Here is a 144,179-nt window from a genome sequence, read left to right on the forward strand (position 1 = left end):
TCTGGAGGAGGACCCTCTCGAGCGCTGACACCTGCCACTCTCATCTCGTCGTCAGAGACCATGATTCATCCCGTGCTAATCGATTCCGGAGCAGACGAGAGTTTTATGGATGAGGGAATGACTAAGAGGTTGGGTTTGAAGTTACACTCATTACCCGAGGTGCCAAGGCTCTGGACGACAGAGTACTGTGTCAAGTTTCCCATATCACTCAACCTGTGCAACTGGTCATGGCTGATGGACATTCGGAACAGATTGAGTTCCAGGTGTTTGAAGCTCCCACACACCCGATAATTCTGGGGTATCCGTGGCTAGTCCAGCACAACCCACACATGGACTGGGCCAGAGGAGAGGTATTGGGATGGCACCAGAGGTGTTCTACCACATGTTTTCCAAACTGCGAGGAACGAGGTCTGGGAATGACTACTATGGACAAGAGACCCAGTGGCAGACTGGAAAGGGACTTTCTGGATTTTGCCAAGGTTCTGGCGTGCTACTTGGGGCTTAAAGAGGTCTTCAGTAAGACCCGGGCCACAGCTCTGCCACCTCACCGAAAGTATGACTGCCCGGTTGACCTACTTCCGGGCACTGCACCTCCAAAGGGTCATTTGTATTCCCTGTCTGCGCCAGAGAGAGACTATGAGGGAATACATCGAGGGAGCCTTTGAGGCTGGGATTATTGGTCCTTTGTCTTCACCCGCTGGTGCGGGATTCTTTTTCATGTAGAAGGACAAGTCCCTACGACCCTGTATTGACTATCGGGGTTTGAACAAAATCACAGTGAAGAATCGGTATCCCCTTCCACTTGTTTCTTCGGCATTTGAGCTGTTACAAGGGGCCAAGATATTCACCAAACTGCACCTACGCAACGCGTATCATATTGCGAGGACAAGGGAGGGGATGAGTGGAAGACCTGCATTCAATACTCCCAGTAGACACTATGAATACCTGGTTATGCCTTTTGGACTGACCAACGCTCCAGCGGTGTTCCAGGCCCTGGTTAATGACGTTCTCCGGAACTTGCTTAATCGATTTGTGTTCATGTATCTGGATGACATTCTCATTTTTTCATCAGATGAGGAGACCCACATACAACACGTCGGTCAAGTATTATGACGCCTTCTCGACAACCAGCTGTTTGTCAAAGCGGAGAAATGTGAGTTCCATGTCAAGACTGTTTCGTTTCTGGGATTTATCATCGCTGAGGATAGCATTCGAATGGATGAGGCGAAGGTCAGTGTGGTCACTCAGTGGCCTACCCCCACCAGTCGGAAGCTGGTGCAAAGATTCCTTGGGTTTTCAAACTTTTACCGAAGATTCATTAGGAATTACAGCACTGTCGCAGCGCCCCTACACGCCTTGACCTCGCTTTCTGTCAAGTTCTGTTGGAATGAGGAGGCTGAGAAGGCATTCCAACGACTGAAGACAAGCTTCGTTTCCGCTACCATCCTGATCTTGCCAGACCCCCAGAGACAGTTTGTGGTGGAGATGGACGCGTCAGATGTGGGGGTGGGAGCAGTTCTGTCCCAATGATCTGTTTCGGACAATAAATTGCACCCATGTGCATTTTTGTCCAAGAAGCTGTCACCAGCAGAAAGAAATTACGATGTCGGCAACAGGGAGTTACTTGCCATTAAGGTGACGCTCGAGGAGTGGCGACACTGGCTGGAAGCAGCAGAGCAGCCATTCCTGGTTCTTACGGACCACAAGAACTTGCAGTACAATCAGTCAGCGAAGAGAACTGAATTCCCGGCAAGCCCGATGGGCTTTGTTTTTTACCCGCTTCAAGTTCACACTAACCGATCGGCTGGGGTCTAACAACATTAAGGCAGACGCACTATCTCGCCTTTTTGATCCCAACCCGACCCCCAGACTCCCTTCTTTCGTGTTGCCGCCTTCTCGTGTTGTAGGAGCGGTAATAGAGGAGGTAAGAAAGGCCAATATAGACATTCAGATTCCTGAGGGGGTCCCGATAATCGTCTGTTTGTGCCAGAGCAGTTGTGCCCACAGTTGGGTCCATACATCCCTCGTTTCCTGTCATCCCGGGGTTCGGAGGACCCTGTTCGTCATTCGGCAGTGGTTCTGGTGGCCGTCCATGGAGAGGGAGTCAGGGAGTACGTGGCTGCCTGTCCGGTATGTGCACGCAACAAGTCCTCACGTCAACTGCCATCGGGTCTTCTACGACCCCTTCAAGTGCTACATCGTCCTTGGGCAGAGATTTCTATGGATTTCGTCACTGGACTACCCATTTCGGAGGAACAATCCACTATCCTAACCGTGGTCGACAGGTTCAGTAATATGGCACATTTCATTGCATTGCCCAAACTTCCGTCGGCGAAAGAGACGGCGGAGGTACTTCTCTCTCAGGTGTGCCGGATCCATGGTTTCCCGATGGATGTGGTTTCCGATCAGGGTGCTCAATTTGTTTCTCGTTTTTGGAAAGGTTTTTGTGAACTTTTGTGAGCCAAGGTTAGCCTTACATCTGGGTACCATCCCCAGTCAAACGGACAGTCTGAGAGGATGAACCAGGAGTTAGAGACTTGTCTACGGTGTCTCATCTCCCAGAACCCCAGAACCTGGAGCAAACACCTAATCTGGGTTGAGTATGCCCATAATACCTTACCTGTCTCTTCTTCTGGTTTGTCCCCTTTCCAGTGTGCGTATGGGTATCAGCCACCTCTGTTTCCGGACCAGGAGTTGGAGGCCAGTGTTCCTTCAGCCCAAGCTATGGTTCGTCGTTGTCGTTGGATGTGGAGTCAGGCAAGACAAGCTCTCCTCCGCAGCTCTGCCACCTACAAAAAGGACAGCTGATAAGAGAAGAATCCCTGCACCCAGTTATGCTCCAGGACAGAGGGTGTGGTATTCCACCAAGGACCTTCCTCTACGGGTGGAGTCACGCAAATTGGCTCCACGGTTTGTTGGCCCTTCCCGATCTCCAGGGTCATCAACCCTGTAGCAGTGAGGCTGCAATTACCACGGTCCATGAGAGTACATCCCACCTTTCACTATTAGGTCTCGGCCTGTTCGTTAGATGTTTTGTGTTGTGTTTGTACTTCCTGTTTTATTTTGTTAATTACCTGTTCTCTGTTGTTTCTACTTCCTATCCCAGGTGTTCCCATCTGTTTGTTAGTGTCCTCACCTGTGTCTTGTTCCATCTCACTTCTTGATGTGTATATAGTCTGTTTTGTTTGTCTCTCGTTGCCAGTTCGTCTTTGTCATACCTGTCAACCCTCCTGTTTTTTCCCGGGATTATCCCGTATTTTTACTTCCATCCCGTTTTTCTCCCGTTCAAATATTTTCCCGTATTTTAATAGGCGTATTAAAAAAAGTGTAAAGTGGCCTCCGGTAGAGCAGATGGCAGTATTATGTTTAACTTTAACTGAAAAACTTTATCCGCCAGTAAACACATAAAAGAAGAAAACAGGAACAATAACACAGAAGAAGACGAAAACATATGGATGAGAGTCACAGTGAACGGGAGATAGATGGAGACGCAGTTGTACCTGCCAAACAAGTTAAAACTTTATGTAAGTACCAAATGGGAGGAGACCTTCCCTTATTTATTAAAAGCAGAGTCGGGAAAACTCGTGCTTTTTGTAAAGTGTGTCATTCAGATGTTAGCATCGCACACGGCGGAATAAGCGTCCAAGCACGCCAAGAGACACAAAAACATCCACTGTCAATGACTTAATTTGTGATAAGAAATGTTTCAGAGGCTAACCAAGTGACCAAAGCTGAGGGAATGATGTCGATGCTTTGCACTAAAAATAATGTAGCCTTCAGCTTCTGCGATGATTTCAGTTGCAGTGTAGCGGACATGTTTCCCGACTCTGCCATCGCAAGGAAGTCCTTGTCAACATTCCAATGTTGACAGGTATGGTCTTCGTACTTCGATGTCAAGAGTTCCAGCATTAGTCCCGTCTTCCTGTTTCCCAAGTGCTTGATTCCCCGGCTTCCTCGACCTTGTTTCCGTGACTCGATTCTGCCCTTGCCTGATCCTTGTCTGCTGTGCTGTTACGCTGAGTATCTACCCGTGTACCAAACCTGTTTCCGTGACCCGACTCTGCTCCTGGATTAACCCTTGATACTTTGTATGATCAACTGTCTATGCGTGTACCATAGCAACTGCAAAGTTTTCAGTAAAGACTATTTCCATTCTACATTTATCTGCCTCTTTGTCGTGCAATTGAGTCCCACCTCCCTTCTGTCTTGATCGTACCGTTACACCTGTAGACTGTGGTGAAGCTATACTTGGTTTTAACAAGCATCCTCGACTAGGACATCCACAGCTTCCACAACAACATTATTACCGGTCAAATATGGGCATACGAGATACTCAAAGTGAAGAGTACTTGCATATTTTTTTCAAAGGCAAGTGGTTGCTATCTTGCATCATGCACATGCTGTACCCTAAATTCAGTTTTCCTGTCATGATATCATCTTCTTTTCTTTTTTTCATGGTGTATTTCACAAGATTTGGCATCAGGAGAGAGGACTATTTCATTTATTTAAGTCTTTACTGAAATACCCTCATTTAGCCTCATGAAAAAGACATTAGAGCTCAAAGAAAAGCTTGAAATTGCACTTTATGTAATACATTTCAGCAGTGTTTCCTCATTCCGGTCAAAAATATAGAAGCACACTCTACCTGAATCATTAACAATAACATGAGACAAGAGCATTTATTTCCTGTATTCTTTTTCAGGGTTGCACAGAGGCGTGGGATAGGTTGAATAGAAATCAAAGTAGATTCTGGTCATGTCACCAGTCTGTCACAGGGCTGATTCCACATTTAAATCATAAGGATGAATTATATTCCAGGCTACTCTTTGAAATCACAATAACAAGCAGAATCGGCCTTATTGGCCAAGTCTGTTTGACTCCTTTGGCTCTCAGAGTTCTTACACACAGTGCCAAGAACAAATGACACATGAACGTACAGCTAAAACAAAGACAATAGGCTGAGCAAACATAGGCATAAGTCTGTGGAAGGAGAATACAAAACAATGTGGCACACACACACACACAGACAGACACACAGACACACACACACACACACACATGCACATACACTCACACACACCACACACACACACACACACACACACTAAATTAAAACAAAAGTCTTTACCAGTGACCATGAAGCTTAACATTCTTCTGATTCTTAAGTATGTATATGGTTTATGAATTAAGCCCTTGACTAATAAATTGATGTTTTTAATACCTACAGCTGATTTTTTTATCCGCTTTTACCTTTGTTTAAATTCGTTGTTTGTTTCTTTGTTTTTAAAGGATTTTTTTAAAAACATTTTTTTTAAATGTTATGTTTCCACAGAGCACAAACAAAACAAACGCTTTGCTCCAGCCGGCTATTTTGATTGGTTTGTAGATATCTCTGAGCTCTCGCCCTATCTCGCGATATTGCAGATCCTTTCCAGAGAGAAGCAGATCCCGAGCTTTAGTCAGTCGCTGTTGTGGCTGGGAGGCAGCACAGTCAGCCTCTTCGGTTGAACCTTGATTCAGCCTGAGGTAACACAGGACTCTTTTAAACTAACCGACCAAACGAAAACAACTACTTCTGGTGTACCCTCAACAAACTCCGGCTCTGTACGACACCTTTAATCCTGCAGGTAAGGTTGCTAACGTTACGTCTTGTTGGCTCCCTCTGTCCAGACACTCGTATGCAGTGCTAGCTGATATTTTCACAGTTCAGTTTCATATCAGCCAAGCAACATTTAAATCCCACCAGTTATGTGTTTCCTCTTCTGTCATATCTTACCTTCGCGAAACACTTAACCGTAAAAGTCTAATACATCCTTCAGCTTGTCTGCTTTATAACGGAACCGGAGGGGATATATAGGAACTTCAAAGCTTAGTGTTGACTCTGTCTCTGGAATGCAATACCTCTGTTAGCTTGTATGCTAACGATACATCTGCTTAGTATAAAGTAGGCTGTTGGCTGGCTCACTAGCTAGCTGGCTAGGTCTTCCTGCCAGCTCAAAAACAAATAATATCAGCGTTTTACATTATTGTCTGGATGGAGAGGTTGTGATCATGTGGCTGCGCGACGAAGTCGGGACAGCCTATTTTTGTGAATGGACCAGATCAGAAACTGACAAACTTAACTTGTGCCACCGGTTAGCTGACGTCCAGTCATCTTTTTAACTGCTGCTGGTTTCCAGTAAATATGTATTTTCACACATAAGCCGTTGCAACAAAATACCTACTTTGCATTGCTAGTTTACTCTAGCGCTCATCGGTGTCTAACGGACGTGTCTCTTTCTGATGTGTAGTAACTTTTCCACTCTCAAAGATTTTTCCCCCATCCACGACTTTTCCACCTAACGTTACAAGTGCCACGCATTACTGTAGCTGTCCTGTCATTAAAGACTGAAGATAAAATACCACTTTGGTGCAATAGTGCTTCTGGGAATACAGCAATCATAGAGGCAATGACACTCAATTTACTTTTTTAGTATACACACATGAATACACTTTGGATTGTCTATCCATACCAGTCATTTACAGACTAATCCCTTTAGTGTTTTAGTAACTACACAGCTGTCAACAGAGTGCATTGTTCAGGATCTGCTGTAGTGGACACTAGGCTATTTTCACAGTAATGACTTTGAGTTACAGTCCCATATATTTTTATAAATGCCCACCAAAGATGATAAGCTGGAGCTGTAGTCATGCTGATAAAGGTTTTTGTGTGCGTGGTGCTTGATATACATGGGTAAATAAGCATTTTGTTGGCTCAAGTGTACTGTATGTATATGGTAAAATAAAATGTGAAATCAAGGTGCAATGTACAAATGACAGGGTATTGCATTAATGAATTTGTGGGCTTAGGGTTACAATGTTCCTAAGTACAAGCAATAATTAAACTGTACTGAGATGTGTTATGGTATATATTATTTTGTATCGCTTTTTTATATAGTTATAATAGGAATAGAACCGGTGAATTGAGTTTGAGGTATATGATAATAATTCATTGTCAGTATCCAGCAGCAAGAAAGGCATTGTACATGCTAAAAGCCAGTGGGAGGAAGGATCTTTTGTGGCATTCAATGGTGCACCTTAGTTGTGTCAGTCAAGTGCTGAATGTGCTCCTATGTTTAGGTGAGAGGAATTAGCTGGGTAATAAGCCGTCTTCCTTAGATTTGTCACTAAAATTACTTCATTATACTTTTGACAGAGGAAACATTTTTGCACATTTGCTGCTGCTGAATATTCTTTAGTTAGATAAAGGAGGTTTTATTTAAAGCCTGACCAATGCTGGATCTTTAGGCCGATTTTAGGCTAGTTTTTGTAATTTGAGATTTTTTTTAAAGCAGAAAATATTGACTGATAGTCCCTTTTAAACTCCTGAAACATTAACACACAAGCATTTTTTACAATTTACATTTTACAACTGAAAAATTAACCTCAAATATTTTTTTAATTTGACCTAATAGAATGTTTCCCATATGCTATGTTTTTACTTGCAATATATTGTAATGTAAGTAAAAACATACAATATATAAGTAAAAGGTAATGTTTTTACTTGCATTATATTGTTGTATATATGAACAATATAATGCAATTTGTCTGCTGGTCCTGTGCCTTGCTTAGTGTGTGAAATGTCTCTCAATACACCGTATTAAAGAGTGTCATGGGCCCTTTTTGTGTCCTAAACACATCAATTATCCTCATGTCTATTCTACCAAATAGCTAGTTGAATAAAGGAGTGAGTAGAACAGTTTCACTTTTATTGCTTGTTTAGAGAGGTCAAGCTTCAAATTGTAATGATGAATGTTGTACATTAGGTCTTACTGCAAACTGCTATGATTTGGATTTCATATGTCAAACTACACCACAGGCTATACGGAGTAGTTTTTTATTTTTTTATTACTGTGGCTGACTGTCAAATACCTTAACTGCTTCACATTTTGCTCAAGAAAAAAGGTTTTACTAAAAAACAACAACATTTTAACCATCCCAAAATCAAAAAAGAATTCTCTACTTTGTTAGCATCAATAATTGTTAGTTATATTAGGCAGAATATAAACGTGTTGAGGAAATAAATAATTATATTTAATGTTAAAATAATAAATAATTTTGCCCACCCTATAGAGGAAATGTAACACCAGGATTTATTTTTTCAATAATCTAAATTAAATCTGAGTTAACTGCTGCTTTTTATAGTTTTATATTAAGTTTTTGTAAAGCACTTTGTAGAGGAGGTGGCCAACCGAACCAGAAGGCAGCTGAGTGGACTGTGGGCACCACACCTGAGAGTATGAACATTGCAAGTCTGTCAATCTTGGCAAAAGTCCTTTCTTTTACAAAATTCTGAAAAAGAAATCCTGTTTAGTTACTCTTATTTTGTGTACCATATTAAAAAGGTTTTTGCAGGAGGAAGTGATGCCTCATACTGAAATTTACCCTTTAACTTTAGGATAATTGAGTACGAAAGTTTCTTCCTGACATTGGAAATAGTGAGGAAGACGGTGAGATGTGTTTAAAATGCAAGTACATTTTAGTAAGCTTTAGTTATATGTGGTGTGATTATCCAGAAACAGTATTGCTTCAGTTGTTATCTATGACTTTACGGCAGCCATTCTGTCAACTTTGGCAACCAACATTGATACCTGGCAGCCAGCCTGGCTACCATTTCTAAAAGTTGCTGCCGGGCGCTGTCTGATTTCATTTGATGCTCTGAATATGAACCACATGAACCAGAAACACAATGGAGGGAAGCGGATGCAAAGTAGTTTTCCCCTAGTGGAAAGGGAAGTGAAGACATGCATTTTAGAGGGGGAAGTGTCTCGCGATAATGTTCACGGTATGAATAAGACATTTGTTTTCATGTATTTATGAATTACATTGCTCTTCATATTCCTTGGTGCCGTTAATATGTTTTCTCCTAGCTGCCACACATCCATTTTAGACATTTAACACAAAGATCAAATTTAAGTCATTGATGAATTGTGTCACGGCCGGTGAGCCGTGCAAACAATCTAAATGAGCAGCTTCTGTTTGGCTTTACATTTTACATTCTAGTTACAGTGTGTTTAATAAGTGTTTTTACATAAATACCTTTTATTTAGTTTCTCCTGCTCATACTTATTATTATTATTATAATAATAATAATAATAATAATAATAATAATAATAATAATAATAATAATAATACATTTTGTTTGTAAAGTGCCTTTCCTAGCTAAAAGCAATCTCAAGGTGCTACAATGCAGAACAACAACAACAACAACAACAACAACAGACATTTTACAGAAAGCCTTTTAGGCTCTTCTTGAAGGAGTCGGTGGCCTGTGGAGCCCTCAGGTGTTCTGGGAGGGAATTCCACAGGTGAGAGGCGGTCGCTGAGCAGAAGGCACGATCACCCATGGTGCAGAGCTTAGTCCTGGGGGGGTGGAGCAAAGTTTCTTTTAGAGGAGCGGAGGTTGCGTGTGGAGGTTTGTTGAGGGAGGAGTTCCTTGAGGTACGGAGGAGCATTTCCATGTATGCACTGATGCGTGAGTAGGGAGATTTTGTATTCGATCCTGAATGAGACAGGAAGCCAGTGGAGGGAGTGGAGATGGGTATTATAATAATAATAATAATAATAATAATAATAATAATAATAATAATAATAATAAACTTTATTTGTATAACACCTTTCATACAAGAATTGCAGCCCAAAGTGCTTCACAGCAAAAAACATAACAATTAGTACAAGGACTAGAGTAAGAGCATTTACAGTACAATGATCACAGTGTTGATGTAAATGAGTCTGACGTACCATTATAGAAATAGCCGAATTAATATAGCAGATAAAATTGCAGAATTAAAATAATATAATATAGCAGATGATGTGTGATGTGATGTGTTTATATTTTCGCACCCTCATCAGGATCCCAGCGGCGCTGTTCTGTATATATACTATATACTTCTTTAATAGCTACACATTCACACTCTTTAATGAAACACTTTTATTTCAAAATATTTGCGTTAATAATGTTAGTTTGTATATTTGGGTGATAAAGATACAGTTAATGTGATATTTTCTGTGGTTTTGTCATGCCCTCTCACTGTTATTATAATAATTTCCCAGTGTTTATATTTTGTTAGTTGTTTTTCACAGTAAGTCATTTGACATTATTGTTATGCGGTTCATGTTATTAGAATATGCTGCTAGTTTTAACTGATTTAACCATTGCTAATTCCCTGATTGGTTTTGCAGTATTACTGTTTTAAACTACTTACTGACTAAAGCTGCTTAAAACTAACTGACTGATGCACCAGTTTGTACCATGTGGCTTGTGGGTACTGGGGAAAGAATATATGTAGGTCTGGCCTATATAATGCAGAAAACAGTATTAGTATCAAATAATAGAAAGTTTCATAGCTCGGCTTCCTGGCTTCCAAAAAATGTACTCACAAATACTGTTCCATAGAGTGTATATTTGCACTATTTGTGAGTGATGGCAGATTGCAATAACACTGGCAGAAGTTGGTAGCTTGCTAATTAGGCAGACAGCTAATCAGAACACATAGTCGATAGAAATGCAGAGAAAAGACAATACACTATATTCACTGTGTACAATATACAAACACTATGGAATAGATTATACCGTACGGTACTTCGTTATGAAGAGAGTCAATTCTGAATTAAACTTGAATGACCAACAACCCATTTAGACCCAAACAAAGAGCTTTAAAATCCATAAATCTCAGCACCTGCAAAGTGATCGGTTAGTCACTTTTATTGATCAACAGCTCTCTACGCCCCTCTTAGATCTATTAAGGCCATTTCCTACTGTGGTGCAAAATACACCTTTTTCAAAAGTTACTCTTCCAGCAGGAAACACCATGCAGCATGTTGGTTGTTGTGTCCACGACAGTTCTGTTCTATAGACTTTACTATATTAGATTTTCACTGCCTATTAAAATGATAAACTGTGATGTTGGAGTATTAAGACGCACAGTAATATTTTCTCATGGCTGGGCCTCTGACACTTTGGCTTCATCATACCATAACACCTTTTCTATATGCTTTCTTTCACATATAATTGTGTCTGCAGTCATATGGACACATAGTCACACAGCCCTGGAGAGGCAGCTTTGATCTCTGAGCATGTCGATGTTTTGTTTGGTGTCTTTTTAATGGCATAGTCTACGTGCACATTTCACCAAATCCCCCATTCAATTTGTCATCTCCGATAAATAATAAACACGGGGCTCTTTCTAGTGATCTCTGCTGAATTTGGCAGAGTGCAGATCATGTCTGATTTATTGTTGATGTATGTCCTTCCAAAGCCATTTTTGTGTGTTCTCCGATGAGTGCCCTTAATCGGCACATTTCACCACACTGCATGAAACAGTCAAGTGTCCTTTTGGCTGGAGTTCTTTTCAAATGCATGGTGCGATAAAAACATTGAGGAGTACAGAAAAGAAAGCTGTCAAATGGTAACAGTGTTTGATATTGAATACTGAGACCATTGCTCTCATCTGTTCTCTGAGTTTCTGTAAAAGAATATCAGTCACTATTATCATACTGTTATGCCTGAGCTTTTTCCCAAGTCGAAACATGTCTGTCTCAACAAGAACCAACAGCAGATCTAAGTCTAGGCCTGATTACATATTTGATATGTGCACGACAGTCGGTTGCCTAGTAGCTTGAATTCCTAAAGCATTGGTCAATGTGTTGCATTTACTGTAAGTTGCTTAGATTGTGTTCTTGGCTCTAGCAACTACCAGTGTGATAAGATGCCAGTTGATATAGGTTTCTACTTTCGTCCTCCTCATGATGTTAGATTCTGTATATTTCATGTCATTTTCTGTCAATTGTTGCTTAATATTAATTTTAGATGATGAAAAAAAAAAATTGTCATATGAGACAATTACATATGCATGTAACAAATGTAACATTTATTTTCATCCGTGTTTACAAGACCTATTTTTGGAGTGTGTTTATCATCTTAATTAAGCTTTAAAGGTCTGCGTGAGGCTGAGTCTTTTCTCACACTCTTGAGGCTTTCCCATCTGTTTTCTACCAGCAGCCCAAAAAGAGATAATGATGCCAAATTATTAGCAGAACACATTTAAATATCTAACATTCTGCTTCTTTTTATTGTTCTGTGGTGTCCTGTTGCTGCCCCACACTGATTTTAATAATCCTAACTGAAATTTACACACTTATTCTTTGTTCCAGTTTTGTAATGATGTAAAAAGTTTACTGAAATGTTTGGGTGGCAGATAGGGTTGGGCATAAATACCATACTATGAGACAATGGAGATCTTTCAGTCAGTGCATATTTTATTATGTTTTTACAAAGTAGCTATCCCTTTAATATCTTTGTATTAGGCCATTGTGGGCAATTTTGCAAAGCGGCGAGCAGGACTGCTTTATTGCAAAGGATTTTACCATCGGTGTGATGAAGTACCTTGATTTGTCAGTTTGGTACTTATTCACAGGATTAGCCAAAAAGGGACATTCCCAACTCACTATTTTATCGTCAACTCAATTGAATTTCCAGAAAATGCCCTAAAGACTATATTTCCTGATTTATTTCAATTTAAATCACACATTTTCAACATATGTCTTGATCCATATTGCCCACACCTAGTGGCAGAAGAGAGATTATCAGATGTGGGTTGTTTGTGACCGAGCTGGCAGATGGCAGCTCTACTGCGGATGCTCCTTTTCTTGCTGAAGTTGATCAGAAAATCCTCTTTTTAAATTAGCCTTTTCTTCTTGCTCCTCACATCCCACCATCTCACATGGAAGAGATCAAACCTACTGTCTTGTGTATGTTGGTCCTTTGAGACCCTTTTTATTGCTGTGATTCACTTGAATAGCCTTCTGAGTAGATGTTGGATATTGATAAAACAGGCTAGTTTTATATCCACTGTTTTCTTTCTGTCCCGATAACCTGTGCAGGGAGTTTCCCTATTTTTGAGTAGACAGTCAGATGGGAAAATTGTCATATATATATATATATATATATATATATATATATATATATATATATATATATATATATATATATATATATATATATATATATATATATATATATATATATATATATATATATATATATATATTTGCAGCAGCAAGAAACATTCGTGTGATGTCATTTTTGTCTACCAAAAAATAAATGAAAAACTATAAAATAAAATCTTTATTTAGGATTTTACAGTTTTTCTAAAAATCAAACAAACTGAAGTGGAGAAGAAAAAAAGAAATTCTGCATTGTATTTGGTGCTTAATCTCCAACAGAATAACATTTATTTCAAAGAATAGTTAAGCGCTATTGTCTACACTGTAAGCTGCTGACACCAAGCTGTTATACCATCTTCCTTCAGCTTGCCTAAATGCCATTGATGTCTCTCCTACAGAATGCAAGCAGTCATTTTCTGTCTGCCTGCTAATGCAGTGGAGCCAGTTTGTCCCTATGCTTCATAACAGGCTAATGGACAAAGGGCTGCTCTGTTTTGGCTGCATGCTAAGGCCTCAAACTCTTCAAGCACATAATTGTTACAGTGCCTCTGATAACCAGCTATCTAGTATTGGTGTTAATAAGCAGGCTGGTGGAGGATCATTTGTGTTCTCTATGAAGTTCATAATTGAGTTTACAAGAATTCAACATTATAAACTTCACAAGGGAAGTATTTGTCAGGTGATGATTATATAATGCCAGGACCAGACTTTTTCTTCCAACACTTCCTCATCTATCGGGTCAGGTAATTATCTGGCTGATATCACGTTGTCTGGTTCTTGGCATCACACTGTAGGTGTTCATGATAGTGTTGACCGCTGATTAGTGTGTTACAGGGTTTGCAGTGTTTTCCCTACCATTGCCCCCAACGAGGCAAAATGTTTTACTGTGCACATGTTTAATTTCAGCTCAGTGTGATGGTCTTTACTGTGTTTACTGACATTTACTGTCTCGCTAGTTTCTCTCCTCTCCTCTTCGCTCTCCTGTGATTCACCGAGGCTTTGCACACAGCGGACCAGAGAGACGGCATTCAAACACTCTGCAGACCGCTACCAGCAGCAGCCCATGGTAGCTCTCGCTACAATATTAGCTGGTTTGTTTCAACAATGTTATGCTGAAAAAAACATGCATGTAGGCTGAAATTAAATTGTGGTGTTCTGTTTGGAGATGCAGTGACTTCAACCAAGTAAGAGTAGAAGAGCTGTAATAAAAAGTCGGCTAGCCTCTATGCTACCCATCTGCCTCCGCAAGGCAGTCAACCCAGGGGACACACTGGTTTGAAAATATATATTTTTTCTCTAGCAAGTAACCGCTTGATGATAGTTTTAGAGGCCTCTCACAGATTTTAGAACACAGTTGCTCTACGATTGCAAACTTTGTCACATTGACTTTACCTTCTGACGTTGTTGATCGGTCTTGTGATGCTATTAGAATTGTCAAAGTGATCAACTGCTTGGCCTCAGTCACTAGACTTTCATGGTTTAAAAAGTTAGTTCTACTTTTAAATTCTGAAGACTCAAAAGTTCGCAACCCAACAAGCACTTCATAATAGATGCGTTGTTAGTGGGTTTTTTTAGCCTTCATTCTGTGTAATAGTTTGGCAGTGGGTTGAGGGGGTTGGAAGAGTCCAGTCTCTCTGTGGGACTCTGCTGTTGTAAACCCTTGCACTGTGACCCACAAAGTACAGCCAACCATGGCCTGCTTCAAAGGCAGCACGCAGACAGCTTATGTCTGCATACTTTGGAGCCATAACCCTCCCCCAGGCACGTTCCTCTATACCCCTCCTCTGTACTAAATACCAACCACCCTCCTACAACAAAAGAGTACCCTCAGTTTCCCTTAGGCACTCAGACAACAGTTATGGACACCTACTCATGTCTCATTATTCACCATACTTTTTGGCTTTCAGTGATCAAGTCCTTCAGAAAAAAATATGTCCAACATTGATTTTATTTTGTGGATTTAGCCAGGATTAAGAGCTGGTAGGTCCAAAACAGGCTTTCCAAGGAATTGTAACACTCTACAGGGAGTGAGATCCGCTGGTTGGCTGGCTCATGATCATGTGTGGAGTGCTTGTGCCTTTGCCTTCTGTCCTATCTGTCACAGCGTCCGTACCAAGAATAGTATTATAATAATGTACTTCATTCATATAGCAGCTTTCAAAAAATGGTTACAAAGAGCTTTACAATAATAACAAAACACATTTAAAACTCAGAGAACTCAACTCAAAGCCAAAAACAAAATAAAATGTCATGAATGAAAATAAATGAAATCACGAAAAGCAATTTGTTTAGAAATGGGTTACAGTTATTTAAAAGATGAGACAAAGTTTGAATCCCACTGCCATGGCACATTCATACACATGGTTTAACCACACATTGAACAGCCAATAATGTAGTGCTGTTCTTGTCAGCCACGACCGTCTCTTGCGGCCGTCTGACTTGCAAGTGTCTATTGAAAGGCAGTGAATAGAGATGCCACTGTGTTGTCTCTCAGCCTGTGTTCTGTGCAACCAAAGTTAATAACACTTCTTGTGTTGTACTGACAAGCTGAATGCTTCTCACTTCATTTTTACTCACTACAGACTTCCTGTGTTATTCACTTGTTCAAACAATTGTAGTCCATAATGGAATTTGAGGTTTGAAAAAAACTTAACTTGGCACCAGCTACACAAACAGCGTGTTTGTCTACTCTGCCCTTGGTTGTTGGTGTTTGTGCACTGACTTTTTGTTGAGTTTTCTTCTGCTGCTTTGTATTCATTTTGCATTTAATGTAACATTTCTGTATTTTTCTACCTCCTTCGTGGTTATTGTGACTATGAGTCATTCTAATTGTGGACTATCCACCTCTGTTGTAGCGATATGAGAAACATGGACTCCGGCAAAAACACCATATATCTGGAAAGGCGGCTTCAGTTTTACATATATCACTTTAAACACTCATCTCTTGGCCCGACCGAAAGTAAACACAGAAAGTAGCCCCCTGGATTAGGTAACTGCATAGGGATCTACTTCAAGGACAATTTGCCGGTTAGCCAGCACAATTTTGCAAAGTTAGCGTGACCCATACTTAGGTATAGAATGGCCATGGTTTTAAAATACTTAATTTTTCTTTTAAAGCCAAAAGGGCCAAAACAACGACACTACAATATTATACTTGAAGAAATAATTATTCAATGTATTTTATAGTGTTAGATAACTTGTGTTGACCCATTCGGATAGATCCTTCAGATTAATACAACATTACTGTTATACTGCTCTAAATATGGTGTTTTTAAGTCTCCTTTCCTTAACCGAACATCAGTAGGAATTGATTGCATGACATTCATAAGCCATGATCAAATTGACTTAAAAAAAAAATATCGCCAGGAACAAAATTGAGGCAGAAGACAGAAAAAACTGAAAGCAAGGAGTCGGTACTTAAACATATTGAGAGAATTCATCATAGAGCTGAAACGAGTCAGATAATCGATCAGCAGGAAATTAAACTGCAACAACTGTGATCGTCAATTAATTGTTAGAGCCATTTTTAAAGCAGAAATGTCAAACTCTCTGGTTCCAGCTCCTCTTATTTGAAGAGTTGCTGCTTTTCTTTGTCTTGTATGATAGTAAACAGAATATGTTTTTCAAACAGTTACGATGGGTATTTTTCTCTACTCTTTGACATTTAATGAACACTATGATTGATCGAGAAAAGTTACAACCCTCCTTCAACACAGCCCAATAAACTCCATCTGTCACACGAACATTAAAGATGGAAACAGATGAGTAAAAGTCTCCAAACGACGGTGACTCCTGCATTATGTAGGAGCTACAAAATTACTGAACACTTGCACATTTGAGCAGTTGACCGTGATGACGGTACAGCTCAGTTGAGGATGGCCACAGTCATGCTCCCGTGCTAAAAAGTGTGCTGCACTGAACTATGAATTATTTTATTTATGTTTTTTGTTAGTTTTTTCTTTTAGTTGGCCAGAAAAAGAATGTTAGCCTACAAATTATGTTGTATTTATAAAGGAGTTATTGAAGCGCTCAGTGCATGAAGCTTGTGTAGTGAAATGTCTTTAGGCTGCCATTTTCCTCATAAGAGCCATCCACTCTTACCTAATGTGGATAGAATGTCTACGTTAATTGTTTTAATAGCATCCTTACAACTCAACACCCTCCAATACTGTGAGACTCTGAAGCTGACTTATCTTCCCCGAACAAAATTAGCTTTCCACGACCCTCCTTTGCTATGCCTCTGTGACATTCACACTTGATTAGGCTTGCAAATGAAGTTTTCCTTCCTTTAAGGTAGGAGGCGCAACCTTGGCCCCGGAGACCTGTTAAGTCTTTCTTGCATTGGCTCGACATATTAAGCTAGCAGGATGTCCCAGTGTGCCCTGCAGCCAACGCATCTGCTTCATCAGCGCTTGTTTCAGCTTTTCTTCATGACTCTTTTGTGACCTCATGTCTGGACACTTGATAGCATCCAATAACTTCATATGAAGATTAACTACTAGGGGTCAAACAAGCCCTAATTTGTCTGTTGATTTACAGTAAAACTGCCCAATCTGTCAGCCACTTCACTTCCCATAGCTTACTGGAACAACTAAATGTAACTGAGCTATCATTACAGTTATTAATTACACATGTGCTTGCAGTAGTATGAAATGCCTAGAGTGAGAAAGGTCTATATTTTATGTAAGGCTTCAACTACCGGTGAACTACCAAAAAGGCTGATAATGGTTCTCACGGTTATACAACATTTTTAATTTGTTCAGAGTCTTTTTAATGTGAGCAGGGAGTTATCTATAATAGGCCTTTTTATTTTAACATTTTGAACTGTCATAGCAGGTGTTCCTAATAATATTAACGATGGCGCTGTTCAAGTGTCGTGACAGTGTGACAGTGAGCGTGCATTATACCAGCTCCCTGAAACTGAAGCAGCGGACTGGAATCATCAGTTTCATATTTGACTGTTGCCGTGTTTGACAGATTCTTTGCATATTGATAGATATTGGCAAAACTGTAAGTACATGGGATGTTTTTGATGATTGAATGCTCGTATTTCTTTTAATATTTGAGATTGTATTAATTGTTGCATAAGGGTCTTTTTGCTGGTTGATTATGATGTTGAGCTAAAATCACTACAGCCAGTCAAGTAATTGACTTCCTTTTGATGTGAACAGAAATAATATGCTTAATATGTTAGAATTGTGTTAATTAGTACATATAGCTCATATGCAGTTTGTGACGTTGTCTTAAATCACCAAAGGAGTCAGGATTTATTTTATCGGGTTAATTATCTGATGTCTGTGAAATGTGTAGTTATTGGCTTTTCTTCAATATTAGAACTTATCTTCCATATCTCTCTTTTTTCTCTCCTACAAAATAACAGGATATTTTTCTTTTGTAATTTCAGCAGCCTCTCTGCTAATGAGCTTCTGCTCCAACTGGCAGGTCAAAGGGGGATTTAAGTTGGAGCTAACTGGTTGAATTTAGACAAATGTGTTTGAATATTAACACAGAATTAGAATGTAATTTACCACACGACAGGGCAGCACGATATCCCAGTGGTTAGCACTGTTGCCTCACTGCAAGACTGCTAAAACCTGCTGGCCTTTCTGTATGGATGCAGCTTGTTCTCCCCATAAGTGGGTTTCCTCTGGGTGCCTCCTCCCATAGGTGAAATGGAAACTCTATATTGCATATAGATGCCCCTAGCAAGCATCAAACAGTCAATGAGTTATTAAAGTGTTATTCTGCTTGTAAGCCCCAGCAGAGTGCCAGATGACTGCTGTAAATCACTGCTGGATTGTGTGTGTGTGTGTGGTAGAGGAGATGTAAAAGTGCCTTTGTTCTCAAAGTTTTGAGCAAGCTTTAGTCAATCAAGCAAGCACAACGAGATTGCTTTCAAAAGATATGAATGTTTTTATTATTTTACTTACATCAGACTGGATGGCTGAGACTGATTTTAGAATTCCTCTTCCGATTGGTCAAAAGTGAATTTTAAAGCCATTTTCCTTCAGATTAGTGGTTATTAAAAATAGTAAACTCAAAATTCATGCACTTGTAATATTTCGCCATTCTTCAAGTACAAGCCACAAGTATACGAATCCTGTCAGATGGCATGTGGCACCAATCTTTTTGCCTAAGTTTATTTGAGTGTCAAACTAGAAGACTTTATTTGTTCATGATCATGCATTTTTGCATGAGAGTTTAATCATTCTACTCTTCATTTTTTTTTCCATCTGCCTTCTCATTATGAATGCCGCTGAAGTCTATAAGCTGCGGGAATGCTGACTGCAGTAAAGGGAGTGAATATACTGTCTCTGTAGAGCTCCACATATGAAGAAGTACAGCTGAATTAATAGGCTTTGCTGTACCATCGAAAGGCATCAAGCATGTCTCTTCTCCTCTGCTCCTCCAACGCCCGTACCTGAACCCATGTCCGAATGGCACATTTGCCATTCAGCTCAGCTCTGACGGCTCTGTCTCGGCAATGACGAATTTGATGGACCATGGCTATCTCAATGTCAAATCTTTAACCTGCTTTAGCCATCTAATGTAAAAAAGACACTGTGATTATACAACCAAGGGAAGAGGCCTTGTTTGTGTGGGAGGATATAATTGAATGATACGGTACATGTAGATGGGTTTTCCTATATGAAGGTATCTATAGATAAAGAAAAAAGTAATCTCACACAGTTGTCACTTATTAAATTTCAAGCTGTTTTATGTTGTTTATGGTTTTGTTTAATGACCCTTTGGACTCGGTTCTTTTGGTTTAGCATCATTACCTACAACAGAGGAAGGTTTCTGTCTTCAGGTAGTGAATGAGGTCGTTAGTGTCTGCAGTAAAGACGGGCATGCAGCACAACTCTGTAGGTCTGTAGCTGCTCCGTATGTAATATACACTCAATACTCTACTCTAAAGGGAGACACTTATGAATCATTGCTCTTTTGAATAATTACTGACAGTTATAGCGTTGCAAGACTGCACACATTTGTATCTATAAAATACAATGCATTGCATTTTAGGCCACTTTATACGAGCATGAATATAACACTCAGAATTCAGCCACTCAAATAAAATGGTGGAGGGTAAATATGGTGCACTATACACTCAGTGGCCACTTTATTAGCTATACCTGTACAATCTATTGGTATTCATTACAACAGCTCTGCCATTAATTCTACCTTTTAAAAAGCTTTTTGTTAAAATGTACTGAGGTCATAGTAGGATGTGGTGTTGTACTGGACTACACTATACTGAGAATAAAACAAAAAACATGAATACCCTGTTTCTAACACATGAATTCATTTTTTTTAAAACCGCATGGGAATTGAAAATGTGTGTATCTCACACAAACTACACTGTTTTCAAGGGCGAGCCACAGGTGAAATGATAAAGGTGAGATCCTTTTACTTTAATTATATAACACTGTGTCATTTTGATATGAGCACTATAAACTAAATCATTGATTACCTTTTATGTTTGATTGTGATATCAGTGTTTATAATAGTAAACGTGTACATGGGATGATTTAATGATGATGTGCTATAAAGAGCCACTCTCGTGTGTAATGACTGCTCTGACATTGTTCGAGACACAGTTGGTGAAATTGCACCACTTATTTTATTGCGTTTTTTTCAATTATTAACAAATCGGTGGAGTGGGCAAGCAGACATTGATTTGCAAACGTGTGATCAGGGTTGTTCATACATTTATGGCTAAATGTGGAAGAGGATATCTCATAAAACAGAAACCTGTGTACACGGAGCTTTATCAATCTTTATCAATCTTCCAGAGGACATTTGGACCATGGCAGAAACGTTACAGCCAAGTCACTTGGACGTTCTGGGTTACAAACTGATGCTTGGGAACAGTGTCAAAGAATTGTCATGGCCTTTGTTTAACAATCTATAAACTAGAAGAAGATTCCTGAATCACCACGTATAAGAGCTTTAATGCACTTAACATCTTCCCGTGTGATCATATAGACACATATGACAGAAGGATAAACTGAAAGGGAAGAAAATGGCCTCAGAGCTACAGAGGGAGCTGGAAGGGATTTATACAAGAGCAATTACAGGGAAGAGAGAAAACACAAGATTGACAGGACACTGACGCCCTGACTGGAGTAATAATTGACTTAGAAAGGCCACTTATTGGTAACCCTGGGAAATATAGCAAAGATAAGGTCAGCTAGAAAGAGCCATTACCTCCCACTGCTCAACATGTACAACCTGGATTTCTGGTAAATTCTTGACCTTGTTGAGCCAAGGTGCTTTACACAACGGATTTAATTAGTTTGGTCTTGACTATCTCTACTGTAACTCGTAAGGCCTTGACTTTTTCTTTCTCCAATTGAATATAGAAGTCTGATATGTTTTGACTAAAAACTGGATTAAAACCTCAAGGGCAACTTGTTTTTTTCTGTGACTGAAGGAAGGCAAAATCTAATCTCTTTGCAAAGTGAATTTTCTCACTAGAGTGCCATTATTAAACATGTTTGGCTAAGAGTCACACCAAGACGCACCCTGTCTTTATGTTTTTAAATATTTAATTGGGAACTTGCTGCTTCTGTAATTATTCTTGCAAAGACCACTGGAGATCTGATAATTTCATTAGGAACCTGACCTTAGATTCCTCTACAGAGAATTGGATGAAACGCTTCCTCTCCCACGCAGAAATCATAACAAAGAGTTCTGCTCTGCTTTCCTGCCTCCTGTCCCCTCTTCTACATAAGGACACCGTATCTTTCCATTCCCACACCCTCATTTCTGTTCCCAATCCAAGCAGAGGACAGACCCAGAAACAGAAAGTGACATCTTGAGTCATCCAAACATTTCTGTACATTTGAGTTTCAATATCTACAGATGCTTCCTTTTCGTGTAAAGAAGCAGTAGTGCCGGGCGCTACAGCAGAGGCATGTAACTTACTTATTAACGCCGTCAATGTGGTCTGCATTTCAACGTTACTGGAAGTGAGACAACTGCCTTACTTGAGTGTGTCTGTTATGATAAATGACCTGAAACATTATGGTGTCCCACTTTCCCCTTTTTCTTCTTTTTTTTCTATTTCTGTCTCTCACATGCTTTGTCTTCTCAGTCAGAAGTCTTGACATTTTAAGAGCAAGTCTCTCTGATTGAGGGATAATGATATATGCATATGCAGAATGCTGAGAGGATAAGGGTAACCTGTTTCACCCTCCTCTCTCTGAAGCACTTTGTTCCCCTGTCTTTATTTCTTCATTCTGTCATATCTGCAGGAGATATAGCGATATATACCATCAAAGGCTTTTTGAAGCTTCCCACTCTCTTCCAAAATCCTTTTGATTTCCGACGGCATGAGCTGCTTAATATTCCAAACTAGTCGGTGGCCTTTTCAGAGAACTAACAAGGTTCTGAAGATGCAAGTCTTGTCTTCATGTGAAAGGCAGCTGGGGCACAGTCCTCTGCTTTTTCCGAGCTCACACCGAGCTGTCTGTGCTACTAACAAGTTCAGAGTTGTTCGTCAGATGCACAGAGGCTGGTAGGAGATGTTCTCGTGTCAGTTGTCCTTCTGTACTCGTTCTGCACAAGTGCCCATCCTCTGTCCTTTCAAAGACAAATGATGTTTTCCTTCACTCAAAGTATAGCATTTAATTGTTTTGGGTCGGGGTAGTTGGGAAGTAATAGTTTGAGTTTGTTTTGGTTTAATTTGGTTTAAACAAACCATTGTAAACCATTTTAGAGCTACATTTGAATTGTTTAAATAATTAATAGAAAACTAATTGGCAGCTATTTTGATATTTCTTAATTATACATTTTCAAGCAGAAGCGTCTCACATTCACTCGTTCCCGTTTCTCAAATTTAAGGACTTGATTTGTGGAAAGAAATGATCTTCATTAGTTGCAGCCCTACACTGTTTAAACAGATGAGTTTCAACTCTATTCTATAGACTAAAAATGAAATATCCGTGATAAATTAAGTCTCATGTAAACACCAGTTTGATGGATGTAAGTTTACAATTTTAGTTTTCGCATACTTAATGAGAGAATTAATAATTCCCTGTGCCTTAACTGGTTTATTGCCGTGTGTGTGTGTGTGTGTGTGTGTGTGTGTGTGTGTTTACTGCTTCTGTGACTTATTGCTGGAATCCAATGGTAAAGTCTTTCCATTGCCAACTTTTGCCTGCAAGCATAAAAGCAGAGTTCACTACAGAGAGCGCAGACTTTTGACAGGCACCAAGGGTATTTACTCAGCTTCCAAAAACTTTTAAACTCTTATTTACTTTCATCTTGGCTTCCTCTTGCAAGCTTTCCTTTGCCGCCTCCCACTCCAAGTCTTATCTTTTCATCCTGTTTCTTCAGTGAAGAGTTGGAGTGCAAAGCAGGAGTGGTTCTCAGAAACACTTTAGTTTTCAAGTTTCTGTGTGTTGTACTGCCTTTTTCCCACTGACTCCTCCTGCTCCCCCAGAGCCTGTTAGTGCTTGTTGCCTCACTATGTCAATCTAACGCTGATGTTACCATGATCTAATGACAGAATGGAAAAAGTAGCTTTTTTTAAGGGTAACTAACTTATGATGCTAAAAGTGGATTGTGGAAGTTTTTTTTAGGAAGTTTCCAAATGGAAAATGGTCTCTCTAGAAAGAAGAGAGCAAACAGTGGGTGAACAGCTGCACCCAATCTGGGAGTAAATCACTGCAACATTTTTTCACAGGCACAAAAAGGGAGCGACACAGTCCCTAAATATATGCAAAGCACCACTAAATAACATCAGAATTTACTGTCTATATCCCTCAACACTTGTGACAACCACAACGCATCTCCCAGCATGTGAGGCAGGCCCACTGAAAACACTCTTTGTTCGCTAAATCCAGTGTGAAAATGATCCTAATGTTTTGAGAGTTGGGAGAGTTTGGCATCAGGCCCGGTGCTTTGAGAGAATATGCGTCAGCATTGGTGACTATCCTGGGACCCCAGGTTTTGGCTTTATTGGGGATGAATTAAAGATCTTTATTTTGGCTATGTCTTGATTTTTGTTACATGCGTATTTCTTTGATATAGTTGGACTAGTATTAATATAATAGCACCATATTATTCCATTGCCGTCCATAAGATGTACCCCAGATTGTCTCATTTGTATCGCTTTTTACAGGTCATTATGAATATATAATGAGCAAGAGCTTCAAATACCTTTTCCAAGAGTATGTTTTTTTTTATTCTGGTATAAAACATTCATTATATAAATTAGCCTTTCCTTTCCAATGACTGATTGAAAACTTCTAAATGTAGGGGTCTGCAGATTAATCGATAGAAATCGTTAGTTGCAGCCCTTAACGTCTGTGTCTGTGTCTGTCTGTCTCTCTGTCTGTCTGTCTGTCTGTGGCAGAGTTGATGAAATGTGCAATAAGAAGTGATTACATTTAATCAGTTCGCACAAGCTCAATTAATTGAGCTTTTCGCTTTGCAGACGTAGAATTCTTGGATATTGCTTTGGGCATCAGATGGTCAACGATCGCTGGCACCATGGTGGCATCAGTGGTGCGATCATTCAGTGTTTGGCCAGCCATTGACTCCCTCGAGAAAATTGATGTAGTATGAATGCCCAACAGATGGGTCTCCATCTCTCTTTTTTACCCCAACTACAAGTCTTGATAGATGGCTGCTTGTGTCAGGGTGGCAGCAAATGAGGAGCGACTAGAATAATTAATGACCTAATATTATTCTCAGTCAAGCTGCCATAAAAGAGATATCCTCAGCCTAATGTTTAAAATGTATTCACAGGAGAGAGCCATAAAGTTGATGTTCATGATTCATATGCGAGGTGTCAACCCTTTGCTTAAGAAAGGTCGATTGAATGGGACAATATGTAAAGGCTATGAAAATGGTGTCAGCACAGTGCTAAGCTTTGAGAGCCACATGCTAAGCCACCTTGAAGACTGTGTGCTTCTTGGCTTTCATCGCCCTTGATAACACATCCTTATTTCTAGAACTCATACTTTGCCCTGGTTCATCTTCAACTTTAGAAATTAAACTTATTTTAATATATTAGTAAATATGTTTAGTTGCTGCTGGAGTTATTGTTAGCGATGGGGACGTAACCTTTTATCAGAACACCTCAAACATAGTCATCAACCTTTTGTTTTTTATTTTTGTTTTTATTTTTAAGACAAGGAAGACCAGACCAAAATATCTTCATCAAATATTTTAACATATAGATGAAAATACACTTATAAACTTAAAGTCATTTAAACTTTAAAATATTTCTCTATATGCGGGCTTTCCCCCAGAAAACTGCTGAGCAGATTTGCTAATCAATCACCTGCTAAGCTAATCAGACGAATCCTGATGCATTGCATCTCATTATGAATGTAGTTGCAAGATGTCTAAACAGTCACCTCACTCATTAAAATCATGGCCTTTGCTGTGTGATGTAGCACCGCTGCATCGTTTAATATTCACATATTCACACTCAGCTGTCGGTGTATTAGGTAAACCGAGCCAAAACTAATGAAGTCTAATACACAAGTCCTGCAATAAATCCTACCTCCATGAAGGTTATAATATTCTCTTGTTGCTAAAGCTACATAAAGAAGTGTTTCTGGTCATTTTGGAGGCTGCAGTTTGTGGTGTTGTATTGCATTATACTGACGGGTGTTTCTATTATTTTGTCTACCCTCAGTGATATAAACATAACCTTCACAAAGGTAGGATTTATTGCAGGACTGTTGTTTTGGACTGCATTAGTACCTAATGAACTGGATGTATGTTTTGTACAAAAATTATAATTTGTGTGATGAGAACACAAAAAAATAAAACATATCTTTTACACACTTTTATTTGAGCTGGAAACAAACGTGTGATGTCAACCGAAAATGGGTAACACTAGGTTTTTTCTTCATTTTGTGGCTTTAAACATATGTGCAGATTATCAGATACATTGATTGTTTGTTGCATGCAGGGGTTAGTGAAGAGAGATTACTAATTGAGAACCCGAATGGCACATCTGCATGTACAAACTCAGCTCCTGTGAGTGTTAAGTATTTAGTGAACAGCAGATCGCTCTGCCTGTGTGGTGGTCCTTTTGGTTTAACAGATGCATTTTATTTTGAATATCTACACATCATAGTATGTATAGATTAGTACGTTATTCTTGACTATCTGATTTTGGCCTCCGTATGACTGGATGCCTGTGCAAACGGCTCAACTTAGATGCTTCTTGAAGCAAGACAACACTACATTCAGATGTTCAGAGAGAGAGAGAAGATATCTAGAATGAAAAAGTCGCCAAGAAAAAGGCATAGATGGCAGGAGTGGTGCAGGATAATCTCCAGGAATAATGAGCTGCTCTCGGCTGATGTTTACTCTCATTTCCTACTTCTCCCCATCTGCCTGCAGCACACCTGCCTCAGTACCATCAGTACGCCCATACAGTGGCCAGAGAATATTGATTAAGACTGCTGACATTTCTACTTCTTTTCACACTGTCTGGGTACAACATGTGCCGTCTTTCAGATGATGGCAGGTTACGCACAAACGGAGCATAATTCTAACAGAAAAAACATTTCATTATTTAGTTTTTCAGACCTTGTACAGTATAGGTCATGCAGGCAGGATGTAGCTACAGGGTTTAAATATAGATGATCTTAAATAATTTGTTTCTATTGCCAGGGTTGGGGTACAGTAAATCAGACAAAAAGGCTGGATAGCTGATCTCTCTGCACATTCTGTAGGTTGTTTGTTGCAGACAAGCTGCCGTGTGTTAATGGTGAATAGACAGAGTTTTGGTCCAACTAGGCACCAGTACTCTTTACTTTACTGTCACACTCTCCAGCACCAACTCAAAAGTTTCTGCAGGTCTGAAAATGTGTATCAGCATTTAGTTATTGATTTGGGATTAAATACAAAGGCTTCAAATGAATGATGCTTTGGCTCATTTAACTTATTCCTAATTGGATTGCATTATTTTGTAAGATGTTTTGTCTATTTCATCGTGTCATATTCTTGGCCTTCTTTCTGTCTATTTCCTCTTCAAGCATTGTAAAACTGCAGGGAGGCATGCAATGACAGAGGGAGCCCAGCTGGTTTTATTTCTACAATATCTAATTTAAGTGCTTTGTCAATAGGTACATTTCATAAAAAGATCAATATTCTCTCTTTGATGTGTCGATTTAGCACCTATTTAGTTAAATAGCCTGTTTCAACAGCGCCTAGAAATACATTGGTGAGATTAATTGCAGAGTAAAGTATCCGTGTCACTCTCAACGCATTTGCCCTGATAGATTGGCTGTACATTAATGACCCTGCTTTTCTGAAAGCCTATAAATTAATCGCGGCTGCAATTACAATTATGTATTTGTTTCCTCGTCTTAATTTATAGAGCATCAGTGTCAGTGAATGAAGCATTGATTTTAAGTTATAATTAGCCACTGTGAAAATTAATTGCAACAGTTGATCAATTTGTTTTCCCTCTTAGAATAGTTTGTATTGAAAAGCTGCTTAGTTTGCAGAAGCAATCAATCATAACTTTCCTCCGGAAATAGTTAACCTTAAAGGATTTCATGTTAAGTATGTGGAGCCTGCTAGACCAAGATGCTCAGATTACTGTGGATTTAATTCTTCTGTATGATTATCTAATACTTAAAGTGTGTAAGCCATGTGATTATTTAACATGTGATGTACCAGCAGCCTGTCCATTGTCGAACCATTTTGTCGGTAGAATCTTTGGTTGGGTTGGATGTAAAGAGCAACACAGGACCAACGGTCCAGAGTCACAAGACAAAACAACACAAAACTCTGCTATTTTTTGGACTTTTATCTTCAAATGTCTTGTGAAATACAGTTTTACCTCTTTGGGCGACTAAAAATGATCATCATGACTCTCCTAATCAACTGCTCCCAACTCATAGATATGCAACTTGTGACGAGGGGCTACAAGAAGACATGGCTTTGAATTAAGGAGCAGAAATTAAAAAAAGCTAGGGCAGGGGTCTTCAACGTTTTTCAGGCCAAGGACCCCCCAAACTGGTGCAGCATGGAGCTTTCATTTTTTGCTTTATCTACAAACAATTTTGCAACCCCCCCCTGCAGTACCCCCTGTGAAGACCTATGTTCTAGGGGCTTTGAGCCAGGACTTGTAGTATTTTAGTCTTGTTTAATGACTCATGATAAAACTTGAATAATCTCAGCAATTTAAATAAACGTTAAAAGGATCATTTCTACATGATTACATAAGGGAAAATATACAATGAAACAACATGAACGACAATATCTGTAAATACTGTATGTTCATGTGCATATTATAGGTTCATATTCAGACAAATATGCAGTATCTCTACATCACGTACCTACACTTACATGCTCTTGCTTATCATGCGTACACGATTACAGATTGGTGTGAATGTTTATGTACCTTTTTTATATAACTTTAAGCCACACTAATGGAATTCCACTTTCTCCTGTCACGTTCAGGTGCTGGGGAAACTGCTATCAGAAATAACCTGAAGGACGAGCCGTGCAAAGACTCTGAGTTGAATGTCGACTGGATGTCAAGCCAGGTGGCCGTTTCTTTGTGAATGGATTAGAGGTCAGTATCAACATCATTACAACCTTGATTAATGATTAAGGTCCTCATGTCCAAATACACAGAATATATATTTATGCAGCTAAACAACCGCTGAATATGACCTCACTGAAACATTGGATATGTTTGTTATGTGAAATAGCCTTACGTACTGTATGTGAAATTAAATAACACACTGTAGATGCGGTACAACCTCTTCTGCGTGCCAATTTGTGTTAGACTTCATTACATGGACAAATTAAATCTTACATGTTCTGCATGCTCTTATATCTACTGTGAAAAATGGCCCCTTCTTGCTTGCATGATGAAATGATAAGCAGAGCTGTTACAAGTCCCCCTAAGCCCTGCATTCCTCCTCTTGTCATCACTGAATCATCTTTGATAAAGTGAGGAAAGATGGACCTCTTTGAACTAACTCTGGGCTCATTATCTTGTACAACACGGGTATTTGTGTGTCTGCATGAAGAGGCACACACACTGTTATAATATCCACCGTGGTATATTTGAAAAAGCTGTGTCACGTGGTCAGTGTTATAATCATTAGTGAGTTTTGAAATGTATCAACAACCAGAGAGAAAGTATTATTGAACTCGTTATTTTCTTGGTAACATATTCGAAGTACTTACTGATTGTGCAATCAAGTTCTAAAAAGTAATTGTATTGAATTGTAGTAGTTTACGTTTCAACACAGTTAATGGGGATGTTTGGCTGGTTGCAAAGCTTGGCTGATTTGTTATTTGTTTGGTAAATACTAAGATCAACATGAAAATATAAGCTGTTTATTGCAGAAAAGCAAAATAATATATTCTACTCAATATTTGCACCAAAGCAGCACAAATAATTCAAAAGATGTGGAAATACGGTTACTTTGGTTTCAAGCTTGGCATTCTCCCTATGAGCTTTCTCTTACCCGCCTGTGAAATGACAAAATAGATTATTTAAATTGCTTCCAATTGGAAGACACTTGAGTCCTTTTGTGTTGCTTTTGTTTAAAAGAAGCTGCAGGGTTCATATCTTCTTCGTTAACTGACAAAAACATGAGATGCAGTGTCACTAGAAACCAGTGATATTTGACAACAAGATCATGTTGCCCAAACAATAAATACACAGATTACCCTTCCCCCGTTTCCTCCCTACCTGCTGGAGGTTACGCAGTCCGTACTGTTGTTGCAACACTTATCTACCATGTGATCTAAATTATAGCTTGGCTTGATTTGTGTCTTAGCTTTTTACATCCTGTCTTTCTTCTTTCTTAGAGCCACATTTTCTTCCAGGATGTTGTAGCACAAGCAGCTGGCATGACCTGCCTCTAAATCGGTGCAGGAAGGTCTTGTTTATATAGTTCTCTCTGGTCTCCTCTCCATTTGATTAGGAGTTTGCTTAATCCCTCAGTAGGCTTCAGTTTTTGGTAATGACCTGCTTAATTCTCCTACTAGAGATAAAACGCACAGGCGCATTAACTTCAAAGCAGTTTACTCACTTCTGGGCTGCCTCTAAACAAAGCTCTATTATTGAGCAGTAATGCAAGTGTACTTGTTGGTCTGTTGTGTTGGTGTGGGTTTGTTAGATGAGCATCTGCCTCTCTTTAAAGTGATGCAGGAAGAAATGTGGCCATTACCTTATTTGCAGGCCTGAAGTAACTCCAAGGTTTCTGGTCTTTAGTGCATATTTCACAGGTTCATGCTGACTGGATGAATCTCACTCAAAACCACAGCAGTGTTTATTTTTTACTTAGTCATTTCCCAACCAGTTTCAATTGTGATGATTTACTGGCTCTCTTTATCTAATGTTATGGTAAAATGAACAAGTCGTGTGTGGGCGTCACATTGAGCTTTAGGAAAATAGTGAATAGTTTTCCTTATTTTATGGCTTATTATAGCCCAAACAATTAGTCGACTAATGAAGAAGATATTCTGAAGATTACTTTTATAGCGAACGAGCCTCACAACAAATCTAGTGGCTGTTGGGAAGACATTAGTGGCAGTAAGACCGGCAGTTTCCTTGAAGTGGCTCTCCAGCGCTGCTCCATGAATATGCAGAACTCTCTGCTCGTGTTGATGCAGCTCTGAGGTTTCAGCTGCAGTCAGTAACAACAGAGAGGGAGTCTGCAGACACAATGCACAGACTGACATTCTGCACCTTTTTATAAAACGACAATGGTTAACATGTTGTTACTTTACCTACAGGCAGTTAACCTTGCCTTCTTTTTCCCCCTTAAAACCTTGACTTATTTCTATAATACACAATAACAAGAGACCGAGAGTTGCACCTCTTCAAAGGTTCGGCTGCATCTTGAATGTAAAAGGTGAATACTAAATAAGTGACCTCAGTTGTTTAGCGAGCTTGTAAGGATTGTTTAATACGTCTGACCCCTCTGTTGTAAACAATCTAGTAAATCATGCCTCGGAGGGAGTGTTAACATATTTTGGTGACCCATCTGTTCATGCACCAACACTTTGATTAGTTGTTTAGGGCAGGGCGATGCGGCCAAAGTCTTCTCTCCCGATTTTATATGTAATTTCATATCTCGATATGTCACGATATAGCATGTTTTCTGGTAGTTCAACAAATAAATAGTCTATATGAAATACCCACATGGTAAAGCCTATGTTTGTATACTCCTGTGTGAATTAAATACTTGATAAATGAAAAGTACTGAGTATTTTCTCATTTTATTAAGAACATTAAAATGAACAAAACAGTTTTTGAAGTGAAATTATAGAGAACCATAGATACTGTACACTGACTGTTAACGTGCATTCACACGACTAAAGTTTAATTAAGCTGGAGTCCAGTTTGTTATTGGCATTGAACTAAAATGTAAAGTGCGATATTCCTTCAAAAATATTTCACATCAGATTTTCAGATAAATGGTAGTTAGTACGTGCTTGTTTTATAATCAATTTAGACAACAGTGGTGATTTGGTAATACAACTGTGTATCACAGTATCTCGACATATAATTAAATCTTGAGACGATTCCGTTGAAAGACGATAAATTATCAGCAATTATCGCTCAGCCCTAAATGTGAACTTCGAAAAGGAGATTTATAGTAACTCTTCTTACATACTAAATGGGTGTGGGATAAAGATGAAAGTAGTTTATTCCCTTGTCAGTTGCCTTGAATTCACCCCGAGGCCTACACGGTATCATAATCAGGCTCACAACCACAACAGACCCCACAATACACATGCACACAGACACACACAGACACACACAGACACACACAGACACACACAGACACACACAGACACACACAGACACACACAGACACACACAGACACACACAGACACACACAGACACACACAGACACACACAGACACACACAGACACACCGTCCCATCTCCACAGGAGCTAACATGCCTCACAGCTTCAGCATAAGCGGATAATTTACAGGCAGTCTCAAACCTCTACCTTACTTCACCCGTGGAGAGGAGCAGTGAAAATGTCATGAGTTTAGTTAGGGCTACAACACCTGCATCTCACGCATACACTCCAATAGCTCCCCAAGGGTGGCTCACGAGCACTCAGCTTTTATTGCTGTGATGACTGCTCATGATTTCCACGCCGGAGGATGGCAGGATATGAAAAACAACTCCATTCACCCATCCCTATGCTCACTGCTGCAGCAGTTTCAACACCTTGTAAAGGATGTACATTCTGCACTGGGGACCAGGGCAGAGATTAGCAGCTGGTTTGACTTAGAGTGCATTTAAAAAGGTCACAATGCTGTTGAAGACATTTGATTTCACGAAGCTCTCTTGAAAACACCTTTTCTCATCATTAAAAACCAACCGTAGTGTCAGGTGCTGCTAGAATGTTCCCAGCCTTGTACCTGGGGCTTCGGGGGGACGAAGACATCTACATATTTGCATGTGTTGTCTGTGTCGGGGAGAATTAATACCCATAGTTTTAAGATCACTTGGCTGCATTTGATGAAACAACCTTCAGGACACAGAGAGATCCCTCATATGTTACGGTCCATCACAGATCAAAGGCAAATGCTCAGTCCAAAGCTGAACTGCAGAAGCAGCAGAAAAGCTGAGACCTCAGGAATTCAAGTTGCTAATTTTGTTAGTCAGTGAAGTTGATGTTTGCTCAAGCAGCTACTGCACAGTGTGTAGAGCTGTCAGCAGTATCATGTAGTACCCGTCAGCCAGAGATTATTAAGCTCTTACAACGTCAGATGGGATTTACCAGCAGCTTCGAATTGTTAGTTTACTGAACATTTTGTATTTAGTTTGTAGTAGTTGGCACAATGTCTACTTTTGATGCTCTGACGAAACATTTTCTAATTAATGAATCATTTGTCATTATTGATTAATCTGATGTTATTTTTCTCTGTTGATTAATCATTCAGTCCATAAAATAACAGGAAACAGTGAAACATGTAGGTAACGCCTTCAGATATCTTGTTTTGTCCAACCAAAAATCTATTATATTTAGTTTACTATCAAATAAAACACAAACAAGTAGCACATTCTTATCTAATTTCCCTCTTTTCATTTCATGTCCAGAGTGAAGGAATGTCACAAATCAGTGATGCATTGTGAGGTATTGCGTCAATAGTTGCAATCTTATTGTACCATGGAAACCTTGACAATGTGCACATTATGTAATATAAAAAAACATCCCAAAATCCTTTCATCAGCTTCATTCAAGAAAATTCTTGGCAGAGCATTGACCTCCGAGCTACTGCACTGTTACAACAATTACTGGCCTTGTGGTATTTCAAACAGCAAGTGGAAATGGGTGTTTGGGTGCACAAGGGGAACTGGATTTGTGTTATAAAAATAAAATAAACAATATGCCAAAGCTTTCCGTCATTCCTTTCTCTTCCCTGCATGGTTTGATCATTCAGGTATTCACAAAGAATGACTGCATCATATATAAATCTAAAGCATCAACAAGTAACTGTTTGTTATTTCAGGCACTTTTCAATTTCCTGAGACGGGACATTGGGAGCACGTAAACTGAAAAGCTGCTTTTGTTTTCCAGTGTCTTTTTCCTTAATCTGTCAAGCATGGCAGACTTTTATCCTCCAACAGGATTGTCTTTCACCTCCTGTCCAGTTGCATCTGTCTTTTTTATATATTTTATGTCCGTGACGTTTTCCTTCCAGATCAAAACAATTTCATTACCAGAGGGATTATATCTTTGCAACACCTACTGAGTTGAGCTGACAGCAAGTAGATTAAACAAATCCATATCTTTTTAAACAAGTTCTCGTACATTAAAGATCAAATGAAAATCATGAACTCCAAAGCTTTTTCCGGTCTTCCATCTCAATAGCTAATGTTTGAAAATGACTTAAAGGTTAGATTGTGGTCGTAGTAAAGCTTAGGGAAAGATTGCTTTTATGGTAAAACAAAAACAAATTCACACGTTGTACACTCCGACCTCTTCCATAACAGCTTCTGTGGTCATTTAACACACCACACAAGTCCCGTCTTTGCTACTGAGCAAGGACGGTCATTATTCAAACAACTGAAGAGGTTGCTTGTCAGGAAGTCGTTCCAATCTTTTAAACACACGACTGATGCTGTTGTTTTTCTGACGAGAACAGCCTCTGAATTGATGTAAGCGAATTTGGGTCAAAATGCACCAGAGACAATGCAGCTACTGTATGAGCTGAATGCTGTGTGTTTGCCTTTTAATTAACTCATGCATAAGCAGCAGATGCGATTTGCAAACATCGTCATTTGTGCAAACACATTAAAGAGGACATTAATATTAGTGTTAAACTGAATTGTTTTTGTCATCGTAGTTAACAGGACATAAAACAACATTTTATTACTCTTGAAAGGGATTCAGATCAAAAACGGCCCTGCATAAAAGCGCAGAGAGCTGTGTTGGCTTTAGAAAGGGGGGGGGGGGAGGGGGTTATGGTCCAGGAAGTCGTTTATCCAATGCAAAACATTTCACATGCAGATGGGATTTTGAAACTCTGGAAAGGTATGATGGCAGCAGCTATTTCATGTTTCGTTGCTACAATCCTAAAGTCACTCGGAGAACGCACTCTTCCGCCAAGGACGTTTCCAAAAAGTGAGCGTGTATCCGTCCTGTGATTCGGCTCAGCTCCAAAATGTAATGGTTTCTTCCTTTTCCCATGCTACACTCTTCCACCAAGTTTCATGGAAGTAAGGCAAATGTTTTATCTGTAATTCTGATGACAAACCGAACCGAAAATGGCGTCCTTGGCGGAGGTAAATACATAATACACAATACTGAGTTCTCGATGCATTGCAGCAAAAGTTGAGACGGGTTCAACTTGATCACCGGAGGACCCTGCCTTGTTTTCCCCCCATAAACTATTGATGGGACAAGTAAATATGGATAAGCAACAGCATAAAGGAAACAATGACTCAAGTGTAGTCTGTATTTAATCCCAGACAGGCCTGGTTTAGCTAAGGCTGTGAGAAGATTAGCCCCCGGCCTTTGAGCTATTTTAACTCTGTCTTAAGTGAGTTTTGTTCTAATAAACTAGGACATTTTAATTGGTTGAGTTTTGTCTGCAATTTTTTAGTTTTTAGAAATGATATATTTAGTCTAACTTTCTTGCTTGCTCTACTGCACTGTCTTGCTCTTTACATTCATTATATTTACCTCCAGTTTCAAACTATAAATCCAGTTTTTTTTATATACTGTATATATATTTGTCAGCTGTGGATGAAAAATAGTCAGAGAGAGATATAATTTTTGATCCACAAACAACTGCATCTTGTAACCCGTGACATGAGATTCCTCTCCCAGCGTGCTTACTGTTGCGTGTAAATTACGTTCGGGAAATAGGATATGGCTTTAGAAGAATCGTCTTGTAGTCAGCGTGATGCATTAGGATACTCTCCATGCTGCAGTGCTTAAGCCCATGTCTATCCACCTTGAGCCTGAGCTCAACACCGGCAACAAATCACTATAAAAAGAACCAATTATTTATAGTCCGCTCTCTGACAGGGGCCGGTCCTTCTTATCTTTCAGGGTGCAGTCCCCAGGACCTCTCTCGCATTTCCAGCTTTGTCAGAGCGCCCGTCCGCCCAATCATTCATCACTGCATCAAGCAGCGACAACATTTCTCTAAATATCAATGATAGTTTTTATGTGTGGCAGTAATTAATCAGAGATACACCACTGACCAACAGCAGAAAGATTTAAACTAGAGCTTAAAAGAAAGAAAGCTTCTTTCTCTTTCTCGTGTACAGAAAAAGATTGGAAAGTGTGTATTTTAGTGGACACATTCAACCCCGTTCTTACAAAAGCAAAGCCTAAATTCAGTGTTTGGCTTTTACAGTTTTACTCCTAAACCTTAATTTAAAAGGAGGCTATTCTACAAATTGCATTCCCTCAAATGTGCTTGTTAAAGCACTCTGGAAGTCCACTTTCGTATTTAGTTAGAGTCCTCTAAGACATTAACTTTGTTCAAAAGGCCGCTAGCACTTTAATTTGACTCTGCAATGCTGTAGGACATTGCTATCATCCAATTAGTGCACATTAATTGAGCTGACCTTTGGTAGTGTCTAGTTTAAGGTGGGATATTGAAATGAACTTGGGGAATAATGATTTTCCTCCTCCCTCGGTCATCAGAGGACTTGACTCTGTCGTCACTGTAATAGTGAATTCTCTGAGCAGTAAACTGTAATTAGTGTGGAGGGGGAGACGTCAGTATGTGTATTGATTTCCAACTGGCTTGGTGGGAATGCCAGAGAAACACAGAGGACATGAAAACATGGATCCAGACTGAGTCATCCAGTTACATGTGTAATTGCATTGTTTGAGGTCTTCATTCATATTCAATAAGGCCATCAGCAAACCTATAAATACAATGGCAGCTTGTGCAATCTCTCATTACTGAGCTGCTATTGAATACATTGCTGTGAGCAAGTCAAGTCACTTTAATAACAAATGTTGACCAAAGTGCTGTACAGAGAAGTTTTAAAATCTATCAAGAAAATTAAAGTAAATACAAAATAAATAAATGTGTGATTTGGAAATGCAATGAGCACATAATCTGGTATAGACAGAATATAAACGAAAGTGTTATGACTGCAACCTTTTTATGTAAGAGAAAATGTTTCTTAAAACTTTAGAAATGTCAATATACAACTTAATTGTGAGTGAGAGTGGAAACCTTTCGAAAGGGTAATTGGGACGATGTAAGGAACCTGAGCGGAGCAGTTCTAAAATAAAAAATGGATGCAGTTCCTTGTAATGCCCTAAAAATCAAAACAAAATAACCTTGAAATGTGATTTGTCTGATAGCCACTGATGGGGGGGGGCCAGCGTCAGGGAGATATTGTTTATCCGCTTGAGTACTAATGATCAAAAAAACTAGTTTAAAGGAATAGTCCGGCACACAACCCCCTGGAAAATGAAAAAACGTTTATCAATTAAACCAAGAAGATATAACGTGTTAGTGAGTTTAGAGAATAGCAAAGTGGCTACATGTTGAACTATTCCCTTAAATGTCAGTGTACCAGATAGAAGAGTTTGTGAGCACAGTGACTATAAAGCGTCCCTAAACGAGAAGTAAGAAATGAGGGACGAGTAGACCAAAAGACTAATTGCAGAAGCACAATCCAGAGCTTCTTATTGGTTACAAACCTGCTATTGTGCACGTGTGACCGACCACACAACTGGTGTTCTGTCTTTATGTGCTTCTCACTCATCTACAGCTACACAGACCCCTCACCAAACATAAGTGAGCAAAAATGTTACAACTTATCGTCTTTTTTGGAAAAGTTGTTCCAAGCAGCATTCTCTCGGGTTTATGTAATGTTTCATGAGACAATCACTGGATAACACTTGTAGGATGTTGCTTAGCACTGTTATTTACCATGTGGCTAATGTAGATGTTCTTCTAGTTTTCTTTTGGTTGTATTCAAATTATTTTTTGACTGACGTTGTTAAATTGATCTATTTAATAACATCAGTATTATTATGAATCAACTGACTTTTGAATAATGTAGAAAATGAAAGTTATTGTGAAAGAGCAGTTTGGTTTACATGCACTTCAGTTGCTAGCTGATTTGTTAAATGTTTAACGTCTGTTCTAAACCAGAAACACGGTTTCAGTGATGGAGGTAGATCAGAGATTTCTCCTGGAGAAACCTGACGTCTTGTTCATGTATACGGGTTTCTGATTAGTTTATTAAGTAGCCACATGTGCATGACAAAAGACTCTGTAACAGAAATATTGCAGGATGAAAGAAAATATCAATACACATAGCAACGCATCCCATGATTTTATTCAAAGTCTGACTAAAGCTGACACGAAGTGGCCTTTTAGAAATCTGGTTTCCAGTGAATAGTAAACATTCTATTTGTAAAATTCAGACCTATTGTTGCTGAAAGGACAAGCTGTGCACACACAGACAATAACAAGTATCTTGTAAAGTCTTGGCTCCACGTCAGCGATAGAGGAGAAATGTCTGATCTGCTGCATGTAAAGGCAGATTTGACCGTAACCTGATTTATTTTCTGCATGTAAATGTGCTCCATGTTGTTATGATAGTATTATTTGATGTTATGCACTGAATTTACTTCCCTGTATTCAGATTTGCACCTTTTTCACATTATCTTTTGCTCTCTAATAATAGTGATCAAGTAGGATTGGATGAGTCGATACTGTTTAATGGGCTTTAAAGAAAAGATATGGCTGCAAGGCCACAGTGCTGAGAGTTGGAGATTACATGTTAATTGGCCTGTCCCTTTCCAGATAAATGTTCAATCCTATCTAATTTATCCCTTTTGTTTATGACATGCAGGTGAGTTGTGACCATGCGCTGCCTGGCTGCTCGGGTGAACTACAAGACCCTCATTGTTATCTGCGCCCTCTTCACACTCATCACTGTGTTGCTGTGGAACCGCTGCACCAGTGACGCCTCCCTACGCTTCCTGCCCCGTGCTCCCTTGGTGGCTCCAAGTCCCAAGGTGGGGGATGCTAGCATCAGCAGCCAGCAACACCCTCCACAACCTCCAGAGCCCCCGCCTGTTGTCGGTGTTGTCGCAGGGATCAAGTACGAAGAAATCGACTGCCTGATCAATGATGAATCTACAATCAAAGGCCGGCGAGAGGGCGGAGAGATGTACCTGCCCTTTAGCTGGATGGAAAAATACTTTGAGGTGTACGGCAAAGTGTTGCAGTACGACGGTTACGATCGATTTGAGTTCCAGCACAGCTATTCAAAGGTTTACGCACAGCGTGAGCCCTACCACCCCGATGGAGTCTTCATGTCATTTGAGGGATACAATGTGGAGGTCCGCGACCGTGTGAAGTGTATAAGTGGAGTGGAAGGTAAGACTTTTTTTCTATTCGCATCCATCACAGGGATGTTTGACAATACACACCTCTGTCAGATCTTACATTTTCCCTTAGTGATGCTTACAGTTTGAGTCACTACGCATCGCAATAACAATATTTTTAAGAACCTGTCCGTTTAGATCTGAAAGGCTTAGAAATAAAAGGAAGAAAGAAGAGGTTCTCCGGATGCAGAAAGAATCAACATGTGCAAAAAATGTTTGTTTTTTTATGTGACAAAAAAGTAAACATTTTGGTCATAGAACAACTTCAACTTGTCAGAGCTCTGGTATTTATCCCTATAATAACACAAGATACAGGAGCATAACGTATTTAACATGCACAACATAATCATATAGTATGTCTCTCGTTACAGTTTGGATCTACTTATCAATGGTTAAACTTTGATTAATTCTTAGGTGTTTAATATGTCCCTGAGAAATCTATGATTTACTTGATGAGGTCTAATCTAGCTAATCAAAGTCATGCGTCGTACATTCTCTGTTTGATCTGTGAGAAACAAGTTGATAAACAAGATATATCAGATTTTAAAAGCACCTACACAATCTTTGCCAACCAGTCCCAAACGCTTGTTTTTACCACTACCAATCGAGATTAGTTTGCACTCAATTAAAAAAAGTATCTTTTCTTCGGCATTTCTTTGTAGAGATATCTTGTTGGACGTATCAGTGAGTGTCCCCTGCCTGTTCCTTCACACTTTGAATCCATCCTCAAAGTTAATTTCTCTTCAAGGTTCTAAAATAATTATTGGAATGATCAATAGCTCATTTTAAAAGGCTGTTAGTTCAAACCACATTGTCATCAATATAGTGCTGTGCCTCGCTCGCTTGAAGAAGTGACCCTGTATACTTTCCTAAAATTACAAAATAGATATTCATTACCCTCCTTTTTATTGTCAAATAGCTAGAGCAACCAGTTAAAGAAAAGAAACTATCACACCAGGTAATAAGTCCCCAAAGACGTTCCTTACAAATTCAAACATGTCCGTGTTATCAATGAATATGACAAAGGTAGAAGAGTCGTAGTTATTCGACCTCAGTCCTTAGTCCTTTTCTACAAGAAGCAAGCTTTTGTTTAGGTGAGGAGAAGTAATAAAAGTTGATGTATTCACTGGCATAGTGTCAGTTGCTGATGCTAGCTTGATGAGTAATGATAGCTGGTGTCTGTGAGAGCAATTTGCCAGCAGTAAGTAGGTATTTTTGAGATGGATTGTGCAATTTCCCCGCATTGGCATTCTCCGCTGTTCTGTTCATCACACGAACAGAACAACACACACAGCAGTTTTCTTTATAGTGAAATCTGCAAGAAGTATGTGTGTCATTCAGGTATATACTCTTTCAAAAGCTTTAATACTCGTATGGATGAAGAGAATACTGAATTATGAAGCAGGTCAGAAAGCCTGATGACACATTTGGTCGATTAGTTCCGAGGAGTTTGGCTGATGTTCAGTAAATTGCATCATTTTATTTTTGTAGTTGTCATTAATTGTTTATCTGAACTGCAGTTCCACTTATGGACACACTACAACAAAATATATAGCGGGAAATGTGTCAGACGGGAAACTAGCAAAGTTCTCACCCTCTTATTTCCTGCAGACCATTTCTTAACACGTATACATTACTATACACACACACACACACACACACACACACACACAGACAATTTAACGAGGTCCATTAATTAAGCCCAAGGCTTCCTGCTATTTAGCAATCCACACACCCAAGCAAACACACCTCTCTTCAACTTGCATATTTTTATAGGTGAAAATAGCAGTTCATTAATTAGCTTGTCACAGCCAAAGTTACCACAGGGCTGCAACAAGGTCATGGGAGCGTTTCGCTTCCAAATGCACCCTGCTACCCATGTAAAAGTTATTTAACAGGAGTCCTCAGCGATATTCATTAAATGTTGCGACGGCTCTTTTACGTCACTCCAGCCTCCTCCTTATTCTGTTGGGATCTGGATTGGGACGCACCCGTATTGTACTGATATGTCAAGTTCAAGCAGTCAATTGCTTGTTTAAGGGCACAATGAGTATACAGTTTGTAAACTCAACATTCAAAGTTGGCCAAGCTCAACGAGGGTTAAGGTGCTCGCCAGAGGGTGAAACCCAGCCCCAGATTTTGGAATGAGCTTTGTCTGCTTGGCATTATGCCTCGCTATATTTGCGTTTTTCAATCCACTATTTTCGTAACTTCCTCTTGGATGCGTGCTATACGATCTGGCAACTGGTCGCTACGTTATAATCGAAGTTGACGCCCAGAAACTAGTGGGGCATAAGTGACTATTGATGGGGATTCTTTTTGGTGTAAATCTATACATTGTTTTTTTTAGGAAAATCCTACCATTGTGCCTTTTTATACAGTGACATCATTGGGATGCAAAAAAAACTTTAAATTGAGAGCTTTTCAGATCAATTATTCTGAAATTCACAGCCAGTCTAAATACAAAAGTATGCTCTCAAGGTTTTTGTATTGGAGAGTCATAAAAACACTTTTATGTGCCATTACTGTCACACACCCTGCTGGTGGTTTTATAGTAGAGGGTTGGAAATGGAGGTCTTACTTGTCCTTTTTTGCAGCAGTGCCTCCATGAGACAAAGAACAAAAGTTGAGAATAATAAATCTCCAGCAGCCAAAGCACTATCGTTAGTGGGAGTAGTTAATCCTCTCTAACAACACCCTCTTAAATCACGTTCGGTCTCGTTTTTTTGTTTCTCTCGATGTTTCCTTGAACCATCTTTATCTTCATACAACGTTCTATTGCAGGCACTGTCCCTTCGCACAGATACAGAGTCCTGAAACGCGTCTTCTATCCTACTAAGTGGTTGATAAAACATATACTCTCATTTACACTCTCGGTGCAAACATATTACAAGATGCGTGATCTCATTTAACCTAACCAGCACACACTGAGCCTGCTTACCAAGATGGATGTAGCACGTTGTAGACAAGAAAGAGCGGCTTTGGATGAATAGTCTGTAAATCTAGGACAGTGTTGCAAACTGTTGTGGTTACAGCTAGGTCACAATGACTCTAAACCACAAATTAATTTAAATGGACAACCTTTTGATCCCTGTTTGACCTGTCTCATGTCAAAAGATTAAAGGAAATTGTGGTTTGAAGTCTGTGTTCAGACATTACTCTTTTCATCTGTGCTGTTTTCCCAATAGGCTTGCACCCACAGTACATGTGATTTGCCAATAATTACACTCGAGCAGGGTTTATAGTCAGCTGCTGCAGTTTGTCGAATGTTTGTTTAATTCCTGCATTTTGTGAAACACTTAACATTAGTAGAAAGGAGTATATCCAGCTAAATAAATATAGTATTTGTAGAGGCTAAGCCAACGCTTTAATCCACTGAGGTGCCGCTTTGTTTACATAATTGACGCACTTGTTGTCGTGTCTGCTGAATAAAGGTTTCGATACAAAAGGTCTCCAATTAAACATTCAGCCCGTTTATTTTCTGTTAAACTGTTCTCCATTTCAGTTTAATCAGCTTTCCAATCAGCAAACAAACATTCAGAAACACAATAACTTAGCTTTTGGAGCAAACGCTACCGTGTGTGTGTGTGTGTGTGTGTGTGTGTGTGTGAGAGAGAGAAATCCTGTTTACCTTCCGGCGGAACACCACCGTCCACACACATTGTTTCCGACAATGGAAAAGTCTTGCTGACCTACTATAGGTCGAAAACAACGCTTGCATAACAATAAGATGGTGGAGCACTTTTACTGCTATATTAACTTCAGTAGGCTTAGAGCCTGCTGTAATTGGTAGAAGACCTAGTTTTTCAGACTTCTAGAAAAGTCCGCTCTCTGGAGTCATGAAAATGTGCGGAGGCTTAAAAGTCAATTCCACATGGATTACTTGGTGTCATTCAGGGAGTAGCACAGCGTTGCAGTGTTAAGATTTTGATAGTCATTTGACTTAAGTTGTCAATGGAGACACCCGTATCGAGACAAGCATGGAAGAGAGTCTGGCACTCTAACATCATGTTTGGGGAAATTAAATAAATAGTTTTCCCTGACGTAGACAAACAATAGCTAGTAATTCATGCAGTTTCTTTTGCATGCAGTATAATGTGTTATTTTTGCCTATTCTAAAAACAAATTTGAATGTCTCTGCATGCTGGGGTCCATAAACAGTGTTGGGATTGCTTGAATGCCTGGAAAGCTGAGATTTGTGTGGATCCAATGAGCCCAACTGTATTCATGTATGATGATGTTAGTCCCCATAGCAGCCATTTCACTGTAGTGAGACATTCTTTTCTTTTTTTAAACTTGACCTCACGGTATAAAATGACCTGTAGGATAATCACAGCCTCATGAAATTTAACAACCACAAGCTGAGAGCTTTCAGAGGACATATGGCTTTGCTAGGTGTTCAGCCTCTTAAAGACAGTAATGTCGGCCGGCGATCCTGCCAGTCTCAGAGAGTTAATTTAGTTCAGGCTAAAGTTTATCTCTACATACAAGATAACCTTCGGTTTTAGCCGAAAATAAAGAAATAAAAGAAATCTCCTTTGCCTCTCAGGGCTTTCGTACGTTTTATCACTTTGTTTTCTCACTTCCAATGGCTATGCATGCATGAAATCATATAATTGAATGCTTTTTTTTTTCTTGCTTTTTTTTAGTGCACAACTCTTACTGACTTTTGAAAGGAAATTAAATCTATACAAACACATGAAAGATCTAATGTGAATCTATTTAAAAGGGCTGTCCAGATAAGCTCTCTGCATTGGAAACACCGCAGGGAGCAGTTGGAAAATGTTTTAAATCTTTTACTGCTGCTGATCAGTGTGGCTGCCACTCTACAGTTAAGAAGCTATGATTGTTTTTGTGCAGTGAATTTGGTCTGTCTGAAAAAACAGTAATGCACATGCAGTCCTTAAAAGTAAGGGAATCGGGGCTGGATGGAAGGTGTTGGTGAAGCTCCTCACTGTCAGGTGAAAACTGACTTAAGAAAAATTAAGAAAATAATTAGTAAAATAATTTTGCTGTTTAACTGTAATTGTGTAATGAATAAATATGTTTCTAGTAAGAACTGAAAGACTCATGATATCATTTCTAAGTTACTTTACTCTGAATGTTCCTGCACTCACAGTGTGTATGTGTGTTCATATTTTATCAGTCAAAAATGTAGTAATTTGCCATTAATTTTCAATTGTCTTTTTTTTCTAAACCACTTTGAGCTGCATTTAATTAATGAAAGGTGCAATATGAATTAGTCACACCATTACTAGCTGTACGGTATGTAGTTTAGCAGTACAAAAAGTTGATGGTAATCTCCCTTCAGTTGATTCTTCACCTCCATTTTTAATTACGCGCACATGAAATGAAAACCCCTTTACAGTCTTTTCTGTCATAAAAAGAAGCTGTCATTTCATTCACTGTCTGAGCTCGTACATCAGAGGACGGCAAACAATCTTTTTCTTTTTTTGCAAGGGCACAAATATCAATGAGGAAAGTAGAACATAAGTGATCAGCGTTGTATACAGTGGTGATCAGTTTGAAGGAGGAGGCATGTTATCACCGAGCCCTAACACAAGTATATTGTGTTGTCGGGTTGCACATGTGCTCTCACTGTCACACGGTCTTTAAGTGAACTATCTGTTAATCAGACTGATTCTCCTGCCTGAGCTATTTCTGACTGCGTGAACAGGGAATCTCGCCTCTGGTGAAATGCAGTATATTAGTTTGAATTTCACCACACCGTCCAATCATTTACCACGGCTGGTGGGGGGGTTTTAAACCTTTTTCTGCTTCTTTTTTGTCTTCTATGTCTGTGTTTATATAATGGGCCCCAATTTGAATCTTTGCAATTGCCGCAGTTGGTTCTAAATACGGTAAAGTTTTATGCGTATATGTTTGATATCAATAATTAATTCTAGACCGGTATTTATTTATATGGTTATGAACTCAATGTGACACGTACTGCACCAAAATAAAACAGTTATGACAACTGCTATCTAAAAAAGAGCATTTGCTTTAAATAGACTGCAACTAGCTTTCTATAAACAAGATGAGCATTTCAAGACAAAAGTACCAACCAGACCAAGACGACCAACTACAGGATGTAATGTCTTTGTTCTCTTGCATATAAGGAGGTAATTGTCTATATCCATTTAACACCATTGTCCTTCTCTACCTCTGTTTTATCCACCCAGGTGTGCCTCTGTCCACTCAGTGGGGCCCTCAGGGCTACTTCTACGCCATCCAGATCGCTCAGTATGGCTTGAGCCACTACAGCAAGAACCTGACGGAGCGCCCGCCCCACGTGGAGGTCTACGATACAGCCGAGGACAGAGACAGCCGGGCCAGTTCAGCGCCCTGGAGTGTTCCAAAAGGTTGCGCTCTCAGCCGTGTCTACGACAAGACCCGAGCCACCTCCGTGCGTCAGTTCAGTGCTCCAGGTGCGTAAGACCTTCCATGAGCCCAGATGGCCTCTCAGCGAGGAGCTTATCTCCTGTTAACTGTGACTGTAGGAGGCCCGATATGCAACTACACCCTCAGGACAGGATGATGGTCTGCAGTGAGTCACAGCCACAGCGCGACAATCCGGGCAGACCGGTTGACAGTGGACCCACCATGTAATGATAGACTCCTGACTGATTCAGAGACGGTTTGAAAGAGTGCACGTTTTTAAATCACAAGAGCGAGTTAAAGTTTAATACAATGAACTTTGTTTCGACAGCTATAATTACAACTGTCTCTTTACTCAGCTGTTTAATTAATGTTAATTCTGGGATTTTGCCAAACAACAATAATAAATCTTGGCTGCTGCCTGGTTAATACAGTATGGTCGTTCGCTGCATGCAGGAATCTATAGATTAACAATTGGCCAAAGATGGTTTTGTGGAGGAAGAAAGCACCATTCTGTGACATTTTTGATGACAAAATAAGGAGTGGGCTGTGTCTTGTTGCTGTTCAGAACACCAACAATTCTTGTTTCATAATTCTTGTCCATCCATCCATCCATCCATCCATCCATCCATCCATCCATCCATCCATCCATCGTCTACCGCTTATCCGGGGTCGGGTCGCGGGGGCAGCAGCTCCAGCAGGGAACGACAAACTTTCCTTCTCCGGGCCACATCCTCCAGCTCCGACTGGGGGATCCCGAGGCGTTCCCAGGCCAATGAGGAGATATAATCTCTCCACCGAGTCCTGTGTCTTCCCCGGGGTCTCCTCCCAGCTGGATGTGCCTGGAACACCTCCCTAGGGAGGTGCCCAGGTGGCATCTTTACTAAATGCCCGAACCACCTCAACTGGCTCCTTTCAACGTAAAGGAGCAGCGGCTCTACTCCGAGTCTCTCCCGGATGGCTGAGCTTCTCACCCTATCTCTAAGGGAGACGCCAGCCACCCGTCTGAGAAAACCCATTTCGGCCGCTTGTACCCGTGATCTCGTTCTTTCGGTCATGACCCAGCCTTCATGACCATAGGTGAGGATAGGAACGAAGATCGCCCGGTAGATCGAGAGATTTGCCTTCTGGCTCAGCTCTCTTTTCGTCACAACGGTGCGGTAAAGCGACTGCAGTACCGCCCCAGCTGCTACGATTCTCCGGCCAATCCCTCGCTCCATCGTCCCCTCACTCGCGAACAAGACCCCGAGGTACTTGAACTCCTTCACTTGGGGTAAGGGCTCATTCCCTACCCAGAGTAGGCAATCCACCGGTTTCCTGCTAGAGCCATGGCCTCAGATTTGCTGGTGATATATTTAATACATTGTAGACCACAAATACAAACCTGTAGTTAATTTGTCAGAAAAATTGCAACTTAAATTGTTCAGCCCGAGGGTAATGTACAGCTTGTGTTCTTCTAGTTTATGATCTCTTATATCTAAACTATTAATACTATCTGTTTATTATAATCAAGATTGCAAATCTGGCCTAGTTTTACTGTGAAATGACCAAGACGACGAGATAGTTGGCGGTTATTTTTGGATTTGGGAGAAGTCAGAATCTTTTACTGAGTGCTGACTGAGCGGTCTTTATTCTCCTTTTGATCTCCTGCTGATATTTCCGTGTGTGTGTGTCTTTGTTGAGCTGCTGCCTTTCCTGTTATTTTCCTAATTCCTCCACTTTCAACCTCCTCCTCCTCGCTCACCTTGCTTTACAGCTTTGACTCGCCATCATCTCTTTCTTCGACATCATCATGTTTTCATCATCACTCCTCCGCCCTCCCTCGGCATCCTTCATTCTCCATTAATCTTCCTCGTCCATCCCCAGATTTCAGTCAGTTATCCACCTCTCTTTACTCATTTCCACCCACTTATCTCCCCTCAACCCTCTTGTGCCTCTTAAACATTGCAATCATTTTATGCTCGTTCCATTTTAACGCCTTATTCTGTTCTTTCATGCAAACTTTTCCTGTTTTCTTCCTCTGCTGTCAGTTTCTCTTTCTGTCTCTGCCTCCCTCCACTTCCTCCTCCTTCTCTCTGTTAGGGTCTTTTCTCCCCCTTACTTTATCTAGGGCACTGGTGTTGAACAGCCTTTCAAATACTCTGACAAGTGGATCAATCGTCTGTCCCCTGATAATAACCCACCATCTGCACATTCCTGCACACTGTCCGCCACTGAGCACCTTTTATTTTCTGAATCCCCTCGTGGTAGTATGATGGTTCAGAAATGCAGCTTGTACAAACTTGCCAGAATTGAGGAGGTGATCTGTGTATAGAGATACAGTGGAGTGACAACTGTCACCAGCTACAGTGCCTTTTAAAAAAAGTGTTCACCAACCCTGGAAGTTTTCATTTGATTGTCTCCCAACATAGAATCAAAGTAGAAGTACAGTGGCTTTTTTGTTTATATTTAAAAGTTGTAATTCTTAAGTTTTCGGTCCTGGTTGATTTGCTGCTGCTGCTGTTACCATGCCGGGTGTCTTGATTTTAATGGCATGGCTACCGCTGGAAAATGCTGACCACCATCTCCAGGAATGGAGTCCAGGTTTGAATCCAATTATTTGGCCCAACCTTGAAAAAGACTCTTTACTCACGATCTCCATGCAACCTGATGGAGCTTAAGCAGTTTTGCACAGAAGGGCGGGAAGAAATCCACACAAACTCAAGGCTGTTATGGTGCTACATCATATATTATTTATTCATTTTGATCACTTTTAAAGGGTCTTTTTATGTTCATCATTGTCAAGAGGCCATGTTAAATCTACTTTGATTCTTGTTATAAGACAATCAAACATAAAGAGCTAAAACGATTAGTTGATTAATTGCTAACTAATTTGATCATTTTGAAATGGTTTCAGTCTTTTTCGATGCCAATGTTTCGATGGTATCAACTTTTAAATTTGATATATTTCTTAGTCAATTGAACATATTTAAGTTTTAGACGGAAATTATGATGTCCATATCATGGACAATAAAGATACATTGAGAAAAGAAATTGGCAGATTAATCGATAAAGAAAATAATCGTTTTTGGCAGCCCTAAAAACATGGAGACTTCCCAAGAGGGGGGATTCTTGTAAAGGCACTGTACGCCCTAATGTATCACCAGAGGATGTGGATGAATAATCCCCTAGCATTGACTGTTCTTTTGTATCTGCACATGCACAACACTTACTGAACATGTGTTTTCCAAGCGTTTGGACATTGTTTGGACGTTGACATATGTGTAGCTACATGTCATCTCTGTCTGCTGCCTTAGTGCTAAACAGCCAGAGAGCAAAGCTGAGCAGAGGAGGTGGAATCTCGTCTATATTCCCTTCCCATCCTTTATTGATGCCAGAGTAATCACAGGGCCAGAGTACAAATCCACTTACTCTCTGCATTGCCTTAAGTAATGCATTTATGAGTGCATTAAAGAGCCATAGTCATCCAGAGGCCCCTGCCAGACTGGCTCTCTCCTCCATTCTCCTCATGATCGACTGTCTTTGTGTCTGCTTCTGCTTTCTCAGCTCGTGTCATTTGGGATCTGATTCTAAATTGTCTTCTCACTATTGGCTCATTTTCAGTCTCTCCTGTCTCTGGCTGGTGTTAAGGGCACTTGAGGCAACCCATCTTGCCATTACCCTGCTTTTTCTTGACTCCTACACTCTTTCTTCTCTTCATCCTTTCGGGAGCCTTCATTAGAGACGTTTCTTTTTTTCAGCTGTGCAAACTGAGTAACAAGGCCAAAGGAGAGATCATTCCAGAAGCTATTAGTGTTTTAGCGAGTTGAAAAGCATTCAGAACAGCAACTGAAGTGCCTGGCACTTGAGTTGATGGTAAGAGGAGCGGTTGCTGTGTGGAAACTGAATATCTCTTGAGTTCCTAACTTTGAGCTTTGTAGGGAAAAGATGTGGAGATGCAAATGGAAAGTTTCTGCAGTCCGTCAACTTCCTCTTTCACTCTCTTTTTCCATTTTCTTACTCTGTTCTTTTCCTCCATTCGGTCTGTCCTCCTCCTAATTAAACTCTGTGTGCACTGACACATCTGTACTGTGTGTGTGTGTGTGTGTGTGTGTGTGTACCTCTAACACACACACACACACACACACACACACACGCACACGCACACACACACGCACACACAGCTAGGTACTTCATATGGGTAATAAGGATACAAGACTAGAGTAGGGTTGTGACCGCAGATCGTATCTGACTGTTATTGATCCTTTGAGAATGTGACTACAGAGTGAGTTTTGGAAACATGAGGAAGAAGACAAGCTTTCATTGAAACACAACATCAAAGGAGACAGACGCACTGTAAAAGGCTTCCAGTCAGTCTGCTAACAATAGTCCACAATCATCCGGTAATCGTCAGAAGTTTGTAAAATCAGTCAAATGAGGTTAGTCATGTTTTTTCAGACCAAATGCACTTAAAGAAACTTTATCTTTTAAAAAGATATTTTCTACTGCAATGTTAGTTCATCACACATTTGTATCCCACCACCACAGAGTCCACAGAAGGCGTGTCTCTCCAGCTCGGGAACTCCAAAGATTTCATCCTCAGCTTGGACATCAAGTTCGTCTCCAACGGCAGCGTGTCCGTGACCCTGGAAACCACGGAGAAGGGCCCGCCGTTCACTATCCACTACGTGACCAGCACACAGCTCATCGCCTTCAAAGACCGTGAAATCACGTATGGCGTCGGGCCACGAGCCGTCTGGAGCACACTGACGCGAGACCTGCTCACCGACCTCAGGAAGGGCATCGGGCTATCCAACACCAAGGCTGTGAAGGCCACAAAGGTTGGTTTATGTCGAATGTGTGTTGCTGAAAGTACCTTTGATGAAACACCTGTGTTCTAATAACTATGTAATTGGATTGGAGCTGAAACACTTTATTACTTTACTACTGCATGTGGATCATTCAGTCATCGTAAAAGTAATTTCTCAAGCATAAAATGCCAAACATTTCCTTTTTTCATCTTATTTTATGGTAAACTGAATATTTTTGGGGTTTTGGACTGATTTGAAGACGTCACCTTGAGATTTAATAAATTAAATTGAACTATTTTCTGACATTTTATAGACCAAACCATTCATTGGTCAATCAACAAAACATTCAGCACATTCATCAATAATGAATATAATCTTTAGTTGCAGCCCTAAACTTGACCCAATATCATTCCCTTAAATCTTAAAGCTAAATGTCAGTTGGTGGTATGTCTATTTTACCAGATTTGTTTGAAAATGTGTAAATGTAGATTTTTGTAAAATGAAACTTGAGATGTATCTAATTTTGAGAAATATGACACAAAATAATTCCATTGAGATTGAATTAATGTCAAATCCAGTTGTAATAATAATTTATATAAAAAGTCGGTTTTCCTTCTCAGATCATGCCCAGACGGGTTGTGCGATTAGCTATACACGGGCGTGGCTTTGTTGACAACGTCACTATCTCCACCACTTCCCACATGGCCGCCTTCTTTGCCGCCAGCGACTGGCTGATGCGCAACCAGGACGAACGAGGTGGCTGGCCCATCATGGTCACCCGTAAACTGGGTGAAGGCTTCCGGCCTCTGGAGCCTGGCTGGTACTCGGCCATGGCTCAGGGCCAGGCCATGTCCACCCTGGTGAGAGCCTACCTCCTCACCAAGGAGCAGGGGTACCTCAACGCTGCCCTCAAGGCAGTAGGACCCTACAAGGTGCCTTCAGCGCAGCACGGGGTCAAAGCTGTGTTCATGAACAAATACGACTGGTATGAAGAATACCCCACCACACCCAGCTCCTTTGTCCTCAACGGCTTCATCTACTCCCTGCTGGGACTCTACGACTTGACGGACACAGCCGGAGAGAAGCTTGGCAGGGAGGCAGGGCAGCTGTTCAGCCGCGGCATGGAGTCGCTGAAGGCCATGCTGCCGCTCTTTGACACGGGGTCTGGGAGCATCTACGACCTGCGTCACTTCATGTTGGCCACAGCACCCAACCTGGCACGCTGGGACTATCACACCACACACATTAACCAGCTGCAGCTGCTGGCATCCATAGACAACGCTCCCGTCTTTAAGGACGTGGTCAAGCGCTGGAAAAACTACTTAAAAGGACTTCGTGCCAAGCACAACTAGACAAAAACTGTAACCCACATATAGTATACAGCTGAGATGAGTAGAATATACTGATAGTGATTGAATGTGGGGTGTGTGTGTGAGTGTGTGTCCCAGTTTTGGTTGAGGTTCATGAGCTAAAGGACGAGTTTATTCAGCTGCAGCTCTGAACACTAAAAGTTTCTTGTGTGCTCTGTTGCAGGTTTTATATTTTCTGCAACACGAACTGTAGCTCTCCCCTAATTATGCACAGACCTAGTTTCAGAGTGTGTGTGTGTGTGTGTGTGTGTGTGTGTGTGAGTGTGTGTTTAAAGTAACGATATATGACGTTTGAGAATGATGAAACTCCTTGAATTGTTCAGTCTGAACCGACATCCACTACAAGTTTCTTCTTCTATTGTATTTTTTTACCATTTCTTCCCAGATTTGGAAAGTTTTTTGAAAAAAATAATAATAATTAAACGGAATATATTGTAAATTATTTGGAAGAGAATGTTGCCAAAAAATTCCCCCACTGCAAACTTTTTTTTTTATCCCATAATCCTTAAAAGTTTTAAATCAAGAAGTATTCTTTAAGTACACCATGTTAGGTGAGAATCATTAATTTGACTATGATCCCTTTAGAGAAAAGCTTTGTGCTTCCAAACTGTCAGCTCCCAGTTCTTTTCTGAATCTCTTTCCCCTGAAACTAGTTACAAATCATTTCTGGAGCGATTATGTTGTTATGTCTTTAGTTAACTCCTTTTTTAAAATATTTTTTTCTTTTTTAATATAGATATGAAGTCATGAAGTGTCTGTCAAGCAGCTCGGAGGAATACACACCTCAAACGACCATATTTAATTTCAGATGGTTAAACCAGCACCACTACCTTCTTGGTTCTTACCCACAATTCCACTTTGTTTAGCTGAACTGTTGTGTAGCCGCATCTGGTCCGAGTTAACTACGTGACTGCATCCTTAGTGACTGTTGTGTTTCAGGGGACACGCTGCCACAACATGTTCCTGTTACATTCCCTCTGATGGTTAATAATGTATCCTAATTAGTCGTCGGTGCTGAAGCCGCTGTAACGCTGTTACCTTCATGTAATGTTAACGGATGACAAACTGTGTGCTGCGCTGTAACCGAACCCCTCTGAAGTCCCTCAGTTGGTAACAAAAAAGTAAATGATTCATGTTCCACTGCAGAACACGGCCACAAATAGTTAGTTCTGCGTCACTTAGAGTTCAAGAGTCCTTCCGTTCGTCTCATTTGCACAGTTTTGGGTAAAAGCTAGAAAACAGTTGGGATTCAGATTGAGTCAGTCAGCCAGATATATTCAACTTCGTCATGGGTGTGTTGTCTTGAAGAGGACACGGGTCATTCCCAGTGTGAAGACGATGCTACAAATGAGCCGTCTCTGATAATAATATCAATAACTGCTTCACATCTTCGCGGGTATTTTTAACTACGACAGTAATGACTAAATATTGGCGTACTCTCTGGCACATCTTTGGTTAATGTACCTGAGAAGAGTGATACAAACAGAAAGGTCCTCTTACTCGTCATACAGATCAGTCTAAATATATGCCTCACTGCATCTCCCTTCACCTCATAAGAAACATATACACAGGACATACTTTAAACTCTTGTGCTTCCATTACATGCCGATCTTCAGCTTCAGATGAATCCCTTGACCTGTCATTGTTAAACAAGAGAATCTTTGTATCCTTTTATTTGTTGTTTGAACATCCGCAGCATTAGTTGCATTTTCATTCATGCTCATGCCCCACGTTTCACCTTCTTTGGAAAGCTCTTCTATAACTCATACTTCCAGATGATAATTGCAGGAAACAAGTGTAGGTGGTGGTAGATGCATGTGTTGTGTATTCGGGTAGAAAGACACGTGGGCAGCGGAGGCGCAGCTGTCTCACTAACACGTTAGTTTATTAGAACGTTTAAATACACAATGCCAGGAGTACTGAGATTCGAGGTCAGTTCTTGACAAGCATAAAGAGGCTCTCAGTCCCAGCAGGCTCTCATTGCTCCTCACTGCTGTTGTGGGTGCATGAACTCAGCGTTTTTAATCTGAGAGCTGACCTGTTGACCGTCTGCGAAGGAGAAAGAAAGCTCGCCAAGACACTAACAATTCACCCGGCTAATAGGCTGGAGAGGCTGCACACACAGTGCAGTCGCTAGTCGGGGATGAGTCAGCACTCGCAAGCAAAACAAAGTGGAGCCCTCAGCATCAATAAGGCTTTCATCCATCTACCTTAAAGATTATTAATGGAGGGGAATCGGGCCGCTTTGTTCTTCTGAAATTGTTGATTGTGAATTTTCCTTTGGTAATTTTCATGTAAACTTTGAGATGAAAACAGTTTCCCTGCTTTGAGGTTGTTTAAGTGTGAGCTAATAAGATTAAATCAAAGAAGCCTTGATTCATTGTTCCATGTAACGTTGGATAGAAAACAAGTCATGCTTTGGTTCAAACTCGTTATTAATTCATCCGGGTACATCTTCCTCACCGCAGCTTCATCACTGACTCAACTTCTTGGATTATGTATTTACGACGGAGTATTAGCGCCACTTGTAGGAAGGAAAATTAATATTTCAAGAATAAAGTCATAATATTATTAAATGAGGAACAATATTAAGAAGAAAACAAGTCTTTTAAACTGTTTAATATAGAAGTGCATATATACGGTAGTGTTCAGATACTACTAGTTCAGGAAAAGCTTAAACGTGCACGTTATCCAATCTACTCAGTTTAATCATAATATTCAGCATTTTGTTCTCAAAGTGACCAGTTTTCATGTAATGCTGTGACTTTATTCTGATAATGACTTTTTCCTCCAAATGAAAGGTTTTTCTCATGACTTTTTTTTCAAATAATTTTGACTTTATTCCCATTTTGTAGAGGTTTGTACTGTAGATGGAAGGAATTATATTGATGATCTGTTTTTAAAGTATCCCAGAGAAGAGGTATGATTGCAAGTTTTGATAATCCCAGTTTTCTTTGTACGGTTGCTTTTTTTTTCTTCTGGTAATTTCTTCCCATGAACACTTCCACAGGACTGGAAGTTTTGTGTGTGTGAATCTTTATTTTTGTTTATACCAAAGTCGTGGATTGGAGTATATTTGAATTTGTCTATTTTTGTGCAAACCGGTTTCCATTCAGCATTTAATGATGTTACTTCTCCTTGGAGAAGTCACAGATTGACACTGCCTTTTGAGAAATGTCAAATGTAGGTTGAATAGGTGAGAGCAAAAATAAGACGTGTAAAATGTGCTTATCGTAAAGGGGATGTGTGCAAATAGATATTAGCATTTAGTCAGCTATTGTTTTAGAGGGAAATGAGACAGTTGCTACAAATTCTCTTTTGAAAGTGTTTCTTTTTGTGTTGGAGTGTGAGTTTGCATTCATCAGTTGTTGGAATAATTTGCAGAGGAGTAAGATGTTTTGCTAGATAGAAAATAAGCACAACTGCCGTTTATTGTCACATTTTTGCTTGCATTTCTTTTGGATATCTTTGTTTTCTTTTTTAGGACAATGTGCAACGCCTTCATTAAGAAAGCTGCTATTATTGTTCACTGTTTAACAGGTATGAGAGCTTCTTCTACTTTGTTTTAGTGGTTAGGATTGCTGTCTTTCCACAATCTGTTAAAGACTTCAACAAATGACCACTGAGGTGATGATTTATGCAATAAAAATGTTTACTGGGGTCGTGAACACCACAGGAGACCCAGAGCAGAGATGTACAGACTTTACAATTCAAGCACAATGTGCAAATGCTACCATTTTTTAGTCTAAGCAGGAGAGTTGTTTATATACAGAGTAAATCTTTGTGCTTTAAAAATGTGCTTTTTGAAAGTGTAAGAAATAAAAGCATTTTTCTGATAAACTTCTCGTCTTCCTCTGATGTTTAACAGACACTCTGCAGTTTCATAAGGGTCTCCATACAGATATGGCTTTAAATGTTCCAGGTCCATTGTAGAACTGATGCAATTGATCGATTCATCAATCAACAGAAAATGAATATGCTTCCATTTTGATAATCAATTATTGGTTTTAGAAAATATATAAAACATTTCCAGCTCCTCAATTGTAAAGATTTCCAGATATTCTTTGTCTTTTGCAATCAAAAACTGAATATAAAACAAGTAATGTGTAGACGTCAACTTGGGTATTAGCAGTTAATCGATTAATGGAGAAAATAATCCTTGTGTTTTTAAGTTTTTATTGTAAGCTCAGCTGTATTTAAATACAATCAGTGATTTTAAGCATTTCCTAGTTATTTATTTTCCAATCCTGATGGTCCTCCCCAGATATGGGTCTATTTCTACAGTTCGTTCAGGCGATGTTAAACCTAAAATCATACATTAAAGTTCAGCTGCTCGTGTCCTTTGTGAAGCAGCTCTGACTGCAGGAGAGAAACAGTTTGTTCTTACTGAACGTCGTCTCTGTGAAACTGCTCAGAAGAAAAACAATCCTGATAAATAATTTATCCTAATTAGGCTATTCTCATCCAGAGAGGAGCGCAGACACCTGAGAAGGACTGTATCTCTTGCCACCCGCTTGCATTTTTCATTACCTTCTGCCGTTTACACAATTCAGCCATAAATTCTCCCTCACAGCCACACGCATCTCATTCCTCTTCTTTCCTCGACGTTAATGACATTACCGTCGCTCCTGACAGCCAGTCTGTCTCCCAGTCCTGTAATTAGCCCCACATAAACCCGATAAGCTCGGTCTCTTCATGGCCTTTGTGCCTGCCGCTTCTGGTGCCATTCAGATGCCTTTGAGATGGCCTTGATGACATTACAGTGAATCCTCGGTACTCCAGTTCACCACAGGCCACAAGCTTCATGGTGTCCATAAATTTACCCACTTGATGAAATTAACACTCCGTTGAACCCTGCATTATTGGATTTGTTTGTGTATTGTTTGGGGGTCTCAGAGGAGGCGGGAAAATTGGATGTGGAAGCATCCAGTGAAAAGAAAACAGAAGAAGTACACCTGCAATTTGATAATATTTACATCCCAGCAGGGTTTTGAAGTTATTCTGTTAAACGACTTTCTTACAAAGTTTGATATTTTGGAGAATACACTTTTTTTGCTTTTTTGAATATTTTTATTGCAAATGATTGTTGTTTAATGCAGTCTGCTCTGGTAAATAAAAGCAATATTAATATTTCCATTTTTCTTCCAATAACAATATTACATCGGCATTAAAGAACATACAATTGTAATTATTTTTCTTTTTAAAAACTCCAGGTTTGTGCAGGATGTCCCAATCATTCAGTGGTCTGCAGGGTCTTAACGTCACTTTTTAGTATCGGCTAAGCTCGCTTGGAACCTCGGCTAAGGTGGTACAAAAAACAGTACCAGGTACTATCCACACCTTTCCTAATGGAACACTGGAAAGTGAGTGGAGTAGAGCCGTAGCATGCAGTCGAAACACGGCAAAATAAATACATTATAATATCTCAACGGACGATTTCTTGTCTATGAGCAGTAACTTCCTGGAATCTCCACTGATTGCTGGATGAATTATCAATTTTACACATTAAACAAACAAAATATAACGTGTCTTTAGAGTTGCAGGCAGGTGGATTTTGTTTCTTTTGGACGGAGCCAGGCCAGCTGTTTCCCCCTGTGTCCGATCTATGTGCTAAGCTGAACTAACAGACTGCTGACCGTATGCTTCATATATAACCAACAAACACGGGAGTGGTATCAATCTTCTCATACAGCTCTCAACATGAAAATAGAACAAGCATACTTTCTCTGTGGAAGTACTCCTTTAAAATGGCCTTATTAGCAGCTACCTGAGCAGTCTGCTGTAACGCATTTCTAAATCAACTCTGCCTTCAAGCATCACTTCTTATCTGCTTTCATTTGTGCTATGGAGCAGGCAGTGTTATCACATTCTGCTCAGTCTCATCCTCTCTTCTGAATGAACACCAGAGACATAGAAACTCTCATTACATTAAAATAAATAAAAATATCCTCCCTCAGTTTCCAAACCTGGTAATTGCTGTATTTTGCTCATTCATGAGCAGCTGGTACACTTTGGTTTATGTGGTAGAGAGAATAAAAGTCTTCAACGGTGCAATCACCAGCCAGAGTCAGACATGACGACGGTGCTGGGAGAGAACAATGAGGAGATCCAGCAGCAGTAGGGGGTAGAGTAAATAGGAAAATGATATGAAGATGTAAGGAGAGAAAGCAAGTCTGTGACAGGGGGATCAGCGGAGGAGAAAGTGCTTTGAAAGTCTGAAATTCCACAGAGAAAAAAGGAGCGCCTATAGTGTAACAACTATTAATAATGTATCAGGGGGCGTCTGCCACACACACACACACACACACACACACACTCCTCAGTTGGAGACACTAACGACACCTCATCAACCAAAACACGAGGGAGGCACCAGCACTTTGAGCAGCTGCAGCGCGGCAGCTTGGTTACAGTGACGTCTAACACACATCTGTCCCTCCGCAGCCACACAGCCACCACACATTATTATTATTATTATTATTATTAATAATAATTAATAAGTGTTATTATTAAAAAAGGGTAAAGGAAAATGATTGTTTAGTGAACTAAATAAAGAAAAAGGAGATGATTGGGTATTATTATCCCTGCACCTGAAATGTTATTGTGTACCTGTGTACCTTTGGATTTCTTAGTTATGATCACATCTATGCAGTGATGGAATGCAACGATGTACAATTATAACGTAAGTACACATTTGAGGTAGCGGAGAACTGAGTTAGTCATCACACTTTTTTACATTCATTTGAATCTTTTAAAAATGGTTTCCTTAAGACTCCCTTTCAATGTGTAATGTAAGCATAAAGTCATGCAACCGAGTTGATGAGCGCCCTCTAGGGATCTAATGAATGTGACAACCAACCCTGTTCTCCCCTACTTCTGCTTCGCTTGAGTATTTAAGGTAACATATAAGTCTTTACATCTCCACTCATTGCAAAAGATTGTACTTTTGTCCCCACTATGTTTACTTGACAGCTGTAGTTACTGGATACCTTAGAGAATAAGATTTACCATACAACATATACTGTACTATTATCTTATTAAATATGACGCACTGTTATAGAATAAGTCATTTATAATGCTTGAGTAACAATTATGCATGAATATATTATATGATAGTTCAACACTCACAGAAGCAATGTTTCTGAATTATAAGTACTTTTTGTTTCGATACTTTAAGGACAGTTTAATACTTCCGTGACTTTTACTTGTTGTATCGCAGTATTACTAGTAGGTGGTTGTGGAACTCTTTTATTTGCTGCTAGTTTAATCTTTAACAGTGCGTCAGGTTTTGTAAACTCATCCTATGTTTTGAATTTAAAATCTGAATCTACAGAGTAAAAGCTGTCAAATAAATGTAGTGGAGTGAGACGTATAAAATGTAAATAGTGCTGTGATGAAGGCTACAAGTTACCTTCCACCACTGCATACATGTAAATGAAATCTTAATAATTGCTGTGTTTAATCAAATGTAATATTTGGACCATCTTACAGTCGTCTGAAGTAAACAAAAACAAAGTCCTCTCTGTGTTAAAGAGAGCAGTGTTTGCATCATCAGCAACGACTCAATGAATGCTTAATGTGAGAAGCTACTTAGTGCTTGTGCTGATGTTACACAAACATTCAGGACTTGCCACAGGAGGCTGATTTTGGCTTTGACTGGGAGAGTGTGTGTGTGTGGGGGGGGGGGGGGGGGGCGGCTTTGGCCTGAAGCAAACTTGTTACTTTTTCTCATTAACAGTCAATAAAAGAAGCAGAGCTCAAAGACCTTTCTGTCCCTGCAGTGATGTACTGTAATTCCCTAGCTTTGCAGTCCAAGGTCACCGAGTGATAAGTGGATTTATAAAAAAAAGAAAATCAAAGGCAAACTTAAAATCTAAGGATAAAGTTTAAAGAAACTGAGCCCTTCAATCCAGGTTAAAAATAAACTGTGTGAACAGAAACACTTCCTTCTCCTTATACATCCTTATAATCAAGGCAGTACCTGCTCACGGCCACACCTGTGCAGCTTCTGTTTGAGAGCACTGACACCTTGTGGTGAGTCCACCTGTCAGCAGGTACTGGAGCAGATTGTATTCTGTCTCATTTTTATTTTTAATTTAAACAGATGGGTGACAAATTAAAAGAAAAACAGATTTGTATCCTTGAGGTGTTGGTTCAGTCTGTCAACCTTTCTGGAGGGATGAACATTCTTCCTTCAAATATTCCCGCATGTAGCATTTGAGTCATTTTCATCAAACCTTTCAGTGACACAGTCGTACCCTGGACGAAAACATCTCTGTCTGTTATGTTTGTCCACAAATCTTTTTTATTTATTTGTATGTCTACTATAGACATCAAACTGATTAATCAAGATCAAATTGAGCTTTTACTGGATATCAATTAATCTCTGTGATACTGCAGGCTAAAGGAAATATACTTTTATGTGTTATTTCTTTTATACGTAGATTCATTTCTGGTTTTAAGGACGTCATGTTTTACAGATAGTTTAGTGTGTTTGATCAGGTGATGAAGCCATTGAATCAGTCTGGATTTCAAAAGAACTCATTGTTGAGGGACTGAAATCAAGACACACACCAGGAGAGAAATATAACTAAATAGATTTATTCAAATACAGTACTTAAGTACAGTTTTTAGGCTTGTTAGGCTAAATATTTCCATTTTCTGCTGCTCTACACTTCGACTACAGTACATTCCAGAAGGAAATATTGTAGTTTTGACTTTTGAAACTACATTTTATTTAGTTTTAGTTACTTTATAAAAGTAAGAGCTGCAGAACATTATCATTACCTGCAAATAATACAACAACATAGGTGTTGCAGTAGTGAATATTAGTACTTGGTTTCTTGGTTTTTGAAGAGGAACTTAACACTACCTGGAAAACTCATTTCTCCTGTGCTTCAACTTTGTCAGTACACAGTGACGTCACTGTTGGGTTCATGTGCAAATCAAGCGACAACCTCCGGGTCTCAAAAGTCAAGCCAATGCGGAAGTACATTAAACCTGCATGCTTTATAATATCCAGTTGCATAAGAAAGTCAGATTGTATTTAAGTCTATATAAGAAAACAGAAGGTCGGGGAGACGAAATCTCACACATTGCTTCAAAAATCTGTAGTGCCTGGAGCCAATTGGACAACGCCTAGCTGCTCAAAGTAAACAAAACTGTATTTAATTACATGTATTAATCTGAGCATTTACAACAATCGCTCAATGCAGCTGGTGCCCTTTTTATTTTATTTTGCCCCCGCCCCACAGACAGCCTGAGTCCGCCACTGCTGTGAGACATTTTAATTTAATCTTTTTACAGCTTATAAGTGACATTACACAACATTCTCTATTTGGATTCAGCCACTGCAAGCCATGTGAGAAATGTTTTTATCAGTCTGCATTGTTGCGGACTGATAACGATGCTGTTGGTACACATAGAGTTTTGTCTGCGTGCTGCAGAGCTGCTGGTTCACTTCAGCATGAGCGGCATAATGTGCAGTATTGAATGCCAAAGAGAAATAGGAAATCACACCTGCACAATCCAGCACTGTGTTGATCACGTTTGGGAGCCGCAGAGCACATTCCTGACCCCTCCCACCCACGCCCATCAGTAGTACTGGATGGGTGTGGTCGGGTGGGGTCAGAAGTGCAACAATCTTGAAACTTTCAACCAGAGACGGCAGCAAAGCATTGCTTTTCAGCCCGGTGTTAAGATACTCGTTAAAAAAAGTGTGGTAAGTATAAATGGCATTACATTATATATATATATATATATTCATATATATATATAATATATATATATATATATTATAATATTATATATTATATATAATAATAATAATAATAATAATAATAATAATAATAATAATAATAATAATAATAATAATAATACATTTTATTTATAGAGCGCTTTTAAAAGGTACTCAAAGACGCTTATATATATATATATATATATATATATATATATATATATATAATATATTATATATACAGTATATATTACTACATTTTCTGCCACTTTATACTTCCACTCTTACTGCACTACATTTATTTGACACTTAGTTACTTTTTACATAAATTACATGATGTGTTCATATGATGTATAAACTAATCTACTGAGTAGTACACAAAGTATCCACAATTTGTTATACTATTATATATTATACTATACTATTATATGTATTTGTTAGTGATAAAAACTGAATAATATTATATTATATAATAACACAACACTAGATAATAAAAGAGCCTTTCTGCATACTGAGTACTTTTACCTTTGCTAGTACATTTAGCTGATAACGCTTCTGTACTTTTACTTAAGTAACATTTTGAATTTAGGACTTTTACTTGTAATGGAATATTCTTAGACTGTGGTATTAGTACTTTTACTTAAGTAAAGGATCTGATTACTTTTTCCACCACTGCTAATATGTTCCTCTCAACAGAGACTCCTGTCATTTCCCTGTCAGTGTGGTATGCTTTGGTTTTATCATATATCTACAAATAACTTTGTTGTTGTCACTTGACGTTCTTTTCTATTCTCTTGCCTCCACTGGGACATAACCCTCTGAACTTGTCTTTGTTTAAACTGTTGCCACTTAATGTCTTACTGAATGACATATTAACTAACTGACTCCAAGCCAAACAAAACTGACTTCCAGTCCGATGTGCATCTTCTGTTTTGTTTATTTTCCTTTTGCTCTAAACTTGCGGTGTTGCTCTGAGAGACGAAGCTGAATGAGATCCCAAGGTGCTCTGCTGTACTACATGCATTAGCTCATAGCATTGAGCTGTTGTGATTGCAGTGTACAACACAGCATGGTGGATTACTAAGTGTTTGTAATGGAACAACAGGTTTGCTTTCATTGCTTCAGAATTTGAACAAGATAACAGACCCGGCGAAGCTCTGGCTGAGCTCCGCCGTCTCTGCTGGGTGTGACGGCTGCCGTTGGCCTCTGTGGGCAACTGGTCACATGTCAGTTTTACCAGGAGAAGAGCAAGAAAGTGGCCTGAAAGGAACTCTGTTGACGTTTCTGCCAGACCAATTCACACCCTTCATTCACAAAGTCAGATCTTATCTGGACCGGCTGAAACTCAGACAGCACTTGTTAAGTTCAGCGCTGAGCTGAGCTCCTCGTCTGCTGCTCTTGCTGAGAGTTTCTGGCACGAAAATGGTTGAAAATATAAGCGGCACTTGCAGACCATTATTGTAAAAAGGGAGATATTTCTTTAATTGAAACCTGCCTTACTGGCTTGACTGTCAACTATTTGTGGGAGGGTTACACAAAGAAGAGCTTTATTTTCAAAACAAAAGTCTTTTTACGTGAATGTTAAGATGTTGTGATCTTGAAAAACGTGTCTTCTTTTTATGTGTGTGTGTGTGTGTGTGTGTGTGTGTGTGTGTGTGTGTGTGTGTGTGTGTGTGTGTGTGTGTGTGTGTGTGTGTGTGCATGCCTTTATGTGTGTGAGCACACACCTGTGAGCACATACCCTCCACCTCCAGAGAGACAGCAGCAGCAGCAGCAGCAGCAGCAGGAGGAGTGGCACAGGTAAACTGGATATTCTCGCTGGGTTTAAAGAGGGAGGCAGCATGGCAACACAAACCTTATAAAGACGGAGGCACGCGCCACTGCCGGCCTCAGTTCAGCTCTCCTCTCTGGCAGCAGCAGCAGCAGCAGCAGCACCTTGCAGTGATCATGCTCAGCCTCATCAAATTACCACGAGTCTTCACCATCAATCAAATGCCCAAAGTAAGTTCACTTTATCTTTACCGGACATTTAGTATATTTCAGCTTTCACACAGTCAAAGTGTGAGCTGGACTCAAATAGGAGGTTGCAGGCTGGGTAGGTAGATTTAAAAGAATAAAATCTTAGGTCAAAAGTGTAAAATAAGTAAGAAGGATTTATACATTTTTCTCACAGTCATACTTTGACTTATTTACAACTTTCATATTTCACTTGAAATAAACATTATTGATTACTCAGTTTTACCTGTGAGTGCATTGACTAAGTTTGAAGTTAAAACATCTGCCAAAGTAATTTAAAGAAGTATTTTTAAATGAGGACTAAACAAGAGTTTTCTTTCTTAAGGTTTTCCATGAAGATAGCATCATCTCCGGCTACCGACATCCACGCAGCTCAGCCATCGACTGCATCCTGAGCCTTTTCCAGCTGACCAATGAAACACTCAACATCTGGACCCACTTCTTACCCACCTGGTACAGTTGAAAATGTTTTTTTGTTGCTGCAATACATCGCAATATTAAGATTCATAGACATGTGTTTGCTACCTGTCATGTGTTTGGTAGACTGACAACATTCTTAGCTGTTTTGTGGCCTAATTTGAGCAAGAGGTCACAGCAGAAGGACTTATTACTGCAATTCAACTCACTGCAGCAGAGATAGTAACTTAAAGTCACTTTTGGATTTTGGATTTCTTCATTTTCAAACGCAAGATGTTTCCAAATTCCTGCGTGATTTTGTTTTCAGTTAGGAGACACTCCTGCTTCATGTTAAAAGGAACCTTGCAAAGCTTGTAGAGCTTGTTGGTCACAGAGTAACGCAGAATTTCATTGTGTGGTTTTATAGTTCAGTTCGAGCACATTACCGATGAAAGACTACCATTAACTTTTACTGCTCATATCCAGAGTTACAGTATCTGTCTGCTTGGTATTCATAGTATCTGTCAGTGAATGCATACCAGTGTATATTTATTACACAAATGCACACTTCAAGGAGTTCAATATATTGCCAGGAGAGCAGTAAACTTTACATACTGTAGTAAAAGAAAAAGCCATGGTGGATATTGTAGATAGTTGAAACCGGACAGATATGTGCCAAATCACTCACAGGACTTGCAGACTAAAGTAATATGAGAATGATTGCACATACAGACAGGTTTGTTTTGAAGTCATACATCCCAGTAACCATGTAGGTCCCACACACTGTATGGACTCTCATAGTAAACACACACTTACTCAACTTTGTCTCATTCACTGTAAAATCTTTAACTTTAATGTTTGCTATACAGTGCATGAATGTCCACTTCATCAAATCAGTTAGACATCTCCAGAAAGCCCTATTTTTATTATTCTAAGGAACTCAAATTGTCATTCCACACATTGTTCAACGATATTTGCTGTTCAGCTCTTGAAAAAATGTGTTTAACATTCCAGACATGCACTCAGGCTTACACACACGCACCTGCTACTGCAATAAAAGATTAAAATGTAATAGTAAAAATAAGTGGCATATCAAGTTATACAAATATTATTGCACGTATACAGGGGGGGGGGGGTGGAGTTCAGCTCAGTGATGGCTCTGGGGTAGAGGCAGTTTTTGAGCCTGGTAGTATCAGAATCAGAGAATCAGAATTTGGTTTATTGCCAACCAGGTTTTTATATACAAGGAATTTGCTTTGGTGTGTAATGGTGCAAACATAAACACAGTAGGAGAGATAAAAAATAAGAGCAATACTGAAATATTATTAAAAATAAAACTTTATAGTACGCATAGTGTATATATAGTATAAAGGTCTTCTCTCTGATTATTCTTTTAAAAGATCACACCACGAAAAATATTAAAATTCCACTTCTCACACTCACACTGTAGCACATTTCAGCCTCATAATTCAAACTATGATCCACTGATCCATGTTTGAACGTGTTAAAAGTACATCAGAAGCTGTGGTGGTTAGATACGTTGCTGTGCACAGTAGAATCAAACCTGTCAATGCTTTACAAACTCGATATCCAGTCTAACAGCTAGTGAAAATATAACTTGAAATGTGTTGGCTGCACTTCATTATTTGTCTGTTTGTCTGCCTTACAACTTTCAAGTTATCCAAACGAAATAGTTAGTGTTCATGTGATGGAGTGATGTAGCTAGTAACTTGTTTGAAACAAACACTAGAACTTCTTGAACTGTGTTGACATAACTAATTATCCCTAAAGTTGGGTAAACTCAGAAGACTTTGCAGCTTGTTTCTCAACTTCTAAATTCTTACTTAAGATGCAACACCTGTGTGGCTAAAAAGTTGAAGAGAAAGAAGGCCAAAAGATAGATCGGAAGTCAAAGGATGAGGATCCTTTTAATATCTGTTGACACAGTATGTTTATTCTAACTGGAGCTCCATTTTAGCATCATGTTGGTTCCTCAGCCTCCTCCGCAAGTTAAGCGTCTCCTCTCTGTTTGACAAACACTGCATCTCAGTATGAAGGTTAACTCCAAGACTTGACTTATGCAATTATTTCATTGTGCATATGTGTGTGTTTATGTGAGAGTAAGTCTCATGATTTACTACAGAGGTTACTGCTCCTACAAACTACACTGCACTTCCTCCCTGCTGAGATTAGTTGCTTTGACTACATAGTCGAGGGAGAAAGCGTGTGTGTGTGTGTGTGTGTGTGTGTGTGTGTGTGTGTGTGTGTGTGTGTGTGTGTGTGTGTGTGTGTGTGTGTGTGTGTGTGTGTTGAGCATATGCTGAGGCCACATGGGTGTTTGTGTCTTGAGGCTTGATGTAGACCTACAAGCAAGCCACTAATGAGCAGATCTGTGCTCGAGGCTTTCATATGAGTTGCTTTAATTAGTTAACTGCTCAGTGATAATAATGTTGATTTGTTAATGAGAGGTGGAAACAGACACACAAGGCAAACTATAGCCTCCTGATAACATTCACTTATTTAAAGTTGGGTAGAGGCTACGCATGGTGCCCATTGCTTGATGTTTATGATCAAGCTCCAAAACTCAGTGATTTTAAATTTAGTGACTAAAGACACACTAAAATTCAGTTATGCAGCATCCAATCTAATTAACTTAATGTGACCCGTTTCTCCCGGCAGGTACTTCCTCTGGAAAGCAGTGACGGTGGTGCTGATGCAGACAGCATGGCAGGACTCCTTCACCTGGCCTCTGGTGATCTTCCTGGTCTCCTGCTGCATTTATCCGCTGGCGTCGAGCTGTGCTCACACCTTCAGCAGCATGTCGGAGCGGGCACGCCACATCTGCTTCTTCTTCGACTATGGTGCCCTCAGTTTCTACAGCCTGGGTAAGTGTTTGTGGTTCCCTGTCACTCGGTCCATGAGTGGCTCTGTTTTATGCACTGAGCCCTCCATGTACACAATGTTGTTACTGAACTTTTGCCAGAAATGTAATAACTTAGTGTCAGTACTTCAACCAGGTGTGGCATGTTAGAGAATTGCATTGAGAGTCTTAACATTTTTAGTTTTGAAACTGTGTACGCATTTTCAGATTTGAGAGAAATCTGACAATAAAATCAAATCAAATCAAAATATGCGTTTTTTGTGTGTAAACATTCCAGAGGTAAATCAAATAATTCAAAAGTAAAAATACAGCAACAGAGAAACTAACATACTGCACATCACAACATGGATCAACACTGAACAGCCTCAGTGTTGACACTTTTACGGAAGAAAAAAGAATCTGGTAATTCCTTTGGTAAGTCAGCTCCAAATTGATTTCTCTTCTGTGTTTATGACTTAAGAACAGGTAACTTAGAAAAGTTATCCTGTATTTGTTTCACAGAAAATAAAGAACTTAGAAAGATTATCCTGACAATCTCTTTTTTTCACCTCGTCTTACATGCAACTCATTAACACAGGAGAGAAAACAGTTTAGTTCGGAATTAGAAAATAGATGACCAGGATTTTTCTCCTCGTTTGCCTCTCAGGGCTTCTGGTAACTTTGTATGTGAATGGTTAAAATATATTTTTCCTGGTAAATCTCACTTTATCCAATAAGACAGCCCTAGTATGAACTCTTTCTTGTAAAGCTTTAATGTACTGATTGAAGCTAGTGGTGCTGTTGTATTGGATGGCATTATATCAACAGGTTTTTGTAATATTCTGTCTTCCACCTGTTTTTAAATGGTGGTGGATAAAATATCATGAATGACTGAAGTTTACATATACTTTTTCCAGATATAAAAGACAGTGTTAAAAGTTTACAATTATGCATTGTTTCTGTGTCCTGCTGCAGGGTCAGCAATTGTCTATTCAGCTTATGTTTTCCCCGACAAGTGGGTGAACAACCTCTTCCACCAGTGCTACGTCCCCATCACTGTGCTCAACACTGTCATCTTGCACCGGCCTGGCCTGCTACTCCAGGTATGATGACAACATTAATTTTACACAGAGAATAATGAATCTTAATGTTCTCTATTAGAAAATAAAAGAGTAACATGCTATTAAGCTAGCATGCATATCCATGGCAAAATGCTAACCTTAGCTATCCCCAATTTTAAGTCACAGAGCTAAGCATGTGTTTCTCTACAAGATAAATCCTCAGAAAGTTGTTTAGTTACTAGCCTACAGTTAACGTATTTTTCAAATTAGCTTTGTGAGTTAAAAGTAAATACACAAGAGGCACAAACTGAAGCCTAACTTTAGCATGTTAGCAGAATAACAAGCTAATATGCTATGTTCTGGATTCTAAATGTTAGTATGTTCATATGCTAAATGTTACATACTAAACCTCAGCAAATTAACATTCATTCCATGTTAGCATATAAACATTTCTCTAATCTCCTTTTTGTCTGTATTTATTGTTGGTCTAACTTGTAAATAAGGATGATTTTGTAGGCTACCTCAAAAGCATAGGCCTGGTCCAGTGGTGGAGGAAGTACTCAGATCTCAGAAATATTTAATATATTATTCATCACTTTATTTTCATGAGTGTAAAATCACCTGAGACTAAGACTAAGACTAAAATCTGTGTGTGGGCCCTCTTCACTTTAGTCGTCTGTTTGTTTTCCTCACGTCCATTTCTCTTATTGTGCACTGATTCACTTAAACTGAACAGCCAATCAGAGTGATTTCTTTAGGCGATAGTGTCCGCCGCCCATTCAACATACTGAATCTGCGGCGGACACTGTCGGCAAGGCCGAAAAATGCCGACAGTGCGATAAAGGCCGACAGACGCTCACCGACGGCCCGACATTACAGACAGTCGATAATCTGCTTGCTGTGTCACGGCCTTAACTGCACCACATTCCTGTGAATTGTGGTGGAGTATAAGTATAAAGTAGCAGAAGGTGGAGATATTGAAGTGAAGTACAATTATCTCAAAATTGGAATTAAGTACAGTACTTGAGTAAATATACTTAATTACTTTTCACCATTGTCCTGGTCCATGGCAACATTTTAATGTGAGTGGTCTCAGATATTTGTGAATAAATATGTTCGACAGATCACTGTGTTTGGCAAGTAAAGCATGATGCCGTGCGTGGTTTCCATCAAAATCCGAATTTTTTAATGACACGTTAAAATAAAAAGAGAAATCAAAAGTTTGTTGAACCTTTGTCATTAAGGAGAACTGGCTTCAGTACCCATTTTGTATCAATGTAACACTCCCCCCCCTGTTTCCTTCACAACTATTATCACATTGTTAGTACTGTTATCTCTTTATTATTAATGTTGGCTCGGTATAGCTAATTTCTTCTTCTTTCACTCATCTCTCCTCACTGCTAAGGCTTGGCTTACCATTTCTGCAATATAATCATGACATCGTAAAAAGGTAAAGAAAATACATTTGCTAAAAATCTGCTTCTCCTATCGTTTACTCTCACTATTCTATCTAAATGTATGTTTATTTTGCAATTAAAAAATGTGTAATTATTGACATGTCTTCAGACGGACTTCATCCCACAGACGTTGTTGACTTTGCAGAATTGAGCAACGCTGTGTTTAATACAATGGGTGTTACCTAAGCGTGACTATAGGGACCAACCCTAAACAGTGATTTACTTTAACTGTACTGTAGTTTCTGCTCGGTCGGTTACAGTGACAAAACGTGTTTTGTAACAACTGACTCACTGATTTTTAATTTAAGGAAATCAAAGTTCTCTAATATGGGCATGATAACCTTTTTTTTTAAACTTGTGTGTAAGAGTTGTATAAAGCCTACCATTTATGTGCTACTCAGAAAACATTTCATGTTACATAAGTCATCGCATTGTATAAAACACAAATGCATTTATTAAGTAATTTATGTATTTCAAGCTCTTTGATTTAAATTTCAAAAGTAAATGTATTTTTTTAAACAGATTTCTTTACTTATACATTTTCCTTTACGGTAAACTGTGTCTTCAGCAGAGAAGTACACCGTGCTTTACTACAAACATATGACTTTGTAATTCCATTTGATCCATAATGCAAACCCTTTTTTAGCATTATGGTATTAAATCATAAATTCTTATATAACTATGGTATTACCAGTGGTGATGCCTTGCAAGAAGTTTCCACATAGCTTCCTTAAAGCTATAACACGGTGTAACCATGAGGAATATTTAATTAATATGGGTAAATAAATAAAATCTTTCTTCCTTTATTTCAGATTCCCTGTGTGCCAGAGTCCAAAGTTCAGCAAGTATCTCCGTGTCGTTGCCTTTGCCTACCCCTGCCTGTTTGACAACATTCCTCTGTTCTACCGGGTAGGACTACATCTGTGCACACATGTGTATTCACACGAGACCAACCTGAAATGACATGTATCTCCAAAGTTTCATAGATAACACTCAATATATAGGACATCGTTTGAAAACACAAATCTTTACCTGGAATGACTTTTCTGCAGTAAGGAATTAAACAAGAAATCATACATGTTAAATTTCACTTATTCACCCTTGAGACTGGAGCCTCAGATTTCTGTTGCAAGTCACCCAGCAAGGTTCAAGGTTAATTTATTGTCATTGTATAACAGAGGGTTGTGCAACAACATGCAGTTGTAGTCCCTTTATGCTACATAGAAAAACAAAAAAGCAAAACAAATTGTTTGTGGTGGAGTGTGGAATATGAGTTGAGGAGTCTCACAGCCTCTTCGCAGGCTCGATTGGTACCAATGATGTTCTGGGCAGTTTTAATCACTCGCTACAAAACCGTCCTGTGTTGGGCCGTGCACATCCCATGCCAGTTTGTAATGTTTCCAGTCAGGATGCTTTCTATTGCTGCTCTGTAACAGTTAACAAGAAAAAGAAATACAGCTTTTTCACCCGGATGGAGATGTGTGATGACCATGTCAGGTTGTTTGTTATGATGATTCCCTGGAACTTAAAACTGTTCACTTCAGCTCCATTGATGTGTGAGACCAGGGTGTGAGTCTTCATCTCCTTTTATCTCAAATCAACGACGAGCTCCTCGGTTTTGCTGACGTTGAGCAGTAGGTTGTTCTCTGAGCACCACTCTGCAAGATTGTTGATTTCCTCTCCTTATGAAGTGCCATCGTTGTTTGTAATCTGACCGATGATGTTAGTCATCCGCAAACGTCTCTTAATGTCGGGGGTTGCAGTCGTGGGTGTTCATTGTGAACAGATGGGGGACTTAGCAAATAGCCCTGGTGGGCTACATAGTGGAGGATGTGTGACCACCAATCTGAACTGAGGAGGTCCAATATCCAGTTGTAGAGTGTGGTACTAAAGCCCAGAGTGCTTAGTTTGCCAATCAGTTTCATGGGGGAGAGAACTAACAGATACTAAAGAAAGGAGATTATGCTTCTTTAAGAAATGTAAAGGTGATAAAAGCAGTAATAATGGAGGAAGCCCTTTTAATCTGTTCTGTGTGTTGTATTCACAGGTGTTTCTGTGTGTAGGAGAGGGCTGTACAGACAATGATACCAACATCCTCCACTACAACCACATCGCCTTGGCTCTCCTCACAGGCTTTCTGTTCGCCACACATTTACCTGAGCGCCTGGCACCTGGCAGCTTCGACTTCATAGGTAAGACTGATCCAAGGAGTAGCTATTGTTGCCATCAGCATTGGTATGTCTACCCAGTCCAACCAGAATTTACAGATAATTAGCACCTGAGTCTGCTTACCCCCTCAGCTCCGAGGAGTGTTTCAGCCTCTTTCAGCTAATCTTTTGGTTTAGCTTCACTGATTTGATTAATTTTCACTGCTCTCATCAGCATTGTTTCCTGTCACAACAAGCAGCTTTTATTAGCAAGAAAAACTCTAAAAACACACTGCACACTACCTGCTCAGCACCAAATGGCAGACAAAGTTAACGATGAGCTGGTGAACATAATGGAGCAGCGAAAGAGCCAGATATTTCCCTCGAGAGTAGGTTAAGACCAAAACAGAGCTAAAAGGAGAGTGCTATATAAATAAACTATATAAATGATGCTACTGTTTTCAGTTTACTTTAATTTTGTTTTGTTTCCAGTGTTTGATTTACTATTCATTGGACCACTTCCCAAACTTTTGCAACTTTGGGTTCTATACTGTAAATTAGGTCAGTTAAGTTGCAATAATGGTTAGTATTGATTTTAAGTACAGTTTTAATTACTTGTGTATCCCTTTCTTACAAGCATGTTTAAAATTACCCTACAGACAACAAACTACATAAATCTAACAATTCAATGTCAATTAAGGAACACAATGATATAATATAATATGAAATGTGGGAGCAGAGCAAAGCACAAGGTTCAGAAGAGCATGTTGGGAGAGACAGGTTACTCTGCACCAACATTAGACCCTCTTTATATGCAAGAAGAAGTTCTCAAAACCATTTAGAAGAAGATGGGAGAAACCTTGACCAGTAGAAGATGACTTAATGATTATATCAATATGCTTACATAAACAAATGTATGATTTAAACTGGCACACATTTTAAAATGTATCAGAAGAATTACTTTCCTGATCTAAAACTGTTAGGCGATGTTTCTTCAGTGGTGAGGGCTTAACTGTACTGCTACTCTTTCCTACGGTTACATGTCACTGTGCTGCCTAAACTCAAACACAACTCAACTGCTCCCTCTGCAGGTCACAGCCATCAACTCTTCCACGTGTGCGGCATCCTGGGCACCCACTTCCAGATGAAGGCCATAGAACAGGACATGGTGACAAGGCGCCCTTGGCTCCTTGAACACTCTATACCCATCACCTTTACCAACTCAGTGGGTGCAGCGCTGCTTTGTCTAGTGGTGAATCTGATTATCATCATCCTCTTCAGTCTACCTCTCCTCTCTGCTCCAGTTTATAAAGAAAATAAACATTTATATAAGTCCAAAGAAAGCCTCAGGTAAGGTCTGCCCCTGTTTCTAAACCTCCGGCTTCACAAGCCACAGCTGTGGAATACCAGCTTGTCACGAGGAATACAAGTGTGTGAAAAGAGTGCATTATGGGTGATATAAAAACTTTTTACAGAACACTCCTAATGCATCTTGCAATCTGCATTAAACGTAGTGGTATTCGGCCTTGAGACATCACTGTGATGACTGCTGTTACATGTGTCGGTTAACTGAAAATAAATGTGTAAGTTGCACAAATGTGCAATGGAAATTTAACTAAATGTTTGTTGCCATAATATGTAATGAATCTAAATGTTTCAAATGGGAAACTGTTTCATACTAGTGCTACAAATGTAGCATGTTAGCTACAGTATGAGGAAGTGCTGTGTTTATGATTTTTACAATTCTCTGATTTACACATATGTGGGCTATGAAGAGATGGCCAGATTCAGGGGACAGAAACTATATAGAAGTGCAAATTTCACTGTCAATTTGAAATTGTAGTGATGTATTTATAGTCCTTGTGCTTGTACTCATCTGATTGTATGTACATCACCCACATAACATGTAAAGAGAAAAGAGAAAAGTTATGACAAGTGAATAAACATGTTTGAGATGCCTGCAAAGTAGAAACTTAATGACTTAAAAGTTAAGTTACTGTTGAAGTAATATTATGTAATACAGAATAAATAAATAGTAGTTTATTTCCCTCATATGATTGCTGTTTCAGTGTCCGTAGACCTGCGAGACATGTCACATTGTGCCTTTTATGATGCAAAACTGAAAGTATTTATGTACAATTTTTTATTATGTTATTTTTTTAAATAAACTATTACCAAATATCTCATTCTAATGTTGGTTTATTTAAAACAGTTTTTAAAAGAAAATAAACATTCAAGGAAAGTCAATTTTGTTTTGTCAGAGATAGAATCTATTTTTTTTTTTTTATTAAATCATAAGAATAAACACAATAACATTAACATTAAGAAGTGGAACAGAGTGCCATGAAACAATATTATAATTTACATTGATACAGGATAATGCAGGGAACTGTTTATAAATAATATATAAGACAAGAGAAAATGTAAAGTGATTAACATTTAGAAAGTGTCCAATATTGGGTTTTTTTAAATGTATAATTTGCTGGAAAAAATAAATAATAATTATTAATATTCCTGTCCATTGCATGTGTTTTCGACATGACACGACATTTCCTAAATAATATTTCCTAAAATGAAGTAATATTTGAGTAGCGTCCTAGCATTACAAGTAGTGGGTACTCGTAATAACATATCAGTAGACCTTGAGTTATTTTGTCAAAAGTCAGGAATTAACCTCTACATGCAAATAAAGTTTTCTTTGTTTAGACCACATGAGTAGCCTGTGAATCACAGAAATATAATTCATATTCAGTTCATATAACCAAAAATGTTTTAAAATGTCCAAAACAGGCTTTACAAAAATACTATAACATTTCGAAAATACTTGTATAATATAACATTTAAATAGAGTTGTATAATATATAAAGTCATATGTTTTCATCTTCCTCATACATTTTGGTGCCGTAATGCTTTTTCTTTTTTTTTCTTTTGGTATGTTTAATATTGCCGTTTGTCTGTTCAATGTATTTCAATATGAGAAATATGATCAATACAAAAAAAGATAATTCAGCTAGCTAACACAGAGCTCGGGGCTGGAGGCGGGACTTCCGCTGCTGACCGCCATGTCTACTCTGTGATTGGTTGAAATATCAGCCACTCGGAAAAACGTTTCACAGAGGGAATTTTTCAAATCGAGAAGAGGCGCTCTGTGTTCAGTGGAGAGGAGTTTAACAACACAAACAATGCAGAGACCAAAGTGAGTATTACTGTCTTAACTCCATTAATGACTAACAGTGTACAACTACGCATTGTGTTAACACAATGAGCGAGGTAACCAACGTAACCTGCTGGCAGTTGTTCTTTAGAAGAAGAGTGTTAGCTTCTTCAATGTTAGCATAACGTTAGCCCCTTGTCGAGCCAGCTAACGTCAATTGACTGGTGGCAACTAGTCAATATCGGTGCATGAGCTCATTGACGTTACAGCTAATCTATCACCGATTTGTGTTGTATCTTTATTGAAACGGCAAAAAACGTAATCCAATTTTGGTTGTCTTTAATATTTAAGTAACAAATGTCATGTGAAATTCTTTTTTTTTTGTCCGTCACCTGTGAGTCGTCGTTAGCAAGTGACACCTGAGCTAACATGGCTAGTCATCATAATTGAAATGATAATAAAGTATGGCTACGCAACAGAGTATATGCATATGTCACAGAATATTGCACTAACATCATATGGCCTTAAGCATTATTATTTATATTGTTATTTAGTTTTGAGTGTCTAATATATTTAATGTATCATACATGTTTTTGGGTTTGACATTGATTCTGTATTTCTTTATCATTTACAGCAAAGGTAAGACTCCTCGTAGGCCTGGCCCAAGAAAGGCAGCCAACATGGATAAAGATCCAGTTGGAGTAAGTAAAACGCCTTACTTTATCACTCCTGAAACTGAAACCATATCACACCACCACGCAGTAAAAGCGCTGCTTGTTTCCCTATTTAAGCCCTCAATAGACACAAATGGAAAATTGACCCTAAAACATTGTGCTAATCTAGTGATCCTTACAAATAGAGCATAATGGAGACTTACATTTATGAAGTCAGAAGTAGACATTTGTGGAGTTGATCTACTAACATTGAATTGGTGACTGACATCATAGGCTCATTGAGTCTTCAAGATGCGTTCAAATGAGGTTTATTTCAATGTAGTTCGTTAGAGTTGTGATAGCTTCATCACAGTAAACCTAATCTTTCCATTCATCTTTGTAGGTATACTGCCGTATACGTCCACTTGGAGCAGAAGATGAGGAATGTTGTGTTGAGATGATCAGCAGCTCCACTATTCAGCTACATCCCCCTGATGGCCTTAAAGCCAACCGCAATGGGGAATACAAAGAGGTAAGTGTGTCGCAGCACTCTCTGCTTGGCAAGTCACCTGAGCAGAGAAAATCACACGTGAATACTGAACAAATCTATAAAAGCAGTTTTTGTAATGATTCAGTAGAGACGTGAGAATTTATTTGACTAATGGCTTTAATATAGGATTTTAATAATAATAGCTCTCCACTGTTGAATGTCATTCACATGTACTCTTTGTTTTTCTTTATCTTTTAGACACAGTACTCCTTTAAAAAAGTATTTGGTATTAATACCACTCAAATGGAGCTGTTTGAGGATGTTGCTAAGCCTCTGATAGAAGACCTAATTCATTGTAAAAATGGTAAGTGAGTTAAGGTTTTTTTAAAAGCATATAATGTATGATTTGCACTGTTCAGAATCCCATCAATTGACAATATATTCTCTCCAATGCTGAAGAAAATTAGTTGAAAGCGAATCTGATAATTGATCTATCATTGAAGTCTAATTTTGAATTTGGACTTTTGGTCAGATTAAACGTATATAATCATCTCACACATAAGTTTTATCCGACCAACATAATATCTAATGTATCACCAACATCAGCCCTAATCGTCTGTGTGAAAAGTGCTTATGTAATTGTGATATTCCATGTTCATAGGTCTGCTGTTTACATATGGTGTTACTGGAAGTGGTAAGACCTTCACCATGACCGGCTCACCCGGGGAAGGTGGGCTCCTCCCCCGCTCTCTAGACATGCTCTTCAACAGCATTGGCCCCTTTCAGGCCAAAAGATTTGTAAGACTTTCATTCATTAATGTTTTGTGGTCTTACATTTTTAGAGACTGATTACAAAGAGTTATTTATTTTAATTGTTTAATTGTTCATCAGGTGTTTAAACCAGATGACAAAAATGGGATGGAGATCCAGGGTCAAGTTGATGCTCTCCTGGAGAGACAGAAGCGAGACAGTCAGCACTCTGTGCCCAAAACGCCATCCTCCAGGTAACTAACTTTTTTTTTAAATGTTCTATGCTATTCATGGTGTGACAGGTACTGATGAACTTTGAGGGAAGTGAATTTAAAGTACATGTTCACTGCTCTTCTTTCGGTTTATTTTAGGCAGAAGGCTGAACCAGAGTTTGCGGATATGATCAGCTCAGAGGAGGCGTGTAAATCTGAGAATGTGGATGAAGACTGTTGTTACAGCGTTTTTGTGTCCTACATCGAAATCTACAATAACTATATTTATGATCTCCTGGAAGATGCTCCGTTTGACCCAATCAGACCAAAGTAAGAAAGAGCATTTAAAATCTGTGTATGCTTTTTGAAACACAATGTCCTGTTGAAGTACAACGTTTATTTGTTACACGGTCATTTGTGGTGCTTTTTTTTTTTTTTTTTTTTTTTATGAGAGGGCTCTGTCAACAAATGCACCCACAAAATGACGCGCTACTAATGTGATCTACCATTTATGTTGACAAGATGCACTTTTAAAAATCCTGTTTTTGTTAGGTGGCTCGGTGGAGGCACTCCTGTACGGAACAATGAGTTCATGTACGTGGCCAGTGAAATGACATCACAGAGTACTCCATGTATTTGTAGCCGTAACTTGGCTGTAGCTGCTGTAGCATAGGTCATCAATGCATTTCCATCCCAATAATCCTAAACCCTGTAAATAACCTAAGTGTAGCTTTCTAGCTTTGTGTTGTTTTGGTGTCTTCAAGGATTGGCTGTTGCTGTTAGTGTGGAGACACAAAACGTCCCTGAATGGCTCAAGCTTGTGTACAAAGCCAGTGTGCATGTGTCTCTGTGTACCCCTGAATGTGTCTCCCTAGATTGTATTTAATTTTGTAAATCGTTGACACTAACCTCAGTTATTTGTCATTTTAGCTTTCGCTGCTTGTCTTTCTAAAACAATGCATCATTGTGTAACATTATGTTGACTCTTTTCATTAACTTGTTTCAGACCACCTCAATCCAAGATTCTCCGTGAAGATCAGAATCATAACATGTATGTGGCTGGCTGCACAGAAGTTGAGGTCAAATCTACAGAAGAAGCTTTTGAAGTCTTTTGGAAAGGTGAGTAGTATTAATGACTTGTTTCTTAAATACTTTTTATTGTATTGTCTGTTATGCGTGTTCCCCTAACACGCAGACTACTTTTAATTACAAACTTATGTTTTAAACTCATTTTAAATTGTTTTAATTCTTAGCTATTGTATCTTCTCATGATGAAAAACATTTAAACAGAATTATTATTTAAAAGTAGCAGCAGGGTAGATTTGAGATCTAATGGCCATTAGCAGCATTCGTAATACATTTACGTATCAAATCTGCAGGAATAGACAATGCAGTAAATCTGCTGACTTTATAAAGGATTTTCTTTCCTTCTGTTGTTACTGTGGTGGTGTTGATGTCACTATTAATGATTCTCTGCTGTGTCTCCAGGACAAAAGAAAAGGAGGATAGCCAACACTGAACTTAACCGTGAATCCAGTCGCTCCCACAGTGTGTTCACAGTAAAGCTGGCCCAGGCTCCTCTTGATGCTGATGGGGATCACATACTACAGGTGACGTGCAGCTCCAAAGTTACACAAGTGATTTTTTTGTTTTTAATCTGTTTTGTTTTTTCAAAGAAAGCCAATAAATCCTTTTCTGATTTTCAAAGAAAGCTAATCAGGCTTTGACACAAAGCAGGCCCTCACTAACTATCCAGGTGATGTTTGTTGACGCTAACAGTGTGTTATTTAACTGCAGGACAAGAACCAGGTGAATGTGAGCCAGCTGTGTCTGGTTGACCTGGCAGGCAGTGAGCGCACCAGCAGAACCAGAGCGGAGGGAAGCCGTCTCCGTGAAGCAGGTCAGCTCATCTCTTACTGTGTGCTTCTATCTCAAGTCAACCGGAGACATTTCCTTTAGGTTTTTAATGTATTTAGTAATAATATTTGTTCAGACACCAAAGGTCTCTAGTAATGTCTTATTTCCAGGTAATATTAACCAGTCTTTGATGACCCTGCGCACGTGTATGGAAGTCCTGCGTGAAAACCAGATGTGTGGAACTAATAAGGTTAGTATTTTATCATCTGCTCATCATTGTATCATTTTATTTAACCGTTTCTCCATTTTATTTCTATGCAGAGTCATATTATTATTATTTGTTTATCATTGATCATTTTCCAGTAGGTGCAGTTTCACAGAGCCTTTATTTTCTTGCAGATGGTGCCATACAGGGACTCTAAAGTTACACATCTGTTTAAAAACTACTTTGATGGAGAAGGAAAAGTGAGGATGATTGTGTGTGTCAACCCAAAGGCTGATGATTATGACGAAACTATGGTGAGACATTGTCTTTGTGTTGCACAATGGCTGGAATGTAAAAATCTTGTCTCCTTTAATCTCAAGGCTGAACCATCATCGCAGCTGTTGGCTAGTTTTCCACCAAAACGAATATATACTCCCTGGTTTTGTTGCTATGCACAAATGTCACGCAAATGTACAGATTTGTTCAGTTCACAGTTGAGGTCCAAAACATCAACATTTGATTTGTAGCGCTGCAGGGCGCTTTAAGTACATTTGAGTGTATTTCTAATGGCATTCCACTGTCTGTGCTGCAGCTAGTGATGCGCTTTGCCGAGATGACCCAGGAGGTGGAGGTGGCGCGGCCGGTAGACCGTCCAATCTGTGGCCTTGCTGCAGGGCGCAGACACAGAAACCGGGCCTTCAGAGATGAGCTACCCCGCCGCCTGGACGAGCAAGGAGGTCCCAGTAATGCCGGTAAATCATCCTCAAATTGCTACTACTAGCTCATTGTTCTCATGTCATGTTGTATTGTTTCGTGTAGGATATGCATTTCAGATATGCATCGGTTTTATTTACCGTAGGTTGCTAACTCTACACAACCTTTCTATGTATACAGTAGATGACGCAGCTCTGCTGAATCAGCTCATAGAAAGCCTTCCAGCCATGCCTCGTTGTGAGCTGGTGGACCCGGCTGATGATCAGACGTTGCCCCGCCTGATTGAGGTCCTGGAGAGGAGGCATCGTGTCCGTCAGATGATGACAGAACAGTTCAACAAAACTGGTACAGGCCCATTTTTAGAATTTATGTTTTAGATTATCACAATAATAATTAGCGGCATGCAAAATTTCCACATTAAACAAAGTTTAATTTGCTGATTTTAGGTAGCAATGAATGAATTTATTCAGTTTTCAACATCTATTCAAACTCTACGCCCAACTCTGTTAGTCACTGACTTGGGACAGCAGGGAGTGTGTTTTTCTATGTCTTTTTTTGAAAGATCGATTTTGTTACATGAAGTAAGATTTAAAACCCATTGTGTACGCATGATTTACATTTATGTGTTTTCTCCCACAGCCAGTACACTGAAGTCCATGCTTCAGCAGTTTGACAGTCAGATCAATGCAAAGGAGACGTTCCTCCATGATCAGCGAAGCAAACTGAGCGAGAAAGAAAAAGTAATCAGCAGCCAGAAGATGGAGCTAGAGCGACTAGAGAAAAAATCCAAAACGCTGGAATACAAGGTGTCTCCTTCACTTATAAAACTCTTCTCTTTTCTATATGTAATTTTAAACATGCTTATAAACTTAAGGATATGAGAACTGTTTGGGCTTTTTTGTCTCCATTTATCTCACACTACTGCTCTTCCTCTTCAGGTCGATATCCTGCAGAAGACCACAGACATGTATGAGCAGGACAAACGCTCACTTCAGAATGAGCTGGAGACCCGGGAGCAACGGCTACACAGAGAGCTGTTGGAGAGGAAGCGCATGGAGCAGCGCATGCAGGGCATGGTGACAGACTCCAAACTCAAGTGGGAGAAGGAGTGTGTAAGTGGAATGATTGACAGTAGCCATACTCTTTTGGCTTTGTATATTGAGGGCTTGCACATACGTGACTATAAGTCAATGTTTCTGTTTCTGTATGTTTGTGCCACACTGTCCCCTTCATATATTCGCAGACTTGTGTGACATAAAGCCACTGCTCAAACAATTAAAGAAGCGGCACCAACATATTTTATGATTACTCTTCCTTGTGACTAGAAAATCAGAATGTAGTGAAGTAATTCATGGCCTGAGCTTAAAGCAAAGGACGTGCATAAGGTATCAAAAGAGGTGCACAGGACTACACACAACACTGGGTGTTAATTATTCCTTTTTGGAAACAAATATATTGCTGTATATTATTATAATTGTAAATACTACTACAAGGTTGATTTTAGCCTTCAACAAATTAACCAATGTGGAATTGCAGGGCAGATGATGATAACCGATAATTATCTGTTTGTTTGCGGCCGATACAGAAGCGTTTACCAATAATGGTAATCTTAAAACTTTATTTTTCTATTATAACTGCAATATTTAGAGAGACGTCACTTCCCCTAGACTAAAGAATACATTTATTTATTCTAGACTTGTTTCATAATTAATTTTTTGTATGGACATTTATTCATCAATAAGAATAATTACATTTTCTTACTTACGGGCCATAGGTGTGCATTCCTAAAAATGCACACCTATGAAAGCACATAAAATAAACCCAGATAACTTTTACTTACGGTACTTAATTTATTGTTTTGCTCTTCAAACCTTCATCAGTTAAAATTATCTGGAGTGCAAAAACTTAGTAGTTGTATATTCAACGTTAAACTGTTAAATTAGAAACAAGAAATGTGAGCCACAGAATCTCGCCATATACGATTAGAGGATGAGAATATTTGTTCAGTTTCCTGCTGGTGTTTTCTAATTAGGAGAGGCGAGTGAACGCCAAGCAGCTGGAGATGCAGAACAAGTTGTGGGTGAAGGATGAAAAGTTGAAGCAGCTCAAGGCCATAGTGACGGAGAGCAGCAGCAGCAGCTGCGGTGGCGGCAGTGGGTTTCCACTTGAGCGCCCAGAGAAGCCCGAGAGGCCCTCAAGGGAGAGAGATCACAACATGGGCCACAAGAGGTCTGCCTCACCGTCGCCGCTTCAGGTGAGTTATTTACGCTGTTCCCTGTTCCATCAGTGTGCACGTCATCATTCTCTTATGAAACTTTATTTAATGTGGAAATTTTGCATGCTGCTAATTATTATTGTGATGGTCTAAAACACAAATTCTAAGATTTCTACTGTACACAGCAGCTTCTTTTCTACATCACCCTGTTTTTATATTTGTGTTCATCCGGAGCCCCTAACATCCACAATGCTTGGCCCCATTCCCTCATCACTTTTCAGGACTTCAGCCAAACTCCTTCCCACCAAAATCGAGCCAATGTTAGGGCAGTTCAGGACGTTTACCCCAACTCCACCTCCTATCCCTCAGTAGCCTCCTGCATTTCTGATTGGGAGCACAAGGTCCCTGTAGACATGCGCAGCCAAGCTATGCACCATGGGACTCCCCAGTGCAGGAGCCGGACTCCCACCCAATACCACGGCACCAGCAGCGTGGGTCGCAGGAGAGGCCAGCGCTGGGCCACAGACACTGAGGCCTCTGCTTCGACTCTTGTCTATGGGCTCGACCTAGAGGCAGGCACAAGGGTTAGTGTGTTTGTTAGAGACTAGATATCCTTTTAAGGATGTTAAGTTTTTCTCTGGAGCCTGTAGTCCAAGCCTTGCCTTAGTGTAGAACTGCTCCTGTAATGTTGTCAGTAGATGTCTGCTTGTTTAGAAATGCATCAAGTGTAAGCGCTGCATCAGTGTAGGCTGGTGTTTCTCCCATCCAGAATATAAGGCAGACTGACCTGTCGTGCTTGTGAATCTTCTTGTCTTGCATTTTAGGCCTCAGTAGTAGATCGTGTTTGTAGTGTTTGTTCTTTCTGTTGCTTGTTGCCAACTGCTCTCTAGAATAGCTTTTAACATTTAACATTTCAGTAGCCCCACTTTTTAAAGCATCACAAATTTAAACGCACACAAATACCTGTTCACCCAACGAAACGCTGTCACGCAGCAGCACTATTGGACATCAGTTAAAATATCATTGGACTCTTAACATAAAACTTCAATGTTCAGGCTTGGTTAGTCTGTATATGGAGTGATTTGATGCGGCACTCAACGCTGAAGTTGTTCTGTGTCCTCGGCCTGCACAAACTTCTTGACACAATTCTTTCAGCGATTTCAAACAATGTATGATTTGGAATGTTTTGTTTCACTTCATTAGTCTAATTATCAGGCTAACTGGTTGACCACTAGCTTGTCGAAATCAAATCTTCCATCCACAGTGGGCCATACAAAACAATAGTGGAGTTCCTTATTGACCTGCTCATGGTGGGACCAAAACAGAATCATTTGTATAATGGTCTAAAACGTCATTTTGAAACGATAAGATGACACCTGTGCTTTAGAATACATCTTGAACCTGCAAACCACATCTGTATTCTCTTTGCATGTCGTCTTCATAGACCCATTTTCACACTACTGTTGCACTGCTTTGAATGTTAATTCTTATTCACTCACACTGCTGTTTTCACTGCAGTGTGTTTTTAGTTACTTTATGAAAATGTGTATTGCTGGAATGCCAGAGTAGTGTTTGTTAGGAATGTGATTAGAGGAGGGCTACATACCTTTTTGAAAATGCTAATTTCCCCTGAAATATAAAATGTAATATTTTAAAATGATCTCGTGGGACATGCCCCTGTCCCACTTGGACTTCCAGTAGTACATTTATTTTCAGCACAAGCTAACCCCCTCTAATGATCAACCTTCACTACTAACCCCTGACAAACTCTAAATGGTCCCTGCTGCTTCACATGTGAATAACTTCCTGGTTTGTCTTTCTCACACTGGGATCACCAGAAGGCCCTTCCAGTTCATCCAATGCACAGGCGCTCACACTCTGCGGGTGGGGAGAAATGGGTAGACCACAAACCTGCTTCTAATTTGGACCTAGACACTGTCATGCAGCCAATCATACCCAATGCAATCAAGGTGTCGACCCCGAACGAGAAAGTTCTGTCTAAATGCCAAAAGTATGTGCTTAGACATCAAGAGCTTGCCTCAGACGGGGAGATCGAGACCAAATTGATCAAGGTAAAATGACATTTGTTAATTTGAGACTTCTGAATATTTTATATCTTGCATGACTTTGACTTAATCACCTTCTGTTTGATTTCACATTGAGGTCCTGTTGTATATATTACTGGGGCACTGCTACATTTTTCGCTGTTGATTGTGAGTATGTGTTTCTTCCTGTGTTCTCCTTCGGACGTTTGTGTGAGTTTTTGTTTTTTCTCTCTCTTAAGGGCGATGTTTTTAAGACCAGAGGCGGTGGACAAGCTGTGCAGTTTACTGACATTGAGACACTAACACAAGAGTATGCAACAGCATCAAGGTACAGTATTTGCACAAGTACTACAGGTTGTGATATTCTTATGTATAATGTACAGAGTATTTTATGCACGTAAAAACAAGTGGATAGAAATGTACTTTCTGTTTCTTTTACACCTAAAGATCCACTGGGGGGAGAGGATTGTTTATTTCTCTCCCCACTCAAAAGCAGAAATATATATTTGAGGTATTTTGTAAATAAAACAAACCTTGTTAAAACTGGAGATAATGTGATACTGAGCAGGTAAAATGTCATTAATTTCACCTTTAGAGATTATAGTGGCACTAATTAATTTAGCCTTTATCTCATAAGATAAATGTCAACAAATTTAGATTAATATCTATTGTGAGTAACTTGTGAAAGAAAGAGAGTTGCGGAATCATTTGTTTTAATGTTTTGTTTTAGTCGCAAGAGACGCTCGGGGTCTGTAGAAGGAGCAGCTCATATGGAGGACATAGAAAACAGGGTAAGCTCTTAATTAAACAAAAAAAACACAAATGTGAAATTGCTGTTAAACTATAAATGTGTGCAATAAACATAATTTATAATATTATTTTTTTAAGTGTATTCCAAATTTGATATGAATTGGATAGTTTGATGCATGTGCAGTTACTTTTTATGTGTTAACGCTTTTCAACGTTCCCCTCGCATTAGGCTCCAGTTGCAAGCACAAGTTCAAACCTTGGGTTTCAAAAGTAAGTGAATGAAAGTGTCTTTGTGTGTATGCTCTGTTTACCGTGACATGTAAGGTTCCAGCTGTTGCCTTGTAAAATATGGGTTATTAAAATGTTCTTTTTGTTTCCTTTCTTCCAGACGCAGAAAGCCTTAATTTGCTGTAAATATGAAGGAACTTTGTTCGTATTGAAAACATGTAAGATTTTGCCTGACTATCAGAACAGTGAAGGGACCTCCATGTGACACTATGCATCTTTTTGAGAGTTGTGACATTTTTCTATTATGACTGATTCTTATTACAAATTAATAGAGTGCTATTCTAATTGAATCATAGCCAAAATTATATTGATTAAACCATTTAGAACATTTCAATTGTAATTTTCTGGATTGGTATGCTCTTTTGAATGCTAGTTATTACTTCTTAAAGACATGGACCTTTGTGATAAATGTAATGTTTTATTACTTAATCCTTTGACTGCCTTTTTACCGCTACCCAAAGACTAGAATATTTGAGCTTTAGCATAATAGAATAATTTTTTCTTTTTTCACTGAGCATATGGCTGATTACAAAAAAGTAGTAGAACAGAGTTGTTTTAGTATTACAATGTGTAGACCTGTAAATGTAGAGCTGTGAAGTAGGTTTTGCTGAACTCAATCTCTGATTAACTGTAAATAAGTTTTATGACGCTTTTTACTTCCGTTGGAACAACTCCTGTCATGTGTAACATTACACTTTTTTATGGCATAAAAGTTATTCAAACACCTGGTGTCGGCGTAATTATTTCTAAATCCGTGAAGACAAAGGGGTTTGAAGTCTCCATCTTTAAGACTGTGAACATATCCAACACATATTCTTTATTACTTTTACCAGGCTATGACAATTTGTTAGTTAATCTTCATTTTTAAGATTTGGTATTAGAAGGTTTGATCAGAGTAGAAAGAAAGGCAAACAAAGTAAATGTTATATATTTAGTTTAGTGTCTTTTTTACTTGGACTAATATAGATTGTAGAAATGCAATTCTGAGGATATTTGATAGCATTAATAAATGAATTGCATCAATGTTGTGCCTGAAATTATACCGTTTATTTCATCTTAATGCCAAGGGGACTTATTTTCAATAAGTTGTATTATGAGAGCGTGAACTCCACAAGCTAGAGGTCAAACACATTTCCTCTGACTTTCTGTCAAAGCCACAATGACCCACTCAGCCTGAAGTCAAAGGCTCACTTAAAGGCTAAGCACACAGTTTGCCTTGCTGACAAGTTGACACGTTATGCCTGTTTGTGCAACGTTTTTGGCCCGTCAACAGGTGAGAAATGTCAAACCAAACTACTCAACCAAACTACTCAACCAAGCATACACCAGCAAGTCTGTATATTTTCTATCACTTCTGCTAAAAATCCTGTGAACCTGAGTTCTCTGCTTACACTGTAGTCCTGTTCCATTCCACTAACGTGAGGATGTCGGTGTTGGGACACATTTTGAGTGACACATTGTTGGAGCACAGACAATTCTATTATCCCTTTCTCCTCTGTTGCTTTGTTTTAGTGTCACATGGCTGATTTATGCCACTGAATACTCATGACAGCAAGACTGTTTTACAAACTTCAGTCTGACCTTTGTGTTAGAAATAAGTCATTTAAATAAACCATGGCACCAATGGATCTCTTGAGTGGACACGGCATATTTCATTGGGCTGTTTGCAGCTTTTATTAAAATTGTGCTGAAAGGAGCTGTATATTATACTATGCAGTAAATCCACTGCTTGGTTTGGCAGATAGGACAGAAAACATGTAGTTTGCAATGTGAACAGCAGGTGGAACTAAATACCTTTTAGGAAGCACATATTTAAATTAGGAATCTTTTCGAGGTTAAATGTAATACGATATTTATTATCACGCTTAAAAAAAGCTATTTCTACATCATACTTTCCTGACACGACCCAAAAATGCAAAGAGTTTGACAGACATTTGTGGAGGTGTAATGCAGTTTACTGAGTCACTGCCACTGACTTTAGACAGCCGTGTGCCTCCCAGGATGCCCTGCTGCCTCGTTGGTATCATTTCACAGTGAATGCCTGAGGTCACTGATTTGCTGAACTGCTTCTCTGCCTGGATGATGACCTGTCATTAATGTCTCCCTAACATTGAAATTGCTGCATTTTCACTTCACAGCAAATGAAGCTGAAAAGTGTGCGTGCTAATGGCAATGTGCACTTGGTAAATTGACTATGGAAGTCAATTAGGTTACTGGAACTGGTTGATCAAATGTAAGCTGGAGTTTATTTTACATTTTGGACATAAAGTCATAAAGTTTGCTCACTTTTTTGAAGGTTGACCATTTCATAGGGGGATGAAATCTCAGGTTTTGAATAATCCCCTTGTGTGATCTTGTTGAATACCTTTTTGGAGATTTATTTTTCCATACATGCAAATGTGATTACACTTTTATAAGTCTTATTCAGGTTTTTAAAGGACCTTTCTAAATGGGGGGTTCTGTTTGGTTACATATGGTTGTGTTTTGTAGGTTAAGTAACCAAATGTGTTCAGAATCAGAATCTGATTGAAGGATGTTTTACGCATATCATTTGTCTCATGTTTCTACTAGCTTTCAATTTGTACAAAAAAACCCAGATATTTATATAAATGTATATGGAGGACAATTTAAAAAGTATATCTATGTACAAGTCAAAACAAGTATTCCAATAGTGGAACACTGGAATAAATATTGAATAGATAATATAGTATTCAAATGAAAATAAAATTTTTTTTGGGGGTTTCTGTTCTTTGCAATGACATTTTATTTACCATGATATTGAATAAATTCATTGTTGACTCAATTATTTTATACAAACAAATACAACCAATTAACACCTACAAATTAAGTGCTATATTCCAATATCTTCACTGTCCTGATAACAGTACTGTACTAATAAAGCTATGGACAAGTATTTAATAAATAGACATATTGATCCTGCGCTCATAGTATGTTTACATACCAGTGTAAAAACTCTTAACAAGGCTAATGCATTACTTGTCACCATAAATTGCCAAACATTAGTTGGTAATTTTATCCTGTGTTGATATTTCTTGACCACAGTACGTCCATCTTGTCTTTTGGCACATCAGCTTGAGCACTAGTGGGGAAAATGTGGGAAAAAGCTATCAGCCAATCTCATCAATCTCTGTGTCTCCAGGCTTGCCTGTGAAAATATTGACCTTTCCTTCCCTGCCTGTTTAACTAGCCAGCCTTTAAGTAGTGTTGGACCAAGTACCACATGACAGCACTACTTTACTAAATGGTTTCTTTAACTCAAACACTCACTAATGGCTGCTTAAACAGGGCTCCTTATCCGCTGCGGGCTTTGTGTTTGCGTTTGTTTTGGTACATTGTATTAGACCGGTTACCTTTTTGTGTACTGCTGAGTGTGAAAGTAAGAGATTACGAAACGGTGTATTTGATGTTTGAAGTATGATGTGGACACACAGTCTGTGGTGTGTTTCGTTGGCCTGTGTACACACACAAAGACGTGTTGAAGTGAGAGAAAAAAATGGAAACACAAGCATGCTGTTTAGTAAAAGGTTGTGGTGTGAGGGGTTAAATATGCATTGCGTGATGAAAAATCAGATTAAATGTATTGATTCAATTTATGATTTGTATGAGAGTATGCATTTTTGGTCCATGAAGACTTTCTGTCACACCAGTGAAAATAACTGCATCCAGTTGACTTTAATAATACGGTGGTAGTTAGCTTCTTTTTTAAGTTGAGTAAAGTGACTTAAGGACATTTAGTGCACATTCATACACATCTATAACATGTTGCAAAGTAGCTGTCTTAACTACCTGGTAGTAGCTGAGGGATACTTTGTGACATGTGAAGTACTGAGGCCACAATATAATTTAATACATTTATATGACATTGTTATTTGTGAGCAATGTTTTAACCCCATGGTCCTCTGAAACAACCCTGGACTGAAGCTCCCCCTCGCCCACCATCTGATGATGTAACTGAAGACACCAGACAAGGTACAGAAGACTTTCTTTGGACAAACTGGGCCCTTTTGCAGCATATCTTCATTTTTGCTACAATAACCTGCAGTTTATTATACCGGCATGCACTGATTTAGAACTGTGGTATAAGAAGAACACGCTTACTTCATGTTCTAATAGAGCTTAATGGACACAGACAATCAGACAATCATATTTCCCATGACCAGACTAGTTCAACTGTCTTCAGATGAGACTGTAGTAGGCCTAAATAAAATGATTTTTTATTTATTTAATTTGAAGCGTTAGGAAAAGGTTCTTCAAAACTGCATTTGCAAAGAGCCCAGAAATCAGTCTTCCACCTCCATACAATATGTTGTTGGATTCAACAGTTATCACACTGTCAGTAGCAAACTGACCACAGTTAAAGATAGTTTGAGGATGAATGAAAATGTCCTTTAACCTACAGTATTTAGATTTTAGTTTTTCTGATACAACCATAACGGCATGCTGTTATATAATATAGCGTATTGCAAATGTTTCTACCTTTTTAGGGAACGTCCGTGAACCAGGTTGTTAGGGTTGCTTAATTATGGCAAATATCATAATCACGATCATTTTGGTCAATATTAAGATCACGATTATATAACATGATTACTCATTGACTTTGGAAAAACCTGCATTTAGAAAGCACATTTTGTACAAAGTAATCTGGTAATCTGGTGCTTAATCTATGAAGAACTTTGTGTTCTTGTAAACAGTGTTGTGCTCTAGTAAAACATTTAATCATACACACATATATGAATGGAGATGTCAGCAAAAAACTCACCCCCACAACAAAGAATGGTAAATGAGATGGAGTGTTTCAAGACGGGTGGTAGGAAGCCAAAATCGTAATTGAAAATAAAATTGGATTAATCGCCCAGCCTGTTTAATGTGCATGTAAACAGCCTAAAACACAAATGTCTGTTGGAGCCATGTGTCACATTCAGTTTTGCTTTGTTGTTTGTACTTGGTGTGCTTGGTGTACTCTATGCACGACCAACTTCAAAAATACATGGCCTGCTCATTCATCTCATTGAGAATGCTGTTTTGGCACAGTGGGGGTGCTGACACAGGGCTCCTGCAAAAATGTTGAACCTGGCTCAACGTTGTCTGCATTGATATCTGTCAACAATGGCCAATCAAGTACTTCCTGGGAGATTCCTTTGTAACGTGTTCGGCACAATTCTGCAGTTTACTTTGCAATCAAAGCAACACAGGATAAAATGATTGTTGCTGTGATAACATTTTCTTTGTAAATCCTGCCTCATAGTATTATAAAACTGTATCGTATTCATCATCCCACTGGTACCTGTAGCAACATGATCTCACCAATGCACCACCTTGTGTTGTTTAATGCGGGGCTATCTTTGACCTGAACCTTCGTGTAGGGAGTGAAAGATTTTCCTTTGAATCCTGGCTTGTCAATCATTCTGTATTGTGCTTTAGCTTTGCCTCACATGAACACAATGGGGAGGTTAAATTAGGTTGCTGTGGCTGATAGGTACTCTATTGTTTTTCTGTTTCTTTTGACTGATAAGGGTCATTCAGACAGAGCATTTTTCTTTTATCTTTGGCTTTACACACCGGTGTATGTAGATATGACCATCTATAATTGTGGCCAGTGTGTTAGATATTGGTATCAGTTGCCATTGCAGGTGTATTGTTCTTTTTAAACAGCCATTTTTTTGCACCACCAAACACAAATCGGTGTCATGGGTAAATGTATTGATTTAACCCTCGAGTTGTTCTAAATTACACTCTCTGACACCATTGTCTAAGAAAATATATGGCAGGCCTCTTCCACATCAAACCCCCTTTTCTTTCCACCTACCTCCTGTGTCTCCTCCCGAGTCAACAAGCAGTGTTTGTACAGCCGTGTGTGTGTGTGTATGTGTGTGTGTGTACGTGTGTGCGTGTGTACATGAGCGTTTAGAGTAAACAATGGTGGTTTGAAGCTGTACTGGGTTCCCTTGTTTCCCATTTAATTTTCAGGTCGCACCTCAGTGGTCCATACCTATTGCCTTACCTTACCTTGTTGAGTGAAAGTCAACACAGTTTTATCCCATTTATGATAGTAAAACAAATGTGTAGCAACTGTAAATAATGTTGCAGTTAGCAGAGATGGGATTTACCCAATGAGACACATTCATTTGTTTTGAGGAACGACGGCATAATGCAACCTTGTCTCCTAAAGATTATGTTTAAAGTTCACTTAAACAAACAACATAATTGCTGCCTGGATTAGGTTCACTGGCAAGAAGGGCTACGTTCTTGTACCACACAGAAGTAGGAGGCAGGTAGTCAAGTGGATAATGGGTTTACAACCATAGACTGTATAAAACATGGGTATAGAGTCTCCGTGACGTCACACACAGCCATTAGGAAGCTCAATGTGCGTACGATTAAATATAATTTTCAGTGAACACTGTTGCAGGATGAGAAGTCACGATCTGTAAAAGTTGTTAGTGAAGTTTTTGTTACTGACCTAAATAAAAAGTAAAGTGTGTTGTTGAAACTCAAATCAGGTTCAGTGTTTGGTAGTTCTAGATTATTTCCAACTTCCCATTAATTGTTTAACTGACTGTCTTTATATATCAGAAGCAGCAGTACACAAATGTATGCATTGTGTACTGCTGCAAAACTTATTTTAGACAACAAAACACAGTGTGACTGCAGCCAGTTCATGTCGGACACATGAATATTTCTGCGTGTGATAATTTTTTATGTGGCCATTGAAAATTCTTGCTTTCACAGTTTGAAAGTTAAAGGCAGGGCTCGTGTGTTAAGTAAAGCTACAACATCCTCCACACACTGTTGAGCCTGTTTACCTGCTTTGCCTGTTGATCTTGCTAAAAGCCTCTCACACACTCTCAATGCACACACACACACTCTCTCTCTCTCTCACACACACACCCACACACACACACACACACACACACACTAAACATGAGCATGTGTACCCAGTTTAAACACACACATTAATAACAACTGTAATGCCATTCTTTGTCGAGTGCTTTTACAGGTTCAACATTGACCTTAGTGTTTAATCTTCCTGCACAAACGACCGTCACTTGATATGCAAACAAATCTTTTGTCACTGTCGGCCAACTCCTATGTTCTTTTAAAAGGCGAACACAAGGTCAAAGCTGAGACTACTCTGTGTATTGAGATAATTAAAATATTAGACTCTAAAGCCAATATAAGTTATTGTCAATGCTCTTATGGAATAATTTTATGTCAACTAAAAAGAGGACACTGACACAGGACGTCTGAATTTTCACAAGATTAAAGTTTATTTTAAAATCATCGACACGTGTTAGGATCTCTTGGCATACACATTCCTCTTACCACCATGTCCTTTAATTGACCTTTCACACACAAAAACCTGAAACTAAATGCAAATGAATGAATAATGCTTTCTTGTATCACAAATGAATTGGTTTATCAATTGAGTCTTTTAAACATGAACTGAAGTCTGCACATGCATGCTTCCATCCACACTCTCCCTGTGTTATCAGTTGCTGCCGTAAGATGTCACTGTGGTCCGTTCATTCTTGCAGTTCCCTTTATCATCCCTCCCCCTCCAAACTGTTGACTCCCCTTCAAATAGGAAACAGATGGGAGACCTTTGCTGCGGGCTACTGCCAAATGGAGCAAATTGTCATTACAACGTCTGCAAGCTCTGTTTATTCTCTCCAAGCTTCACCTCCACCCCTTGCACTGATTTGCCATCTGATGTGTTCAACCCTGGTTTCCAATGCAGACATGTCATTTTCATATGCCTTGTTTTGCTGATTAGAAGATATTTATCATCTTTAGCACAAAATGGGAATCAGACATCAGACATTATTTTTCCTGTAGTGCTGCATACAGTGATTTGTTACCTTGCCACGCAAACTATATTGTTGGTGTCGAATTCCAAATCTCCAAAACACCAGCTTTTAATGAGCCCAGAAAACAGCCCTGTTTTCAGCTTTGTGACAATGCAGTTCTCAGATGATCCATTGGGTTGTTAACTCGTTTGTTGTTGTTTGGGTCAGGACCGCTAGTAGCAAAGTTAATGTAATGGATTGCAGGATGATTGCTCAGGTAGGAAATAAAACAACACAACATTCTGCTTCACAACAACATTTTTCTTTTGTGAAATATGTAGTTTTACTCTTTCAGATGATAAAAATGGTTCAAATGAAACAATTGGAGACATGACTGCTCACATAAACATGCCAATGAAAATAATAATGATTAAATTAGCACATTTGTTTCCCATCCATGGTTTTTACCAGACATTGATATTACATACGAGTCTTAAACTGGTTTGTGAGGAAATAACTGACAGAAATACAGAAAGTGAAGTAAGTGAGTAAACTATTTGCTCATCATAATGTTTTATCTTGGGGAATGTTGTATGTAGGCGTCCTGTATGGAGGAATCATTTTATAATTGTATGTTGCTGCTCATACAGTATTTGTACACTTTAGACATTTTTAATCAGGATTTTACATCTTAAGCCAGACACATTCAGATATAGAGCGAGTCAGACAATCTTTGTACTGTAACACACTCTGCTCACCTTCGTCCTAATTCATGCCGTATATACCCACAAACCTCTTCTTCTCTTTTTATTTCTCTCTATCACAGACAAATCCCCAGCTCTGTTCGAGGTCCCAGTCTGGGAAGCTAGCACTTCGAATGGAATATAAATGACATCATTATGTAATATTCAATCTGTTGCTGCAGCAATATCCTATTCCACAGATAGCCCCTTCACCACCCACCCCATATGCTCCGGACTCGCTGGTCTCCTGTTCTTTTTCATGGAGAATATTAAAGAGTTATTAAATTAATCTGTGCTCGCTGGCGCATGTTATTGCAGTGCAGAGATTTGTGGGGCGAATGAAGCCGTTAGACCGCACCTTAAGCTGATTTATTACAGGTGCCAGGGAATCACCAAATAGACCTGATAACCTGTTCTATTTTGCATAAGTGAACACTTTACCTCAAATCCGCTTATGTCTCCCCCTCATTTTTGTTTTATTAAATCCAAGTTTAGCTATTTCTTGTTTTTTTCGTTGACATAGGGCCGTGTTGAGTTATCGTACAGTCGCTTTGTTAATACTATTATGAGAGCTAATAATTGATAAAAGGAGTGAATGGCACAAGACATGCTTGTAGAAAGTATTTCCTATGACGTAATATTGCTCAAATGATTGACTTGTATTTCATCTCGTCTGTACTTTGGCTTTGCTCTCCTTTTGAAAATTGTTAATTTGTCTGTGTGATTGGCTTTATTTATTGTGTAACTCTGTATAGGCAGCATTTAAAGCGGTATCTGAGTCTCTTCTCTGTCTGTCACAGTACTTTCCCTTGTCAATGTCTCACTGCTCAGCAGTACCGCTTGATGTTTTCAGTAGCAAGATAGGAAGTGTACGCTAGCTATAAACAAAATCTGAAATAATAGCACTAATGACAGAATGTTGTTTAGTCACCTTTAATGAACCTTACACAGGACCGTTAATTTGAAGTTCACGCAGGTGGTTTTGCATTACCAATCTTTTTTTCTTTTCTCACTTGGGCTGAAGGAGGATACAAACACTTACCGTGTAAAACAGTAAACGTGCTATAAAGACAGCTGGGGGGTGAGGGATGGAGCTGCCCAACAAGTGCATATGTTATGAGCACAGCCAGGCATCTGTGTGTTCTCTCGCCCTGACAGAATCAGCAGATTTAACACCCGTTGATTCCACCCCAGATTCCTAACCTCATTTATCAGAGTGTATGCCAGCAGTGTAAACATTTAATCCAGCGTGAGATTTTTGGGCTCCTTTGGGTCAACAGTTTAGCTGTTGCTTTTTTTTTTCAAGCCTCGAGACAAGTCTGCTTTCAATTATTTCTGCAAAATTGCTTTACAGGGTCCATGCATGATTAAATATTCATTATGTTAAACTAAGCACTTTCTTTGTATATAAATCCATATTAGATTTGGCTGGCAGGCTGCCCGAAGCCTCATGAGAAGGATTTCTGGTGCAAGAAAGCCTTGGACCTCCTTAGCAGCTCTTTTCTCCTGGGTTTGTTTGTTTTTCTTCTGATGTAAATGACGATTTGTTGATATTTTCCTACCTTTTTTGTCCTCCTGGCCAGACACACACAGGCCTTTTCAGTTGAAGTGGTGTTGGAATTTTAAAGTGGGCATGGGAAAAATAAACAGTCGTGTCAGTCGGTCTGGCGGCAGGGGACTAGTACTGATCAGTCCAAAAAAACTGGACTGCGTCTGAAGAAAAGCCATTTGTGTATGTATCTGTGTCTCAAGCGCAACTTCTGTGTGTGTTCAGAACATATTTTACGTGTGTACACTGTACGTGTTTGGAAAACGGAGGGCAGGGGGTGAGGGAAGCCATTCCTTTTCAAATATGACCAGTTTCCGTGAAAATATTTACCTAATATTTTTCTCTTTCCAAGCAAAATTGACCTCTTTGATAGCAAAGACCTCATGGAAAATAAATTCAGGAGTATTTGAAATTCCTGAGTGGATTTGCCAGGGCTGCCGTGCATGAGCCCATGTTTATTTGTTTTTCAACTGCAGGAGGGATCAGGCTTGTGTTGACTCAGAAGGTATTTGGTTTGTCTTCTGTTACAGACATCATGAAGGGGCTCTTACTGCAGATGGTCAGAAATAGGACAAACCTGAAGCAGCTGTGTACTCTTGTTTCCTCAGAAAGAAAAAATGATACTTGTCTCTCGGCCAAGTAATATGTTTCACAATTTGCTACTGTGGTATTGTGTCTTATACGGCTTTTTTCTATCATTATTTTCACTAAACCAGTGTCCAATAAGTGCAGCCACTTTACGAGCCGTCTTGCCTTTGGCAGTGCAACCTGTCCCTCTTGGCCCTGAGCTGTTGGAGTGCGGCTGAGGAATGCATATCATTCTTGAATGAATTGGACAGGCACTGACCACAGAAAAGAGAGCCTGGTGTTCTGTAGAATAACATCTGAAGAAAAGGAAAATTTAATAGCAGAGGCTTCAGTCCTAACCTCCATGCTCCATCCACATAAGAGTTATGTGTGCCAGGCCTTGAGAGGCAGTGGTATATAAAGGTGTAGGACTACCACGCAGATATTGTGGGTGGGCTAACACACAGAAACCCATACAGAGTGTGAGTGTGTAGTGCTTGTAACTTAACACTTTCCATCAGTATCACACTGAACAAAAAGGAAGGTATAGGACCTAGCATGACAGAATTAATTCCCCTCGCTGTCAAATACACACGCGGTTCATATTACTAAGACAATGACCTCTCTCTCACACACAGCCCATGATTGACTCTCTGTAACATGAGTGCTAACACACAGCATGCACATGTAAGACATGATGTGAGGAGTCGGACTCACAACGTAGTTACATCCTTGCATTATTTACTTGATGCTTTTTGGGCAGTGATGTTAATGTGTTATTACAATATAGCCAATTCAGTGTATTACATTACTGTTGAATCATTCTTTAAACTCATACAGAATTATTTGAATTTATAATAGTTAGGTCAGCTAAAAAAGTTTATAGTGAACACCTTTCATTACATTTTTGACTAATTTAAAGTTGTGAACTTCATGTGAATAATCCCATGTGGATTTATGTGTTTAGGGTCAATCGAAATGCAGCAAGAGTTAAGTGAAGCCTCGGAAATGGTTTTTGATCTGAAATATAGGTGGTGAACCAACCACATACAGTAGCTAGTTAATTAACTTTGCACAATCTGACTTCAGTATTATCATTATTTCATCAGGCACTCACTAAATCCAGTCATTGAGCCGGAGCAGCCGTTAAGTCAGCATTGATTATGCTTGTGTGCAGTTGATACTATTTTTACTAACTTTTTTTTTTTTTTTTGGCAGGATACCGTAAACTAAATAGAAGTAAAGTTAAATGAGTCTCATGTCCGACCCAATCAGAATGTCTATCCTAATGTAGCGGCAGAAACAACACAGTGTTAACGTGTGTCAAACAGGAACAAACCTCCTGCCACCTCCAATACTGCTTGTTTCCTTTCTTAAATGTGAGACATAAACACACGATTGGGAGAGTGCCATCATGCATATTTAGGTTGTAGGGCTGCAACTAACAATTATTTTATTAGTGATTCATCTGCTGATTATATTCTTGATTAATCTTTTTATCTATAAAATGTCAGAAAATAGTGAAAAATGTCGATCCCAGTTTCTCAAAGTCCAAGGTGATGTCTTGTGTTGTCAGTCCAAAGCCCAAAGATATTCCGATTCATATGACATAAAACAAAGAAAAGCAGGACATGAACGCTGACTGAAAATGGCATTTTCTGTCCTTTTTGCACGAAAACTGACTTAACCGTTGCAGCTGTAGTAGGTTGTCTGACTATTTGATAGAACTTTAAACTTCATAGTGTTTGAATTGTGGGGGAAACCCAGATTCACACAGTCGTTGCTGTAGTATTGATTTTTAAAGTTATTTATTTGTCAATTAGCAATGCGCCTCTTCCTGTCACATCGACTCTGCTGTGCGTCACTCTTGATCTCCAATACATCATTGTGATCCCAGTCCAACGTGAAGCCTTTCTCACAGGATATGACTGCACCTGGACTGAAGAGGGCAAATGGAGAACAATGGAGGAACAAGGGCTTCTCCATTATGAGAATTAATCTAATCGCAGCTCCGAGCTGAAAGCAGGCTTTGTTAATGGGGCCTGTACAGTCAATTATCTTAATTGTTCCATTTACAGAACCTGCTGCGTGTTTCAGGAGCAGGCGCTGGAACTTGAGGGATGAGCTCAGTCACTCTCCATAATTGTAATTGTCAATTGATTCACTTATGAACGTCAGGGTGGCCATAAGGAGGATGAGGGTGATCGCAGGTCGTTCGGAGGGGGGGGGTTTACTGTGATGATGAGAAGCGGATGGAGGTTCAAATTTAATGGTCCTAAACAGATGGCGAGATGTATGATATTCAGTCCGATTAAACAGCATTCTGTTCAGATTTAACCAATCTCATTAAGCCTCAAACATTAAGGATTATTTTCTTTGCAATGTTGTGCTGATGGTTCAAGCTAAACTGTCAAAAAACCCAGGAGCTATATGATTCAACATTTTCATCTGTCTGGTCCTCCTCCAACGTCTATTATCTCTCAGAGATTGCTCCAAGGATGCTCCTGCAACTGGTGTCGAACCAGAGGAATTACATCCATAAATCACAGAGTGGAAGATAGATTATTTTCACCTGCTGCTCTGCTCTGATGCGCTGTCACTGAACGTCAAAGCCCAATCTCCAGCAACACCATGCCCCTGATAGCAAAAAGCCTCAGCGCAGGGGCTCGCTACGGTTGATGGAGTTTTCAGATAAACCCTGGCTGAGTGGGGTGGTCTGCAGTCCCTCCTTGTACCCACACACATTGCACTGTGAAATACTGAGAGAGACACTGTCACACTACCAACCCTTTGGGACACCCAGTCCCAAGTCTGTCAACTATACCAGCGATAGACAGAAGAAAGAGACCCTAAGGGAGGAGATGGAATCTCTTACATTGCCTCTCTCATATACGTGCTTTCTCTTTCTCCTCTCTCCGCACATATTTGGTAGTTTCTATGGCTCTGTTTCAATTTGGAATTGCTGGAGAGTGACTAACGTGGAGGCTCTGTGGAGAAGGTCAAGCACTGGCAGCCATTAAACTCACTTGTCTGAGATATCAAGTGCTCTGCTTTTTGACCATGTAGTGTTTGATGAGCTGCGCCATAATATAATAATTTGTTCTCCGCACCACCGTGGCTTTTCTGAGCAGGGCTTCACAATGTTAGAGGTGTTATAAAACTGCTGTCAAAAAAAGCCTGTCACAGAGAGATGGACAGAGCACTGTAAGAGAATATGTTAGCAAAAGCGATGGAGAGGATGATGAGTGGGGAGATTGACATCTAATACAGACAAGCTGTGGTACAAAAGAGTGAAAGGATTGGGGCTTTTACTTCATCTATACGTCTTGTTGGTAGATACTGTAGATACATTGCTTAGTATATTCTTATAATCCATCTAATTGACCATTCACTAAACAAATCCTGTTGGTTACTGTTGCTACACATGTTTTTATGTAAACAGTTTGTTTATGTTAGAGCAGATAAATACATTTCTTACACTTTTACTCTTTGGCTTTTGGTTTCAGAAAGACTTTAAAAAAGGGAATCTTTAGATGAAGAGTTTTGCGCTCACTAGAGCCCCATGCACACAACTTTGCCATGTGAAGAAATCCAAAGCTTGACGAGCCTGCTGTGCACAATTAAACCTTGACCTTTTTGTAGTAAACATTATTTTGAATCAAAGTTTATAATGTAGTGGTAAAGTTTTGTCTGCTTTACATACGTTGGTTGTTTCAGCCCAGCAATATGTTAATTTCAGTGACCTCTCGAACTCATCAGCAAGCTTAAGCACACAACACGCTTTGGCGGGTATTCAGTTCAATCCAATAATCACATTACCTCAGAGCAGAACTGAAGACATTTTTATAAATAAGCAATTGCATAGAAGCAAATTAAATTTACTGCTTCATAATTAACCTTGGGAGGAAAACTCATTTAAGTCTATTAAATCATCAAATGAGCTCAGGTAAAGCTAAACTTGATTATGCCACACAAAAAAACCCTGTTACAGTCTATGAGGTGAGGAAATACCGTCGTTTACGGGAGCCAAAGCAGCTCTCTATTTGATCCGTTAAATTGTGGCTCACACATCAATGCAATTATACTAGTCAGAGGAATGCTGACTTTCTGGTTGAATTCACAATGTTAATTAGCCGGTTGGGATTTTTAGAAATAAGTTATTGCTCTGCTTTATCTCGTGCTCTGGGTGAGTGATTCTTATAAAGACTAGAGCCTTTCCCTGTGCCTTCCTATCATAGACAACGTGTGGGGTGAACTTGCAAAATAATTGCAAGGAAGTGTGTAACTAATGATTTCCACAAAGCTGCAGCGCAGAATGTGCCGCTGTTTAAAATGCAAATTTCTCCTTGTTTATTCAGGGAGCATATTCAAATGACAACTTACAAACCTTGTACTATTTCCCAACTTAGATTCAATTCAACTCGCAAACATTTACTAGTTCTCTTAGACCTGCAGATGTGTTATATATATTTTAATGAGCTTTTCATATTTGCCACATATACGTATGCCTTGAGTGTAGTAGCACTTTAGTATTCTCTGGGTGGTTTGTAAACATGTGTATCATCTTATTTGAAGCCATTATCATCTACTTGATGCCTGCATTATCGCTCAAGTAATCTAGTATTTGCTGTATTAGACATAGCTTTAAATATGCACATTTAAAGTTTGTTTCACATACCACACTTTGTCTTATCCAGAAGCTTTTTTAATGATTTCTAAATGTTCATAGTTACGAATAAAGCAGTCAGTTTTCCTTTAAAACAGCAATGGTGGTGGCGGTTGCCCATGACCTTTGGAGCTGCCACCAGTGGCCAGCTGTAATTTATCAACATCTAAACTTTCCCCTTTGCTCGGTCAAATACATGTGGGAGAGCGGCCACTGACATTAAAACTCAATTAGCAAGGCCACTTTCTAAATAATAAATTAGCAAAGTGCATTAGCTGCACATCGTCTGGTGCCCAGAGCACAGTACTTGCACTACATCTCAATATGTCAGGGCTGCAACTGCCTGGCAGCTAATGTGTTGGGATGGGGGACATTGGGATGCAGATGAGCTTCAGCAATTAGAGCATTGTCATTCAACACGGTGGAGGAAGTTCTTGTTGGCCTGGATATTCAATGTTTTGTCTATTAGTGGACTTGATCCTGATCTCACCTGCTACAAGTCTCATATTAATATATGAGAAAGCACACATTGCAGCAATAATGGATAAATGTATGTCTCAGTGGTTAATCTTGCATAAAAACTCATCTCATGGAGTACTATGCCTCCTCATAATTAAACGTTTTAGCCATGCTGTGTGCCTCCAGGTATGGCGATGTCGACCAGGTGGTCGGTCGGTCGGTCCACCACTTTGGTCCGCAATCAAATATCTCAACAAATACTAATGGATTGCCATGACATTTGGTCCATCTATCATCAAGTAGATGGTAATGGCTCCAAATAAGATAATCCACACATTGACAAACCATCCAGAAAATACTAAAGTGCTACTACACTCATTAAAAGCTCATTAAAATATATATACATGGTGCCCACAGGATAATTCGAAGGGACTTTGACATTCCCCTGGCATTTCCTTTGTCGCACCAACAGGTCAAAATTTCACTTACCCAGCAAAATATCTCATCATCTGTCTGTACACAAAATGTTGTACAGACATGTAACCCTGGACAATTCGGATGACTTTGATTATCCCCTGACTTTTCCTCTTGCGCCACCACGAGGTTGACATTTTTATTTTGAATGAAATGTCTTGGCAACAATAAGATGGTTTCTCATGAAATTTGCTACAGACATTCATGCCCCCCTTAGGATGAATTGTTATTTATCCAATACTTTGGTTTATGAGCAAATACATATGCCTGCAAAAGTAATAACATTCTCATCACCATCAGCTGTACTTTGTGTTTAATGCTGATTAGCAAATGTTAGCATACTGCTAAAACGCTAATCTTTGACAGTTGCCATTTCAAACATTATCGCTGCTAAATATGCTGATGTTTCAGCACACCACCGTGCTTATATACCGCTTCACAGAGCAGCTGGTGTGGCTGTAGACTCTTAAATAGTAGATTATGGCAGGTTATTCTTGTGTAAAGACTTTTATAAAAAGGCTGTCACTGTTGCCTCTTTCAGTAAAACTATTTAGTTTTCACTTAGTTTTTGAATTCTTCTTTAGTGTTTTCTACTGGCAGTGAGACTGGCAGCCGAAGCTAAGAGCAAAACATAGGGAAGGTAAACTGAGACAATATTTTCCATCCTTGGATTTATGCGTAACCCTGCTGTAGCCATAAGCCCCACATTACTGAATGTGCCGTGGTTTATACACTACCATATTGCTAGCATTATGAAATAGAAGCTGCTCTAAAAAAATGCATTCGCTTGTGGCACAGTCATAATACCATATCCATAACTTTGAATTTGGCTGCACAAAATCCCATTCAGGAATACTACCGCTGAGCAGGGCTACACCATCTGCCAGAGCACAAACATAATACAAACAAATACTATAAATAGATTACACAGGGCCTTATCCTTTATCCACACAAAAAAGATGTTCCCTGTATTTAGTCAGAGGAGAGAAATGTGCTAATCTGGCTTTGTTTCACTTAGAGGCCTCATTTGTCATCCCATTGCTCTGTCTTTAGGTAATGACTCCCTGGCGCAAAAGCACACCGACTATTAAAATAGCTCATTGCAATGCACTGACACCTGGGTTGTTACCCTTTTCTAACCATAATAAAGCCTACATAGATAAGAATAAGTACAATTAATTGTTCTTTAGGAATCCCAAATAAATGCCTCAGCTCACACTCCCTGTCTGCAACCTTGGCAGAAAACAGTTGCAATCATGAGCTGTAAAAGATAAATACATTTGGAAGTGATTGCCGTTAAGCCGGTTCCTCGTCAACACCAACCAGGACATGAAGGTCCCTGCCAAGAACAATGAAAGCTCTGGGTTTTTGCATCCACAAAAAATATTGGAAGGCATTGTTGAGGGATAAACACTCTCAGGCAAAGTGGGTTGGATGTTTTCCTTGTATTCCTGGCAGAGCCTTCGGTTTCTGCAGCTGTCAGTGGTGTGGTTTTGCTGTGAATCCCAGCCTGACTTTTTTACTGGCTGTGGCATCTCTGTGAGGACGGTGTTGAGACTGATCTTTATCCACTCTCAATCATTAAGGTCTAGTATGTGTGGTTTTCTATGGCTCTCTCACTCTTTTTATCATCCATGTTTTGAACTCCCAGTCTCCTTTTTACTTTTAGGCTGTGAGCTTTTAACTATGCTGTTGTGGTGTCCATACACCACTACACTACACTACTGACATTATTAATGCAAATTAGCTATCTGCATCACTGCACACATCATTAGCTTCTATCATTTATGCTTTATGTCACTCAGCACTCTCAGCCATCTACTTAGGACTCAGAATTATGCAAAAATATTTCCACTCTTGTTATTTTACAACAGGATTGAGTCACATATCCTGGAAAAGGTGCTCTGTGGAAAGAAGGCGAACCTAGTGAGATTACTTACTTTCTGGTTTTTCCAGAAGATGGCTTGAGGCTTTGTCCTCAATTTTCCAGCGCCCAAAAGGAGCTTTTAGAAATGGATGCCAGGCTCTGCAGCCAGCCACCAGCTTTTGGTTGCAAAGTTGACGGAATGTTTGTTGTACTTTAATCATTTTTAATTGCAATGATAATGGTGCTGCGTAATTATGTCACATATTTGATTTAATTAAAAAGTGTATCATAAATGGTTTAACATACAGACGTATGTAGACAATCACAATAATTATGCATGCAATTATTGGAAAAAAATGTGGAATGTACATTTGCAGCGTTTGAAAGGGCCCATTTAGAAAAAGAAGCTTGCAGTGCTGTAGTGCGACTGTGTGTCGGGCGTCGGCTGTCTCAGTTTGGCAAAAGGATCTTGAACCCTCTCATTGGCCATTACATTCTACGTTATGTCTAAAAGAAGTAGATGTAGCTAACAACCTACATGCTAATGATCAAAATACAATTAATTGAACTTGGTGACACTAACAGTAATTAATATGTTGCTGCATCGGGACCATCATTCAATTAACAATGTTATGCTCACAAAGTTGTCAGACTACAACAATAATAATAATAATAATAATAAGCTTTATTTATATAGCACCTTTCATACAAGAATTGCAGCCCAAAGTGCTTCACAGCAAAAACATAACAATTATTACAAGGACAGAATAAGAGCATTTACAGTACAATAACCACAGTGTTGATGTAAATGAGTCTGAAGTACCATTATAAAAATAGCTGAATTAAAATAGTATGAAATAGCAGAAATTAAATAGCCAGAATTAAAATAGTATGAAATAGCAGAAATTAAATAGCCAGAATTAAAATAGTCTAAAATAGCAGATAAAATAGCAGAATTAAAATAGTATAAAATAACATTGGCACACCATTCTTGTAAATGTTTTAAACTATCAGGGCCATATTTTGAAAGTATGATATCAACAATGGGCCCCTGTGGCCCTTCAACTGGTGTACTCCCTTTGCTACCCATTCCTGGGCAGCTCTTTATTGACCTTTTAACGTATAAAACACAAATGTCTCCATGAGTCCAGATTGTTTTGGCAAAATCTTGGTTAAAGCCCGCTTCATAAACAAACCCGTTTGTTAAGTTTTATGAAACCTATCGGTTAAAGCCAGTTTTTCTCCAATATATTCTTTAATCTTTCACTTTTCCACTAATTGTGTAAAGAACATGTAAACACATTTATCTGAGAAACTTCCTCTTGTTCCCCCCGTGTCTATTTGATCTCAAGTTTTTCAAAAATACACACTCCTTTATTTATCCTAGTTACCTTTACACATTCAATGTAAAACCAGTAATATTCACCATTAAAAGGCTAAGATAAAAATATATGAAATATCACCATTAAAAGGCTAAGATAAAAATATATGAAATATCACCATTAAAAGGCTAAAGTAAAGAGATATGTCTTCAGTTTACTTTTGAAGATATTGAGAGAGCTTACCTCCCTAATGTCTGCAGGTAAAGTGTTCCATAGCTTTGGTGCATAATTGCAAAAGGCTGCATCCCTAATTTTCTTTTGGATGTTTCTGGGAACATTTAACAAACCAGTAGTGGATGATCGTAATGTTCTTGGGGACACATAGTTTATTAGAGTGTTGGCAGTGTAACTTGGTGCGGTTCCGTTTAGGGATCTGTATACAAGAAGGAGGACCTTAAAATCAATTCTAAAAGTTACTGGAAGCCAGTGTAGAGCAGCTAACACTGGACTGATGTGGTCTCTCCTCTTGGCTCTAGTCAGTAGCCTCGCTGCAGAGTTTTGGATGAGCTGAAGTCTCTCTGTTGTTTTTGGGAGGCCAGTAAAGAGTGCATTACAGTAATCGAGTCAGCTTGAGATGAAAGCATGGATTAGTTTTTCAGCATCCTTTTTGATTTATAAATTGTCTGATTTTAGCTATATTTCTAAGGTGGAAGAATGATGTTTTTGTCACCTTGTTTATGTGGGATTTAAAGCTTAGATCTGAGTCTATGATAACACCAAGACTTGTGACTTCAGGTTTAATCAAAGGAGTAAGTTTCCCCATGTTATTCAGCATCATCTCTCTTTTTGTCACAGGACCTACTGGTAGGATTTCAGTTTTGTTCTCATTGAATTTTAAGAAATTATTGCTCATCCATTTATTTATTGCTGACAGACAGGTGGTGATGGAGTTAACAGCTGTAGCATCATTTGGTTCAGCAGAGATGTACAGTAGCTACACGTAGCTATGGAAGCACACATTGTGTTCTGTAATGATGTCACCCAGTGGTAGCATGTATAGGGAGAACAGTAATGGACCGAGGCAGCTCCCTTGTGGAACTCCAAAGTGGGCATCATGCTTCTCTGACACATGATCTCCAAGCCTGACAAAATACTTTCTCCCTTTGATATATGTTCTGAACCAGTTTAATACACAGTCAGAAAGACCAACCAATTTTTCTAGCCGATTAATAATAATAATAATAATAATAATAATAATAATAAATTGTATTTATAGGCGCACTTTTAATTTGTGTGAACAAAACTCAAAGTGCTAATTAATTATGATGTCATGGTCGATCGTGTCAAATGCTGCACTTAGGTCTAGCAGGATAAGAATTGAGACCTTGTTTATATCAGAGTTTAGTCTGAGGTCACTAATTATTTTAGTCAGAACAGTTTCGGTACTGTGGCAATGCAGGTTATGGTGTCACCAAAAGTGAGGGGAACATTTTAGTTTTCATGTTAAGCTGGTTTATAGTGGACATGGCCTTCGTCATCAAGATTTGGTTTATCTTTTTAACTGTGAAAGTCGAAGCCTTGCCAGAAGTGGAATTTAACCTGGATAGGTCTTGCTAAAGGTTAGAAAGTTGAATAAAATGGAAATATAAGGATTATTGTCAGACACTCTTTCATTTTACTGCAGTGTTTAATTTAGACACCACTGTAACACACTGAATTAAGTAGACCCTCATTAAACTATATTGGCATTGACATTTTCTTATCTTGAAGAAGCATAGCTGTAGCCACTAAAAACAGCTAATGTACTCTGTGTTTGCATTTCAGAGTGTTTGATGTGGTTTACGTCTGTTAGTAAGGCTAATAAAATGTTCCAGCATTTGCGTAATCATAGAATAAGTCACTTATTTATCATTTCACAAAGGCAAATCGTGTTCCCCATTGTTTTTTAGCAAATAAAAGCTAAGCTGATATGTACAAGGTCAGAATACTAGGAAGGCTTTGACTATCTAACATTCAAAGGAAATGAGGCAAGTGGTGATGTTACATAAACGTAACTACAGCAGGGACAGTATCAATAGTTTTTGTTAACTTTGCCTCTGTGCTGGTGCTTTTACTTTGGTAGTTTTAGGGTTTAGTTGGTCATTCCCTATTTATTTTTTTTAAACAACGTTTTTTATGGCTGAAAATGCCAGTTGGGACAGACGGGAGAGTCCTGGACTGTTTGCTTCTCTCTCCAGTATATTGTTTTAACAGCCCTATTAACGTGCATGGTTATACCCCCCTTATCCATCTTCGAGGCTGGCCTATTTTACAGCGGTGGGTCAGGATCATAAGTCATTTATCCTAGATTGCACTGCCATAGCTGTCCTGACCAAATAAATGACAGCTAGTTATATGGCTATATGATATTAATGTTTAACTCACCTCTTGGAAACAGTAAATAAAGGCCCTCTGACCCTTTGCTCTTATTAATTGTCAGTGTCATTTACTGTTGGATGTAGTGAAAAAGACTCAGTATGTGTACGTGAACACATTGCATTTCCTGGAAAAATGTCATGTGTCTGATCACCCAACCGAACTTACTACTTATATTGACACATATATATTATTTTCTGTTCTAAATACTTTCAAGTACAAACTCTGACTGCAGTATCAGAGTAGAAATGAACAAGCGGCACACACATGTCTGTGGCTTTACTAAATATTACTACCTAGTACCTAGGTACCTAGTGTAAAACGTCCAAAAGATGATTATTATATCGATTATTTTAGTTATGGAGGATTCTACTGATTTTTTTCAATCGATTCATCGGATAAAAATATACTTTTATGCTTTATTAAGGAGCAATAGTAAAAATACAAAAAAGGTAAATAAGACTGAACAACTAATTTCCTAAATTGCATACAATAGCACAATGAATGTACCATATTACATTCTGGGTTTCAAGGCTGCAGACCAACTTCTTTTCACCACCGTCCCGAAAAATAATTTAAACGTTCCCGAAGTCAGAAACCGTCAAAAGTTCTAAATGTTATCCTTTTACTTTGTTTTTTTCATCCACAGTGGCTATCTGCATAAAAACACACAATTGTAATTATTAGGAAATACATGATTGTATTTTTATTTAAATATTTTCTTTTGATAAAAAATGGCATTAATGATATAAAATAATCAAAGTATTCAAGTTTCTCATGGAATAATTTCAATAATAAAAAAAAAAGAACAGTTTTAAAAGATTGTTGTTGTTATTAGTTACATATTTCTCACTATGATTGGGTTTGAGGTGCTTCCAAATTCTCGCTTCCTGGTACATCATTTTGTCAGATCTGTTGTTCTCCACTGAGACCTTAAATCTGGGCTTAAGAAGAAGTGCATTCATGAAGTACAACAATACGATCTTGCTAATGTTGCACCCTTAATAATTTCTGTATATCTTTGGCTAGTTTTTCTAGTTCTGCCTTGGAGCAAAGGGTCGATGGTATGCACATGTGAGGTGGAGATTTCTCTTGACCACACCGTGTTTTATATTGTGAAATGTTGACCCCAATAAGAGCATTGTTATTTTGTTCTAATGAAATACACTAGAGTTCAAGACGCTAGATACAAAAGCGTGTGGTTATTAGAGCCTGAGTTGACCTCAGATGGAGAAGATAAGTGTGAGGAGGAGCCCAGAGTATAATTGCACCCAAAGCTGGCAGGAGCAGTAGAGTGTGGTGCATTTTCAGTTGCTGGATGAAAATGAGTAGAAATGAGTCATGTATGAGTGGGGCTACTCACAGGCTGCCACAAGAGATGTCCAAGTGGCTTTTCAAAAGAGACATAATTGCTTTCCTTTTCAACTGAGCTCACACTGGTTACAAGAAAATAGCATACTGAGTATTTTTTTTTGGAGAGCGTATCTTAGAGAAGCTCTTTTTAGCGAAGCCGACGTTGTCACATTGGATGTGATTTGTAGAGATCACACAACAACCCCTATTATTAGCTTTTGACAATGACATAGCTTTCATGTCAGATGCTACTTAAATTTACAATTGAAAAAAATATATACATTGCTAGAGATGATGATGGGGATTAGCCCAGTGAAAGCTATATAAATCACTTCCATTGTATTTCAGACACTTGCATACATATTGTCACATTTCAAAGAAAAACACTGGAGCACTTAAAACTTACCCAAATCACTTTGAGGTGGAACCATTTTGGTCTTTTAGCACTAAGTAAGTTAGTAAGATGCTTTGTTTCAAAGCTCTGGCAATCGGTGCTTTCATTTACCAAAGTCATTTAATAGAAAACTTCAGGTTTCAGTGGGGCATAAACACGAGCGCTCAGAAGATCAGACAAGCCAACAGCTCTGCCAGAGTAGCTACCACTTGGTTTGTTAAACCTGAAATTGTGCGCACCTGTGATTTAGGCAATACTCCCTTTTATTGCACAAGAAAACCGTGAGTACACACACAATGAATGAAGAAATTAATGAGGTACTATCCAAACTACGGAAAGTACAGTAGGTCAAAGTTGAACCTTGACGTTGGCCATTAAATTAAGTTGGACACTTAACTGCATAATAAGAAAGTTTGGCTAGCCTGGAAGTTTAATTTTAATTGTCTGTTCCTGTTTCTTGCCTCATCTGATCTATTTTTAGTATTTGAGATATTAGTAATTAACTTGGTGCGAACAAGGGTGTCAGGACATACGACTTTGAAAATAAAACCCAGGTTGAAATAGTTGTTCAGCAGGTCGTAATGTATTAGTAACTTTGTGATATGTTCTACTATTCATACTTTGTTTTGCATATGCAAGGTTTGCCAATACAACTTCTCCAGTATCCATGTTTGCGTTGTATTACCTTTATTTGTTGAAACACATTCCAACAATGAACAGTGCACTCCACCCTCCCTGGCACCTCCCCTTCTCTTCTGTGCCCTTTGTCTTTGTCCCATTTTATCTATTCCATTGTTGTATCTATAAACCATTTAATATGGCCAATGACTTTCACTGTTCTGATAGGCTGTCATGTCCTGCCAAAGCTAATATGTGTCTAACGTTTATTGGCAGCGGTGGGTTGAAAACAGTTAGGTGGTGTGGAGGCATTGTCCTAAAAAAATAAAAGTTCTCCGCCAACACTTCAATGTTAACAGTCATGCTGTGTGCCAAACTAGAGGGATAATTGACTCGGCTAATATGAGGGAGGGGTATTGAACAGTCACATAGTTGTTACTGACCAGGTAGTATTTGGCAGAGGCCTTCACAAACACCTTGAAGTTGATGCAGAGGATAATAGCTAGAGCGAATATATATTTGATGACAGGCCTCCTGTTTATCAGACATCTCTGCACCACTCTGGACAGCAGTGGGTAAAAGTTTAAAGTTCAATGATGTGCTTGTTTGCACTTAGAAAATGATTATATCATCAGTTTTATTGTCACCTCTTAGGAGTTCTGTGAACTATTTTGACAATAAGCAGATAGTCCTCATTAACTCACAATATAATGAACACTTATTTGATCACTTTTGAATACAGAAAACAGCTCATTTGCTTCTCTGTAAATACAATCATCATGGAAAAGATTAACGATTCTGACCAATCGAGGACATTATCATGAATTCACCTCCAGAGAACTCTGTGTTCTTGTTTCCACAAAACCAAATGTTATTGTGATGTGTATGGCCCATGGCGCAGTAGCTTAGTTCTCGGAATGTGGCCAGGGATCAAATGTTACTCAAATACCAGAGATAGCACCTCAGTCACCTGCCAAGCAGATTCAAGCTGACCTTCAGGCACAAGGTAAGTCCGCTTTAACCCACACCATCTGTTGCCAACTCGGTGAAAGAGGGCTACATAATTAAAGATCCAAGAGAATCTAACTGTCAGAAGAGCCAGAAGAAGGCGGGACTAAACGTTGCAGGAGCACACCTGAACAAGCCAAAAAAAATCCCTTAAGGACATGAAAGGGAAATCTGAGGTTCCATCAAAGGACAGTAACCCTGAACAGTCTTCAGAAAACAGCCAGGAAATGTTGCAGTGTAACCATTGCATTGGTTGCTTTAGATGTCCACATTTAAAAAGTTGCAGTGTGGATAAACATACCTGTTAATACAATTGCTTTCATGGCTTAGACATCCACTGACAGTTCACCTTCCTGCTTTCACCTCTTACTTTTCAACTGTTAGTTCAACTGCTTTCAGTTCTTACATGTAAAAATTACAATTACATACTAGGCCCAAAATATCATTTTCTAATGCGTTCAGAGATTATATTTCCTAATATTTCATCTGCTGTGAGCTCTTTTAATTCAATAGACAGTTCAAAGCCTTTAAATGCTACAACTTCAACTGCAACTACCACTATTAAGATAGCATTAAAAACTAAACAATAAAAACGTATCTCTAATCCGCTCAGAACTTCAAAGAAACACGTGCTATAGCCTTAAACAGACATGAGCGCAGTTAATGAAGTACGTCTCATTTTGGAATGAAACTTATTCATCAATAGTATATTCCACAAATTCCTATATGTATTTGTTAAACCTCCCAAAACCCATTATTTACATACTGTGCTAAACTCTTATGAATACTGAATGTCTATCACCAGGAGATGGCAGTCCTAACCATGAAAGATGCTCACTTAGTTGATGTTGTGTACCTGAACTGCCCCACCCCCACCGCTGTTGCTCTCACATCTATATTAAAAAACACTCTGTGCCATTTTCCTTTGATCTGTCTGTAGATCAGCTGTATTTTTCTGTGAGTCTTTCTTTATCCATTTCAGCTTTCATTGTATAGTATGTGGAGAATATTGAACAATGGGAAGGTTTCTTTGTTGCTGCAGAGACACAATGGGCTGGCTTTACACTTAAACACTAAACACTAGACACTGTTTATCCTGTTTGCAAACTTTTATGACCTGCTGTAGTGATGATGATGATGATGATGATGATGATGATGATGATGATGATGATGATGACGACAGACCTATGGACAGTAGACTCCGCCTGCTGGCTATCAAAGACTGTAAACACTTAACCTGGACAAATACAAACTCAAGCTAATGTTTCACAAAGTCAGTTCAGATCAGGTTATTCTGCCTCTTTAGTCAGAAATGGAAATTGTTTTCAAAGTGATGATCTGGCCGTTGCACACCTGAGATAGAATGTAAATCTGATAGTAATAATTATTCTGTCTTTCTTTTTTAGCCTTCACAAAGCAAATATCAGATACAATATCCACACACATTAGTCACTCCACACACCTCCATATAAACAAAATGCCGGAACAAAGACAAACCAACAACACAAAAACCACTGAGTCACTAAATGTTTAACTAGTGTGAAAAGATGACATCAGTCCACAGTCTCAGTCTTCTTCTTTCTATCTGGACCGCAACGTGAGGGGCGCTGGCCTTATTGCCCAGACAGTGCTCCCTCACTGTTGTTCTAATACTAGTCAAACATTATTTTGAATGGCCAAACTCAATAGTGGCAGTGTTCGGCCTGGCAGTGTAAATATTAGCAGAGCACACAGAGAAGCAGGAGTTGCTATGTGTGTATATGTGTGCTAAGTGTCGTCTCTCCATCAGCTATGTCTACACAGTACACAGCAGCAACAATAAAGTTGCTGGAGACAAAAGAAAAGGGAAGAAAAAACAAAGAGAGAAGGAATTCGGCTCATTCTGGCCTAAGGCGCTTCCTTGTTTGACAAAGAAAGACATACCATTTTCTATTCTGCTGCAGTCAGTGTTGGTCACAAATTCTTGCCATTATCTCTGCTATGTCTATTTAGCCTTACACTTATTTTGACAGATCAATGCAGCTGCTGAGCTTTGTTGAGAAAAGTCAATGTATTCTGGCAACAGTCTGTTCCTAGAAATCACCTAGTAGTCTACACAAACAAGACCAGGGCTGGTGCTTTGTAAACAAAAGCTCTCCTTGCAGCTTCCGCACATATGTTGAAGATGTTGGGCAACAAGTTCACTGACCATCAGCTCATCAGCAAAGTCAAGGACTCTCTGATGACTGATTCTATATACGTACCGTATGTTCTCTGGTAATTTGCCATGACAAACTTTAGAAAAGGCTTTGTTTACTCATCCCAGGGCAGAAGTTTGTTTATTGGCAAGTCAAACAGGTGTTAAAGGAAATGGTCTACCTTGAACCATGACTTCATAAAGATGTCGCTTTGGAAATCAATGAATGCAATTGGTGATATTTGTGTGATTGTTAATTAGCTTATATTGTATTATATTATACTGCTTACAGTAGTATTATTAAAAATAAAATAACCAGACACCTTCACACTGTTAGCCACTTGTACTTTATTTAGTCACAATGTTCGTATTTTGGTATTTTGGTATTTTGGTCGGTTAAACAGATGTGAATGTTCTATGTACTTAAATTAATAATAGAGCTATATGGATAAATGGGCCAGGCCCATGTTTGATTATGTTTCTGAAAATATTACATATAATAATATAATGCGATTTTAGGGCGCCCAAATAGATCTCCGTACTCGGGCTGAATCCTTTTCCGCAGTGGCCCGGGTTCGAATCCAGCCTGTGGCCCTTTGCAGCATGCCATCCCCTCTTTCCCGCCCTTTCCAGTCCATTTGTCCTATCTCTCTAATGAAATGGCAAAAAAGGGTTAGAACATATTATTGATTATTATTATTATAATATTTTTTAAAGATAAAATAAGAAAGAAGAATCTTTAAAAAACCCTGAACTGTTTAATTTATAAAAGATTAAAACAGGTCGAGGGTATTATTGTTGGCATAACAATCATACTGCTCTCATTCATAGTATAGGACGACTCGGAGCGGTGGAGAACTTTGCTGTTCACTGTCAGTTGGAAGAAATAGAAAGAGCAGCTGTGAAAATGTTTGCAGTTTCATCTCTGGAGAAATACAAGCGTCTTCAGCTGGTTGAGATGCATTCTCTTGAAATACTGTTTGTTCTGGGCACAGACACAAAACACCAGTGTAAGTGATGGGCTAGGCAAGCAAATAAACAAACAGGCTAATATTGACTGTAGCTTTGTGTTTGTTTATATGTGCCATATGTGCCTGCTGTTCACGCCAAACAAGATTTATCTCACTCTTTGTGTATATAGTTTTTTTTTATCAAAAGTTTTCAATTTTACCAAAGCCTGAATTATGCCATCATAGTGTTATTGTTGATTAATTTAATAAATTATCTTTAAATGTTCTCCTCGAGAATATGGTTCTTTGAAGCGTTACAGAGCACTGCTGCGCAGGAGTTAAGGCTTTTAAAAAATATTTATATGCAGGCATCATGTCATGAGTTAGTTGAGGAACAACCAGACAGTGCTTATTATATAGTTTGTATGTCAAAACTAACTTGATCCACGTTATTTACATTCATTTCGCCCTCGAGCTGCTGTAGAAATGCTTACCTGGTCTTGCTCCTCTTGGCCATAGGGCCTTACCTGTCAATTTCTGCAGCTTCAATTCTAGCCCGAGGCTTCCCACTTTAAACCTGTGCTGACACGTTGCATTTCTCATACATTTAGCGGTTCCAGCAGCTCAGTTTCAAGAAATTTTAACATCGGAGGATAGCACCAGTATCCTGTCTGCCTTCCTCCTTTTGTATGTGTGAGCCTGGGTGTTCATCCGTCACTCTCTGTCTCTGTGTGTGTGTGTGTGTGTGTGTGTGTGTGTGTGTGTGTGTGTGTGTGTGTGTGTGTGTGTGTGTGTGTGTGGTGTGTGTGTGTCTGTATGTGTGTGTCTGTATGTGTGTGTGTCCGTATGTGTGTGTGTGTGTGTGTGTCTGTATGTGTGTGTGTCTGTATGTGTGTGTGTGTGTGTGTGTGTGTGTGGTCTGCATCTCCAAAGACAGAATGCCAGACATGGAGGCATGGCCTTGGGCTCATTCTCATGCAGGCCCATGGTGTGGAGCTGAGGCTAGGAGATAATTGCTTCTCTGAGGAGCGGATGGCCTGGGAGCTTTCTTCATCTACTGGTGCCAGCCACCAAGCTGTCCATCATATGGGCCTGATGACTGACATTCTCTGAGGAGAAACAAAGGCTATTAGCAGTGTATGTGCACAGCTGCTGCACAAGCATACAGAATTAACTTGAACATAACTTGCTTGCATACAAAGTGAGACACGGGCACATACGCCGTCAACACTAGCCTTGTGTTTTTCTTCACTTCCCTTCCCATTATCATCCTCCCTCCCCTCCGCCTCTTCCTGTGCTTTCTAATCTCACTTCACACCTGCTGTCTCTGACATACATGTTTCCCCCGAGAGAAGAGAGTGAAGCTTGAGTGAAGGGCTAAGGCTTCATGTGGGAGGTGGAGAGGGGGAGACAGATTGAGCTTATTTTATACCAGACCTCCCTGTGGCTCTAGTTTGGGCTTTAAAGATGGGGCATATCCACCCACAGGGCAACATTGGTGCAGGATAAAGCCAAAAGGGGGTGTGGTAATCAAAATGGACATCACTGCGCTGTGAACTTTTCACAAGCCTTAAATGTGTTTAATATAGAGGAGTACCAGAAGAAAGGATGCAGCTGGATGCCTAGTTGGTTGTTCATTGTTGAATCATTTCCACAAAAAATTCTCATTTGGGATTTTACTCAATCAAAAATAGTTATTACTGTCTCCATGTGTTAACCTGAGATCATCAAATCTTCAGTTGTAAAATAGTTATGTATTCAAATGATATATTCAACTAAGATTAGACATGTGTGAGGTGTCAAAGCCTCCAGCAGCGTCCTCCTTCTCCTGGTTGATCAGCACGAATTCGACACTGGTGTGTATTTCAGGTCCCTCCACAGGGTGTGGAGCTCTAATGAGGGGGAAATTTGTGCTTGGTAAGCATGGCCAGATTTATGAGCCAGCAAGGCTCTCCAGCTCTGCACTGACAACAGATATAAATAAAAGGACTCTTCAGGGGGACTGTATCACACAGGGAATTGAGACCCTCCCAACATGGTTGTATGTGGGTGGGGTGGTTTCCCAGGGAGTGAGCGCAAATTATGCATTTTACAAATCATGGTGGGTTAATTTCTCTTGCATTCTACTGTAGGTTTATATGGACTACACTTTGACGTGACAACTGTTAACGTCACGTGTCAGCTTGCGCCTGCTCCTCAACAATAATGACCTCGCTCTAACATTGTGCTGTAAAACAGTGAAAAAAGGACAATGACTAAGAAATAGTATTTTATGTGGCATGTCTGGCAGATATCCAATCCATTTATTAAGGTTGTTATTCGAGCCAATACCCATCCATTACATTGAATCATGCATAACCAGTTGCAAAGGGAATGCAATTTAAGGAATTGTTAATTTCATGCTTGAGTAAAGAAAATAACACAAAATCTTCACTTAACTAATTAGTACCAAAAAGACAGTTAATTTATCAGTACGCCAAATATTGTGTTGCACAGTTGTAACATACAGTATACGCAGAAGTTGAGCTCTTTTAGAAGAATTGAGATTAATTGGGCTATGAACAGAGCTTGCAAATCGTTTTCCTATTCAGCCAAACTGGTAACCTCCTTCAGGCCATTAGAGGTGAATAGTTATTGTCTGCCCAGTGTCCCATCTTTCGATGGAAATTCCTTGTTTTTATTTATATTTTCTTGTTTGACAAAATGCATGTTAACGTTGGATAGGATTTTGTTTGTGGTGCACAACGTCAACATTTGTTGAAATCAGAAGTAAAGTGTATAATATTCACATTCTCGTGATTATTTGAGTGTGCTAATGGATTGCATTGCTGCTTATGCTACATACATAAATGGCTAAGCAATCACACTTTGGGTGTAGTGTTTCCTTCCTTGTTGGGTGGGTTTCATACGGGGTGAGTATCTTGAGATGTTATTAGTGGTTTTAACAGGAAGAGGGTGATTAAGTGTGCCAGTATTTCTTTCTCACATTTTCAGTGTTCCTTGTTCTGGCTTTCAATGAGCTTATTCTTTCCTGGAATGGCACTTTGAATACATGGTGTTTCTCTCCTCGGGACTCCACTCTTATTCTTTTGTTTTCTTTGGATGGTTAGCCTGAAATTTAAGGTGAAACGGCCTAAGACTGTATTTCCTTTGCAAATTAGGGTTCGTCATGAAAATGTCAGTGGTTTCACTTGATTAAGTGTGTGGCTTTCCTTTTCAGCTGTTTTGACATACTCTTGACACTGTCCTGTTTTGATATACTTTAACCCAGCCATTTAAAAACCGTTTTGTTTTCCACCCGCTATCAATTTGCAGTTTTGTCTGGATTTAAACCAATCGTGACCTTTTCTCAACCTCTTCCCTCACTATTCTTCAGGTGGCAATGAAAACAAGGTGTGGTGGAAAGTCATCTTAGATATTTGAAAACACTGTCAAAATGTGACATTTTCACTACTCTTACAGCTTTATGAGGGAATTGAGGATTTTTTGGGAGTAATGGGGTTAAAGCTCTTATTGTCAAAATCATGTGATCATCAATCATCAAATTTGCAGCAGAAGTTAGCGAATAGTTTCCGTCAGGTTCTATGGCTTTTAGTCTGTAGGCATGTTCAGCTTAAAACTAACCCACTTTAAATGTGTCCATGTTAATGGCTGTTGTTGTTACCGTGGCAAAGAGTTGTTATTTTGACTGGCATTACTTTAAATATCCTACTGAGACAAATTTGATTAATTTTGGATACACAATCAACAATACAAAACATATGTTCATATGGCCTTTATATTCAGCAGATCGATCAGCCCTAAGCCAATGTTCAATATTGTGGTTTGATATAATGTGATGCAACATTTCTAACTTAATTCTACTAATTATATCATTTTGTGTTTGCTTGCAAGAAGGAATCCTAATAGCTATACGGTATATATTGCACATTGTATTAGAGAGAACAACGGTGTTAACATCCTATTTAGACAGTAAGAAATGATAAGGGTTAACAATGTGGACTTTTTGAATATAAAATCATCTTTTTAATTTCTTAAGATACATTTTTGTTTTGTAAAGAACTGCCATTAGATTTGTTCGACATGAGGTCTTTATCAGGAGCTGCCTTGATTATCAATCTATCAAAGATAATTTATATATCACAGTAAATAAGATGTGACAGTTCCAGGTCATTGCAAACTGAGAAGAGATTTGTTATTTAGGTGTATGAAAGAGCCCTTGTATTTTTATTCCGCCCTCTTCAGCCAGGACAGAGCCATTAAGGAGCACTTTGGCTGTCAGATGGATGAAGTTTTCTTCCTCGCATCTCTCTGACAGGCGAAGATTTGTCCTCTTGCTGAGAGAATTGGTTTGATTCTTATGGTTCCATTGTCCCCGAGATGACAGTTCTCCTAACAGCTCTGCTTTAGCCCACACCTTGAACACCCACCGTCATCCAAACCACAACACTGCAGGCAGAGTGCAGCTTCATGTGAGCTGTGCATAGTCTACCTTAAATCTACATTATGCACAGACCAATGTTAGCCACAGAGTGCACTAGAGCTGATTGGTCGACAGACAGATAATCGCCAACTATTTAATAATAATAATTTGCTGTTTTCAGCCTCTAGCATATAAAGATTTCCTGCTTTCCTCTGTTTCTTTTCTATTACACTGAATATCTTTGAGTTTTGGACTGACAAAACAAGAAATACCTTTGACTTGACTAAGAATCTGGAATCAACATTTTCACTATTTTCTGACATTTATAGAAAATAATCGTCAGATTAATCAATAATGAAAATAATCATTAGTTGCAGTCCTGGAGTGTACTCATACTGTATTGGACAAAAAACAATCATGTCATAACATAATATAGTTCATCACACATTTCTGATTAGCATTATGAATGCAGTTTGATGTCCAATATTTCTGAATTTGTTATATCTAATGCTTCATTGTTATAATGGAGAACGTATATTTAATTATATTACTCTGTAGTCACAGAGTTATGGTCTGTTTTGTTTATCCCTCTTAAATTAAGTGACACGCCATGCCTTGCACCTTCTTATAAGACCAATATGTTTATGATATTCATTGTATTTTAAAAACTTTTGTGCATGGTTACAGTCTTGCTATATGTAGCCATAGATGCTAGTAACAAATGTGTCTGTGGTCACAGATTTATTTGAGTTCTTAGTAAAATGGTTTTGAACATATATTTTGTGTCATACTTTGCTCCACTAAAGTTTACTGCAGGGTTGAGTTTTTCTTCTCACTTATGTCTCACCTGACTGTGACTGATTTCCCAACTACTAAAGAAATCTACAACACATTGCGACACGCTGCTCTAAATAATTGCTGCAAAATGAACGTATGATGTATTGATCAATGTCACCCGCTGAACTCAATCAGACAGATTCTGACGCTTCTCGTCTTATGAGCCATTTAGGTACTAGATGGTAGTATAAACGGTGAGCTCAATCGCTCAGTATCTGGCTGTTGCTGTGTGAATTTGAGCCCCTAATCATTTCCCCTGAAGACTTGTAATCATTTCTTCTGATGTTAGCGGGGGCCCTCTTTATTTCAGGCAAGTCAGCGCCCCTTTCATTTTAATAACCTGCTGGAAACCCTTTACTGTGAGCTGGAATCAATTGAAAAATGCAAAATAAGCCCTTTCTCAGATAAGAGGGGGGCTTCAAGCAGTCCTGATTCAACCTCTGACTCATTTAGCATCAATGGCTGGCTTGACATAGCAAATCCTTTTAAAAGTAGAAAAAACGCAATGGAACATTTGGAAAGCTTCACATATATAGATATTGCAGTTAATCTTGAAGCAGTAAAAGTAAAGCACTCATTGTGAGCAGTAGTTTCTTTTTCGTCCCTAAATTATTGATGCATTGACTTGTAAGAATTATTGTAGGACTATTTACTCCATATGATGTACTTTTGTCTCATTAAATCTAACAATTCATGATATTTCATGAGCGTGTACTATGTTTTGCAGGTGATATACATTACCTTCCATTTTCCAACTCTGTATAGATACTGAGAATTAAGTGGCATTCAGATAGCAATACCATACACATAGGGGAATCCAAGTGAGTTGTACATGTATCCGCATTCGTTAGTTTAGCTCATCATCGTTGGGCAACGAGGAGAGTGGAAGTATCTTCCGGGAGCCATCCAGCACCATGGGAGCTTGGAGGTCTGAGAGGAATATGGGAAGATAGCAGGCATCCAGATATCTGTGGATTATGGGAAATCCTTCTTATAAAACCATCGCCTGTTTTGAGGAGAGAGCCGACAGGGAGTGGAAAAAAATTGATTTGTCACTGTAAAATGATCCCATCCCCGGGTGAAGTAGTGCATATTGCTGTTAGTGGGGGGCAGGCCAGTTTAATATGGGGGCCAAAGTGTATCTAAGCATTCATTTAATGGTGGGATGATATCAGTGGAGGAATACAGAATTGAGAGAATACATTTGAGTCTATCTGCATGGATTATGTAGTGTATGTAGAGTTTGTGTGCGTCTCCTGAATCGTCTGGTTGTGCATGTATGTACAAACAAGGTCAAAGAAGAGTGAAAATTGGACTTCATCAGGTGCATTTGCTCAATCTGATTGCGCTGCCCCCAAGTTACCAGAAATTAAATCAACTAACGCAGGTTTAATTGAAAGTCCCTTTATTTTTATTGTAAGTACTTTTACACTGCTTTAAATATAGATGAAATGTCAATTTAAAAAGTGTCGTTCTACAATTAATAGTGTATGTTTTCTGTGCTCTAAGATTAAAGTACAGGGAACATTTAAGGAAAGTATGAATGTAAAGGCTTAATATTGTTTGTCGGGTGTATTGGTAAAAGGTCGGTTTAGATTTGTATGTTGGTTTTGACGGGGTTTGAAATGGCAGGATGCATTTCTATGTTAATTTATTGTTAGAATTGTGTATCTTTTGTTTTCTGTTTGTATTTTGTGAATCAATAAAAAAGAGATAGAACATGAGTAAATGTTAAGCAAGTTGAGTAAGTCAAATGTTACTTTCTGCTCTCTAGTTGTCAAAAATTGCTTTATGTTGCTTTAAGGAAATGGGGCCGGTTAAAACACAAAAACAAATCAACTCCAACCACAGAAAAAAATAAATCAAAAATGTTTTCTTGTTTGAGGTATAACTGGTGGTTAGACAAGTCCAGGCAGCAGCACTTGTTACTTGTAGATAACAATTTCCTGCAGGTGTAATAGAAAGAGAGAGACAAAGGTGTAGGCAATAAAGCCAGGTAGAGCTAGTCTGGTGAAATGCGCCGGCTCTTGCCTAGCTAATTATGTAGTTTACTCCAGCTCTGTGTTCAGTCCTGTCATGTCAGAGCCGCTGTAACCACAGAGTACACAAAGCAGGGAAAGCCCCTCTCCTTGCTGTCACAGCCCACCTCTTTCTGCCCTCTTGATCCTCCTTTTCTCTGCCCAGGAGGAACAAACCTCAGGGCTTTTTCATTCTTTCGTACTTGTGTTGTCGGAGATGTGCAACAACAGCACACTACATATTAACATACTGTATAGTGGAGACTTCCCAGCATTGTGAATATGGGATATTCAATGCAGAGCACACGTCACATTTTAAAATAATGTTTTGCATACATCACTTGAAGTCAGATAGACTATAAATCTATGTTAATGCAGTAACAAAAGTAACTTTGAAACTCAGTTTTATAAACTCAGTTGTCTCATAATGTTTTGAATATAACTTAATGTGCTGACACATTTAGTGAAAAGACAGACATTCATTTAACTCATAATTTGTTATTTAACACAACTTCAAGTCGAGTTCTGAAATGCTCGTTAATGTGGTGACACATTAAGTTGACGTGATTACACAACATGTGTTTCTTCTGTTTTTAGAGTAGTCATGGTGATGAAAGAGATATTTTACAAACTGGTCACCTCCCACTTTGGTAAACTCCTCCCACCTCTTTACCGTCTTTACCACCCAAAATTAAATTGCCTTCAGGAACTCGAGCCTAGACTTGCTACCAGGGTTGGGTATCGAGAAGCAGTTGGATACAAGTCCAAGTGATATTATGCCATGTTTGTAAATTCAGTACAAGTCGTATTGCTTTTGATTTCAAAGCTGGCAAAACAAATATTACTGGACACTAAATTAAATATCCAATGACTTCAAAGTTCCTAACAAACAAAACAAACTGCAAGAACAACGTCAGCATTTTCGCTGAAAAAGTATTCATTCAAGTGCTTCATCAGCCTCTTTCCTTGGAGTAAAGACTAATGAGATCTTTTTGCATTCTGAAACTCCAGTACACCTGGCAATAACATGCATCCTTGGAGATCATATGGTGTCTAAACAGAGCATGAACACATTGGGTGCAAATACTCTCATGATACACAATGTAATACGCTGACATTTTTAATAGGACAAAACATTTTGCAAGCATTACTTTTTACGAAGAAAATCTAATGTTTATAAAGTGTTCTTTGTCCTGGAACGGGCAGCGGTTCAGTTGTCATCGTGAACTACTGACGGAAACTAAGCTTGGTCATAAATCAATTCAATATCTCGACTTGTGAACTGTTGTGATGAGAATTTCTCACTGTTTCTGATATTTTATAGACCAAACGATTAATTGATGAATCAATTATGATAAGAATTGTTAATTGCAGCTTTAGTGTTTTGGTTGTTCTCTGGCCTTCCTAAGGATCCAGTGTACTCAACATGTACCAACTTCTGACCAATTGACCATCTAGTGACTGATTTTCTATGTCAACAAAAATGCCTTGTTACAAATTACATTGTAAAAAAATTGTAATTTTCTATTGAAATTGAATATCGATTTTCAAAACGGCATTCCCCTCCACGTCACCTTGTTACTTTTCTAAATTAGCTAGCTTTCCCAACCAAAGGATCAGACATCTCTTCACACTTTAAGAAGGATGAGGCCGACACCCTCCATGAACATCGCCCTCCTCTGACAGACACACACTGCCACACAAGCATCTAATTTACTGCTGCCAACACACTAAAACAGCACTAAACAAAAATGGTACAAAGTCGTCTGGAATGCTACTTATTGTTGTCGATGTAAATGAACCGTTACCCTTGGGTATGTGTCTCGCGCACACACAGATAATGATCAGTAGTCATCTCCTTCGCCTCATGTTTTGTTTTCTATGATTAAACAAGGGTTGTTTTGCTACTTGGAAGCGGATGATATAAAAATAGTGGCTGACTTCATCTGATGGCTGATAACGTGACCCTGAAAGAAGCAGAACACACACTCTCCCACATGATCATCAACACAGGTAAACACACATGAATATGCTGCTATACACATATGCTGAATAACATTGTCCATGGCCCTGTTGTTGTCATTTAGTAGATGCTCTTTTCTAAAGTGGCACCCAGTTCAGTGAGTCTGTGTTGTGTGGCTGCTGCTGGTCTTTTGTAACTGTCAGATGTAAAAGCAGATACCTTTATAACATGATAGGCTTAAATACTTTTTACACCTAGGTTGTTGCAAGGAGCAAAGACGCAGTATGACATTTATAATGCTGGAAAGATACTTAAATCTGATTTGAATTGTTTTCACTCGTCCCCGGGGTTGTTCATATTGTCAGTTTATACTTGACTGTATTTGTCTTTGTGGGACTCCGCCACTCATTGTGCTGCTTTCTGCATGCTTGAGTGCACGCTACCCTTACAGACATGTTTGTGTGCACTTTCCCTAACCCTTCATAGATATGAACACCCTTATTGATGTTTTGAGGGCATGCGCTAATGTGGGCGCACTCAGACATCAACCTGAACATCTTTAGAGATTGTGAGTTCAGGGAAACAAAGAACAAAGAGGCTCCCATGGTATTTTAAAACAAGGAGATGCTGTGGAAAAGAAGCTGTATGTTATGAAATGATAAAGGATGGGCAATATGTTTTTTCTGACAAAGTAAGCCCTATATTTTGCACCTACTGTTTACCACATAATGCGCCTGGCTATGTATCTACATCAAAATACCATAATAATGAGATCAACAATAAATAAATAAATGCCTGTAAATCTCATGTTAAACCAGTTATTCAAGCTGGCTGAGCTGGAGCAAATAAAGACGTCTTGCTGTTGACAAATGTCACATGGGTTATTCAAAGTTCAAAGGTATCTTATCTCCACTGCCTTCAAAACCAACAGTCAAAATAACAGAGATAATAACTTCATGCCACAGACTGGGAATGAAGTGCATACTACCCCCTCTATCAAAATGTTACATCACCACAGGCGGGCATGTACGTATGTACAGTCTACACATTACATTTGCAGTCATGAACTATCATTAAGTCGTTATTCAACTCTGGCTAGTTTATTTCATTGTTTCCCCTAAATACCCAGATTTGGGTTGGTGACAATGGTTTGATCACAATAGAAATCCAGCTCATGGTCGAATATGTTATGCTTAATTGTTTGAAATGAGAAATTCAGTTGAATTACATGGTCACAATGGGGAGTGCAGGAGTAGAGGACTTCAGCATACTGTATCAAGGGAGCCATTTCTTTCTCTGCTGTCTCCTCTGAAAGTCAAAGTAATTAAAATACTAAATACACGCAGAAATGATTGTTGGCAGTTAGTAATTTGCCTTACTAACATTTCAAGCCTTCCCTTTTTCTGCAGGCTTCAGCTGCCTAAACCTATTGGGCAGACTTATTGGACCGTTAGTGGCCAGTCAGTAGTAATTAATTACAAGGCCAACTGCGCTGACACTTGCTGATTGGAGTGAGAAGCCCTTGTAAAGGAGACGGCTACAAATTTCCCTGATAGCTCAGATAACCATTACTAAGCTGAATATACTGCCAACAATGCTGTGATGACGACAGTGGATGTTTGAGGGTGGCGTAAAGAAGTATTCTTCTTCACCGGTGCAATAAGGTTGGACAATGTACTGTGTATATACTATAGACTGTTTAAAATATGGGCGTAGTCTCCGTCACCTATAGGTTTCAGAAGAGCCGTTGTGAAGCTCAAAGTGGGCGGCTCCGGCTCTCGCCGTCTTGGCAGTGACGCCACCGTCCAGGCTGTAAATATGTTTATTTGTGCTGTAATGTTGAGCATTCGAACATGGGGGTTTATGGGGATTGATTGCTTTTGGAGCCAGCCTCAAGTGGCCATTTGATGAACTGCACTCTTTGGCACTTCCGCATAGGCTTCATCGCTCGGCCCCGGAGTTTGACGCTTGATATATACATAAATATATTTGTTATCATTTATGAACTTACTGTTAATGGATTAATTAAGTGCACTAGTGCTGTATATACAATATTATTGTTTATCATCGCTCAAAAATGCTCATATTGCGAGATATTGTGGTTCCCCATTTCCAATATTGAATTGTATTCATTTTTTACAAGCACATACACAGAACATGCAAATGTATGTTGCATATTAATGAAGCTGGTTGCCCCGAGTGTGCTCCTGTTGCCTATTCAGTTCAGGCGCTTTATGCATTCTTTTGTGCCGGCTCGAGGGCAACATCCTGAAAACTGAGCAGCATAAGAACTTCATATTCTTAACTAATACTAACACTGTAAATCAACTGTGTGCAAAGGTTTTGGAGCCTCCAACCTCCAACCTCCAAATATTGTTAAAAAGAGAATCTCATATTTTCAAAGAGCTGATCTGCTTCGCCACAGGAGTGAGAAAGCCTTAAGACAAGAACACATTTCTGTTGACTCATGCAGTGTTTTCCAATACTACTCATAGTGTAGTCATGGATGTTTCAAACAACACATATACTGTACATGAGCTAAAGTGACTCGATTAAGATCAACTCATAAGACATATAGGACTACATATTAATGAATATATGCTGTACATACAGCCGGGTTTTGCTGCTGGTTAATTGTCACAGATGAAGCTCAAGGTACATAACCATACATCTAAATATGTCATTCCTTAACTTAGGAAAGAAAGTAAGTTTATTGAAAAACACAGAAAATCATTAATGATTATCAAAAAAAAATTATATCCCTGTATCTAATCCCTTCCTCTGCTCCTCTAGCATAAAGCTCCCCTCCCCAAGCTCATCACAGCTTGTCACATCATTTTGGGGCCACTTCATTCGCGGGCCAGCAGCAGGAGACCTCCGCAGGTTCTAAAAACAGATGTGACAGGCCTATTAAAATGAGCGATCTTTTCTGCCCTGCTCTCCTCTGCTCTCCTCTGCCGCTGTAGCCAGAAAGGGTACTAAGCTGTCTTCCCCAGGGCACGGACAGGAGCAGCAGGGTGCAAAAGGCCTGGAAGATAAGGTGACAGTGGCACATAGCTGGCATTGTGGCAGCTCCCAGAATTATCTCCTGATGAGCTTTTCAATTTTGGGGAGGGCAGTGGAACCTGAGCCCTCATGCCTGAAGGCTGTGAGGCACACAGTGAGAGATAAACACAGTCTGGAAAGAGCGAGTGCACAAACATACAAACACTAAGACTGTATGATGTAGTTTGAGCACAGCAATGTTGACCATAAACAAATGTTATAAAGACTATGTAATATATACAATAATAGTCAGAGGAAACTTAAAGCCTGGTGCAAACACACAACCATCACAAATGGCACAAAAGCATTTATTTTTGCAGTAACTGTGTGGAAAGGCAATCTGCTTGTCCCTTTTTAAAAAAAGAAATCTACAGCAGCCTTTATGGTGTCGTTGTCTTTTCTGCCAATCTCCCTGGGATAGTAATAAAACCCTGCAGCTTTAAGTCCCAGCACTAACTCATTCCCAGCCTCTGGAACAAAGATTATTGTATATGAAAACGCTATAGACTGGGCATCTGATAAGAACATGTAATATAAGTATAATCATTCTCTGGTGTCTGATTATATAGGTTTAATTTGAAAGAGATACTGCGAGGCTGCACTGTACAATTTACAGACGAGGTAAATCATTTACATGCACAATTAAACAAGTCCTGGTAGACAAAAGCTTTGTTTATTAATCTTTAAAAGGCTAACTTCTACTGTTAGTTGTTTAATTAAAATGACCGTTTGTTGATTGTGTTAAATAACATCTGATACATAACCACGTTTACATTGTGCTGTACTTTGACTTGGCATATAGTATATTTAAGCACTTTATAATAACTAGAGACGAAAACGGAACATAAATCAACATTGAAGAAAAAAAGTAAAATCTCGAGAAAAGCAATTTATATTCCTTTGAAGAGCGACACTGCAGGGGCTTGGTGTATCCGACCTCTGTCAAATATATAAAAACAAATCAAAGTGTTTCTAACATTCCTCTTCAACACCTTGGTCCATGTTTGAATTGTAAATTTGTTGGCACGAGGTGAAGAGGGAGCTGCTGTTCCAGAATTACCTATTCTGTTGGAAGGGCTGCCAGAATGTGTGAGAGGGTCTTCCTCTGAGGGCCGCAGCTCTGAGCTGCTGTCTCCTGCAATCCACCCTGATCAATGGCTCGCGCTGTGATGAGCCAACTCCCTCACTGGCTAAGGGGCAAAGGAAGCTAGGTGAAAAGAGGAGCATTTTTTCCCTCAACAACATTAATATAAGATCAAAGTAACTAGGTTTACAATTTCTCTTTTGTCAGCTCTGAGGGGCCCTTGTGCATGTGTTCAAGTGTAAGCTTTTGCTCATGGGCACGATACATGAACACCTACATCAGACTTTCTTTAATACTATGCATGCATGCTTTACAAACCGTGTTTTATAGCGCAGTTTAATCAAAGTGCCCATGGCTGTCAAAATAATGAATTAATTCTTTATATTTATTATGGTAAATAATTTTAAAAGTCTAAAATGGTTCGAATCATTAAGAATCAACCTATGGGGCTCTAAAATATTCATTAGAAATGTGTGGGGCAGATAGAAAGACCAACACACTTTGCCGTCCTTGGGCTCCGTCACCAGCAAAGAAAAAACAAATAAAATCAAACTGAGATTACACATGTAATATTTATTAATGGTCCTGCAGATAGATGACCCGTGCAGTTTCTCTGCAAAGGGACAAAAAGCAGGAGATGAGGGAGGACAAGTGCACCAGAGACGAGGGCTTGTCTCAGTGGGGCGGTGGAGGGAGCAAGGGAGGTGATGGAAGCTAAACTAGCATGAAACTGCCTTCCGTCACGGATTACCAAGGCAGCGCTTTTCATTACCTGCCTTTCATAACAAGATATTTATGGCAACAGGCGGTGTTGGAGAGGCATGAGACACATGCAACCCATTTGCCTCCGAGATCCAATACCTGTGTGTGTGTGTGTGTGTGTGTGTGTGTGTGTGTGTGTGTGTTTGTGTGTGTGTGTGTGTGTGTGTGTGTGTGCGTGTGTGTGCTTGTGCGTGCGTGCGCTTATGCTTGTGCGTGAGCGTGAGAGTAAATGGTGCAGAAAGAAAATGAATTGTGTAGGGAAATGGCTGCTGCGATATGCTGTATTATTGTCTATTTCACAGTTGTATGAGTTTGCTGACTGGCTTGTTTGAGGGTGTTTTTAACAGGGGCATGTCTAAGTTGAAGAATGCAGGTAAGATCATTTAAAGGTGTAGCTTGTGACTGGTTTGCTTTCATAGTCATTTGATTTGCAGATAATCTTGATCATCTACACCTACATGAACGCGTGCATGTTGTGATTTGTGATGATTCTCCGACATGCAGGTCATAGGCCGTCTATGTAATGCAACTGGACTGGCTGTCGGATCTTGCAGATTTCATATAAGTACAATAGGTACTTAACAGGTACTTAACAGGTAGTCCACATATGTGATGCTTACATGACTACTGTGTTGTTAATTCATGACATAGTAAATAATAACAAAGAGGTTTATAAACACAAACAATAATGGTGGATACGTCTCACTCTCGGGATGATCTGATGCCAATCATACACAATCCAAAACAAAAATGATACAGATACATTTGTAATGATACACGGGCATGGTTTGATTCATATAATTCAGATTTGATAGTTTTCCTTACAACAGAGGTTCCCAAACTTTTCAATCTACATCATGTCCACCCAAATGTCCCAATTCATTACTCTCAATAACTCTGTATGTGCATTTGCCTGTAAAGAAAACGGCCCATATCTTCAGTAAAGAGAATTGTTATGTCGGGGCCTGTTAGCATTAGCTGCTAATGTTAGTGTTACATGCCTTGCGTTGCCTGCTCCTCTTGGTAACATTACCGTCGACCCATATGTTGCCTTCTTAAAGAAGTAGCAAAGTTTGTCTGGCTACTGCTATCTCTTATTATACAATTGATAATATAATATATATAGACTAATATTTCGGCTGTCTTGAAGTAGGTATGTGAGCGGGGTATGTTGTGAGTTAGCAGGAGAAACACGGGCCGCACACACCGACACACAGAAGTGCAGAGAGACGGTAAGAATTGGAAAGATTCTTATTGAAATTATTTTTCTCTTGCAAATTTCATGCAGAATTTGGTTTGGATCTGTGATGTGTGATGTGTGATGTATTGTAGCCCAATCTGACTGCGGTATCCGTTGTCCGATGCTAAATGGTTACCCCCATTGACAGACATTAAAGCGCCAAAGGTGAACACTTGTGCCCGGAAAAGGGAAGTTGGGTTCCTTACTGGAGCTGCTGCCCCCGCGACCCGACCCCAGATAAGCGGTAGACGATGGATGGAGGTGAACACTTATACTCTCTGTCCCTCCATATATTCTCTCTGATTGTGAGCAATGGATGCGACCCAAATTGGATATGTTTATTTTGGCCAGTCATCATCTTCGGTACAGCAACAGTCAAGATGCCTGACACCTCCGAGATCAAAACAACCATGTCCTCCATTCTCCCTTTTCACAGGGCGCCAGTCTGTGCATGTGGGCGTTAGGAGTGTTGTGTGTGCACGGACTTCCAATCAGTGGAAGCCGCGGACGGCCCGCTGCCCTGCGCTTGGAGGCAGCCATCTGTCAGCTGACGCTCAGTCGCCACGGCAATCAGAATGCTCTGCAGCGAGTCCAATCTGTTCCACCACAGGTAGGGCTGTGGGAGGGTTGCCATCACTCTACGCACTCTTGTCTTTCCTTCTCTCCAATCCACCCTTTTGTAACATCATCGCTCCATCTTTTCTTCTTCAGCCCTTCTTCATCATTAGACCTCCTCTGTCCCGTTTCAACCACTTTTTGAGCTCATTGATATTCTTTTAATAATATTGAATTGCTCTTTGAACCCATGAAAAGTTGAGTGTAAACTTCGTTATAGTCGCCGGCCAGCATCAGTGGGTTTAAAAACAATAAATGTATACTTTTGCATTTGACATATGGTCAGCTACGCCCTCAGAATATAGACACACAAAAGCATCTCAATACAAATGTTGTATTAAGTTGCAGGTTAAGGAATAAGTCGGACCACAGTCCAAAGACTCTAAATAACATCACAGTTCGACTCAGAATGTAATGGGGAAACTAAAATAAGCAGAAATGACATCCTGTGCCACCTGCACTGTTTCCCTTTCCTGGCAGGGGCATCAAACCACTTGTGTTATAATGATGGCAGTGTGCTAAGTGTGGTGCATCAGTGGTCACTCCATCCTGCTAAATGTGCCACACTAGACCCAAGCCATGCCAGGCAGGACTCTCCCTCTTCGTGCCTCTCTGTTGGCAAAAAGCCCAACTGTTAATCTGATCAGAGCCATGCTAATGGCAGAAGGCAGCCCTCCTAACCAGACTGCTAGCCAGGCCAAGAAGCCTGTAGCAGTGGAGGTGACATCCTGAGCTCTACACTCCAAATGAATTATTGAACGGGACCCAGAACAGAGCTTCAGGAGACTGACTTGGCTTTGCAGTCACCGAAGCAGATGTTAAAGTCTGTTTTCTGTCACAATTAGGTTATTGAGAATGAGGAAGAAATGTATTGATGTGAAAGTACGGTGATATATTTTCAATTGCTTCCGATGGCTAATTACATTTATTAAAGATGGTTATGGAAGAGTTTCAGTTCACACCTACTTACTTACTGTAAGTTGTTATTCTCAAATCTTCTGTTTTCTGTACTACTGTGGTGTAACTGCAAACATAGTGGTGCATGTCTCTCAAGAGTTTGTGCTCTTAAGCTGTTGTCATTATTCAATTGTTCGGTGCTGTTTCATTATTTGGTGCCGGACTTGGCCGCCAATCTAGAGTAGATTCAATGGTGCATCCCACTGAGTACCCTGTTTTAATATCCATGCTGATTTCTCTTCTTGGGTGAGTTTAACAACATCCATGTAAGATGTGCGCTACTTTGTCAATTAAAACATAAATGAATATACATTTATGAAAAATACTTATCAGGGGACATTTCTGGTGTTACAGTCTGTCACTTTCACCTGCGCCAGTCGTTAGGAAACAGTACATGCCGGTGGAGCACAAGCAGCATACCACTCCAGGGATCGGCATAAACTGCTGAACCGTAGTTGCATACCATCAGCCACTTTCCGATCTGCTGCTCCTCACAGAGAGGAGCGGAGACACGCTGTGAATGACTTAAAGTTACGATAGATGGCCTTCAGTCAGTGTTCTAATCCCAGTCTCCAGCCTTCAGATTTATCCGTCAGTCTTTAAGAAAAGCAATCAATGACGTAAAATATTCGGTTTACGCGACACTCCTCTTTGTTGCATATTTTACTGGAAGTTGTATTTGTTTAGTGCTTCTCATTTTTTGAGTGTTTGTGCATCACTTTGTGTTTTAGTTAGCGGTCAAAGAAGAGGCTTTCGCGCCTTTCTTTCCATTTTTCCTTCTAGAAATATACATCTGGACGTGTCATTGCCCACATTGATACCTAAGTTGTAACAAATGCAATGTTTTTCTTTAGCTAATTCTCAGCAATGTTTTAGTGTTACAGTGCTTCAGGTCCTCTGGGAGAAAACGACTGTTATGGCAAATGGATTTGGAGAGCCTTTAGACAACCATTATGAACAGATATTCATATACATTTTTACATCGCTTCATTCGTTTAATTAACAACGGAGATATCATTCATTAAATGTAAATTAATTGAGAGTAAACTGCAATCTATGCTCATCATCCTGCAAAGAGCAAGGATTAAGAAAAGAGACTGTAGGAAACAAAAGATTAATACATCTGTAATACCATCAATATCGTTAGACAAACACTATTTTAATGACAGAAATACAACAGCACACTGTGTTTTATTTAAACATAAATTGCCTCTTAGTGACATTCAAAGCTGGCATGTTCCAAACCAATTCCAGCTTATTCACAGTTTCTGAAGTTTTTTTAATTTAGTCTTGATAAATTAGGTCATATCAAACTCCTGTTTGATTATAACATTTCGACATTTAGATATATACATAAATGTATATACTCTTTATTTTGCATATTTCGCTACAGTAGCAGATGTTCAGGAACTATGGCCTCTATAAGGAATCACATTAAATGTTTCCATAGTCTGACCACCTCTGAGAATACTCACAGACTTTATCTTTGAAGCAATTAGTGACACATACAGTGAGCAGACATACTGAGTGCCACAGACGTAGCCGGACAAAGCCGACGTTTTTTGTGCATGCATCATACATGTTGGTATAACCACCCATTGCACTGTATCTGCCCATCCACCCGGCAGACCTTTACAGTAAAACCTCAAGCTAGGCTGTGTGACCAAACATGTAATGGCTCTTTCATATCTTTTACGAGATCCTTGAAAATAGATAACATCTTGGCAGCAGCTGCCTGAACAAAACAACACATGCAGATGGTGCTTTATCTGTTATTCTTCCTTTTAATTTAAGCAAATATCATTTGTATGTTCAAGGCAAAGTGATAGGACATTCACACAGTTACACAAAAGCTCTCCTGAGATGTCAATGAACGTATGTCATTGGAAAACTATGATTGCTACTTTTATTTCTCTGGTTTTGTACTTTTAAGTCCTGAAACTGTTGGGTTGCCCACATCCTTTTGCCACACCCACAGCTTGCTGCTGTCATTACGACCAATCTGTATGTAATCTGTTCCAAAATCACCCACTTACAATTAAGAGATGAAGATCGTCCATATGAAGTTGTGTCTCTCAAATCCTTGTTTTTAGACTTCATTTTTTCTCTGCCAGTTCTTTCCCCTCAGCTGGCACAGCGCTAAAACAAAGTGAGCAGAAGGGCTTGGCAGAGTAAACACTCCAAAATTCAATAACATCCCATGTTGTTCATTGAATGTAGGTTAGTAACATTTAAATTAGGCATTATGTGGATTTTGTAAAATGATAGAATACTTTTATTTGTATACATTTGCTTCTCAGGTGTAATGTTTAAAACAGATATGCCCTTAAATTAATGAATATGAAGTTTCTGTCACTCCTGCATATGTCAAACATAAAATGAATGTAATGAAAAAATATTTTCAAAATGATATTTATTATATCTGACCACAGTTATGATAATGTGTTTATATTCTGTAGCTTCAGACAGTGTTCTGGGACTTTCTCTGCAATTACGTGACAATACCATAAACAAGTTTGGCAACCACAGTTCGGCCTGGTCTCCCACTGAAGTGAGTTTTACAGCATCCGTTTAAGTTAAGTTCAGCCAGAACAGTGGAGGCATGTAGTTTATATGCTCAATAACACTCTGAGCCAAACCACTGTTATTCAAGACCCAACCACACTACACAGTTGGGTTGTGAACACTGCAACATAAACATGGGCTTTTTCTCTCAGAGCTTGTTAGAAGCCGGCATTTCCTCTTTTTCTTTTCTTTGAACTAGTGGTTGACAGGTATACCTCAATACCTTCCAACCACAACATGCAAACACTTCACATAAGTTAATGAAAAGAAGAAGTGAATGGGAGGAAATTCAAGAGGCAACTGAAAAATGACAAAGAGGTTCCTGTATTGTCCATCTCCAGTTCAAAAATAATTTGGCTGTCGCAAACTTCAATAAATCGCACTCCAGGAAGGGCTCGTAGAACTCAAAAAACTGTGCTGGTCTTGTTACACGATAATTATGAACACATCCTGAACACCTGGAGAAGGCCTTTTGGCCCTCGCGTAATTATCTACCATTGCAAGTGATGAATATTTTTCCTGAGCAATACAACAAAAGCAAATCTAGTCGGAAGCTTTTGTCTGTTTTGTAGATCAGAGTCTGAGGCAACTATGATTTTGGTTTTGTTACGCCCCGGCCGTTTTGAAGTGGTATGCTCTAAAGTAAAAAAGCTACATTCATCCAGCTATGGCTTACGAACTTCAAAACATGTCATTTTGTAAGTTGTTGCCACAATATCTCCAAAGGATTTATCCTCGTGCTATTGGAGCTGCTATGTCACAGACGTTTATAAGCTTCGAGCCATGTAGGTAACTCAGAAAGCTCTCTAGTCAAAATCTTCTTGGGTTAACTAGATGGCGTTAAGACTCCAGTAAACATTATGAGCTGTGCCGATTCCCTTGGGTCGACCTATGACGAGCATCTGAAGTGCTTTGAAATATTGTTTCTCAGGTGAAGCCGAGAGAAGCATTTCTTTGATTTAATTATTAAACTACATTTCAGTAAATATGTTTTTCACAAATATAGGCTTTGCTGATAATTAAAACATAAAAGTAATAGTATGTGATAATAACACTGTTATCAAGTAAGCAAAATCCAGTACATTTGACTTATTTAGCCCAATATCACAAATGTGCTTCAACAGGCTTTAAAATCTGTCCAGCTCACAACACCGTCTATTCTTTGACCCTTGATTTGGATAAAGACAAAAATGAAACAGTTTAGCGGTTATATTACATGTTTTGAAAAACATTGTCACAAGAGAGCTAGCAACACTAAATATTATTTTGAGGGGCCAATGACCTTCAGGTCTCTCATGTCTTATCGCTGTTTCCTGGGAAAGTAGAAAACGTACTTGAAGTCTAAGTTAAAATGTCTTCTGATTACTTAAGTCTTTTGAAATGTCCGTTTGTCGTCGCAGCTCTCAGCAGATATGTTGCCAAACAACTCGGGCACGACAGAAACAAGCTCTGTCTTTCAGAGGGATCATTAAAGAATCTTACATCATAACATAAATACAAGCTTCACTCTTTACTCTGACACTGTGGAAAGTCCCTGCGGCTGATTTCCAGCTGTTGTGGTTTAAGGTATAAACTCTGATGACAGACGAATGTTGTGCTTACAGAAGAAAAAAAAAGAAGATTCTGTAGAAAAGATGGGTGAATGGTTACACAAAAATATGACACTTGGCAGACGTATGTTGTTACAAAGGCAGGTTTGTACGTGCACCTCCTTAGGGTTTGCTGATTTAGGAAACGCCTGTCTGTTTACTACTGGCTCACCTGTTGAAAAGATGACAAGGATCTCTTGTTAAGCTGTCCAAACCCTTGAAAAAAAATGGAGTAACATTCACAGCTGAAGAGACATAAGGTGACACAGAGCCACACATTGCTCAGTCATAGTTAAATAGACCTGTTGTTCAGCATTCATCTGTCAGATTCTCAAATGTATTGTTGCAAATGGATTATAACAAGCAAATAGAAATAATCTACTGAAATCACAGTATGTAAACCCTTACAATCCAATGTTTTCAGGTAGTTCATGAGTCCTAAGTGTGTGGAGTGTGTCTAAATAACAAAGACATGTGGTCCCATATCATCACTTCCCCCCTCGCCTGTAAGGACTGTGCATTGCTTAAGGATTTGTGCATTTTGTGTATTTCGGTGCCTTTTAATAGTCTTATTATTCAATATGCATGCACCACAGTTTCTTCTCTTTCTCAAAATCATTCGCTCCTATTCAGTTCCCAACCTAGAAATCAACGTTAGAAACTTCTCTTTGAGTGAGTAATTGTTCCCTGTAAATGAGAAGGTGGCCACTTTCCATACAGGAGCACGATGAGAGCCAAGATAACTGGGCAGTTGTAGTTGTTTGCCTGATATTTGCATTTTCTCAAAGCCTTTTACCTAAAAACACTTTGCCGGGGACGCTCTCTTTACTCGGGAACCATAAAAGAGTGTCGTAGTTTGATGTTTTTGCAAGCATTCTGCATTATATTTACATTTATCCAATTCCCCTCTTCCAACAATTTCATATCTCTTGTTCAGGGACACTGATTACATTTCAAAAGCATAGTTTAATTTCATTTGACGTGAGGTGAATGTAACATTTTTAGCGTGGGATAAATGGTTAGAGTCTTCCTCGTTGGCATTTAGGTGTGCAAGAAAATGAAAATGTTTCCCACATGTGTACCTGCCTTGAATGTGGTTCTTACTTAAAGTTCAAGACTGTGGGTTTTTCTGTATGTGATTTCGCTGAGTGAACAAACTGCTTTGTGTCTGAGTGGTATAATTAAGATACCTCTGGTAGTGACAGCATGCATAGCAGGGATGAGCTACCCCCCCTCCCCCCTCCCACGTCAGCTGATTCCCTCCCACTCCAAGCTATAGCTGTCACAATGCGGGACCACAGGGAGACCGCCGATGGTATTTATAGCACGCCAGGGCTCTAAGTGATAGATGTCACCTTCACGCCACCGCCTCTGGGGCACTGCACCAACCACCCTGCTCCACTAACAAGCTGCAAAGTGCTGTGGATGCATGGGGAAGGAACAAGAGGATGTGTGGGGAGGTGGTGTGTTCCTCGCTTGCGTGTAGAGGAAGTGAGGGAGGTGACACAAACAACCAAACAACAGAGTTTATCAAAAGTTTTTTAATTCTTCCCACCTGGCTCGCTAATCAGAACAGCACTTTGGATTGTCTCCCGCTGGGAAGTTTGTTTTAAGATGAAGCAAATCTGTGAAGATTTGTGTTTGTGGCACTTTAGAGTGTTGTGTTTCTTGCTTGAAGCAGTAGTTGGCAGATGGATGAGAGGGGGGTGATGAAGACAAGCTTGACAACAGGGTGTGACTTAACACAAGAATCTCTTGGCCGGGCTCCTTTGTGTGCAACTTTGTAAGTCTCATGCAAAGTTTTGATGCACAATTCCCTCTTGAACCTCCCACTATAATGCATGACTAACATAAACATACACATGACTAACATACAAACAAAGCAATATGACATATGAACAGTGATAGAAACACAAGCACATGCGGATACCACCCACAGACAAACACACATTCATAAACACACTTCTATTTGCCACAAAGCACTAGCTTTGTTCCATAAGTGCAAAATAAAAACCCCACAGCTGCTGTCACTGTCACAAGACGTCATCCTCTGACATTTTCAATCATCCCCTTTGACAGAGATATTTTTGGACCAAATGATAGTTGTACTTTGAAGGCGTCTGTAATACAAAATATAATTCAGGTCTGTCTGACAAGTGGAATAAGCTTGTCAGGAAGCTGAGGCTTGAGGAAAGGAGCTTTTGGCTGAAGACTGAACGTGGCATTGTTCAGAGATCCAAACCCAGTTGAAGTTGGTCATGACTTCAGCACTGACCTCACAAGTTGTTTTTTTTAGGAGTGCCTCCTTAAAAACTGAAATAAGTCACTAATTTCCTTTTTAAACCTGGACTGGTTATATCAGTGCTGTGTAAACAGTACATTAATCATAGCATTGCAGTTTGCAAGAAATGGATGAAACTACAGCATAAAGTTAAGTTCCACTGCTGTCACAACACATATCTGTTATCTAATGGCCGAAATACAGCAGCATGCCCGCAGCAGTGTGCTCATTATAATCAGCTGAAGATGCTACACTGCCACAGAAGCACCGCTCATCTCTATTTTTACATGGCTGGTCTATTTTTGTTTTTCTCTATGCTGTGCGGCTACGCGGCCCTCCAACATGTATAAGCTACATAGAACTGTATCTGAGTACATTCTGTTAAAAATTGATTAGAATAAAGACCTCATTGTACCAGAGTTAATTAGACACAGCAGAGCAAACATGTGGCTGATTTTACATTTCACATTAAAGTAAATCAATCAAATCAATGTGTATCCACGATCCTGCCGTTAATGCAGTTAATATAGAAACTCTACGTAACCAACTATATTATCACTTGGCATAATTCAATATGCACACTGTGAAGTTGACACACTACAAAGACAGTCTGACAGGTGAAACACTTCTAATCCACTTGATGTTAATGGCCACGTGACCATTTTCATCATACATCTACTCCACATTGCACGTTTAAGTAGGTGTATCTGTCACAGAACCTATCAACCTATCACAGATTAGTTTACAGCCACCATATGTAATATAATGAATATATTAAGTCCTACATTCAACCCTGAAAGGTAGCAAGATGAAAACAACAATATTAATACCAAGTTTAATACTCTATTGAGAAGCATTGAGTTAACTTGTTCTCTGTTTTAACATTACACTTAACTTCTCTACATTTCTTTGCCACTTAACATTTTATCAGAGGAAAAAAGAATAGCAAAACAATTTCAATAACTCATTTTAGAGTGTAGCTTATTCCAGGCTGCAAGTGCAGGCAGGGAATATACTCAGATGACATCTTTTTTGAATTTGTAATGGTCACAAGAAAATACATCTTGTAAGTGGAATAATTTCTATAAAGGATATTCTATGTTGTAAAGCTGTTTGAAGGTAACATTTGTAAACATTCTTCGACTCATATTGTTGCGAAACTAGAAACTGAGATAATATTATGTATTTATACAAACTCAAAAAAATGTGTATTATATGAGGCAGCTGTGTGTGTGTGTGTGTGTGTGTGTGTGTGTGTGTGTGTGTGTGTGTGTGTGTGTGTGTGTGTGTTGGAGGGTGGAGCACTTCTATGAAAGTGACAAAATGGTCAGTGAGTGGCTGAAATTCATCCCTGCCAGGGCAAATGTGTTGACGTCGCTTTAGTTCAGTTTGCCACATGACACTGTGCCTGGTTCTCCTCTGTGAGAGAACAGGGTTGACACGGATATAGGCCGACACACCCTTTTAATCTGGAAAATAAACATTAAAGTCTTTGTAAACAAGAAGTATTATAAATGGCCCTGCAGCTGACACCATGTTGCTGTTGTATCTTGTAGAAAAATGGCCTACATGACTAGAAAAATACATTATAACTATTAATGCATCACAGTAATGCACCCATCTCATTAACATCTCATTCATCTTGAGATTAAGTCAAGTCTGAAGTCATTTGTGGACCTATTACTGAACATACTTAATGCTGTGTTATTTTGAGATGTAAATCCATGTCCCTTCCACCACATGTATCAAGTTATTGCTTATGTTTTGAAATGTGTAACAAAAAATATTACTGACTAGCTATCATGGTGGCTTATTAAAAGTATTTCAGCATCACCTGTTCTTGATAAGACAGGTTTTATTCCAGTGAGCAAGGTTTTATTTATTTATTGCCTTACAGTATTTGTCAGGAACCATGCCAGCATAGTGAAATGTGTCTACATCGCTGTCTCGTTACCAGTGGTGAGCGTAAAAGTGTCTCCGAGTGACTCAGAACATTTGTACTCTACCATGTAACATGTCTGTATAACCATCCAATAAGTTGTGTGTGTATTTGTGTATCTGTGTGCAGTCTCCTCTTACCAGTTCATGATCAGCTGACATATACTGTCAGGAAGTGTCAGGAAACGTGTGTGCTGGAGAGCGTGAGTGTAAACACGGCCATGCACATGTATATGGTTTATAAATGTGTGTGCATGAGTCACAGAGAGAGGCTGGTCTGGAGTCAGACACAGTGGACACACTATCTCTCTGCTGACAAGTGTCATCAACTCCAGTTGCTTGGGGGTCTCTGCTGTCGTACGGGTGAGAGGGGGCAGACTGGAGTGCTAGTGCTGCTGGAGGGAGATTGGTGGCAGGGAGTGTGGAGGGGGGGTATGGAGGTTGGCAGTCAAACGGTTGGGGGAGGTGACAACACGGCCGTGCTGAATGCAACCAGCAGGCCCCCATTGGCAATCCAAGTTTCACCCCAAGCACCCAAACGTCCACCTGTCGTTTCCTCTTAAACCCCCCTCAACCCCCTCAGAGAACAGCAGAGGGAGGGTGTCTAAAGCGGAGTTAGCAGCCCTAGTTAAAGGCCACTGGTACAAACCTAAAATGAGGCACGACATAGCTGTGGCATGTTTCCTTGGATTAGATTTGCATTGTCAGATGTTTTGAGGCACCAATGCAAAGCATTTACACCTCTATATATAAGCAGGCAGCATGAAGGCTCCACCGCAAGTCACAGACAGATGCAATTTGTTTCATCCACTTTTATAGCTATCATGCTTACCTATAAAAGTGCCACACTGTGTACTTTGTGCGTCGCAGCCTAAACGTGTTTAAACTGTGCTGACGATGCAGTTCCAGTGCCGTGTGGTCGGGTGAGACGGTGTTTGGGCTTATTAAAAATCAAATTTTCGCTACTCTGATTAAATGAGCAGTCAGGGTAGTACGTGTTCTGGACAGCTGCCATGCTTTCTCCTAATAATTAATAGGTGGCTTATTGTGGTCGCCCTCTGTAAACAATACTGATGTGCTCTCTGTTGCCATCACTGACTCACTTTGCTGGTTGACAACAAACCTTGTCTGAACACACAACCTTTACTTTGATAAAAACAAGGGTCGATGGAGTGCCAGTTAAAACTAGTTTCACTCCACACACCTTTCATCTGGCCCCCCATAAATCTGCTTGTGTCCATCAACAATGAAATGCAGCTGGCACACACATATCACACACCCCCCGCACGCTCACACCGGGAGTCGGGTTTGCCTCGAAGTGTGAAAATAAGATCTGCCAGCTTCAATAAATGCCTCATAGCAGTGCGATCAGTCAGAGGCTTTCCAGCTATGTGTGGCCTTCTCCGGCTAAATCGTCTCATTAGCAGCAGGGGACCTTGTATTTGTAGCACAGTTTAACACCATTTAGATTTACACTTAGAAGGCTGCCTGCCGGCCAGATCAGGCCCCTGGTCACATATCAGGTATTGACCGTACCGTGCGTGTGTGTTGTACTAAGTATAAGCTGCGCCCCCTGCGCCGACGACGTGTCGGAAGCATAATGTGTAATGAGGCCAGACACATGATCTCAGGTCACTGTGGTGTCACTCTAGATGTCCATCCTGGAGCGTTGACGTATTCTGGGAAAACCTCCAGGGCCTCCGGCTCTATCAGACACTTAATAAAAAGGTCCATCATATATCCATCTGTCCTGCCTCTTCTATGGGATTGGATCTGAACTGTAGAAAGTATTGAAGTTCTTGCTTAAGGCTGGTGGTAATATCGAATAATAGTAAGATTGAATATATCAGTTTTTTGTGCTTATCAGAAAAATATTACTGTACTGAACAACTTTGTAGGTTATGTATTTGTATATAATCAATCACTTAGGCTTAAAACAAATCGCATATTTACTTGTAAACAACAATAAAGAATTTCCATCAGAAAGCCGTCATGTCTTTTACATGGCAGCAGGTTTTTATAAGGAAATGGTTTTGTTGGAAATAATTAGATGCACAGTTTTTCTGCAACCTCAAGCCTTTTTGTTTAAGTTTAAAAACGTTGTGCTTCTTTATAGTAGATCTGGCCTTGACTGACCTTTAGTTGGTAATTGGTCATTTAAAAAATAGATTATTATTCTCTCTTTTGTCTATTTCCAAGACAAATTGTCTTTTTTAAAGCGCCAAATACTATCGAATCTTGAGGCATTTGAAAAACAGAAGCACATCAGAAAGTGGCTTAATATATACAATATTAGCACAGGCTAACAGAGACATATGGTTGTGGATTCAAGAGCGAGAAATTTCCAGGCTAACACCAGCAGTTATCTCCAATGAGGACTCTGTGATGAGCACTGGCCAGGTGGCTCTTTGGAAGATAGTGCCAAAAGATGAAACCACCTCAGTGTCAGCATTTTAATTTGATCTGCCATGGGCACATATGTCTTTAAAGTCTGCGGGGAGTCGCTTAGCCATTGATGTGCTTCGCCAACGGTCTTCAGTCGTACAGGTTAGCACTGCAGGCTAATCTGTAGTGAGTCGGTCCCAAAAGCCTGCGCCAAGTTGGTGGCAGGATGAGTGATCTCCTCTCCTCTGATCCCCGGCCCTCGGATGCCCACTGCGTGCCAACTATTCAGCTCCTTTGTAATAAGTGCCAACATGCCCAGACGGGTAGAGGAGGAGCAAAAAGACCCAAACAGGATTTGAGCAGCAGTGGTGCTCTAGTGCTAGATATTAGTATTAGGCTCCAGGCACAGCCATTCCAGGATGTTATTGGGGCAGCAGCCATCCTGCATCTTGGTTTACAAAAAAACAAATATGCGGGGGAAGGGGGGTTGGGGATTTGACTGGCACACTGGCACACTGGTAGAGCTTTCAGCAGCAGCTCCATAAATCAGTGTGAACTGTCACATTGATGGAGATAAATCAACTGCTGTATGATTATGGTTATAATGATATAGGTTTTTACAAATTAACACGGGGAAAAAACATGGCATTTCTTCCTATAGCAGTGAATTCAATACAACACTTTATTTTGTCACACGCAGTTTCACCCAAACCAGACATTTTTGAATATGCAGATCCAAAGTATGCTACTGGGGACTCATATTTTGTTTCCTGTTTTGTTTGCATTAAACAACCTTCCTACACGCCCATGTCTACTGGAGCTGGAATTGTTGCATGTTAACTAAATCACAGCTGAAAATCAGGTCTGGTTCGTGACATCGCCATCATGGTTCCTGCTGCTTGTCAGACATGAAGGACAGGCATTGGCATGTTGATGAACGTAGAAGTTTAGCATTTCTTACGTTTTTTGGAATACTATAAGGTGCTATGAGCTACTGGTATGAATGAATGCATCTAGTTTGGTTTGCTGCTATTATATAATAATTCCCTTATATTCCGAATGCATCAGACTGAAATATGTAACAACGCTCTCTAAGTACCAGAAACCTTTAACACAGCATCTGATGGTGAAAGACAACCTAAAGAAAGAAATCTATTTCCTTTCTCTGAAAATCTTTTCAATAAAAAAAAATAAAAAAATCTCTCTGCCCAGCAATGAACCTAGCTTCATTTTAGAGTGATTCATGCCCGTGAAACACAGCATCTCATGTATCCATTCAGTGTCAGAATAATTCCACCATTACAGCTCTGTGAAGAGCCCTTGAGAGCGCTACATTGGCGATGGAGTTCTCACTCCTCCTTTCTCCTCCACTCCACAGCCTGCCCACATTAACTCTCCAGCCCATTCAGCTGTGATTAGAAAAGCCTCTTGGCTTCCAGAGTTTTTGCAATCATTTGACCGTAATGAATTCCAATCACTCCCGCCTCCTACCCTCTGCTCCCACTTGTACTCGACAAGTTATAAGGAGGAGAGTGGAGAATGGAGAGCGCGAGGCAGTCATGGAGAGAGAAATGTTCAGCGAAAGAATCATACATGATGGCTCGGTCTGAAAGTAAAGGTTAAAAGTAACAAAACTATCCCATGTATAGCAAAGGAAAGCAATGTATTAAATGTGTAACATGAGGAACAACATTATAATTGGAACAAAATAACTGACAATATATAATATATCTCCAGCCGTTAATACAAACACAAAAGATGAACCTAGTATATGTGTCTCATTGGCGTAAAAGAGTGAAGCCAGCAAAACAAGAACTATTTGTGCACCTTTAAGGGTGCCCTGAATGAGAATTGTTTTGTATATAGAAAAATCCACAATATTGTAAGGACACTTGGAGAAAACAAATGGTCACCAATACACCAATCTGTTAAAACTCATTAATATGATTCATATTATCTAAATGGCAATCTTTCCTTTAGCAACACAGTTAGCCATATAATAGCAGAAATGTCACTGCTGCATCACCTTTAACAACATAAGCATCATGTCTCAAACTCATTCTGCAAGCACGTAGTGCAACACCAGATCAACATGAATTATAATGCATGTTCATGTTCAGTGTCGACCTACAATATGCACCGCTAATGGAGCAATGTAAATGTATAGTCCCATATAAATGAAGTTAGATATCAATTTAGCAGCCTTTTAAAATTATTTTCTACTCTATTATCATACTTTCACAATAAAGTTGCACACACACTTTTTTAAAATTGTGATTTCCTCTTGTATTTCCTCTGGTATTTCTAAACTGAATGATTGGGGCGTTATAACATCTAGATTACTCTAATGCTTTTAGATTGACATGTTATTATTACCAGCGGCCATTGTCAGCTATATATTTTTTATTAACAATAGCATTTAATCATGCTATATTTTAATATTTGTTTCATTTTACGAAGGTTATATCCACTTGCGTTTGGGCCAAAGCAATTCAAGTCGTGTGAATGTGTCTCCTTGTTGTTCTCTACGGCTCTTTCATCAATGTGTCACAGTGATGATGCTGACAGTACTGTGGTGTTGACCTTTCCCCATTGCCATGCCAACATGTCCAGGTCCCTCTGGCCAGCAGTGTCCCTGTCACCTATAATCAGCACCAAGGTCTGGCCACCAAGCTGCCCTCCGAGTAGGACCAGTCGAGACACAAAAACAAGTCCAGAGAGTCGTGGACTTAGTCCATGAATATAAGCAGTGGGCTGTGAATACCCCTTTCATATATATATACTGTATATAAGTACATGATGATTATATCATTACATATGCACATGCTATTAGCCCGCACTTTTTGTTCAAGCAAGATGATAAGCAGCTCAACTGACACTGGACCAGACCAAAGATTGATCATTTCTGTATAAACTTCTTTATATAGAAAATGTATTTAGCCTTGAAATGAACAAGACACCAGAGAGAAACAAATGATCCTGTAGTTATGTGAGGAATAAGTGTTGCGATGACTATGTTTAAATGGTAAAGTTGCTATTGGCCACACAGCGGTCTAGGTCTCATTATGGTTACCACGCAGGACACCGTGTTTGTTGCCATGAATACAAATCAGTAGTGTTTTTCTGCAGTCGGCCAGAAAAGGTATGAAAAGCTGCAGTGGCTAACTTTTCTCTTTGACAAAGATGTAGGTTACTACAGGTGAAAGAAACTGCAAACCAAATAGTAACAGTAGCAGTCAGCAACTGCTGCTGCCTTTTTCTGATGTTGCTGACTTTAAAATCTAACAATAATGCTGTGTGAAAGTTTTTTAAAAATGTTTTTGCAGACAACACATACCAAAAGTAAAGGTAGCAACTTAGCAGTTAACTGTGTCTTAATCAGAGTTAGAAGTTGTTTTGATGTTTGATGTTGATGTTGATGTTACGTATCAGAAGATATGTCTAAAAACCTCAGTATGTCTATACTGCACAGTTTGACTTAATTGAGTTGACAGCAAGATCTACTGTTCTATCTAGTGTGTGTGTGTGTGAGAGAGAGAGAGAGAGAGAGAGAGAGAGAGAGAGAGAGAGAGAGAGAGAGAGAGAGAGAGAGAGAGAGAGAGAGAGAGAGACATACACACACACATGTTGACACCTGTCACCTTCTCTTGAGATACCACACAGCAATGTACATGGCTCAATACCTCCATAATCTTCTGCCACAGAAAACCTGAACGTGTGTGTGTGT

General features: G+C 39.4%; 3 protein-coding genes across 8 annotated transcripts; all 3 read left to right on the forward strand.

Moving 5' to 3' along the window:
• The first annotated feature begins 5,453 nt into the window (after positions 1-5,453).
• On the forward strand, positions 5,454-55,218 carry glceb (glucuronic acid epimerase b). 2 transcript variants are annotated; one of them, XM_029427564.1, is made up of 6 exons: positions 5,454-5,627; positions 28,429-28,543; positions 38,303-38,832; positions 45,023-45,268; positions 49,746-50,038; positions 50,629-55,218. In XM_029427564.1, the coding sequence occupies exons 3-6, from the start codon at positions 38,316-38,318 to the stop codon at positions 51,358-51,360; spliced, it is 1,788 nt and encodes a 595-aa protein (XP_029283424.1). In that variant the 5' UTR covers positions 5,454-5,627; positions 28,429-28,543; positions 38,303-38,315; the 3' UTR covers positions 51,361-55,218. The 2 variants fall into 2 exon arrangements, with proteins under 2 accessions (XP_029283424.1, XP_029283431.1); XM_029427571.1 differs by lacking the exon at positions 28,429-28,543.
• A 2,233-nt stretch (positions 55,219-57,451) lies between these two features.
• On the forward strand, positions 57,452-72,422 carry paqr5b (progestin and adipoQ receptor family member Vb). The gene is given in 10 exon segments (XM_029425541.1): positions 57,452-57,495; positions 62,866-63,112; positions 63,453-63,580; positions 66,203-66,408; positions 67,359-67,459; positions 67,461-67,486; positions 68,850-68,894; positions 69,714-69,810; positions 70,949-71,093; positions 72,140-72,422. Coding segments are annotated over 10 exon segments (1,302 nt in total). The 3' UTR covers positions 72,403-72,422.
• Positions 72,423-74,149: 1,727 nt separating this feature from the next.
• Positions 74,150-85,105, forward strand: LOC115005535 (kinesin-like protein KIF23). Of its 5 annotated transcripts, XM_029427396.1 has the most exons (23): positions 74,150-74,244; positions 74,837-74,903; positions 75,259-75,387; positions 75,604-75,709; positions 76,007-76,143; positions 76,237-76,349; positions 76,467-76,637; positions 77,314-77,426; positions 77,796-77,917; positions 78,105-78,207; positions 78,335-78,414; positions 78,564-78,683; positions 78,962-79,121; positions 79,264-79,428; positions 79,723-79,889; positions 80,022-80,195; positions 81,116-81,337; positions 81,580-81,882; positions 83,137-83,370; positions 83,583-83,671; positions 84,074-84,134; positions 84,323-84,363; positions 84,482-85,105. In XM_029427396.1, the coding sequence occupies exons 1-23, from the start codon at positions 74,231-74,233 to the stop codon at positions 84,495-84,497; spliced, it is 2,907 nt and encodes a 968-aa protein (XP_029283256.1). In that variant the 5' UTR covers positions 74,150-74,230; the 3' UTR covers positions 84,498-85,105. The 5 variants fall into 5 exon arrangements, with proteins under 5 accessions (XP_029283256.1, XP_029283266.1, XP_029283273.1 ...); XM_029427406.1 differs by lacking the exon at positions 83,137-83,370; XM_029427413.1 differs by lacking the exon at positions 81,580-81,882.
• Positions 85,106-144,179: the final 59,074 nt, after the last annotated feature.

This window comes from Cottoperca gobio, chromosome 3 (assembly GCF_900634415.1).
Source record: "Cottoperca gobio chromosome 3, fCotGob3.1, whole genome shotgun sequence".
In the NCBI taxonomy this organism is placed as follows: domain Eukaryota; kingdom Metazoa; phylum Chordata; class Actinopteri; order Perciformes; family Bovichtidae; genus Cottoperca; species Cottoperca gobio.

Excerpts from the sequence above, each read along its gene's own strand:
- LOC115005535 (XM_029427396.1), top strand. Across the intron at positions 81,883-83,136 it reads ACCTAGAGGCAGGCACAAGG|AAGGCCCTTCCAGTTCATCC; the intron begins GTTAGTGTGTTT and ends TGGGATCACCAG. Across the intron at positions 83,371-83,582 it reads TCGAGACCAAATTGATCAAG|GGCGATGTTTTTAAGACCAG; the intron begins GTAAAATGACAT and ends CTCTCTCTTAAG.
- glceb (XM_029427564.1), top strand. The coding sequence starts at position 38,316 with ATGCGCTGCCTGGCTGCTCGGGTGAACTACAAGACCCTCATTGTTATC. Across the intron at positions 45,269-49,745 it reads GCGTCAGTTCAGTGCTCCAG|AGTCCACAGAAGGCGTGTCT; the intron begins GTGCGTAAGACC and ends CCACCACCACAG. Across the intron at positions 50,039-50,628 it reads AGGCTGTGAAGGCCACAAAG|ATCATGCCCAGACGGGTTGT; the intron begins GTTGGTTTATGT and ends TTTCCTTCTCAG.